The sequence below is a fragment of the Eschrichtius robustus genome, chromosome 3, assembly GCF_028021215.1.
Source record: "Eschrichtius robustus isolate mEscRob2 chromosome 3, mEscRob2.pri, whole genome shotgun sequence".
Classification (NCBI taxonomy): domain Eukaryota; kingdom Metazoa; phylum Chordata; class Mammalia; order Artiodactyla; family Eschrichtiidae; genus Eschrichtius; species Eschrichtius robustus.
The window spans coordinates 152509928-152654106 of NC_090826.1; positions in this window are offsets into that span (position 1 = coordinate 152509928).

Here is a 144179-nt window from a genome sequence, read left to right on the forward strand (position 1 = left end):
TCCTCTCCAGCACAACAAGCAAATGAACTGCCATTGGTGCCTCCAAACTTCATACAGGGTAATATTCCTTTAATGGAATGCTTTTAGAGAAGAGTCATAAAAATAAATTGAAAAGTGCTTTCTGCTGGCTACAGCTGGCATAAGCAGCATCTGAGCAAACAGGATAACACAAGGCTTAACTTAGCATTGCCATTTTTATTACTCACCTGCGACAGGTCTTATAATAGTATAAATTCACTTTAAAAAAAGGACTCTTTTCTCCTATCACCACTCCTCCTTCCACCACCATGCACCCAATAGCCTTCTGTGTTCATTCTGAACAGTGTAATTACAGGTCGTTTTATGATTTAGGTTTGAGACCAATTAGCTGTTACTGCAAACCTTTCAAATGCCAGTTTCCCTCTCTTGGCACTCCCTGTTCTGCTGGAGTTTACCTGAATGCTTGTAAAAGGCAAATGTTTTGTGAGGAGCGGAGAAATCGGGTATGTTTGTGGATGGGTTCCCTCCTCCCCTCTCTTCTCTTGTTCTCATCTGCCAGTGCATCTTTAGTGCACCTGGTCTCTGAAATTGTCACAGTGTGAAATACACACTGAATATTCATGCTGGGTACCCACACTGCTTCTAAGAACAGGTAGTTGTGTCATAAAGCTGCCAGTTGCTTTCTCCTCCTATTGCTTTTCCTATAGGTGGAGCTGAAGACCCATGCTGGGCAGTGTTCTGCTGCCATTTTTGAAGTCTGTTACCCACTGGCAGGATGGACAAGAGTTCAAGAACTCAGAAAGTCACTACCTGACAGCCTGGCCTCCTCCACTACATCTGCCCCTAACATATTCCACCCCACATTCATGATATAGTAAGGCTACAACAATGGCCATGACGTCATATATTCAGCAAAGATCTACATAATCAACAAACAAGCATGAATTTTATAAAGCCCTGTGCACCACCAGAGGATTCAGGGGTGAATAAGATTCCTGCCCTCAATGTGCTTTTAATTGAATGTAAGAAGACTCAACTTATTCACATAAGAGGATAACTTAGAATATAAGGCAGGATATGGTAAGTGCTGTATGGAACAAGCAATAAGTTCAAAGAAAGATTTTTTTTTTTTTTTTAATTTCAATTCTCCATCTTTTTTTTTTTTAATTTATTTATTTTGGGCTGTGTTGGGTTTTCGTTTCTGTGCGAGGGCTTTCTCAAGTTGCGGCAAGCGGGGGCCACTCTTCATCGCGGTGCGTGGGCCTCTTACTATCGCAGCCTCTCTTGTTGCGGAGCACAGGCTCCAGACGCGCAGCCTCAGTAGTTGTGGCTCACGGGCCTAGTTGCTCCGCGGCATGTGGGATCTTCCCAGACCAGGGCTCGAACCCGTGTCCCCTGCATTGGCAGGCAGATTCTCAACCACTGTGCCACCAGAGAAGCCCCAAAGAAAGATTTTGTCATGGGATCCTGAGTAATCAGAGTCTCTAGACATCTATTCTAGACCAAGCATTTTACAAATTGTGTTCAATCCTTACACAATCCTTCAAGATACATATATTTATATATGTTATACCTAAAACATTTTCCAGATGAAGAAACCAAGCCTCATAAAATTAAGTAACTTGTCCAAGTCACAGGATCCCAAAACTAGTAAGTGACAAAAACTGAAATTTTGATTTCTGGTGTGACACCAAAACCTTTACCACCATATCATGTTTCCTCCCTGCAGGTCAACAGAGATGAAGTCTAGTAGGCATTCTGCTGGTGGTTGTGGGGGTGGTTATAGAGGGAAGTATAAGAATATTCGAGAAAGGAAAAGTGGACTAATTTGAATAGAATAGAGAAACTAATAAGACCATAAAAATACTAAAATATAAGGCCAGAAAGGAATTTACAGAGCTAACCCCAGCTATATTATTAAATTAACAATCCAACAGTATATTGGGATATTACACAGCCATTAAAATAACTCTGAAGACTAGGTAGAATTATGAAATATGCTAATGCTATAATGTTAAGTAAATGAAATAATAAGAAGATAAAGCAGAATATAAAGTATCTTCTGGTTGCAACTATGTGAAAATAAGTACTGGTAGTGTTTTTACATAAAATTTTTAGTGAAAATTGTTTAAGAGGAAAAAAATAAGTCCATCCCCTGGGCATAAGCATGACTATATTTACACTTTTCCAGACAGATGGTTTTCTTTCCTCTTCTAACAGATTTCCATGGAGAGAAATCTAATGCCCTCCCTCTGTTATTTTAGTGCCTCATAATCCCATTTCCTCAAGTCTAGCCTCCATCCCCCTACTGAGGCAATTTCACCCCGCAGTTGGTTTCTGTCTCTGTGAGCTAACCACTGGCTTAAAATTTTTAACATGCTTTGGGTTCCAGAGATAGTGAAAGTAAAACTGTCATTTCTCACCACCCTCTTTTTGCATTCTGCATACCAGCTCTGATGGTACTCTTGATATGACTGAGGAGGTAGAAGGAAGGGAAGTGATGATTAAAAAAAAAAGCAAAACAAAACAACCTAAGCATCATAATTCAGCAAACCTATTATTTTCCCATCTTCTGCTTCTCTTTCATGCTACTCATAATGATTCCACTTAATCTTCCAATATCATTCATATCTAGTAATTTGAAAAACTCCCATACTCTGGAAAATCTACCTCTCTACTGTTTACCAGTGGTAATGTCATAGACTTTGCCTTTCAGATGTAGTTACTATTATCACCTTACCTCCTCCCACCTATCCTCATCCTAGAATAGCACGACCCTTGATGAAGTTAAATAAACCCCCTCCCACTTCCTTTTATGAGTAGATATCAATAAGCCCTATTAAGAGAGGTTTTTGCCCCTTCTACCTGATTCTCTGTTTCCAGGATGGTACCCAGCACTATCCTACCTTGTCACTGCTTAGCTGGGCAAATGAAAACATAGCCTTGATTCAAAAAGATTATATGAGAGGACATGAATAGATCAGCAGAGATAGATAGATGGATGGATAGATAAATAGATAGAAAGATAGACAGACAGATGGTAGATAGAGAGATAAATACAAGCCAGGGTCACCTAAGCAGAAACAGGGATTCTATGAAGCAAAGTCAATAACCAAACCCATTGGTAAGTCCCCAGATCTGTGGCAGCCAAGTGGGAAAGGCAAAGTTAGGAGAGAAATCTGAACTCAAGAACCAGCTGTAATATTTTCCAAGAAGAGAAAGTCAGAAGCCTATGTAAGGAGTGGCTGAATTACTTGAGTGCACTACATTTTGCTGCTGTCCCTTTGCAAGGTCCATGATTTCCCCCTGCCCTGTCTTACTAGGAGGCACCCTGAACCTGACAACTGACCTTCACCTAGGAGGAGCTCTGATACTGTCACCACCCATCTACCTTTCCAGGATGCCACTTTACTCCCTCTGCTCCCTCCACCACCTTCTGCCTGGTTCCACGACACTGCTTGTCATCGCTCCACACTTGGGAGCTGCCTGTGTCTGGAGCGCAGTGCCCACCTTCTCTATCTGACATGCTCTCAGTCACTCACAAAGCTCATTGTCACACTGTTTCCAGCACCCCTTGACAATTTGTAACTCCATTTTCAAGGCTCCCATACCGTTTTGTCAGAGAGCTTATCAGCATGTTACAATTGTTTGTCTAAATGTCTCTCTCTCCAACTCTACATGGAGTTCCTTAAAGACTGACTGCTTTTCTTTTTCATCTCTGGATTCCCATGCCTAGCACTTTGCTTGGCATACCATAGTACTCAATGTATGTTTCTTAGATGAATTAATCAAATATAGCGTATTCCACATTCACCTATTCACTTCATTCCCCTCTAGGATCTTGCAAATCAAGAGAGGCAATCTCCTAAAACAAACAGCATGACATCTAATAGATGTAGCTATCACAGGTAACAGCCAGCCAATGGCCTCAGTCAGGAAAAACAATTAGCATACCCAGATACTGTGTTTCTGTTTAGTTCTTAATCCCAGGGCTACTTGTCTAGGTAAGGACTCAGTCTCTGGGAGCACATGCAAATATATTTTCTGAGATGAGTTCTGGAGAGTACAGTGCAAGATTGTGAAATTCAAAACACACCTGGGAAATTCAGACATGATCTCAGTAATAAGAGCTGTAATCAAGGAAGAAACCCTTACTTAAGCAAATAATTTGCCTTGGGAGTAAAAGGCTGAACATGATGTTCTTCACACACAGGGACTTTAGTTGGCATTTTGTCTTCGCTCTACATAGACCTCGCTGAACAAACCACAAAAATAAAATATGTACACTATGCCTACCATAGTAGAAATGGTCTTCCAATCAGAGCAGAAATTGGTGGGGTGGGAATAAGAGAGAGAGAGAGCAAGAAGAGCATAAAATTAAAAGGGCAAAGCAATTTGATCCAAATTCTCCCCAAGTGAGGGTAACATGAATGGTAATGAATCCTGTCTTATTTCTGCAGTTATGAGGATGACTTTCAGACATCAGATTTTGTGATGTTACAGATATGATCCACAATTTTTGAGAGAGGGGGGAAAAGTTGATGCAGAAAAATATACTTGGACTAGATAAACAATAGCCAGACAACTGTATATCACAGCAAGACATAATGTCAGGTGTGCGATCAGATAAATTGCAAATAACAATGGAGAAACAACTGAACCTTGAGGATTATCAGCAGGTAAACCAGATGAAGTGGATAAAGACTCATTGGGTAGAGATGATGGGGAAGACTTCCTGGCAGAAAAGTGGGAGGAAGTAGACAGAGGAAGAAGTAGAGTAGTGACAGAGCCTGAGCATCTAGATAAAAGGCTGCAGTCAGCTTTCCAAAAGTCAGAGAAAATAATAGCAAGAAACAATAAAATATAATTGTAGCAGTGTCAATTATGATAAGCAGATAATTTGTTTCTCTGTACAGCCTGGGGCCCCTTTCCAGAGGCAGGCAGAAGTCCAAGTTCCTGGACTTATCAACCTGTGCAATCAAGAAGAGAAGATGTAATGCAAAGAGCAGCAAGAATCACAGACTGTTTGTACTGAAAGGGACCTTAGCAATTATTTAGAGCAAGCTCCCTTTCCATGGCACCATACTTCCCTGGTTTTCTTCCCACTTCACTGGCCATTTCTTCTCAACTCCTTTTCTGGTCTCTGTTTCTCTGTCCCTCTTCTAAATGTTGGAATGACGGTGCTGGGTCCCTTTCTCTATCAAGCACTCATTCCCTAAGTGATCCCACCCAGCCCCCTAGATTTAGATATCTAAATGCTGATTAACTCTATATCTGTATTCCTAGCCTTGACTTCTCTCCTAGCTGAGCTCCAAGTTCATATACCCAACTGCATGCTTGGCATCTCCAATTGAATGGCTTCCAGTCATATCCAAAGCAGAGTGCTTGATTCTGCTTTTTCTACCCAAATCTGTTCCTCCTCGGTTTCCCCCATTTAAATAAATGTAACATCAATCTACCCATTTGCTCAAGCCAAAAACCTAGGCACCATCATTGGTTCCTTTTTTTTTTCTCTTTCTCTCTCACCAACCGTATCCCATCTACTGACAAGTCATGCTAATCGATTTGTTAGTGACAAATAGATGTATCCATTGTATTTCCACAGCCACTACCCCAGCTCAAGTCACCATCGAAGTTCAACTAGAGTAGCCTCCCAGCTGGCCCTCGCTTCTATTCCTGTTCCTCAAACAGTGGCCAAAGAGATCTTTTTAAAAGATTTTTTTAAAGGTAGAAATTGGATAAATATTTGTTAAATGATAAATGATACAGAAAAGTTGGGTGGGCAAAACTTCAGCAGAGTGGTAATCCTGAGTGAATGTAGCTTCGATCCAGCCAAATCTTTCTATTGCATAATGGCCCACTGAGTACTCAGTGTTTCTCCTGGCCCTGTCATGTGCTCTAACATTGCCCTATCTCTTCTTAGGGACTACTTGGGCTGTACATCTGCCTGATCAATTTTTAGAAAAACTAGCAAACATGCTTTCCTTTACTCTCTCCTCCCTCACTTCTGGAGCATTATTCCTAAATTGTCATATGAATGTTGCCAAAAATCTGGACTTTAGAAATATGTGAATGGCTAACAACTTTGCTCACATTTCTTTTGGATACTGAATGATGTACAGTCATAGCTACAGAGTCTCTTAGCTTCAAAGAAAGCAGAAGCAACTTTGGGTTTGGGGGACTGTCTCACTCCCATTAACCCCCCTCCCAAATTGAAGCATATAGGTCAGTGTTTATGTCCCTAGTTGCATTAAACCCATTAAGCAGTGGATGAGGTAGAGAGAGAATTGTGTGTTTGCTCACTTATGAGTGTTAGAATAAGGGCTCTAACATGCCCCAGAGACTCCGGATTCTGACTAATATAATGATGTGCACTGCCCAAAGCGCCATCACATTCATTATGTCATTATTCAGCCCAATAATGCTACAGCTGTAGGTACTAACATCTCTGTTTTGCAAAAGAGGAAACTGAGGCTCACAGAGTTGCATGATAACATTACAGAGCTGTGTTGTTTAATGACAAATCCTGAGTGCATGGTGAAAACACCTCCCATCTGTCCCCTGAATGAGGTTAGGGGAAACTATTTCAGCAAGGTTGCCTGTTACTTATTGGAAACCAGGGGAAGCCCCTCCCTGTCATGGAAACCCCTTGCCCTGCACTCTTTCCCGTAGCTACAGTGAGCACCAAAAGGAATCCGGGTGACTCCATCCTCAGGGTGTCTGTTTCCTCGTGGGAGATTTCCCAGTGGATCTGCAGATTGTCCTTCTGCCTCCTCACCTCACCGGGGCTGTTTCTGTGGATCTTGGCATCCTTTCTGTAGGGACAGCCCTCATTCACACTCCCCAGCCCACCCTGGGGAAGGACTGCTGATTAGACTGTGGACTCTTCCCACCCACAATCCAATCTGAGGCCGGAGGCACTGTCAGACATCCCCTCCATCATCGTCAGTTCTCACCGCTGTGTGTTACCATGCAAGACAGAGCAAAATGACAGTTTTCATCATTTCCTGTTAAATGAGTCAGTGCTGATTCAGCCAGTTTCAACTCCACAGCAATACAGTGAAGAAAAAAGGGGGAAAAAAGACCCAGAATAGAAAAGTAAATGCTTATCAACCATTTTGAGGTATTGTTGCAGGTGGGCCCATTCTTTCCCTTCACTCAGAAAAGTCCTTGTCACCCTTTTCAAGGATAGATGACTGCACGAGAGAGGAGCCTCCTCAGGTCCCAGGTCAGTCCCTTTATTCACCTGACTTAATTCCTCTTCAGGGGCTCTTTTTTGGAAAGATGCCATTACTTCTCTGGCCCCAGCAGTGGGAATGTGTGTTAGGGTAAAAATCAGTTGGCAGAGCAGAAATATAATGGCTCTGCCACAGAGCTGAGCCATGACCTTGGGTAAGTCATTTTCCATCTCTGAATCTCAAATCCTCTCTATAGAACAAAGATAAACCCTCTTCAAATGGATGTGAAACACTTTGCAAGCTATAAAGTATTGGAAGAAAGCAAAATACATGGGGTTTTCTCTCCTCAAATCCCCCATTTACTTGTGCTGTAGGATCTCCCCTCATAACAGCAGGAGGGCGAGGTTGTCATGCTTGAAAGACACCCAGGAGAGTCATGCTCTGAAGAGGACTTTGTCTTGGCGCCTTCTTTCTGGCTGAGGGCAGAAAGGAGGGATCCTCCCTGACCCTTTGCCTTTCAGGCTTTGCCACTTCTGAATGCTCCTCACCACCCTGGACAGCCCAGGCTTCCTCCTTCAGCCATGTCCCCAAATCCCTTTATTGCTTTATTCAATCAAACTCTCCCTTCAAGGGATAATCCTCATTTCTTTAATCCCTTCCAGATCACACTAATTGATCCCAAAATGGACCTATTCCTTCTCTGCTCTCCCCACTTCAACTTTTAATATAATATAAATAATTAGGCTGTGCAAATAAATGAATCAGTTTCTTCCCAAGGACCACAGTTTGCTTTGTCCCGACCTCCAAGCTAAAGAGTGATTCCATAGTGGGACTTCCTTTCTTCCCTCAGGATTTTCAAACATGCAGTTCTCCTTGCATGGGGTATTCTCTTTTTCTTTCCTCCTCCCTATCCCTAACTAACTCCTACGGACATTTTAGGTCAATCTTACCATCACCTCCTCCACGCAGTCTGCCTTCATACTATCAGACAATCTGCCTATGACACATTCCCCAGCACCTGCACTTCGTCATCACCACCAGCACTCTTGTAACTATTGTTGCCTGCCCTACTAGGGACAGGTCCATGGGAGCAGGGTTCATGCCTATGTGTTGACTCCCATGTTCCCAGGGCCTAACATTTTGCCTTGCACACAGTAGGGGCTTCATAAAGAAATGTTGAATGAATAAATTATGGTGGTCAGGAAGATATATTTTGGCACTAACTTGGAATTGGCAGGAGCTCAGAGGTCATCTAGACAAGGGCCTCCACCGAAGTCTGGCATCTCTGTGCAGTGTTCCCGACAGAGACGTGACTGGCTTCCACATGTACAGGATCAGATGTCGAGACATCACTTCTGCACAAGGCCATTGATTCTTCACTTTGGCAGTTCTACTAGCAAGTTCTTCCTCATCCAAACTGGCTCCACACACTAACTGTTCCCTTCGTAACCATAGGTGAGGTTACAGATGTTCTATAACAAGCCCTGCAGTTGTGTCCAACACCAATGGAAATCATCCCACTTGGGGTTTCTTTATTTCTTTCTGAAGTCATTTACCTAGTCCTGCTACCTCCTGTTTCCATCCCCCTGCCTGGTGTCAGATCTTCCATCATTCAGATGGAGGCTTCCTTAGGACTGTCTGACACTGACTTCCAGATTCCTCCCCAGACACTGTCTTTCACACCTCCGTTGACTCCACGCCCCCGCCCCCATTCCATACTCAGACACAAGTCCCTGAACTTCTGATGGAGTGCAGCACTCTGGATGCTCTCTTCTTGGAAGGTGAGTTGGGACATTAGTTAGACAGAGTGAGAGTATTTTCTCTTGTGAAATGTAGACATTGGTCCCAGTGTGCCTTCCGGAGCCACATACCCCTCCATGAGAGGCGAACTCCTGCAGTGCCCTTCTTTTCCCCACACTCCCGCACCTGAGATTGTCTCTCTTCAAGTCCAACAGTCTCGGCGCTTCCGCTGTTTCTCATGTGGTGTGGTTTGAAAGCTTCCACAGCTCCAACTATCCTTGGCAGGATGATTATTGACAGGGACCTCCCTCAAAAGTCACAAACCTGACCCTAGCCAGATCCACCTGAGTCCCTAGAGTAGCAGATAGGTCTCAGGTTTTCATCTATACACACAGAACACTGAGAAGGGTCCCCATCACTATCAGATAATTATTCTTTCTCACAGTGGAATATATTACGTGCAGCAAGGCAGAAGTTGCCCTGGGGAAGGACTAGGATTATATACAATCTGCTCTCTATTTAAAAAATGAAAAAGAAAATGGAAAAAAATTCCACAACGTCTCCCTTTCTGTGCTGTTAAGATAAACATCCTTTCCCCCAGTTACACAGCTCAAGCTGATGGTGAATACTTTTCTCCCTACAGAAATCACTTCTGAAAAGCAGACATTTAACATTTCCAATCTGTCTCTGAAGCCGAGATTAAATTACATTCTGTTTTGAAGGAATCGAAAACACACTTGTTAATATAATAAATGCCTTCCATTAGTTCTAGAATTTGTCTTTGTTAGCCACATAATTCAAGAATTATCTATTATGGTAAAAAAAAATTGAGCCATCTGGGTCTGTGCTAATATCTGCAAGCAATAAGTCTTTGATTTCCTTCATACTTCATTACTGGCGATGCACAGAGAGTAATCATTCCAAAATCAGAGCTTGTTTTCTGTTGTTGGACTATTGTTCATCAGGATTTATGAGGCAACAAAAAGGCATTTTCTTGATTTTCTTAAGTTAAGCTAACAGTCCAGTGATGACAACCCCATTAAAACCCAGCAAGTTAGATGTTTAAGCTATGGAATTTTATACCATATCTATCATATTTACAAAGTGGCTTTCTTTCCTCCAACTTTCCGTAGAATCTTTTATCAATAGAAAGGATAGGAAAAATGCTTATTTACTGTATATTTGTTAAGCCATATACATTTGCAATGTATCTTACCTGACAATGTGGAAAGGATATAAAGCATTATCAAACTGACTAATTTTGATGATGTAGAGAAAAGAGATGGTAGGCAAATAGCATTCTCTCCAAATGAACTCTGCCACACTGCTTTTTAATATGCTTCTCCCTGGGGATGGAGAGCAGGGAAGCGCCAGCTCACTGGTAGCTGGGGTCAGCAGCACACCGTCCTCTAGAAACAGCAGGACTGCCCATCTCTGGGTTACTGGGCATGCAGTCTACAGATGCACAACTTGTACACTGTATGTTGTGAATCTTCTGTGACTTAGGATGCTGGAAACATTTAGTACTAGCTGAGACATTGGGAATAAATGTGGAAAAGGAATCTCTGACTGGCAAGAAAAAGAGATTTCTTGGCTTTAAAACCTTGCATTTAGGCAGTTTCTATTTGCGATAGGGGAATTCCTGTTAGGTACTGAGAGCATTGGTTTATTCTCCATGACTCTTTTTTTCCTCAGGGCTGCCTGTTGGACTTACAGTAAAAGAGTTATCCAGGGCAAGAAAGTTTTTTTTTTTTTTTTTTTAAGTAGGGAGCTCTTGTCATCTAAGAGTCAAATAGAAGGCTCTCAGGTCAGTTCCATCTTAAATCAGCCTACAGCTTACTGGTGGCCATGACCTTAGTAGCAGGGACCTGACAGACACATGTGGATGACACTGAAAGCAGAGAAGGTGTTTGAAGAAATTTCATTCTGAAAAGAGGTGAGCTTCCCAAGCGGTGTGAGTCCACTGTAAACTTGGATAGAGTCAGAGAGATGGATTGAGTTCCTGAGAGCCCCACAAAGTCTTGTCTCTGGGCATCTTCCCTTATCTTGCTATTCTATTGATAGAAACATGGTGGGAAAGGGAGAGGAAGATGGGAGCCAACATTTTTTGTGCACATTGTAGTCTACACACTGTGCTAGGCATGTTTATATATGTGATCTGTGGTTTTCTAAGATGCCCGATCTGCTGTTTTCCCCAAACATAGCCTCCCACGAACCCAAAGCTACAGTTTCCAGCTGTGATGGGGAGACACAAAAAAAATGTGTGCCCAATTGTGCTTCATGATCTGCCCCCAGGAGGTGACTGATGTGGAGCAGGCAAAAGCACAATCACTTTGATAGATGACTGGCTCCTCCAGGCTCTGTTTTTAAGAAACCCAAAGTCTTCCTGTGGGATTGCCTAAGATTCCAGAAAGCCTGGGCTTTGTTTCTTTCTGCCATCGTTGTGTCTGAGGTCAGATGCCATCTTCTGTGTGACTAACTCCCTTTCCTGAAATGGAAACCAGTAGAAACAGCTTCCAAACACATTCGGTGTGTGCCAGTTGTTAGTTGAATTCTCCTGTCCACCAGTCTGTGCTTCTCGTTCTCTCAGCCTGGTGAGTTAATGCCGTAAAGTTAATTCCCAGTCGTTCTATCATTACCCTTTATGAGGCCTCCCTTGGGGTACCCAGGGGAATAATGGAACACAGACTCCATTTTTTATGAAACTGCCCTGTAATAAAATAATTTTTAAAATGATAGATTAGATCTTAAAATATATGAACAGCTTATGTTATCGCTTGCCTGAGAGAATTCACCCCTCCTGTATGGTTCTGACTCTGTTTCTGATTAAATTTTTAAAAAAATGCTGTTGTGAGCGTTTGGCTTCTGATTTTCCATAATTCTTATTTGTAAGCACTTTTGTGCTGGTACCTCCTTATAATTTACTAAGTGCTTTGCTCTTAGAGAGCACTTAGCAGAAAGAGGTGCAAGGAAATTACATCTGGCAATTATGCCGGTAAATTTAACTCCAGGATTTAGGTTGGGTAGGTCATTCTTTGCTTTAGGTTTCCTGTCCTTGCCCCTTGCAACAGGTTGCCTGAGGGCTACTCCTGACCATGTTGAAGGAGGCAAGAGACGATTCATTGCCTGCTGTGAAGCTGTCCTTTAGGGCTCTGATGGCCCTGGGAATGCATGAGTGAGACTCATTCAAGAGCCAGAACAAAGATAGTACAGCCAAGGCAAAACTCAAGAAGGCTACATTCCAAGAAGTCTTGTGGTATCTCAGACCTCAAAAAAAGAACGTGGACAAAATTTTTTTCTCTGCCTTAGAGAAGATGCCAATAATCTTGCCTATGACCTGCTCCTCTCCCTTGCCTAACCATTTCCCATGCCTTTTGCATAGAACAACTATATAATGTATCTCCAAACGCAGGTACTTTTGAGAGTGAAAGGGGGAGCTTAATAGTCACACAAGAAAAATGGATGTTACCAAAGATTCCTGGGCAAACTGGGGGTGAGTGGACACTTCCTCCCAAGAACCCCACTTCCAGGGTTAACAAGAAATGGGGATATAAAATAAGAAGATCCAACACAGCCAAAAAAATAAAATAAATAAATAAGTCAGGAGCTCTAAAAAAAAAAAAAAATAAGACTGAAGAAACAGTGGTTTGAGTCATCAGCTCTGAGTCCATTTCTCCATGTTGTCTTTTCCAAAGAGCTGGCGGTTTCAGCCTTCTTGCTGCCAGGAACAGAGAAGACATTTGATATCATGTGTACTTGGTCTTCTGAGGAGTTAGTATGGTGAAGCATCAAAGCATGTGTACTCTGAAGCCAGACTGTCTGGATTTAAATCTTACCTCCCCACTCACTAGCTGGGTGACCTTGGGAAAGTTACTTACTTTTTTGGTGTTTCAGTTACTGAGTAAGTGAAGAAGAGAGAACCCAGGAAGATTATAGAAATGGAAACGTATCTACCTGAAAACAAGAGGCAAGAGGAAAGGAGGTGGCCTCTTCACAAAGGTTACCATTTTTTAAAGGCCCACCAACATCAGACCCTACATGATAACTTTTACCTTAACAACAACTCTGCAAGGTACATATTCTTATCACACTCTTAAGCATCGTCACCGTTGTTTTGTCTATTTGGCAGACATGAAAGTGGAAGCTTGATGACATTAAGTATCTTGCCCAAGGTCATACAGCTAGCAAGAGTTAGAATCACAAGCAACCTATCACAGATGCTAAAGTCTGCATTTCTTCTAGAATGCAACGTCTCTCAACTGGAGTACACGTGTATATGATGGGGTATTCTGCTTCAGTGAGACCCCTAGTCAAACTTAACTCACCACCAGCGCACACTCCCTAGAGAAGTTTACCCCAATCCCGAAGCCCCTCTTTCCAAGGCATTTCTCCTTCCTCAAGACCTCAATGGCATCACTGTGTGACCTAGGATGAGCTACTTAATCTCTCCTTGCTTTGGTTTCATCATCTATAAAATGGGGCTTATATTCACGCCCACCTCGTGGGAGTTTTGTGAGCATTCAGTGAATGAATACATGTGAAGCCCTTAGAATGGTGCCTGGCACATGGAAAGTGCACCATTATTTGTTGTCAATATCACACTCCCAGCTCGTCGAGGGACGTCAGAGAGTTGGAGAGACAGTGGCCCCCTCATTGGGTTGGGAGGAATGTGGAAAACTTCAGGATTCTTCTGCCAAACAAGAAAGAGGTGGGCAGGACAAATAAAAAGATCCTCTTTCCTGCACTCATAAGGAAACTTCTCAAGGATCTGGCTCACAGAGGTCATTCTCTCTTTCACTTACACAGTAGCAAGTAATTGGTCCACATTCAGCATCACTGAAACCTAGGTCTGCTGCTTCTGCCTTTGCCTGCTGATACTCTCCTGCTCCCACGCTGCCTGCATATTAGCAATGTTAGCTGGCGCAAGAACCTCAGAGCCCGCTGGCTGCGCTGTGTCTACCTGGGAAGAGCGAGCCAGAGCAGAGCAGTCCAGCCTGAGAGGCACACACTCCTGAAGGAAGGTTTTTCATCTAGAAAATGAGGAGGTTGGACTCACTCAGTGATCTCCAAGGCCCTCTCCAGCTCTGACATTTATGGGTCTGTGATTCAGAGGCACCCCTGGATTACCAGGGCTGAGCCAGTTGCATTTCTCATGCATAATGAACTAGAGGGAAGTAATTGGTGGGAATTAAAGTCTCAAGTCCCCAGCACTGCAGTTTGTCCTTGCTGCTTATTGGGAAGCCGAAGGTCATGCTTTGCCAGAGTCTTAAATATCAATCTCATCCATAACCCTCATTCAGGCTGCCTGAAGAGTCAAAGTCTCTTATTCCAGAAGAGAGCAAGGTGGGGAAAGGACAGAGGACAATGAAATATTTTAATACCGGCAAACAGCTTCTGGAGTTGAATGGTCTTGTTCAGCTTTCCTTTGCAGCTGTGCTGTTTGATCTCCTTGCCATTGGGTTGGAAATTGTAAAAATATTTAACTTGCAAAACTACACGGCAGATATGGTTTTCCATCCGCCAGCTTTTAGGAGGCATTAAACATCCTGGAATACTGTGATAACCGGAGACCATAGGCTCAATCCTCAAGGGCAATAAGGTACTGAAAACAGGGATGAAGGTCATAGGCTTTGTCTTGTCCAGCCTATGAAGTGCAAACTTGAGAATGAGTTGGGGGAGCGGGGACAGGGGAGGCATGTGTGCAGATTCTCTATAAGGTCAAATGATAGTTTCCTGGATGTCACATTCAGCATGGAACTGGGCCAAAAGAGAGAGTGGTTTCTCCTAGTCCCTGGAGACCTAATTCAATTCCACCTGCTGTTGGGATTCCACTTACCCTCAAGCAAGTTGTGTCTCGACTGCATTACAATGGCATATTCAACAGTCTAATGAGACCTTTGCCATGGGGTCCTCCTGCCAGAGAATTGCTTGCTTCTGTCTATCCCAAGTGTCTCTCTGATTCACATCCTATCACTTGGCTCTCCTAAAATCATTTGTTCACAAGGTTCACTGATGATTTCAGTAGATCAGCACTCCAGACACATGTATAAGAGGCAGTATAAGAGGTCAATAAGCACCAAAACCCACAGCCAGACAATCCGGGTTCAAACCCCAATTCTGTCACACCGTGACAAGTCACTTAACGTTTTTGACTCAGTCTCCCCATGTGTAAAATGGGGAATAATTTACCTCAGCATGTTGTGGAAAGGATTGTGATATATGAATATTTATCTATGTATCACCTGTTTTTCTTTTCTTTTTCATCGAGCACAGGCAAGGTATATTGTGTCAGAGACTACTGGGGAGACTCATAAAGCTCTTCAAATCCTCCTTCACCACCTGAGGGATTTATCCCTTCAGGATCTGAAAGTTTAATTCCAGTTTTTGCTGCTGCAGAAGGGAATGGTTACTTATCTAACGATTATCTCACTATCTTGCCAAGATCAAATCCCTTCCTGGTTTGAAAGGAAGAGGGAAGAAAATAAGATGGCACTAAGTGCTGTGAAGAAAGAGGTGAGAAAGTTGGGGGTGGTGGGGGGTGGAGAGGAGAAAGGGGCCTAAAGAGAGTTTGCTAGAGGTCCAAGCAAAGCTTTGTTGATTGTATAGATTTGCTTCTCTGATCCCACTGATTGTGCTTCCTCCTGCCCCTCTGCCATCAGAAACTCCCACATCTCTCCTTACCTTTCTCCACTCCTCCCCCAACCAGCTCCACACTGCCCTGACCCCCCCAGAGGCCCCTCAGAGCTGAGGGAAAGAAGGAGGTGGGATGAGGTGGGATTTCATGTGATTTGTGGTCACCATCCCTAGCACCAAGCCCTGCTGTGATTACCAGATATTCAGAAATAAGCCTGGGAATACACCTTAAAAGAGTGCTCAGACTGACACTGAAGCTGCATCCTCACTGCTTGGTGAAGAGTGGCATGGAGGATGGAAACTACCAGCCGGATGCTTCTAAGGAAGGGGGCTCCCTCCTCCAGTGGAAAAGAAGAGGGTGCCCCCTCGCCTCATGCTGAGATTTGATACCTGCTCTTTGCAGCTCCAAGGCATTAAGGGTTCTGTCAATGGCACATTATATTGACTAGGAACTAGCACTTTCTCCAAAAAAGTTTCAGAGGCCCAGGTGGGCAGTGCTCGCAGCCCCCATATTTCATCCCCTGGGTCAGGTTCCTTCTCCTCCTCCTCTAGCTCTAGTTTCTTTTCTCCACCTCCAGAAAAAGGCCCTGGGTTGTGCAAGGGACTTGAATTTTGGGAGGGGGAATATCTTTACAAAAGTAATACACACTCATTGGGGGAAAAAATAAAGTAGAGAATTTGTGAGGAAAAAAGCAAATTATTCCCATAATGGCCTAACCCAACAAGTCCCCTTCTCAGGGGTGGTCTTGTGGAACAGTCTTGAGAATATTCTTCCAGAAGCTTTGTATGTACATGTAAGCAAATGAGAATAAATACAGCAACATTTTATGGATAAAGTAAATTTACATAATTCTTATGAGTCTGCAACTGCATATTCTGCTCTGTGATAGAACATGGATGTATTTGTTTCCTAGGGTTGTTATAAAAAAAAGTACTAAAAACTGGGTGACTGATACACCTTAAACTTACACAGTGCCATATGTCAATTATACCTTCATACAACTAGAAGAAAATAAATAAAAATAAATAAATAAACAAGATTTTATTTAGAAAAAAATAAAAATAAATAAAAACTGGATGGCTTAAACAAGAATGTATCATCTCACCATTTTGGAGGCTAGGAATCCAACATCAAGATGTCGGCAGAGTCATGCTTCACCTAATGTCTCTAGAGGAGAACCCTCCCTTTCTTCTTTTAGCTTCTGGTGTTTGCCAACAATCCTCGATGTTCCTTGGCTTGTGTAGACACATCACTCTAGTTACCTGGCTGTCTTTTCCCTGTGTGTCTTCATATACTCTTCACTCTGTGCCTGTCTCTATATCTAAATGTCTCCTTTTTATAAGGACACCAGTCATATTGTATTAGGGCCCACCCTAATGACCTCATTTTAACTTGATTGCCTCTGTAAAGACACTATTTCCAAATTAGACCACATTCTGATGTGCTAGGTTGAGGGGTGGTTAGGATGTCAACATATCTTTTTGGGGGGGGGACACAATTCAATCCATAACAATAGGCGTCCTTTTGAATCTACACCATTTTCTCAATGGCTGCCTGATATCCAGAGTTTTATTGTGTTATAATTTACCATTCCCCAAATGATGGACATAAGGTCATCTTTAATTTTCTGATATGCCAAACAGGATTTTAATAAAAAATCTTATATCATAGCCCACATATTCTTGTTTTTGCATTTTTTTTTAGAATGGGATCCTTAGAAGCAGAATTTCTAGGTCTGTAAGATATGTATATCTTAAATTGTGATGGCTATTGTAAAATGTTCCTGCATAAAATTGTATTCATTTTTACACCCAATAGTATATAGTGGTACCCACCCTCCTACATTTTCATTAACACTAGAGGTCATCAATACTTTATATTTCTGCCAATCTGATGGGTAAAAATCAGATTGTTTAATAGGTATTTCTCTGATCTCTAGACAAACTCATCATAAAATGTTTATAATCCATTTGAATTTTTTATTCAGTGAATTTAAAAAAATATTTTGCCCATTATTTTATGGAGTTGTTTATTCATCCAACAGATATTTATAGAACATCCATAATGTGTCAGTTAGAGTGCTGGGTTGCATCTTTTTTTTTTTTTTTTTTTTCTTATTTGTTTGTAAGTTTTTAGAAGGTATCTTCATAACGGGGAAATTAGTCCAATTTGTATAATATCTTTAAATTCTCTTCTTGGATTTTTGCTTTTTATTGTTGCCCTATAAAAATTGTAAACATTTAATTAAATTACTCCCTTTTTTCTTATTTATTCTGAATCTCTGCTTAGAAGGCTTTCCATAGTCCAAGAGTATAGAAAATATCCTGATATTTTCTTCTATTACTTTGTAATTTTGGTAGGTTTTATTTGCATTTAAATTTTTAATCCATACAGAGTTTGTATGTTTTTTATTTATCTTTTTTTTTTCCTAAATGGTCTGCTGATTTAAATACCACTTATCAATTATTCTGTCCTTTTTTCTACTAGTTACCAATAAATACATTAGCTAACATTGGATACTTTCTGCTTTTGCCTTGCTTCCCTGAACATAGAACCTAAAAAAAACTTGAGTGCATTTGGAAATGTAATCCCAGGAAACAGGAATTCTGAAGTGGAGATTGAGACCTGGCAGGAGGGAAAGTTAATACATGAATGTGATTTCAAGTCAGGCACCCCTGTGGACAACCATTACCTAATTCCCTGGATCTTCTGAGAAACTTTACTAAATATTCTGGGACTAATACTAAATACACTGCAAATGTAGGGGAGAAGAATTTATCCCTTGACTCCCATTCATCACTGGTCAAGGGTGGCCCCATAAATATCAACTCCCCTACAATTCCAGGTTGGGCATGTATGAGTGCAAAACACATTCTCACCTACATTCCACATGATGTCCCACAGCATAAACTGGGACCTGGCTGGGGCCAGGATTTAAAACCATGTAGTGTAATTCTACAGGGTGTACTTCTAATCATTACACTGTAAGTTCCTCTTTGCACCAAATTCCCATATATACATGGATCCATATCTGGATTTCTTTTTTCCTATTATGCACCAATACCACATCATTTAAATACTGCATCCCTAGAGTATGTTTTGACTCCTGGTAGTTTTTTTTAGCACACTATCATGAAACATTTTAAAATATGTTGGCTGTAACTAACTATCTTCCACATGTGAGCCAGAAGTAATTAGAAAGGCAAAGGATGATTAAGATGCTTTGGGCTTTAAGTAATCGAAATCTCAACTAAAAACAGATGTTTGTTATCCCACATATTAAGAGGTCCATAGGCAAGTATTTTCAGAATTAGCTAATAGAGCTACTCAGAGACTTAAGGTTTCATATTCATTTATTTTTCCACTTTTCCAGATTATTGGCATTTGCCCTAAAGTTTTTCTGTCCATGGTCCAAGATGAGTACAACACTTCTAACACTACCTCCTCATTCAACCAAGACCAGAAGATGCGGATTTGGGTAGGAAGCTTATAGTGTCTGCTATCATGACAAAGAAGATCACAATTCAATTCAGAGACTATATAGGTTTAATATTCAATAGAACTAAAAGTATTCCAAATTTGCTTTCTAATTAATTTATAATCTCTATGTTGAATCCAAAACGGGGGAGATTTTAGGAGGAGAGTTCAGGGAATCTAAGTAATTTAATTAAAGATCTTGATTTTTCTATGAATAAAAGGAAATTGTGTCTGAGTTCAAAAAATGCACTGTAACTATGTCTTTCTTAGAAGAATTCAATTTTGCCACAATGTCTTCTTAATACAAAGAGAAGCTGACTTTCAACCCCCTGAGCTGCAGCTCTCAGTGTAATTCAAACCAGAGCATCTTACAATTTCAGATCTGGGGAAATCTGGAAAATCACGTGTTCCTGATGGTTCAGTTACAAATGAAGAAACACAAGCCCATTCAAAGTCAGAATGAGGACTAGAAACCCATTCCCTAAAGACTCTGCCATGCCCTCTCCCCCTGGACCCTTTCCCCAGATGGAAAGGAAATGAGCTCTGATCATTTATGGCTACACTTCTTCTGTGACTAAAAGCCCTTGAACCACTTTTGACCCAAAGCCGTTGAACCACTTTTCTAAAATGGGCACACGCTAACAGTCTTCAGAACCTGATATTGCTGTTGCTCAGAGTATCTGGATATTTTCTAGATAATTTAGATTATATTTAAGTCTTACCGACATTCTACGAGACCGTTTAGGCATTTGAAGGACATTGTAAGCTTAAAATCTGAAAAGACAATTGAAAATTTTGTCATGTATTTTCTAATTAAATGGATCATGTGTACTGATTGCAGAAAACTTGGAAACTTCTATTTAAAAAAAGCTCAAAGAAACAAAAATCACCCAGTATCCACCACCTATAATTACTGTTAACGTCATGGCTTGTGTCTGTCCATACGTCTGTAGTGCATATTTATATATGCCTTTTTAAATGAAAAAGTATGGTATTTTAATTTTTTGCAGCCTCCGTTCTTAAAAATTTAAAGATAGATCAGGAGCACTTTCCAATATCAATAAATAGTATACAACTTGATTTTTTTTTTAATGCAAAGTATCATACTATATAAATAAAGTACACTTAACCTAATCAATTCCTTATGGTTTAACATGTAGGTTTATTACTAATATTTTAATATGTTAGACATATCTTTATGCATTTCCAAAGGTAGAAAAATGCAGTCAAAAGATATGCACCTTATTAAGATCATTAATTCATTTTGCCAAACTGCCGTCCAGAAAGCTTATACCAATTTACACAGCTCCTAGCTGTGTGCAAGCTGTCCTCATTCCCCACTCCCTTGCCCACGCTAGGGGTTATCATTCATTGTAATTTCAGCCAAGGGCAGCTTTTGTAAAAGCCAAGCTTACCTTTGTGACTGCATTTTATTTGCACCCCCTTGCAGCTCCCATGAATTCCTGTCTCCGCCAAGGCCGTGAGATGGGTTTCTGGACCCACTGGCTGTGTGGACATTGATTCAACAAACGGTTTTGCCAAAAGGACAAAGCTAACAACGGATGTGATCGCTAGGGAGACCTGCTAGCAGCAGACCATGAAGAGGGTTTGAGGGGGAGACAGCAGCTTCTCCAGAAGTGCCTCTGACATGCTGGAGCGAGGTGATCCCTTCTTTAATTGCTTTCACCTTCCTCTCCTGCAGGTTATTTCCCTCCTGGTCTCAGATTTCCCCAGGTAGGGGCTCATTTGCATTTCCTTATGCAGTTCATGCCTGTGGACACACAAAGGTGAATCTGAGAGCAAATTTAACAAACTGGCAGCAGAATCTATTCCAGACAGCTCTGGAGAAGCTTGGTATAGTAGGGTATTTTATTCACTGCTAAATCAGTGCAAACAACAGGGTGCTTTATTTCTTTCCATGCAAGCTTTAATAAACCAACCCAGTCATAATGAATTCTGGGGCAGAATTAATGTAAAAGAGTAATGGTGATTAGGTAATTATCAAGTACAGAGAGTATTTAACCTTCCCAGTGACAGAACTGCCAAGACTAGCTGATATCGTGTATGCTTTCTGGAAATAATTAATAATTTTAAAATTATCCAATCTCTACTATTAATCAAGAAATAAGGATCCAGGAGCAGCGTCAATCAAGCTGAGTTTTTCCTCTGTTTAACGTGTGCTGCTTCTCTCTGATGTCTTTGAATGTGTCGGCCTTTTTCATTTTTATTTTAGGCTGGCCAGACTTAAGCTGTTGCAACTCTCTCAGAATATCTCAACAAGCTGGGACACATCACCCTCTAAAATTATCCACCCCAAGCGAAATGCCAGGGAGTAACCTTTGGCCTCTGCCTTTTTTAATTGCAGCTCAAGCCATTTTTAAGCCACAGGCTGTGACAACCCCACGTTCTGCTCTCCTTCACCCACACTCCAACCCCCCGCACCCCTGTTGGGCGGTCTACTCCAAAGAGATTGTGTGTGTGTGTGTGTGTGTGTGTGTGTGTGTGTGTGTTGTATACTGTATTATATCCCAATAAAAAAAAAAAAAAAGGTATGCTTTCTCCCCAACATAGAGTTTAATTCCACAGCAAAGGCAGCTATACTTAGCTGGGCCTTACGAACACATACATGCATGAGTGCCTGTGTGCACCCACAAATAAACACACAGATATTACCTGGTGAGTAGAACAAGTCATTATGCTAAGTGGCAACGTATGTACTACAGGAAGATTCAGAGTAGAATAACTAGAAGGGACTTAAAATGTCATTTTCTCCAAACCCCTTATAGAGAAGATAACCTTGAGACATTGAGAAAAACAGCGACTTTTCCAGGATCATACAACTAAAATAAAGAGGAAAATAATTAAAATACAATTTCCTGACTCCTGATCCCAGAACTCTTTTCTCTAAATGGAATTGAGTCCAAGACGAGGGTATTCAAATAATACAGGCAATCTAATTATGAAAATATTTGCTTCTATACATGCTGCTTCCTCCTCCTAGCGTGCCCATCCAGCTTTCTTCTTTGAATGGCTGACTCCTTAAGATGCAGATCAAAGAGCACCTGCTCCAGGAGAACTTCCCTGATACACTCAGGGTTAAGGCCCCTTCTGTGAGCAATCTGTGCTTAATCTTAAACTTAAACATTTTTCAGAGTGTAGCCAGTGTTGGTTTTCAGGTCTTTTATTTCTCCTGTGATTCTAAGATGAAGAGGTTGCATATTGTTCCCTGTTGCATCCTCAAGCACTAGCCTAATGCAGACTGCTCAAATAGATATCACCAAATTATGCAAAATCTTACAGATTCAGGAAGCCATGACAAGGCCAAGGGGGCGTATTTGCAGAAGAGCTCGGGCCAGATAATTTGTCAACAATCTGGGGCAAGTAGACACACAGGAGAGTGAAGGAAAATCACCACCAAAGGGTGCCCCTGGGGGACAAGCCCAGCACAACCTCAGACAGTCTTGCTCTTCCATGAAGCAGAAATGCTCATCAGGGTGAAGCCCACAATGGGCTAAGGGAGAACAAGAAGTGACTCTACTTGTATAGCAAAGCAGAAAGGGAGCAGGAGGCAGCAGGGGAACGTGGATGCCAATAACAACCTAGAATGGACAGCTGTCTGGATGTCTCCTTGTCATCTGCAGCTTGTTTCTTGAAAGGGAACTATTTTGGGGAGAGGAGAGGGGTCTAAATTTCTGCCTGTTGAGTAGACCGACTATCTGCTTATTGCAGATCCAGGCTCCATGTCCGGGGATGTAGATGGGGATGGGGTGTTGAGAGTCTATGAAATATACTCAGTCCCTAACTCAGTGCTGAGCTTTCAGGAAACACAAAGCATTGCATGGGCTTTTCTCATGCATCCCTCTCTTCCTCATTAGGCTAAGCCTGGATCATTAGTCTTGCATCCCAGAGTGTCTTTATTCTTTGTAAGCATTTGCTGAGGACTGTTGATGCCAGGCACTGGGCTGGGCACTTGATTCTATAGCTCAGTGTTTCCTAAACTTCTGTGATCATGAGAATCATTTTCATTACAGATTCCTGGACAACCATTCTCTATCAACTGATTTAAACTCTAGGAAAGGGGCCTAAGAATATGTATTTTTCCAAGTAACTCAAGGAAGTTATACCATCAGACAAGGTTGGGAAATACTGATAGAGATAAATAATAGCAATAATAACAATAATAAAATAAAATAAATAAAAGATAATCAGTCCTGCCTCCAATGAGTACACAGTCAGGTAAAAAAATATTCTTTAAAATAATCATTCCCAACTCAAGGGACACTCACATGGCTTTCTAAGAAAACACATGAAGAAAACTAGAGTTCCACCTTAAATCCATGATATCATTTGTATGATTTCAGTGCAAGCATCTCTTGTAGGGAATGACTTGGAAATCCCCAAATGGGGACAGGTAACCAAGGAGAGGACTCCAGAGTAGCTATTGAAAATGTTGGCCTAACTGGAGGACCCTCTGCAGATCAAGGCTCAGGAAATGAAAATGTAAACTTTCATAAACAGAAAAGAGTTTCTTTGGGTTCTGGGAAATATTTGCAGACAGTGTGGAGAATGAGTAAAAGTAAAAATCAGTCACCCGAGCAGAAGCTTATGCTAGATGAGACACTTAGTACACATTATGCAGACAAAAAATTTCCCCAGCTTCAGCCAGTGTGCAGAACTTGGAGCAGCTGGACAAATAGTTCTCAGAAATTCCTGAATGATCAAAACCCTGTTTGGCTGTAAAATGTGCATTGCCACCACGCGGGTAACCCAATGTCCTCTCTCCCCTCTCTGCATCAGCGTCTTTGCCTCCTTATCTGCCATTATCCCCTCCCCTTAGAGGACTCCTCCCCTTTCCACCTGTTGGGCTTGGCTCCCTTTCAAATGCTCTTACCCTCCTCTGGAAGCTTATCATCAGCCCATGAGTCATTAGTGCATGTACTGATGGTAAAGACACAATGAAGTTATTTCTACATGGTGCCAGGATAATCAAAGCACTTGTTAGGGGAAAAAAAAAAAAATCAGTCTGAATGGCATTTGGTAACTACAAAGACTAAATCATGGACTGCATTTATCACTTTTCAACTAGTACATTTTGGTGTTAAAAATCATTAAATATTCAGGATTACACGGTCCAGGGTTTTTGTTTCAAATTTGTTTGTTAGCTTGTTTGTTTTGTCCTGTTTGGCAATGGGGTTTATTTTTCCAATGAAATATTATGCAGAAGCCTAATACACAATGTATTCACACTGAGCTTCTCTGGATAGACAAGTGGAAGGAATCAGATTCCTGCTACCCCCTGCCCTTGTTCTCCCTCGGTATCCCCTAAATCACCCTACAGGTGCCTAACGCGCTGAAAAAAACTGTCTGCAGTCCTCCAAGCCCCTTGTTCCACAAATAAGGAACCTGAGACCCAGAGATTGGAATTGCCATGCAGAATCCTTGCCAAAAGTAGCAAAACTGGAAGCAGAACTTGGGTCTCTTGAATTGCAATCCACTGCCCTTGCCTCCACGTCAAGAAGAGAGCCTTAGCCAAGGAGCCAATGTTCCTGCATGGGTTCTCACCACCCCAGGACAGTGGGGCAAGGTAGCAAGAGGAAGAGGCATATGTTTCTTAGTCCACCCATCTACTGCACACTGCACCAACTCACTGCTTTCTTTGTAGGCACTCTCCCATTTCTTTAAAATTCTCAGCTGGGTTAAGGTCAAAATGACGAGTTAACCCCTTCCAAACTAGACAGCTATCCCAAAAGAAAATAAAATGGAAAGTTGCAGTTTTCTTCTCAATTTCTGTGTACTCCAGGCCCACCTGTCAAGGAGGCAATTGTTCACCTAGCTCTGGGCATTCCTTTCTGCTTCCTTCTACCTCCCTCTCAATTACTGATCCAGATTTGTGTGTGTCACTGTTCCCCCCCTCTAAGAATATCAATTCATCTTAGCTTCTGTCCAGACTCATTGCCCTGCCCTGGAGAGTCTCTCCTTTTATAATCTGCCAATAAGGTATTAATACATTAGTTGCCTCAAGGTGAACTCTTTAATGAGGGCCATGGACATTCACTTAGCTGAATTTGATAGCGACAATACATTGACATTGGTAAGGTTAATCATCCAATGTTTTATCTCATTGAACTAGTTGAACAACTCTTAGCACATTGATCCACAATGTTCTACAATTCATCTTTGCTATTACTTTAATGGTGCCATGGCATCAATGCCCTTTAAGTAACTGGCACCAAGAGAAGATGGACTTGGCCTTGTCACGTTGGATTAGAGCTATGCTGAATTGTGAAAGATTTTTGTCTTTCCTTTATTCTCTCTTTTTACATACTCCTAATTAAAAAGGCAAGAGGGGACTCACAGAGGCCAGGAGGGAGAGTCTGGCTGTATAGTGAAGAGACAGAATTACACATTCGGAAATACAAAGATCAACATTCCAAAGCCTTGATTTCCTTTAGATCATCAGGCCTGTGTGACCGTGGGCAGGCCTCTGAGCCTCCTTAGATCTCAATGTCTTCATTTTAATTAATAAAATGAAGGGTAATTAATAAAATCTACTCATCCCCACCTGCCTCACAAAAGATGGGTCTTAGTTTCAAGACTTGATGTTTTACCTTTGGTGCAAGGAGATGACAGAAGAAAGAGAAAAGAGCAGGCTGGGATCTCACCTGATCCCTGCCCATAAGGACAGGCAGATACTCATTTGGGGACACTACATACCAGAGGCCAGCTCTGAGGTGACACTTGGGAAAGCTGGAAATAGAGTCTAAGATCTTGGTGAGTGCTATGGCTCAGCCAGGAGCGGGCAATGAGATCCTGACCAGGAGGGCAGAACACATTAGTCAAGATTACAGGTGAGGCCAGGCAGGTGGTCGGTTCTTGGGAGTATGTCCTTGAGACACGTTTGTGTCTAGTAGGACAGAATTCAAGACAGGCTCTGTGCCCTGAAGATGAGCCTTGGATGGGTGAAAACTTTGAAAAAGGGGTCCTGGCTGATGGGAAGATGGGCCCTGGCTGGGGGACCACACAGAGCTTAGTGATCTCTCTGACGAGAGATACTCCATCATATTTTGGCTGGTGGGATTCTAACGGTAACTGGGCCACTGAACCCAGTTAAGTCTTAAGCCTACAAAGACTAATCACTAGATTAAAACTTCAAAGTTTAATCTAGTTTTAAGGCAGGACTATTCAAAGTCCTGCCTTAGTCAGGGCTAGTTAAGAATTTGTGAGAGGATGCAGATAGGGACGAGCTCTGAGCTAGCGAGAAGAAGCCCCAAGGCACATGAGGGATGAGGAGGCCCACACACGGAACCTGGTTTACCACTTGCTTGCTGGCTGACTTGATTCCTAAACAGGTTACTAAAGAGCTCTGAGCTTCATTTCCCTCCTTGCTAAAAGGGGGAGTGACACTACTCCACGGGAGCTTTGTAAAATTTGTTCGTGTAACGTGTGGGGTGGGATGGAGCCTGGCTGGCTGTGGGAGGGTCAGCAGCATCAATTTCTGTTTGAAAGGAATGAAATGAGGCAGAAGAAAGAGACATGCAGTATGTCTAACATCATTCATTTAACAGACCTGCTACGTACCAGACACTAAACTTGGAGTTGAAAAAACAAAGATAGACCATATGGTATCCCTACCCCCAAGTTGCCCACAGTCTAACAGAGGAGACAGACTGTATATTTTGATGTCAACTCTGAAATATTTAGTCCCCAAGAAAGGAAAAAATTACCAAACTATAGGAAGAAAAAGAGTGGGGCCTCTTTCTTTCCATCATCTCACTCACCCCCCCCCCCCAGCACATTGCTGATTCTGCCTGGGACTGGATGGGTGAGTTTCACTCTGGAGGAAATTATTAGGGAGCCACACTTGGCTGCAGATCTAAGCCATATTCTCTAGTAAAATTTACCAATAAAATTTATATTTTTATTTCCATCTGTTTGACAACGGTGTCTTATTTCTCAGTTGATTCTGAATTCAATTGGAGAATAAGGGGAGTGTTGTTTATTGGCTTTGAGAAAATCCAACATGATACAGGTTATTGTACTGCAAGAAGTGTGTACAAAGCATAGAAGTAATATGCAGCAGGGAGGAATTTATTCTATATGGGGTGTGTGTGGTGTGTGTGTGTGTGTGTGTGTGTGAGTGTGTATGTGTACCTGCATATGGAGAGAGGGAGAGCCCAGAAAGATTTACAGAAGCAGGGATGGGTCACTAACCAAAGGACGACTGGGAAAGAGAAAGACAGAAAGACTGCATGTACAGAGAATTGAAGGTGAGAAAGAACATATGTAAAAAAAACTTCAGAAAAGATAAAATGATGTGCAAATTTTCAGTAGGAGTATTAACATCATTTTGTCAGCATTGTACTAAAGAACCCATATTTCACAGAAGAGCATTTCTTAGCTCTCTCCCTGTTGGAGTTGACAATGCCCTAGTAAACCAAGAAATAACCCCATCAGAACTGGCCCTGTGCCAACTGGAATGACACTGAAGAATCCTTGGGGGCATTGTTTCACCTCAACAACTCTGAATCTCGAGTTTGGGTGTCACTGTGCCATTATCAGTGCAAACTTTGTGGGACTCCAGTTTCCCCATGTGGAAAAGGAACAGTATGATATAATCTCTAAGACTTCCTCCAGCCCTGACGTTCCCCGGAGCACTCATCCTCTCACACTGTTTTGTTTTGTTTCAATCAATTCTTTCTTGACCTTTCCAACTCTCAACAGAGCTCTCCATTCTCAAGATCTGTATAGATTAATTACCAATATTTCAGATCTTACTTTGCCAACCCTTGGGAGCACATCCCTATAGAACATCACTTGACTCTTATTTCCCCACTTCTTTATTATCCACAGAGGAGAGTATATTAAATTTGCAGAGAGGAAAAAAATACTGGGCTGAGCCAGTGTTTGGTTTTAAAATCAAATACAGTTCTTGAAGCCCTTCTCCTCCCCTTAAGAACTCCATTACCCAGTAGTCATACTTACAGACCCATAAAAAAGGTTAATGCCAAGATTGTCTCTATCCTGGAAGTAGGGCGAGTATGGAAATGTTTATCCCTCTAGGGCAGAGTTTCTCAACCTTGGCACTACTGACATTTGGGGCTGGATGGTTCTTTGCTCTGGGTGGCTGTCCTGTGCATGTTTAGCAGCATCCCCTGTCTTTACCCACTGGATGCCAGTAGCACTCCCTCCCCAATTGTGATGATTAAAAATGTCTTCAGACGCTGTCCAATGTCTGCTGGGTGTCAAAATTGCTCTTTGAGTACCACTGCTCTAGGAGGCTACATATACCTTACCTAAAGTGAGTGAATTGATCATAAGCATGCATGCATGTCTTCAGAGAGACGCTGATGAATGTACTTCTCTTTGATGCCATTCATTCCTTTGTTCATTCAATGAATAAAGTTCTTACTGGATGTTTTGCTACACTTCTTGGTTATTGGAATTCTCATTTCTGCATCCCTAACTCTATACATTTTAAGCCTGACAGTACTCACTTTCACTTGGCCACAGTAGCCCCTGCTGTTGTTCATCATGGGCTCGTTCATTTCCAGCTCTTTGCTTGCACACCCAACACTCATCCACAGGAGATCATATGGGACAGTGAAAACACCAAGGGCCTGAGGTAAGGCCTTGAATTCTAGCTCTGGTTCTGTCACTTCCTAGCTGTGTGACCTTAGAAAAACAGGAGCATCTCTGAGTGCCCCGGTCTGTAAAACGGGAATGATCGTGGCACATTCCTGCTTACTCACCCAGTTGTTGTTGGAGGGAAAAATGAGAGCATGGCAGAGGAAGCGATCTGACAGTGATAAAGCACTGTACAAGAGAGAAAGATTTTTATTATCATGATCATTATCTGTAAAACAAAAGAGTATTAGCACAAACTGCTTGTCAAGCAGAGAGAAAACCAGCTGAGGCAGAGAAACAATAACCACCTAGATTGGGACAGGATAAGGAATTAGAGGAGAAAGGCATAGTCCTTCACTGATTTGGGGGCAACTAAACTCACTTCCTCCAGAAATGTGATCTTAAAGACAAGAAGCGCCAGTATGGCTGTGAGAAGGGGCTCAGCTGGGCCCCAGAGCAGGGGTTCTTGATGGGGCCTGGGCTCAGTTTTCCAAGTGCAGTTCTTTCATGCAGAGGAAAAATTAGAAAGTTAGTCTGTTAACATATTTTGTACTTCCTGTGTGCCAGGCACCACACCAGGAGTGTTCCAGAAGATGCTTTCAGAAGCATTGCATCTAGAAAAGATGGAAGAGTTGACATTCCCCTCACAGCCCCATCTATGCCACCCCAATAGTCCAATGGAACATTTCTCTATCTCATAAGGAAAAAATTGATGCACTTTGGAAACACTAGAAATGAAACAGGATAATCCATGAAATCGCTTATGTAAATTGTGAAGCATGTGCCATAGTTCTATTTTTTATGTTATAATAATGATAACAGCAAGCATGTGTGCAATGCCTAGTATAGGCCAGGTACTAACCTAGACACTTTACAGTTTATTCATTAACACAAACTGAAAGTGAAAATAAATATAAGCACCATCACACAGAGACAACTGCAACCCTCCTTCCCTATCACCTAACCATTTCCATGGTTCTATGCCTCTAGATTTTCAATGACAAAGGAAAAGGGTATGTCCCAAATGGGCAACCGTCCAGGCAGTCCCCAATAAGGGCACTACCAGCAGTGGTGAAAACGACCCCATCACGTTCAATAGACAAGCAAGAGGACAATCGATGGTGGGTGAGGCTGGCAGGTGCACACCAGGCAGTGAATGGCAACCACGGGCAAAGGGACAAGTGTCACTCGTCAGAAACTCCGTGGGAAGTTGGAGAAAATGTCAGCTTACGAGCTACCACAGAGATTTCCTCTTTTTCACTCAGGTAGAGATTTTAGGGGACTGAATCTTGTCATGATTCTTTGAGTGGGAAGAGAATAATTTAAAAATAACTATTGTTTGCTGGTGTGCAAAGGGGCATGACCTACTAACAGAAGCATCAGGATCCTGTAAAGAGACATTTTCTTTGGCACTGAAGAAAAATGTTCTACCTCCCGACAAGAACAGCATGGTGTTCCAGTGACTTTTACTTGATGCCCCCCCACCAACTCCTGACTAAAGAGACCATGGTACCCAGAGATCTCAGTGTTCATACAAAGCCGGTGAACACAAGTCACTTCGTGTACCTGGAAGTTGTGATCTTGCCTGAGGTCAAGCCCTTTTTTCCAAGCCAGCAAACATTTCATTTTCACTAAGACGAAGTAGGAAAAAGAGACAGCCTTCACTGATATGCTGTCAGTGGGCCGAGGTTTAAATCTGAAAAGATGGCCCCGTTCATTGTAGATATGGCCATTGCTTTGATCATTTACCACCTGACTTGACCATCAGTCTTGGATCCAAGAAACATCTTTGGCAGCTAAAGAGTCCTTTTTCAACTAAATACCATGCCGCCTGTATTTAAAACCACCTAAAATGTATCTTTTGGTTTGTGTGTGTACTGCCCAGTTCACCACTTTATGTATCATTCCATTTAATACTTAAAATTATCCTGAGAAGATGGGCATTATTTTCTTTTTTACTTTATTTTTTTTTTTTATTGGGGTATAGTTGTTTTACAATGTTGTGTTAGCTTCTAGGTACAGTGAAGTGGAGTTCCATGTGCTATACAGCAGGTTCTTATTGGTTATCTATTTTATACATATATGTGTATATATGTCAACCCCAATCTCCCAATTCATCCCCACCCCCCGCCTTCCCCCCTTGGTGTCCATACATTTGAGAAGACAGGCATTATTATTAATATCCTTACTTTCCAACTGATAGAATGAGTCTGTGAGTAAGCAAATAACGTTTACAAGATCAAGAAGTGGTAGAGCTGAATCTCACTCTGAGTGGTCTTTAGAGTTCTCAGACTCCCAAGACCTGGATCTTCACCCTTCGCCATACTGCATTCAATTCTTGGCTATAGGTTTGGTAACTTCTTTGAAGGTCTCTTCTGCCTTGTCTCCTAACAATGGGATTCCTTCCATGGCAACAGCTGAGGTTGGCAGTGTCTATACTCCCATAACTCACTCCTCTGGTGGCTGCTTCTTTCATATTTGCCTGTAGCCTCCGGTGCAATGGCTCAAGACACATAAAGCACTCAGGAGCCTCAGAAAGGGGACAGAAGTAGCAGCACAAAACCTCCTGATGTCGGATATGGGATCTGTCCTTTTTTCACCTTCTCTTTTCCTTCTAAATTAGTGTTGATTATGGAGCATCTGCTTCCTTCTGAGATGCATATGCTTCTCCCCCTCAATCTGAATGCCTGTCGAGTAGCGCATACAGAGCTGAATACAAACACACAGCTGAAAGTTGTCTTTAGAAGCCCTCCACAAATCAGATCTACAAGCTCAGCTAGCACATCTCTGGAAGTGGTAGATAGCAGTCAAGGCAAAGATAGAAAATACCCTCCCCAAATCATCTGATAGCTCAGAAGTTTCCATCACTCTAAGCACAGATGGCAAGCAAAGAAATCAGCAAGAAAACACTTTCCCTTCTTCCACTTAATGGATCTCCAGCTTTCCTGGCAGTGGAAGAAAGGGGGAATCTGGGGTGTCAGGATGAGCTCACAAAACTTCAAAGAAGAAGGATCAGATGACGTTCCCAAGTCACTAAACCCTCATGTCAGTTTATCCTCAGGTCCCCCATATGTCAACCCCATTCCACCTCTCAATAAGTCACTAGTGTTCCCACATTAGCCCTGAAGCTTTTCTAGGCAATGAGGTCTTTCTAAACATAGGCTCTTTTTCACACATCTTTGCCATATATCTTCATATACTCACTTTTGAAAAAATATTGGGAGAATTAATTTGAGTTAGATGATTTGACTTGTGTTGGTGGTCATAAGAAAATTCACAACCAAATAAGTAGTAAAGAAATAGCTATTAAAGCCAAGACACCAAGAGGTCCTAGCATGAGCAAAGGAACATTGTGGACTGGAGAATCCAGCCCTTCTTAGAGAGCATAGAGATGCACTGCTGACCTCCATCCTCTAAAAAATGGCTTTTAGGAGGAGCCTGGGCAACGCTGAGAGCACAGCTGAATTCCAGGGACCTGTCTAGGCCAAGGTGGAAGTTTCTCCTGCTGATAATTTCAGTGCATGGAGTCAAGGGGCAATTAGAGAAAGCAGACTCTAACAGTAAGCCAGGAATTTTAAATGGATCATCTTTGTTTTCACAGCTTTATTAAGGTGTAATTGACACACGATACACTACACAGATTTATAAGTACACAACTTGATAAGGTTTGGCATATGTATTTATATATCAATAAAATTATCACCACAGTCAAGATCATGAGTATACTCATTATCCCCCAAAATTTTCTTTGTGCCCTCCCTCCTGCCCCTCCCCACCCTCCTCCCAGGCAACCACTGACTTGCTTTCTGTTGCTATAAATTTGTTTGCACTTTCTAATGTTTTGAAATAAATGGAAACATACAATATGTACTTAACAGCTCATTCTATTACATTGCTTAGTAGGATACATCACGATTGGTTTATCCGTTTACCAGTTGATGGGCATTTGGATTGTTTCCAGTTTTGCACGGTTACAAATAAAACTGCTGCCAATATTTATGTACAAGTTTTTGTATGGACATGTTTTCATTTCTGTTGGGTAAATACCTAGTAGTGGAATAGCTCAATGGTGTGGTAGATGTATGTTGAATGTTTAAGAAACTGTCAAGCATTTTACGAAATGTTTATACCATGTTACATTAGCACCAGCAGAGTTCGAGTTCTGACACATTCTTGCCAATGTCTAGTCAATCATTTTAATTTTAGCTATTCTAACAGGTAGTGGGATAGCATTGTGGTTTTAACTTGCATTTCCCTAATGACTAATGATGTTGAACATATTTTCATATGCTTATTTGCCATCTGTATATCTTCTTTGGTGAGTGTTGGTTCAAATCTTTTGCCCACCTTTAAGATTGTTTTGCTATTCCTTATTGTTGAGGTTGCATAAATCAATTTTATTGGGGGTTAATTTACACACATTTCAATGAGGTTTGAAAAATGTATACATGCCAATAACTGCCATAACAATGGCTGATCCCACTCTTTCAACTTTTACTCTTTACTAAATGACAGCTTTACTGAGATATAATTCACATACCAAACAAATCACCCATTCAAAGTGTACAAGTCAGTGTTTTATAGTATATTCACAGATTTTGAAATCATCACTGTAATCATTTTCGTCACCTCAAAAAGAAACTTCATGTCCATTAGCAGTCACTCCCCATTCCCTATTCCCCTTCCCCCACTTTCCAACCACCAATCTACTTTCTGTTTCTATAGATTTGCCTATTCTGAACATTTCCTATAAATTAAATCATATAATAAGTAGTTTTTGTGACTGGTTTCTTTCATGTAGCATAATGGTTCAATTCACTTTGTAGCATATATCAGTACTTTATTTCTTTTTACTGCCAAATAATAATTCATTGGATATTACCATATGCATATACCACATTTATTTATCCATTTATCAGTTGATGAACATTTGGGTTTTCATTTTTTTGGCTATTACGTATATAATGCTGCTATGAATATCTGTGTACAAGTTTTTGTGTGGATTATTGTGAGATAATAGAAAAAAATATATGTATTCATACATATTGGCCTCTGCCTCTGGTTCCTGGCACAGAGCTCCTGAAACCCTTGTAATTTCCTAGGCGATAAGAGGACTAGGAACATCTCTTGTTCTAATCGTTGGTCTTTGACCCCATTCCTGACACAGGGCTTCTAAAACCCTTGTCATTTCCTAAGTGATAAGAGTACTAGGAACATCTTTTGTTCTAATGACGCAACGCTAGGTGGGCTCCTGGATAAAATACCTCCATAAAATCCCAATACCAGAGAGTTTGGTGAGCTTCCAGGTGGCGAACACATCCACAAACCAGGTGAGTAACACACCCCAACTCCATGCTGACAGAAGCTCTGGCCCTCAGGACCCTCCCAGCCTTTGCCCTATGTATCTCTTCATCTGGCTGTTCATCTATATCCATTTCTTAAAAAAATTTTATTGGAGTATAGTTAATTTACAATGTTGTGTTAGTTTTAGGTGTACAGCAAAGTGAATCAGTTATACATATACATATATCCATTCTTTTTTAGATTCTTTTCCCATATAGGCCATTACAGAGTATTGAGTAGAGTTCCCTGTGCTATACAGTAGGTCCTTATCAGTTATATATTTTATAGAAGTGGTGTGTATATGTCAATCCCAATCTCCCAATTTATCTCTCCCCCCTTACCCCTTGGTAACCATAAGTTTGTTTTCTACCTAAATGTTCATCAACAGAGGAATGGATAAAGAAGATGTGGTACATATATACAATGGAATACTACTCAGCTATAAAAAAGAATGAAATAATGCCACTTGCAGCAACATGCATCTATATCCTTTGGTATATCCTTTAATAAACTGGTAAACATGAGTATCTCCCTGAGTTCTCTGGGCCCCTCTAGCAAACTAATCAAATGTTAAGAGGGAGGAGGTCATAGGACACTCTACTTGGTAACTAAGTAACTTGGGGCCCTACTGCTTGCAGTTAACATCTGAAGTGGGAGGCAGTTTTATGGGGCTGAGCTCTTAACCTGTGGCATTCAATGCTATTTCCAGGTAAATGGAGTCAGATTGAGTTGTATTGTAGGACACCCAGCTGGTGTCATGGAGAATTGCTTGATGTGGAGAAAAAATACACACACATTTGGTGACCAGAAGTGTCAGAACTGAAGTGTTCTGTGTAAAAGTAAAAGAGATAAAGGAGGGAAGACTGGATTTTTCCAATACAGTTATGTTTTGTTTTTCCTGTGTTTGTACCTAGGAAGAAATTGCTAGGCCATATGGTAATTCTATGTTTAATGTTTTTTTTTAGAAACTGACAGACCATTTTCCAAAGATCTGTACCATTTTACATTCCAACCAGCAGTGTGTGAGGATTCTGATGTTTCCACATCTGCAAAGACACAATTAATATTATCTGCCTTTTTTATTATAGCCATCTCAGTAGGTATTAAGTGACAACTCATCGTGGCTTTGTTTTGCAGCCTCTGATGGCTAATGATGTTGAGCATCTTTTCATGTGCTTATTGTCCATTTGTATATCTTCCTTGGAAAGATGTCAATCAAAAATCCTTGCTTATTTTTGAATTGAGTTTTGTTTTTTTTAATTATTGAGTTGTTAGAGTTTTTTATGTATTCTATATACAAGTCCTTTATCAAATACATATATTTTGCAAAATTTTTCTCCCATTTTGTAGGTTGTCTTCACTTTCATGATGGTGTATTTTGGAAAACAAGAGTTTTAATTTTGCTGATGTCTTATTATTGAGATTTAAGAATTCTCTTCATATTGTAGATATATGAATATTTCTACATAAGGATACTTCATCAGATATATGCTTTGCAAATATTTTCTACCAGTTTGATTTTTCTTTTCATTCTCTTAACAATATCTTTTGAAAAGCAGAGTTTTAATTTTCATAAAGTCAAACTGATCAACGTGTTCTTTTATAGATTGTGTTTTTTATATATTATCTCTGAAAATTTTTCCTAATCCAAGATCACAAATATTTCATACTATATTTTCTTTTAGAAGTTTTATAGTTTAGATATACACTTAGATCTATGATGCATTTTGAGTTAACTTTTTTATATTGTGCAAGGTATAGATTAAAGCTTCTTTTTTTACATAGATATTCAATTGTTCAGCACCATCTGTTGAAAAGACTATCCCTTATCCACTGAATTGCCTTTTTACCATTATCAAATCAGTTGTCCAGATATGTGTGGGTCTTTCTATAGACTCGTATTTTCTTACTGTCTATGTTTATACCAATACCACACTGTCTGATTTCTACAGCTTTATTAGCTTTGAAATCAGGTAGTGTTACTCCTCCAACTTTGTTCTTTTTTAAAGTTGTTTGGCTATTCCAGATTCTCTGCACTTCCAGTGAATTTTAGAATCAGCTTACTAACTTCTACAAAAAAAAAAAAAAAAAAAAGCCTGCTGAGATTTTGATTGGGATTGTACTAAATCTGAAAATAAATTTAAGTACATTTACATCTTAACAATACTGAGTCTTTTAACCCATAATAAATTATATAGCTCTATTTATTTAGGTCTTTAACTTCTCTCAATAATATTTTATAGTATTAGTACAGGTTTTTAGCAGCTTTCATCAGATGTGTCACTAGGTATTTCATATTTTTGATGCAATTATAAATAGTACTGCAACTTAATTTTAATTTCCATTTATTCATTGTTGTACATAAAAATGTAGTTAATTTTTATGTACTGATCTCATATTCTACACTCTTGCTAAACACACTTACTAGTTCTAATAGATTTTTATAGATTCCATCAGATTTTCTACATCAGTGGTTCTCAACTAGGAGTGGTTGAGACTCTGGGGATCATGTGCTAATTAATGTCCAGAGACATTTTGGTTGTCATACCTTGGGGTAAGGGGGTACAGACAGTGATACTGGCAACTAATGGATAGAGGCCAGGGTTGCTGCTAAACATCTTAACAGCACATAGGACAGCCCCCAGCAACAAAAAACTATTGAACCCAAAATATCCAGCAGGGGTTGAAAAAAACTATTCTAAATAGACAAGCATCTCATCTCCAAGTAAAGACAGTTTACTTCCTCTTTTCCAATCTGCTTGATTTGTACTTTTTTTTTACCTAGTTATACTAGTCAAATCTCCAATGTTGGATAAAAGAGAAGAAAACAGGCATATTTTTCTTGTTCTTGATTTTGGGGGGAAAGCATTTAGTCTTTCACTATTATGTATGATGTTACCTATAGGTTTTTGTAGATGCCCTTTATCAGGTTGAAAAAGTTCCCTTCAATTCCTAGTTTCCTGAGAGTTTATTCAGGAATAAATGTTATATTTTGTCACATTGTTTTTCTGCATTTATTGAGATGATCACATAGTTTTTCTTTATTAGTCTGATAATATGATAATATGCTTCCTAGGATAAATCCCACTAGTTCAAGATAACTTCTCCTTTTTAAAATATATTGTTGGATTGGATTTGATAAAAGTTTATTTTGAATTCTTGCATCTACAATCATGAAAGGTATTGGTCTGCAGTTTTGCTGGTTTTTGGTGTTTTTAACACCAAAGTTTTGGTATTGAGGTAGCCTCAAAGAATGTGTTAAGAAATAGTTTCTCCTCTTCAATTTTCTGGAGCAGTTTATGTAGAATTGGTATTATTTCTTTCATAAATGTTTGGAAGAATTCATCAGTGAAGCCATCTAAGCCTGCAGTTTTCTTTGTAGGAAAATGTTTAACTACAAATTCAATGTCTTTGTTTGATATATGGCTATTCAGGTTATCTCTTTCTTCTTAAATGAGAATCAGTACTTTGTTCTTTTCAAGGAATTTGTCAATTTCATCTTAGATGTCAAATTTATAGGAGTAAAGTTGTTCACAATACTCCCTCATTATCCTTTTAATGTCTACAGATCTGCAGTGATGTCACCTTTCATTTCTGACATTGGTAATTTGTGCCCTTTCTTTGTTTCCTGATCATGTGACTGGTTCTAAGAGATGAAGAAAATTGAGAAACCTCTAGCCATACTGTTTTCTATTTGAGGGATTTCTGCTTTGATCTTTATTTTCTTTCTTTTTACTTTAGTTTTAGTTGCCCTTCTTTTCCTAGTTTTTTAACATGGAAGGTGAGATCATGTGATTTAAGACTACTCTTTCCTAATACAGATATTTAGTGCTATAATCTCCCCCCTAAATACTGCTACAGAGCATTCCACAAATTCTAATATACTGTGTTTTCATTTCATTCAGTTCAAAATATTTCTGATTTCTCCTTTGACCAATGGGTTATTCAGAAGTACATTATGTAGCAGATTATGCATAGTAGATTATGTGTAGATTGGGAGTTTGGTATTGACATGTACATGAGGCTATATTTAAAATAGATAATCAACAAGACCTACTGTATAACACAGGGAACTCTGCTCAATACTCTGTAATAACCTAAATGGGAAAATAATTTGAAAAATAATAAATATATGTATATGTATAACTGAAGCACTTTGCTGTATACCTGAAACTAACACAACATACTCCAATATAAAGTAAAAATTTAAAAAAAAGAAGTACATTATGTAGTTTCTAAATCTCTGAGGATTTTCTAGATATCTTTCTGTTATTGATTTCTAATTTAATTCCACTGAAGTAAGAGAACGTATATTGTAGGACTTGAATCCTTTTAAATTTGTTGAGACTTGTCTCATGGCTCAGAACGTGGTCTTAACAGTCTGTAATAGAAAGCATGCTCCAGCCACAGGACAGGCATTCAGGAGCAGGCTTCTCAGGTTGTCTGAGAAAAACTTGATAATTTCTTATGTACACTCAAAAATAATATATATTCTGCTGTTACTGGGTGGAGTTGTTCTATAAATGTAAATCAGGCCAGTTGGTTGATAGCATTTTTCAAGTCTATCTTGTTCTTGCTGATTTTATGTTTCAGATCTGTGGCTTTATAGTTTTCAGCAAGTTTAGGAAAAACAAATGTTCATTATGTCTCCAAATACGTTTTCTGACTCCCTCCCCCTTTCTTCAGGGACTCCAATCACATGTATATCAGGCTGCTTGAGGTTGTCCCACAGCTCTTTCCATTTTTCTTTAATTCTTTTTTTCTTTCTGTGTGTTTTATTTTAGGTAGTTTCTATTCTTATGTCTTCATGTTTAAAAATCTTTTCTTTCCCAATGACTAATCTGCCAGTAATCCTATGTAGTATATTTTTCATATCAGACATTGTGGTTTTTATATCTAGAAGTTTATTTCGGATCCTTTGTATAACTTCCATGTTTCTACTTAACTTTTTGAACATAGAAATACAGTTATAATAACTGCTCTAATGGCCTTGCCTTGTCCATCAATTATGTCATTTCTTGATCATGTTCAGCTGATTATTTTCCTCACCATAGGTTACCCTTTCCTGTTTCTTTGAATGCCTAATACTTTTTTTTTATTGGATTGCAAGCATTGTGAACTTTTCTTTGTTGAGTGCTGCATTTTCTTAATTCCTAGAAATATCCCTGGGCTTTGTTTTCATACATAGTTAAATTAATTTAAAAATAAAAAATAAAAAACAGTTTGATCCTTTTGTGTTTTGCTTTTAGGATTTGTTAGGCAAGACCAGATCAGTGCTCAGTCTAGGGCTAATTATTCTCCACTACTAAGGCAAGACCTTCCTGAGCATGCACCCTATGCCTCATTAATTATGAATTTTTCCATTCTAGGTAGTGGGAACAGGCACTATTTACAGTGCCTTGTGAGTCCCCAATACTATCCTCTCTATCCTCATTTGGATGGCTATGTCTTGGTCTCAGGTATTTTCCTAACACATGTGTGTAGATTAGTATGCTGCTAAATACTTAAGGCAGAGCGTCTGCAGATCTCTGGGGTTCTCTCTCTGTGTAGCTCTCTCCTCTCCAGTACTCTGTCTTACAAAGTCTAACCACCTTTGACTCATCGGACTCCATCTGTCTCCTCAGCTTCGGAAGTTTGCTAGACTCTGCCTGGACTTTCCTGTCTGCATCACAGACTAGAAACTCTTCAAGGTAGTGAGCTGGTATAACTGTAGTGCTTACCTCATTTGTTTCCCATCTCACAGGCCACTGTTGCCTGATGTCCAATGTCTTGAAACCATTGCTTCATATATTTTATCTGTTTTTCCTTTGGTTGCTTCAGACAGAATGATAAAATCAATCCATGTTCCTCCATCTGGTCTAGAAGCAGGAGTGTTTAATTGCATTACCTTTTAGATCTCAGAGTCACTTAATAAATACTACATTTGTACTGAAATTGTACTTATTTTATGGAAATATAATTTGAAGGGCAGAGAGTTTAAACTCAGTCAAGTTTGCATAGCTCCTAAGCGAGAGATGCAGGATTCACACCTAGATCTTTGTGACACCAGGGTTTGTGCTTAGTCACCGTAATGCTTGTCTTTCTAACCTTGTGATACCATGATATTTGTGGGCTTGCCCATGGCCAACCCCAAACCATCTTCACCTGAGGTCCATTTCTAGCCACACTCAAACACTGTTACTTTTTCACTGTGGTCCATTCAAACAATGAAAAATGAGGGAGGAGGTGATGTGAATAAGTAGCCTCAGATCCCAGCAGGTAGATGGAGGTTGGAAAAGGAGCTCTAGGTAAGTGATACCTAGTGGTCCCATCTGGCCATCTTCAGTAGAAAGCAGTCCCCTGGCCACAGGACAGCCATTCAAGGACAGGCTTCCCATCTATGATAGAAACCCAGTAAAATTAAAAGCAAGGCTGGACAGAAGCTTGGATAAGGATCAAAACAGATTATTGTTTTCAAATATGCTTCACACAATTGTAATTGGGCACACGATAAAGGCAAGAGTCTGTTCTCAGAACAAGTGTGCCATGGGTAAGGGGGTGGATAGAAGAGGAAAGTGAAGTGCCAGATTTAGTACAGGGCATCACATCCTCGACCAGAATAACAGGGAAAATGGCTCAGTGCTGAACTCTTTAAGACGGGGTGAGTTGGCTTAAGTCCTCCTTGCTTTAGGTCAGGATCTTAGAACCTGGGTAGACCTGGGTTAAGATGAAGAGAGAAAGAGAGAAAGGAGACCAGCTGTAGAGAAGTGGAAATGAAGATTTTAAGGACTTCTTTGCCCCAGACCCTTTGTCATGGTCACTTTGGGAACCTCAGTGGAGACATTTGCATCAGTTACAGAATGTGGCTGGGAAGTAGAGTCAAGGATATGCAGAAAGAAAGTCCAGGCACTGAGAGCAGCCCAGTTCATGAGGCTGTGGTGACAAGTACAGGAGTTGAGAGTATTTTAGGAGGCAGTTTTTGTACAGAAGACATACACAGCTGGAGGAGGATGCAGGCCTATGCTACAACCAGAGTTTTCTGATTTGGGCCAGAGACATGAAGGCTTTGGGGGAGACGGGACCTTTAGAGCTGCTCCAGTTCACAGAGACCAGCAGTGAAGGCTCGGCAAGTTAGGCCGGTTCTCAGGCCACATCCTTTCAAGAAGTAGCAAGGAGCAGTGCAGGAGGGGCCATGAGCCCAGAGGTGATCACTAGAAAGTGCCTGCCTTGGGGATGTGGTCTACACTCCTGGCATAAGAAAATTAGGAGGTGCCCTTGTAGGTCTGACAAATGATAGTGGCATTTTTCAAGGTCATTTCATGGCTGGATCATTCTCATCTTTCAGGTCTCAGCTCAAATGTCCTCCTCAGAGAGACCTTTCTTCACTATCTAAAGGGCCTTCTCTAATGACCCCCTGACTCCTCATCTGTGTACATAATTTAACCATGAAGACCATGGACCATGAAGCCAAATTGCCTGGATTTGAATCTGGATTCTGTCACAAACTTGCCCTATGAATTTGGGAACCTACTTAATCTTGTTTACCTCCACTTCCTATTGATTAAATGGTCATAATAGTACCTCCTGACTAGGGTTATCATGAAGGTTAGGTTGAACCTATTAAATTGCCATTTGGGTGGATGGGGTCTCAAAACTGTCAGTATCAATGACTTAATTAGGGATATATATATGGACTTAGAAGTGGGATAGTAAGCTCTATATATAAGTATTAGGTATTATAACTCAATTTGTAATAATTTTGTTTATTCATTCATTCATAGCGTATATTGCACATTAGAATGTAAACCCTTAGATGGCCTTTGGTTATCTTCCTTGCCACTGTATCCAGAGCACTTGGTACAGTTCCTGGCACATGATTATTATTTGATAAATATTTATTGAACAAATGAATGTGACATTTGCCCTACCCCATAATGAAGGATGGGTACAAGGATTCTGGGTGGAAGAGTCATACACCTGTGACCAACAGGAACCCCATTCCTAACTGATAGGTCTCTATGGCAAAGTAAGGACAAAAATAAGGGCTGCCAGGTCCTGGTCCCACACCTCCCATCCTCCTTGCATGTACTCTCAGCCTCTCCTGGCCTAGATAGTGCATGAAGCAGCTGGCTGATATTCCCTGTGGTTTTCAGCACAGTCATGTGCTATTGAGCTGAGGATAATAATCCTCCACTTTTCCAGAAGAAGCAGAATCGCAAAATGAGTAAATAATAAATATACCCTTGTGTCTGCATGTTTGTTTGATGATCTGGGTTTGTGCATTTTGTTGCCATAATGATGGGGGTGAGCTAGGCCTTGGAGCCAAGTTCCTGTCTTTATCTTGATCGCCTGGGAGCCAGTCTGGTGGGGCAATTACTGAGCAGAACCACTGTGTATATGAGTGCTCCTTTTAAATACATGGCCCAAGATCCACAGGCTCACGTTTTTCTGATATAAAAGCAGCCTTAGTTCAGGCTGATCTGTGCCAGCAGGTAGCTTGACATTGCAGTAAAGCACCAGCATTTTCCTTCACTGCATCCTCAAGGGCTGGCCACAGAATTTAGCAAAGGGTGGGTCCTTGTCTCCCAACAGAGCCTCCAACCACAGAACCCAGTTTTCCCTCCCCATGCATTGGATCCCTTTCTTTGCTGTGAAGAGCAGAGTTTAAAAAACAACAACAACAACAAAAACCCCCACTGTTTGTCTACCCATAGATGCTTCTTGGAGGCAAGAAGTGGACTGGGTTTGTCCCTTTATGGGAAAGCTTTGTGGTGTCATTACCCTAACATCTGTGCTGAGTCCTGGCTGCCCTATAACCATGAGTCTCAGCCACAGCTCCCAGGACCAGAAAGACAGTTAAGGAAAGTCAGATTGTATGTGTCTATTATACCTGGTAATTGTTCTTTTGAGAGCAAACAACCTACTTCCCTGGAGTATTCCAAGTCCACATGGCTTACACTCCCCAAACATAACTCTTGTTAGTTCTTGTTAACCATGAAATGCCATGGTGCTCTCACCTGCCCATTCAGTTTTTGCATTTTTCTGTATGTTATTACAGTATATAGCATTGGGCATGCTTCTGACTCCATTCCAATGAAAAGACTAGGTTCTATTATGCAGCTGTTCCTCTCCTGGCATTTTGACACTTAGCCCATCCTCAGGCTTACTATTCATCTCAGATTGCCTAGGGCAGTCCCAATTTACACACGTTGTCCGAGTGTAATTATTAATAACACCCCCTTTCATTCTCATAAGTGTCACAGTGTGAATGATAAATTATATGGTTACCCTACTTCTGTCTCTGAACTGACAGCTCACTAACTTGTCACACCCACCTTGTAATATGCTGAGATAGGACAATTCCCATCCTGACCTACTTCTGTCTATTCCACAGCATTTGGGTTGCTGGGCAGAGTCAGTAACTGTGTTAGAATGAAATTCCAGCCTTCTGCCCATAGACAAGTATGTCCATACTCAACACATATACACATACACACACACACACACACACACACACTCACACTCACAGTTGAAACAACATTAGCATCCTTGTTTTTAACAAAGAAAGACACTTTCATGTAGTGAAAAGGGAGGGAGGAAATTGTCTGGCAGCATTATAATGATAGATGTCAAGCAGTGACATAGAAAAGAATTATAAAGGACCAGAAAGATAGGGCTAGACAGTGATCAAACCCTTTTCCTCCAATGGGATGCCATTTTTCTTTCAAACCCCACACCATAAAGGGAAGAGATATTTTTTGCACAGACACTGGCACAAATAATGCTCACAAGGTCTTCCCAGCAGATGCTCATTACCTAAGCCAGCCACCCAAGAGTTCTCACCTAAGCTAAACCCCGTGAGCTGCTTACCTCATGGAAAAAGGGAACATTTGCCTGTTAGCAGTGTTTCATCACTGTGGCTTTCCATTCTGCTTCCTCTGAAACCTGCAGAAACCTAGAGGCTTTTGATCTGTTAAGTATTTTAAGCTGAAAATATCCCTTATTTAAAATGGCTTCATTACCCCTTCAGAATGGCTCCAAATAGCACTCCAGGGTTACCAGCTTGTCTATGATTTCTATGGGTATCCATGCCCACTTCCTAAACATTGCTGAAAATCTAATTCTTCCAAGAAGCCTTCCCTGACCAAGTAGGGTCAAGGCAAGGTGACATTTTTCCTCTTAACAATCACTTCTAACCAACACAAGTATCTGAATCAGCACAGATAAATAGGGACATAGCTCTGACCCCAAATCCAGCCAGTCTGAAAGAGAAACTAAGAGCTCACTGTCCTTCTTTGAATGCCAGGCATCCCAACCTGTGACTTATGACTGGGTTACTGGTGCACCAAGACCAACCCTCAATTCCTCGGGTGGCCAGACTGTGTCCTGAAGCAGCTGGAACCCGCGGGCTATTGTCTCAGGGATTGAGCAGCCTCAGTGGTTTTACTCCACTATACTATTAACATTTTCTATGTGCGTCCTGGCATAAAATCATTAGGAAACACTGCCATGTATCAGTACATGGCCTTAGGACCAAATATGTAACTTCAGGTGAATTCAAAGGAAAACATTTGTCATCAGTGCTATGATTAACAAGTCAAAAATCATACCAACAGGTACAGAAATTGATGAATAATGTAGAAACACATCCGTTCTAAACAGAGTAATGAATACTTTGAGTGTTAACACTGAAAATAAATCACATGCTGTCCACTGTGCCATTAATCCTCATAGTGTCTCACTTTCATTGTTGGTCAGACTTGCACGACATTACCTCTGAGATCATACTCCCTCTTGATGCCATACAAGGGATCTAACAGAAAGGCAACTTGCTGTAGAGGAAAGAGTACTGGTCTGGAAATCAACCTGTCTCTGTCAACAATGAGGAAATTGTGGACAACTCTCAACCTCTCTAGTTTTATCATCCTTTCAGTCAGGGGGTTGATGGAGTCCTTCTAGCACCAAAATCCTTTTACCACTGAAATGACCATTTGTGCACATCACTGTACGTGGAAACAAAAAGAAACAGTAAGTGTATCTGGTCTATTTAAAAGTCAAAAACCACTACTATTCCATTCATATCTACTTTATTAAGCCAATCAATTATAGAGACATAATATAACAGTAGCCAATAGACTGTGAGTAGAAGGGATGTGTTTCAATTGTAAGTTAAAGAATTTCAATACCAGTGGAAGTATACTCTTCTTCTTCCAGAATTAGAGATAGTGTAGCGACAAAATCATGTTCCATCAGCCTGGGTCCCTGACCAAACATGTGAAGCAGAATCCTCCACTGACTTTCATGATAAATACACTTTGACTTTGGGTGGTTTGGGGGATATTCATTTCTGCAGCATAATCTAGCCTATCTTGACTGATACATTAACTCCACCCAACCACCCACTACACTCATTTTCTGTTGTTGTTCTTGTTGTTTGCTTTTTTAGAGAACAAGCCCTTGGGTAAAGTGGAAGGAAAGGAAGGCAGGCCGTGCCTTTTCTTATTTATTTGTTTTGGCCACAATGAGTTGTGCAGTGACTGTAGAGTGGAATTGAGGTTACCACGCACAACATGAGCTGATGATTCTGATAACACTAGGGAACTCACTATTTGAGCTAAGATTATCAGAAGAAAAAATATAAAAGAATGGAGAAAAGTAACCATATTTTTCATTATTGCAGAATGCTCATCTTTGGTCCCTATCACCCCATGTCATACTTTTGACCCCTTCCTTAGTGAAGACCTGGACTGGCCCTGATACATTTGTCTTTTGCTTCCCTGCACTTCTATTTTGATGTGAAATTCTAATACCAGAGCCCCCATCAGCACCTCTGCTCCGTGGTTCAAAGTGGGTTGAATTGTAGCCAGCGGCAGGGGGTGATAAATGTAGCGTGAGTTGCCTTTCCCCCAGCAAACTGCAAATTGCCTGAGCAGTACAGCCCACAAAAGGTTCCCGTGGAGTGAATTTATCTTGCATTGTCAAGTGGAAAGGGAAAGAGGAGAGACCAGGCATTCTATTTTTGCAAAGTCACATTCGATCTTGTTCAACGTGCAGTCCACACATCTTTTAAAGGGGGCTCCAATGGAAAAGAGTACCAGCCCAAGAATGTAGAACAGATAAAGGGATTTATTTTTAACACTGTTGGAGTTCACAACTATGTGAGCATTCCAATTTCAAGTCACTCGCTCCTGAATAATAATAATGTGTTCTGCTGGAGTGCACATTATGTCACCCAGTAATTCAGGATGGAGAAGACCATCCCATGGACCAGAGGACACAACATCAAAGGGAAAGCTCTCTTTCCATGACAGCACATATTCATTCAGAAGAGGAAAGCTATGCTTCTATCAGTGACCCAAGTTCTCCTTGATCCTCGCTTCTAAGTTGGCATGCCTAAGTAGATTACTCCCTTCTAGACAAAATTCCATTAATACTTCATGGGTCTGTCAAAGCAGCTGCCATTTTGGAATCCTCCCAAGTGTTGAAAAGTAGTAAGAACATTGGTATCTGGCTAGCTTCATTATAGCAGGCTTTAGAATGAGATCTTTGAGGCCAGTTTTTCAGATATAGATCTTTCCCTGTCTCCTGGAATAACTTATAGTAATAACAGGTTTCTTTGGTTTGTTCATTTGTTTTTTGTGAAAGCAAGAGTTGTCATAGTACTTCATAACATTACTCTTGCCACATATCAGAAGATGTTCTATGACATGACTCTCTTGTCTTTGTTTTATGTTTTCAATTAAGTCTGGGGAGGGAGGGGTTATTTAGTTTTCCTCATTATCTGGAAAGCATCCTCTTCTCTAAAAGGCAGGCCCAAATCCTTTCCCATTTTTCTAGATTCACTTACTCCATAAGGACTTCCCTGACAACTCCAGCCCACAGATAGTTTTCTCCTGCCAAAGACTATTTATGATCTGAACCACTATCTTGCCCGTTGCTATAAACACGTGCTATTCTCCTTGTATCCCTTGCAGCACTTTATACATAGTAAGTGATCAAAACCTCAACTTTCTCAGCTGGGGCAACTGTTAATCTATGGATGGTTAATAGCTTGGGCTCGCGAATCACAAAACCGGGCTCATCCCCAGACCCTTTAATCACTAGCTTAGGCAAGTTTAGTGATTCCCTCTATATTTCTATTTCTTCATTGTAAAGTGGAAATAGCCATCATTATATCTACCTCATGGGGTCATTGAGAGGATTAAGTGAGAAAGTGCATTTAAAGGGTTTAGCACAATGTTCATAAACATCTGTAACACTTAGTAAGTGTTAATTGTTATTATTCTTCTCAATTATAATATATAGACACTCCCTTTGTTGCACTGTGGCCTGCCACTCACAGCCCTTTTAACTGGAGACTTCTTAGGCACAACAGTGATTCCACTCTAGAATTTACTGTATCTAGGGTTGGATTATGGAAAATAAAGGCAGAAGTTTTCTGTTACCATATTCTGGCACATGTGGTGAGAAGAACGTCTCTGGGAAATGTGAGTAAAATGATGACATAAGGAAATCTTCTAAGACAAAGTAGTGAGACAAATACCTCACCAGAGCAGAAATTATCAAGAATTCCTGATCAGGGCTTCTGATTTCAAGTTGTTGCCCCAACGAATTAAAAAATTCATTGCATAGATTGTAAGGCCCACTCCTATAGATATTGGACATGTGCAAAAGAGCTGAGACAACTCGCCAGCCCAGCAAGGTGCTCACAGGTGGAAGTCTTCAGGGTAATCCTGTGACAGGCCCTGCAACAGATATCTTTCCTCTTTGTGTGGGTGAAAACAGACTACAGTTGACCCTTGAACAACTCTGGGGTCAATCTGAGCATAACATCCAGTGGGCCCTCTGTATCTGTTGTTCCTCCACATCTGAGCATTCAACCAAACTTGGACTATGTAGAACTGCAGTATTTACTATTGAAAAATATCCACGTATAAGTGGACCTGCACAGTTCAAACCTGAGTTGTTCAAGGATTGACTGTAAACTTTCCACAATTCACTGTGGCATCTGGGGGAGAGATGGGAAAAAATCTACTGCTCCATGGGGCTTCGTTATTACCTACTACTATTTTTATAGATGTGCCCATATATCAGTAGATGCTGATATTTTCCCCCCGATACTATAGCCTGGGAAGAAAACTCTTTTTATACATCATGGGTTTGGAAAAAAACAATAGTCAAAAAAATTCTGCTTTTTTTAAATTCAAGTCAGAGGTCATTCCATGAAGGTCATTCAAACACCCCAAGCAGAGTGTTGTGCTCTCCATACTTGATGAGGAGAAAGCCTGTTTAACAATGACCCAGAATCAGCTGAAACTCTGGCTCTAAACACCAATTTGTCTGGAAGGGCTCCCTTCACTCTCAAGCACAAGAGACCTTTTTTATCCTGGCCTTTCAGACCAAAGAACCTGACTTTCCATACCACAGACCACACCCTGCTATCTTCCCCAACATCATCCAATCTCACCTGCAGGACCCAGCCTCTAGGGAGGTTGCCTCTTGGGCCATGCGATTATTAATTAAAGATTTCCAAGGCAATAAACATTAACTTTGAAAACTTTGCAGAAAATGAATGTTGAACAACAACACAACACACTGCCCTTTGGGTATGTTGAAAATCATGCTGAGACTACAGCCCATTTACAACTTTTCAAAATAATGTTTCAACCACCTTTATAACTAACAAGGTTAAAAGGTAAGAAATGAAGAATAAAAATCCAACTGAGTTAAAAAGTGAGATTGTTTCATTATTTTAATGGTATTTGAATTCACTAATTTCCAAATCCCTAAGATGCTTTACTAAATCAAGTCCCTTTTGTTTTTAACGTTGTGAATCATGCTTTCTCTACATATAAGAAAGCTCCATCTGTCAATCTGCAGATGGATTAGCCCATCTATAATGGTCCTTGCCCTACACAGAAATGACTTATGTGGCTCAGTCATGCCTTCTGCTGTTTTTCTGGTGGTCGAGATGGAGTGACAGGGAGACAGACTCTCACCTATCTGGGATTTCCTCTTGGCGACCAACAGATAGTGAGGCCATAGACTTGCACCTCCCCTGAGGCACAGATTGAGGGAAACTGGACATACCAGAGCAGAACCAAATCCACAATCATAATGGCTGTGATATTCTCTAAGCAGCAGAGCTAACTACCGGCAGGGAATGAACAAAACTAGACCTAGATGGGCTATGACTTCATGGCAAGGATGCTTATGAGACACCCTGCCAGTAAGTAACAAGGACTGTTATTTCTCAGCAACTCCCTTCCATGAGCAGAAACATCCTCATAGTTCACAGCATGTAAACATGTTTAAATATTAGACATATTGGGGCACTTGGTTTTAATATTTGTAGAGATGAACATAGGGCATGAAATCCTAGAAAATATTATTCATTAAAGGCAAAAAAGACAAGTCACAAAGAAGTAAAGGAAAATCTGAACAGCTAATAAGTATAGGAAGTCATGCTCCACCTCCCTAATAATGAAACAATGCAAAATGAAACAAAAAAATGCTACTTTATGTTTATTATATTGTAAATATTTGAAAATAAAATAACAGAATAATAATTAAAGCACCTACTATATGCTAGGCCCTATTCTGAGTAAAACCGATACAGTCCTCACAATACCTTATGAATCAGATGCTAGTATCAGTCAATTTCACAGTCGAGAAAACTGAGGGAAACAGATTTTAAGTATCTTAACCATAGGTTACATAGCAAGAAAGTGGCAGAGCCAGGATTGAATACCAAGCATTGACAAGGATGTGGGGAAATGGACATTCACACACAGCTGATGGGAAATCAAACAGGTACAGACAGGCCATCGCTGGTGGCGCAGTGGTTAAGAATCTGCCTGCCAATGCAGGGAACATGGGTTTGATCCCTGGCCCGGGAAGATCCCACATGCCGTGGAGCAACTAAGCCCGTGCACCACAACTACTGAGCCTACGCTCTACAGCCGGCAAACCACAACTACTGAAGCCCACATGTCTAGAGCCCCATGCTCTGCAACAAGAGAAGCCACCGCAATGAGAAGCCCGCACACCACAACGAAGAGTAGACCCCCTAGCAGCAACTAGAGAAAGCCTGCGTGCAACAACAAAGACCCAACTCGGCGAAATAATTAATTAATTAAAAAAAAACAGGTACAGACATTCTAGAGTGTAATCTAGAAACACTTAGTGGGGTTAGGGATGCTTCACCCTATCACCTAGCAATCCCACTCCTCGATGTGTATCCCACAGAAACCTTCACACAGATCCAAAATGAGATATAGACATAGACATTCATTGCAGCACTGTTTGTAGGTATTCATAACTAGGGAAATGGGTAAATAAAATGTAATATATTTAAAATAAGTCTATAACAGAATGCTACATCTTGGTCAGAAGTAATGAAAAATATATTTCAAAATATAATTTTAAGTAAACAAAAGTAAGATTTATAGCACAAAACTATTTCTGTAATTTTTTAGTATATACAAACAACACAATTTTTAAGGCTATTGCTTGTAAATAAGCAAATGAAAGTTGGGTCATAATGCCAGGCAAAATTATGAACTCCAAGAAAATTCCACCCCCTAATCTCCAGATCTGTGAATATGTTAATTTATATGGCAAAAGAGGCTTTACAGATGTAAGTAAAGTTACTAACCATTTGATCTTAAAATAAGGAAATTGTCCTGTATGGTGGGGATGGGTCAATGACCCCTCAAAAGCAGAAAGGAATACAGAAGAGGAAGTTGGAGAGATTCTAATAGAAAAAATTCTAAGCACAGGGAGGATTCAACACACCACTGCTAGCTTTGAAGATGGAAGAGACTACAAGCCAAGGAAGGCAGGTGGTTTCTAGATGCAGAGAATGACTCCCACCAACAGTCAGCAAAGACCTCTATGCAATCAATAACCTGAATGAGCTAAGAAGCAGATCTCCCCCTCACCCCGGAGCCCCCAGATAAGAGCCAAGACCAGCCAACACTTTGATTTCAACCTTGTGAGACCCTTAGCAGAGAACCCAGTTGAGTCTGCTGAATTTTGACCTACAGAAACTGAGATAGGAAGTTTGTATTAACTTAAGGTTACCAAAAGGGAAAGTGGGGAGAAGGCATAAATTAAGAGTTTGGGATTAACATATACACACTACTATATATGAAATAGATAATCAATAAGGACCTACTGTGTAGCACAGGGAACACTACTCAATATTCTGTAATAACCTATATAGGAAAAGAATCTGAAAAAGAATAGGTATATGTATATGTATAACTGAATCACTTTGCTGTATGTACACCTGAAACTAACACAACATTGTAAATCAACTATACTCCAATGTAAAATAATTTTTTTTAATTAAAAAATAAATAAATAAATAAATTTGTGTTATTTAAAGACTTGTGGTAATTTGTTAAGGCAGCAATAGAAAACCAATACATCAAGAACATATATGAGAACCAGGAGAGCTCATGGTATAAGTTCCAGTTCAAAACCCAGCTAGAGTTGGTGCCTCTAGAGTGAAGGTTAGAGACATAAAGAGAGGGAACAGAGCAACAACGATTAACAATCAAATAACAGAGGTTTCTATATGGACTGATTTTAATATCGTGCCGTGTTATCAGGGATGCTGTTCAACTCAATTCTGTGAAAATGAAGTCAAAAACACTCTGCAGGAAAAAAACACTTGGTAACTCTTTGTTCAGAAACTTTCAAGCGCACTCTCTGTTCTAGGCAAGGGGCAGTTCTTCATGGAAGAAGAAAGTTATACACATTGGTTCTGGACAGGCCTGACATTCTCAGTCTTTGGGATTTAGAGGGTTTGCTTCTATCAGAAGTGGTCTTTCCCAACAGTGTTGGTGGGAAAGTGCAGCAGGCTGACCCGAGGTCTCAGGCTTACTGAGAGTTTTCCTTATTAACCTCTGCCCATCTTCTCTGGCTCCCCAGTTTCATTCTGGTTCCCCAGTTTAATTCTGGTTCCTTCTCTCTGCACTGTGAATTTCACATCAGCCCACCCCATTAATTCTACTGCAGACTTCATTCCTTTTTCTAACATTACCCCAACCACATGCAATTTGAGAAACCCCTTTCTTGGTCTTCCAAGCAAGCAGCGTGTCTCTGCTTACAAATAAATGTGGATAATTAGAGTGGGGCTTGAGTAATTTAGAGTCAAGGCCTCTGTATGTTACGGCTTATAAAATTTAATCTGCCAGAAGCTTCTGGCCAGATATCAATTACTGTCCCTAAAGTGAGAGAAGGGCCTGATGTTTTCACTGAGTCACAGTTTTGCACATGAACATATGAGCACATGCACACATACACATATAAACCCAGACCCACCATGGCTGTCCAAAAGCCCAGGGCAGGGAAAATCTATCTTGGGTTTCCTGAATCCCCAGGGGAAATCTCTGTCCCTGTCACTCATGAGATAACTTTCTTCTGTCAATTCAAAGAAAATACTACAAGCTCTGAGCCCTCAGTTGATTTGTGCCCCAGTCCATGATTTGTGCCCCAGTCCCAGATGGAGAAAGCAACCCGGAGCACCCGTCTGATCACATTTGTGACAGTAATTATCCAGGAATCAGACATCGAGTCATTACCAGTGAATGAATTATTACTAGAAACAGTTAGTGTCCAATAATGAAGTTAATGGGAGGTAATATGACAGTCATTAGACTGACACGGCTCTCTTCGTTGTTGAAGAAAGAGGAACAGGCATCAAAGGCTGGCAGTGGGCAGGCAGGATTAATCTATGTCAGGCAGTGTTTACGACACATCTCCTGGACTCTGTTCTTGTGGTCTCAAGAACGCCGAGTTATGATTGGGGGGTTGTATTTCCTGCTGCAAGTCGGCATGGGCTGGTCAGAAGAGCGCTCCCTACACTTCAACAATGCTGACAGTTTTGCAATTCTCTGACCACAGGATGACCTTATACAAGGCTCTGTTTCTGCACAAGCTGTTCCCTCTGCCCACATTTCTTTCATCTGTAAAATTCCTATACTTCCTTTTATGCCTAAGTCAAATATTACTTCCAGAGAAACATTACTATAAATCTTTCAGGAGGACTTAGAATCCCCCACCTAGATGTCCCCCAGTGCCTTATTTCAATGTCCATTTTTACCTCCCAGTGTTTGCATTCTACTGGTGTGTTGACATGCCTGTGTTTCCTGTTTCACTAAGAATGCCTCAAAGGCAAGAGCCATGTGTTCCTCATCCCTGTATCACCAGCACCTAGGAAAGTACCTCTAGGGTCACTACAAATGAAAGAGGAAAGAGAGAAAGATGGGAGGATGGAAGGAAATGAGGAAAGGAAGGAAGGAGGGAGGGAGGTAGGGATGATAGAAGAAGAAGGGAGAGAGGAAAGAACCAAGTTTCTAAATCAAACTCTGCAGCGTAACTGACAACAAATCATTTAATCCACCTAGTCCTAAATGCCTTCTTATTCCACACGAGGGGGATCATCCTTACTGCTTCTGACTTCATGGGCTGGGAGGTAGATAAAGGAGATAAAGTAGATACAGGATAGCACTTTGGGCTAAGATGGAAAGCATTTATAAGTACAAAGGGTTTTTATCTCCGTGTTGCACTGGATAGAGAGCATGTCTTTTTGGTCTTGTATACAAATATCCTTCAGTGTGATTCCACACCTCTCCGTGTGCACCTATGTATGTGCATTGATGGGGCTAAGAACAAACAAATCTAGCTTAACTCAGCGGAAAGAGTCAGAGCTTCCTGAGTAACCAACGATACTTCAGTGCCTGCGGAGTTTTCTTTCCCTTTAGCTTCATTCACTGGGGTTGGTACAAAGTGAAAATCTCTAAGGAAAAATTTCTAGTTAATGGTAAAACATTTTGATAAGACAGAGAAGAAGAGAAAAAAAATGAAGGGTAATCATTCTTCCCCTTTATCCGTGCTGGCCTATGGAGGTTTTTGTACCACAAAATAAAACCTCATTTTCCAGATGATCCACTGTGCTCTGGAAATTGAAGCCAGAGACTTCCCCTGGAAGGACCCTGAAGTAAGGAGGCTCCAAAGATTTGGAGGTGGCCTGAAGTTGTTGAGGAACCAGAGGATGGGGAACTTCCTGTCCTCTGGACCCCCAACCCCTCTTCCCTCTTCTAAATGCCAGGCCAGAGAGAGGGTGAAAAGAGACACACTCTGAACTCTTCAGAGCTAAGAACACACCACATCATAGAATTTGAAAAGTAGAGGCTAAAGTCCTTCTTGAACATCAACAGAGCTCATGCATTAGTCAGGGCTGTCCAGAAAAAACAGGACCAGTAGGAGGATGTGTGTATGTGTGTGTGCGTGCATGGGCTCAAACACAGAGAGAGAGGGGGAGAGACTTTATTATAAGGAATTGGCTGTCACAATTATGCAGGCTGAAGGGTCCCAATATCTTCATTTGGCCAGCTGGACACCTAGTAGTTCCAGTCTAAGTCTGAAGGTCTGAGAACCAGGAGAGCTCATGGTATAATTTCCAGTTCAAAACCCAGCTAGCTCAAGACCCAGGAAGAGCCAGTGTTTCAGTTTGAGTCTGAAGGCTGAAGAGACCAATATCTCAGCTCCTACAGTCAGTCAGGAGAAGTTCCCTCCTACTCAGTCTTCTTGTTTGATTCAGGTCTTCAGCTGATAGGAGGAAGCCCACCCACATTAGGGAGGTTAAACTGCTTTACTCAGTCTATCAATTCAAACGTTAATTCTATCCAGAAACACACTCACAGACACCCAGAATAAATGCCAAATGTCTGGGCACCCCATGGCCCAATCAAAATTAACCATCACAGCTTAAAACCCCTTTCTACCAACCCCCCTACTATGGCAGCATCAACCACCATAGGTGAACATCCCAAGGCCTGGAGGCATGGGAATCTCCCAGCTATAGTGCATATGGCATCTCCTCTAGAATGCCACTAAGGGTGCAAGCCTACTGCCTCAGCAAACCCTTGCTGTTGCCATAATGCTATATGGACGCTCTCTTCAACAAGTAAGCTCTTTAAAGGTAGGGGTCATGTCCCCTTCATCTTTATATTGTCCCATTTCTTTTCATGTCATTTGCAACACCCAGAAAGAGCCTGGTACATAATAGGCTCTGTTTTTAAAACTAGTTTTCACTTCTCCTTTTCATGGCCCCCAGCATTACAACCAAGTTACCCACTAGCTATTCCTTGGGCAGTTCTCTTACTTTTTATACTTCCTTGCTTTTGCCCAAGTTGTTCCCTGAGCCTGGTATGTCCTCTTCAGTTCTACATCTTTCACAGTCCAGTCTAAATGCCACCTGGTGACTATAATGGCATCTATTTGTAAGTTCATCCAGTGAGTTACCAACCTGGTGGTGGTGATGGTCAATTTTATGTGTCAACTGGACTGGGCTAAAGGATGCCCAGATAGCTGGTAAAACATGATAGCTGGTATGTCTGAGAGGGTATTTCCAGATAAGATCAGAATTTGAATCAGTAGACTGAATGAAGATGGTTCTCACCAGTGTGGGTGGGCATCATTCAATCCACTGAGGACCCAAATAGAATAAAAAAGCAGAGGAAGGATGAATGCTCTCTCTGCTTGAGTTGGGACAGCCATCTTTTCCTGTGCATGGATATCAGATCTCCTGGTTCTCAGGGCCTTTAGATTCAGACTGGAACTTACACCATTGACTCCCCTTCTCAGGCCTTCAGGCTTGGACTGGCTTTTCTTGTCCTCCAGCTTGCAAACAGCAGACAGTGGAACTTCTCAGCCTCCCTAATCATGTGATCCAATCCCTCATAATATCTCTTTCTACATAACTATCTAAGTATATCCTGTTGGTTCTGTTTCTTGAGCACCCTGACTAACACAGTGGTACAACAGGTTGCCATCTTATCTGGCAGCCTCAGTATTATTAGGTGTGCCCTGGATCATATTTAGTCTCTCACACTGGGCTGTTTGAACTAGATTGCAATCCTGAAGACTTTGTATTCCTCTCTGCCTGACTAGTCTATTAGTCCTAGGGATACAAACGTCCTTCTATTTTCCCTGGGTTCTAAGTATACAAATACTCCAGGGCCTAGAGCTTCCCCCTGAACTCCAGCTTCTACCAACGTATGGAGATATAGACCAGGTAAGACCAGGGGGGAGAGCAGGAAGCAGAAACCTACTCCCCTGACACTGACACAAAGTCTCTAAAAGAAGAAAACCAAAACAAATAGACTCTGTTTCTCATCTAGTTTAGCTCTAGACAGGAGGTTCTTAAATGATATCACTGTAAGCTTCACAAAGCTGATTAAGTCAAGGTCCAAGATGGCCCTGAAGCTTCAAATTTCACAGGGCTAAGACAATTCTACAAAGTTGTGGCATGGACCTGTCCAGCCCTGGCAACAGACACTCTTTATGTGCTTGGGTGAATAGGTGATGATGTTAACTTTCCAGAGGCCTAGGGACTCTAGGGCATAGTTGTATGAGCTATGGCAGTGAAAGTGCATATTCTTGGAATAGTGCTAATGGCCTTAATGTATATAGTATCTTGTTAAGTCCTCATCTATGCAAAATTGCAAAAGGTACCTTAAGTAACTGCCATTTATACTAAACCATTTACGAACATGACTTTATTAGCAGCCACAGACATGATTCTGGTCAATAGCTTCTGTCTTAAGGGTGACTAGTACTTGTGACCCCAGCTCTGACTATGCTGCCTGCTCAGGCCACTGAATAGGGAATTGGAGTTGGCCTGAGACAACCCATTTGAAGTGACTAGAGCATTAACTATAAGTGATTTGGAAAATGTCTTGGTGACTGTGCATGCGTTGAGTGGAACCAATTAAACTGGGGAATCCAGGTGCTTAAGAGGCCAGGCAACTGCTTTGCAGAGGGTTCAAGTGAGAAGATACCTGAGAGCCACCCAGCCAGTACCTGGCTGTCCTGCATGAGCAAGCAGTGTCCTACCACTGAGGATGCCTGGAGCTGAGCTCGTAATGCTAAGCAGAAGGGAATGAAGCATGGAGCAGGGTCTGAGAGGAGAAGAAAGCCCCCGTCATTTTTGCAAAATTAAACACACTTCTAAGAGTACTAAGGCTATTACTAGCTATTACCTGACATTAGTATACAGAGGCTGATAATGGAAAAGGGTTGATGATCTCTTAGACTAAATCAGCACATACTTAAGCAGGACACATAGAGTAAAGGCAATTAGCAAATCAAGTCAAAAGCAGATACATCCAATCTAAGCCATGCTGCGATTTTCCAGCCCAGCTTAGGATCTACTAGATTTCCTAGTGGAGAAAGCAGGTGTTCAACAGGTAAACTCTCCCACAATGCTATTACCAACATAGCAATCTTACTAAGTTCACTCTTGACCTCCCCAAAACTCCAAACCTCTAGGAAGCTATATTTTAACTGATTTCCTGTTCTTTTTATGGCATATTTTTGGTATGCATAAACTTGCTTCATGTTTTGACATCTGTTAGTTTCAAATCTATGTTATCTCTACATCTTATATGTCGTTGGTTTTCTTTCCTAGTTGTCTTTCTAGTTTTTGTTTCCCATAACAGGGATCTGCAAACAGTTTCTTAAACAGGCAAGTTCGTAAATATTTTAGGCTTGGTGGATGATATTTCTGTGGCAGTTATTCACCTCTGCCATTGTAGCACGAAAGTAGTCATAAACAATACATCAATGAAATAAACATGGCTGGGTTTCAATTAATCTTTATTTATAAAAATAGGTGGGTGCAGACCTGGCTTGTAGGCAGTAGTTTGCCAACCTCTGTCCTATGGGAACTGATTAAGAGAGAAGATTCTCCTGACAGTTAAGCCTGTACAACCTCTGTGGACTTTTACATGAAGGAACACATTCCCTGCCACAATGAGAATTCAAGCAGAGGTAGACGGCCACTCTAGCTCTAACCCTAGTGATAATGCTGGTCCAGAGCAGTTCTGTTACAACTGAAGTCAGCTCAAATCACTTTCCTGCCCAGAACACCCGAGAGGTCCCCATCTCACTTAGAGTAAAAGATAAAAAGGGTCAACACCATCCATGCCCTCACCCCCCATCACTCTCTGATCTCATTTCCTTCCGTTCTCCTCACTTACTGCTCCAGCCACTGGCCTCCAATTCTTCCAGGAAACCAGGAAGACTTCCACGTGGGATCTTCACACTTGTAGTCCCCTCTGCTTGGAACATTCTATATCCAAAAATCTACATGGCCACTCACCCACTTCCTTCAGGTCTTTATTCAAAAGCCACATGCTCAATAAAGCCTTCCCTGGCATGTTACCTGGCATTGCATATCCCCTCTTCTGCTTTTTTTTACCCTTAGCACTTACCACTACCTCGCATTATATATGCATTCACTTACCTAGTGTTATTGCTGTGTCCTGCACCGCCACTGGAACATAGGCTTCTCAAAGGCAGTTGGCTTTGCTTACCGCGTTATCCCCATGACCTAGAATGCTGATTGATTGATTGATTCAGAACCTAATCAATAAATATTTGTTAAATGAATGCATCCTGGCTCACAATCCTAAGAGGCTCCTCATTAAACTGAGGCATTTTCAATTAAATGGAGCTTCTCTTTTGTCTGAGTACACATTACTCTACTCTCCACCCTCAGCATTTGCTTGCCTGGGAAAGATTAGAAATTGTTATAGAATGAATGTAAGGAAAATACACTGAGGCAATATTCAATTTTGAAAGGCAAAATTTAGATTGTCGAAGCTCTACAAGAGCTGGCAAGCCAGGCTATTGTCTTTTTTATTTTTAATTAATTTATCTTGTTTTATTTATTTTATTTTTGGCTGCGTTGGGTCTTTGTTGCTGCGTGTGGGCTTTCTCTAGTTGTGGTGAGCGGGGGCTACTCTTTGTTGCGGTGCACGGGCTTCTCATTGCGGTGGCTTCTCTTGTTGCAGAGCATGGGCTCTAGGTGCACGGGCTTCAGTAGTTGTGGCACGCAGGCTCAGTAGTTGTGACTCGAGGGCTTTAGAGCACAGGCTCAGTAATTGCAGTACACGGGCTTAGTTGCTCTGTGGCATGTGGGATCTTCCCGGACCAGGGCTCAAACCCGTGTCCTCTGCATTGGCAGGCGGATTCTTAGCCACTGCACCACCAGGGAAACCCCAGGCTATTGTCTTGAGAAAGGAGTATCCATAGCATCTCTGTGTCTCCTCCAGCATACCAACACCAGGGCTCAGTCAACACTTGGGCTCAATCAGAGGCGTTTTTCTACATGTGAGAGCCTATTCTGTGAAGGAGAGGTTATGGCAGAGCAAGGAAGAAGAAAAGCCCCACACCCTCCCTGGGTGGCTCCTGGGTATGGTGGGAAGGAAGGGAGTGGGGCACAGAGAACAGCACCAGCACCTCACAACTATCTGGACTTAGGCTCGGAGAGGGAGGGGGTAAGTTAGACAAGTTGATAAGAGCGCTAATGGGGAGGAGCCATTCATCCTGTTACTTTTTTGGAACTCTCAGAAGAATCTCACTAACAGGCAGCCTCCCACCAACCTGGGTCTTATCAGAGATAATTCTGTAGTGTGGTCAAGCAGAGGGCAGCCCTGATGATTAGGTTGATGGAACCACCAAGGGTTCCTGGGTGCTATAGCTGCTGAGTTGAGAGTCTCCATGTCCCACATGGTAATGCAAGATGACCCCACAGTTGGCCTTGGCAATGGACCTGCTGGCCAGCAGGCTGACTAGAGACATAGCATGAAGCTCAGTAGTAAGATGATAATGGGAGCCAAGGTGAGGCCAAGTCAGCAGGGAGCTCCACTGGAAGTGATGGCTGGGCCAAGACAAATGACCCCCAGTTGCACTGGCCACCCACTTCAACATCAGGAGCAGAGGAGGGACATTAACCCAGTGACTAGGCAAACACGGGGACTGGCAGCTAACCCTGGCAGGAGGAACTTTCTAGAGGGTTGGGGAACAATTCCTCACTGTTGTGGACCCTGGTTACATCCTGCCAATCTTGTTTCCTCTTCTTGAGCACATAGAAAAACAGCATTTACTAGCCTCCCTTGCAGTTAGGCTGAAACCTTGTGACTAGGTTTTGGTATATAGAATGTGCACAGTATTAATGTCCACTATGTTGAATTCCTTTATGTATTCTCTTTCTCAGAAAAGCACTAAGGTCACTTATTGGAGAGAGACTGAGAGAGAGAGAGAGAGAGAGAGAGAGATGTTTTGAAGATTAAAAACAGATGAAAGGAACCCGGATTATTAAGTCACCACTTAGAAAAAAGCCACCCTTCCCACATCACACTATGACATGAAAGAGAAATAACCCTTTTTCATGTTATGCCACTGAGATTTTGGGGGATTGTTATAGAAGCTAGTATTATTTATCCTGACTAATATATCTTCACAATGCTAAGCCACACACCCCTTCCCCATAAGGTCAAATGTCAAAGAAAGAGGTTCTATGAGATATCACATTGTTTTTTCCTAGAGAGGGGTTGAACATTACCTCACGACATTATTAAACTTTTTAACTTTTAAAATTGGGCTAAGGTTTTATTAGATTGGGCATTGCACTAATTTATGTTCCCACTAAGTGGAAGATCAGGAGAAAGACCATGTTAATTACAAACAAAAGTAAAATTTCACATTTTTTTCTTTTGCACTTCCCTGTTAGGTTGGAAGTTAAATTTGTGATCCCATTACAAACAATTTGGGAGAAAGGTTTGAACAGTAGTTCTAAGATTCTAATTCTAGCTTCTAAGATTCTGGTAAGTGAAAGTAAAACTTGGGGACAGGAAAGCATAAGAGTAAGAAGATGTGCATAAAGGCTTCACACAAGGACTTTCAAGTCAGTCAACACATGGCTTGACTTTTGCTCAGCGTCATATGAACCTGTGACCTTGGGAAAGTTATTTAATGAATTTGAGCCTCATTTTCCTCACCTTAAATGGGGAGGATGCTACCTTTGTTGCAGTAGTTAGGTGCTATATTATCTATAAATCACTTAGTCCAGTGCCTGACACAGCGTACTTGTGCAATGACTATCAGCTAAAACAATCATTAAAATCAACAATGAGGGAAGACTGAAAGAATTCCAGAAGTATGGAGTTGAAAGGATATTTTTATGCTATAGGCTCTGCCTCTTGAAGGGATGCTATATTTTTCAACACTTGAGAAAAAATTTCTCTCCTCTCTAGTCTATCTGCCTTTCTCTGTCTCTGTCTCTCCATCTGTCTCTGTTTGTCTCTCTCCCTCTCTCTCTCTCTCTTTCTCTCACACACACACAGTCACTCCCCATATAACAATTTTATTTGTATTCAAATATGCAATTGAAATATTCTTCACAAATAATTATGTCCAAAGTTTGGAACTTCACAAACTTGCAATTCGACATCCTACCTCTTTCTAAATAGCCATCTGGGACAAGTCGCAACATCCCGATGGGATTCTATGTTCAATAAAAAGCAGGTCTATTTTCCCCAAGGTGGAATGTGACCCTACTTCACCCCTGAAAAGAATACTATCACTAAAGACCTATATGCAGAGAATGGATGACTACCCACATAGGATGTTGGGAAGAGGGGAAAATCATACTTTTTTTCCAACTGCCTTTGATCTGCCCAGCTGTGAGGAATAAGTTTTTGCTTCCTGAAGACCCAGAACCACTAGTTTCTGAAATACAGAGCCCACTCTGGAATTCTGGAGGAGTCCAATTCTTAAATAAATGGTATTTGCTGTGTCTGAGTAGACTTTGCTTCCGGGGATCCCCTGGGCACCGGGCTGCAGCCTTCTGACTGCCCCCACTATGTGTAAACACCATCAAAGTGCCCTTCTGGCTCGTCATTGGTTCTTTATGCCATTTCCACCACCCTCTTGGAAGCTCGATCCCTAGCCTGGCTGGTCAGAAACTCTGCCACTTAGCTTAGTGCTTTCCCTAGGAAACAGGCCCAACTTGTGCACATGAACTTAAATCGATCTCCTTAAAAACAATGCAGATATTTCCCAATGCAGAAATTATTGTCTAGAAGCCACTCTACAACTCCATGTCCCTGTGGTTTGGAGTTTGCCTCAGCCTAGATCCACCTGGAGTCTGACATTTCCCTGCATATACTTAGGTTGTGCACAGTTCCCTCCTCACCAATTCACTTTACCCCTTTCTCTCTCCTCAAGAAACCATGTAAAAATGAAAGCAAGAGTGGCATTAATGCAGAGATCACCTTTATAGTAATTTAATCTATAGAAAATAAAGGGTTTATTATTTACAAGAGTTGGTATTTCCATTCTTATTTTAAAGGAATTATATACTTCACAAGTGATTGTTGCACAGCAGAATATCATGAAAATGGACTTGAAACAACTGGATTTTTTTTTCAATCTTCATTCTGTTATTTATTTTATTTTATTTTATTTTATTTTATATTTATTTTTAACAACTTTATTGGAGTATAATTGCTTTACAATGGTGTGTTAGTTTCTGCTGTATAACAAAGGGAATCAGCTATACGTATGCATATATCCTCATATCCCCTCCCTCTTGCGTCTCCCTCCCACCCCTCTAGGTGGTCACAAAGCACCGAGCTGATCTCCCTGTGCTATGTGGCTGCTTCCCACTAGCTATCTATTTTACATTTGGTAGTGTATATATGTCAATTCCACTCTCTCACTTCGTCCCAGCTTACCCTTCCCCTTCCCCATGTCCTCAAGTTCATTCTCTATGTCTGCATCTTTATTCCTGTCCTGCATAGATGGTTTTTATACTAGTTAAAAGACAGCTTTATCAGGTGTTACTTTTGCCAGGCAGTTTATGTACATTGTCTCACTTGATCTTTGGAGTAAACCTGTGAGGAGTTTTTTTTCCACAAAGGAAAATGAGGCTGAGAGAGGTTAACTATCTAACTCTAAATCCTAGGGTTCGGAAGTGGTTTAAAACTCAGTTTTGTTACCAAAGACCTTGCAGTTAACCATTATTCTTGATTATCTGTTTTTCTAGAGTAGTCCTAAAGGAAAGGGAATTCTGATCACTGCTAAGTTATTTTGTTTTTGCCATTGCTCTCATTATTGAAATAGAAGGCTCAGCAAGGTCAGCTATTAAGATTCTGCCACTGATGAGAGTTTTTAGAAATCAGATCTGGGTTCCAACTGGGCCACTCAGGAGGTCCATATGTTTCTCTGCTTGTTTATTTCAATAACTTCAGTTCAGTAGGTGTACTGATTAAGATCTCAGACTCTAGAGCCAGACTGCCTGACATCACCTCTAACTAACTGAGAAGATCTGGGCAAGTTACTTAATTTTTCCATGACTCAGTTTTCTCATCTATGAAATGAGAAGAATAGCAGTACCTCCCTTATGAGTTCATATATGTAAGCCCTCAGTATATTGCCTGACACATGGTAGGAACCATAAATGTCTTTGCTATTATTATTTCTAAACATCAAGATATACTTTACATTGAATATATCTCACTCTGTCATCTTGAAACAAAAAGAGAGCCAGTAAAAAAGATAGTGGGATAACGAAAGCTAACAACTAACGGCTACCATCTATGTGACAGAGATTGTACATCTTCTAAATACTCAGTGAGGTGGGTTTTAGTATCTGTGAATTCATATAAATTTCAAGCATTAGTTGTAACTATAGCTTCATGAGTAGATGGTGGAGGGAGGATACAAACCAAGTTAATATAACTCTAAAGACTCACTTCTCCCCATAACAACATGCTACAGATCTTTCATAATTTTAAACAAACTCAGTGACATTTGGACAGAGACTGAAGAGAGAAATCTCATGAGGGAAAAACATGGCTCTTTGCCATTTAAAAATACCAAACTGAGCACATTACCCGTAGCATGAGATTTAAACTATTTCTTTATATTGTATAATGTGTGACATGAATTACAAATGAGGACTCACAAAATGCTGTACTCAGAGTTGGTTGTCCAGTAGGCATGAATTATCCCTACCTCAAGTAACTTATAGTCTAATGAAGGAGATAAGACAGACTCACTAATAAGTATTCAATTCGTTGTGGGTTTAATGTTTGGTATGATGAATATGAGAAGGATCATTCCAGATGGAGAAGAAATTTTGAGCAAAGACTTTGAAAAAGGAAAGAAAAGAGTGAGTTATGTTGGGGCGGGACAGTGCATAGTTCTCTTCACAAAGTCATCAGAATTTCTGAAGCTCTGATAGAAATTCGGGTGGGAAGGCAGAAGTAAGGAAGATTTGGTTCCATATTAAACCACAGACACCAACACACATAAAGATCATCTGACTTGCTGAATCTTTCAATAAATAACACATCCAATAACTCTGAGCTTCCCTCAGATCGGAAGCTCCAGGTCCCAGTCATTCCTCCATGAGCATCATTCAGGGCACACCAGAAATCAGGATTTCCATCCACGAAGAGGTTGGCCCATTGCTGTCATTCACAGCAAATAGAAGTCAGTTGCATTAGTTTCCTAAGGCTGCTATAATAAAGTACCACAAACTGGGTGTCTTAAAACAATAGAAATTTAGTCCCTCATAGCCTTGGAGGCCAGAAGTTGGAGATCAAGGTGTCACCAGGGCCATGTTCCCCATGAAGGTTCTAAAGAAGAATCTACTCTTGTCTCTTCCAGCTCCTGGTGGCTCTAGGTATTTCTTGGTTTGTGGTGGCATTTCTCCAATCTCTGCCTCTGTCTTCACATAGCCATCTTCCCTCTGTCTCTGTTCATGTTCCTCTTCTTGTAAGGACACCAGTCATTGGATTTAGGGGCCACCCCAAATCCAAGATGATTTCATCTGTAAAGATCCTATTTCCAAATAAGGTCAGATTCTAAGGTCCTAGGTAGATTTGAATATTTGGAGAACACTCTTCGACCCACTACAGCAGCCATGAGAACAAACCTGCAAGAGGCTAATGTCAGCAGCCACCTCTGCTACCTCTTCCTTGACACCAGGCATAACCAATGACAGCCCCCAGGTGCCCACTCTGGGCCCCACAGGATCCTTTCACCCACATCTTAGTTCTGCCAACTTTGTCCCTCTCCAGGGGTCAGGTGGGTGCCTCTCAAGGACTTATATATACTACCAAAGGTCACATTTTTGAAGGGAGAACAAAATTAATTTTGAACACATGCTCCATTGAGCGGGAGTCTGAGGAGACAGCTCACGCTTCCCTCTTCCCAGAGGGCTGTCTTCAACTTGTGGTAAAACACTCAGAGGGGTATGTGGGCTAGGGAACCGTGACCTCCCATTAGATGCGCTGGCTGGAAAACATGACATGCAGAGATAAGGAGCAGGGGACCAAGGGGAGCAAGCCTCTGGGGCACCAGGCTTGGTCTCTCCTCAGTGCAAATGACACAGACAGAAGTGCTAAGGAAATGGATCTTTTCTACTGGTGACTGAGCGATGGTGTTGACCTAGAAACAGGTGGGCAGGCAGGCTCAGGAGGGGACTGATTCTTCAATTGATGCCACACACTTAGACATTTCATTTTTCAAGTGTTTAAAACAGGACATTTTAAACTGAGCCCATGGTTAGACTTCTAGAAGGGTGAGAATCCCGTGAACATGAATGAAAACTGTTGTGTATATTCACCCAGCCATTTGGGGGAGCATAGGGTCTACAGTGTTTTTCAGTACTCAAAGGAGTCTCTCACCCTGAAAAGGCTAAGAACCTCTGGGTTTCCCTTCTTCTCTATGTGAATTTAAAATTTCTCGAGGGAGCTTCTGCTCTTCTGTTCCAGATACAACGTTAGAGATTAGGGAGGAGATGTTGAAATACTCTTAACTTTTGACTGATTTAAATTTAAGGTCAGACAGTCAAAGAACTTAAATCCCCTCCCCTGCTTCATTGCAGATCTTTTGGGGGAAAGCCCTGATGTAAATGATTGAGATCAGAAAGGGGAGGTTAAGTTGTTTACTTCCTAGAGTGCCTGACATTCTATAAAACAGAGAGTTCACAGAGCAGACAATTGACATTTCTGGTCTGGCTGCTCAGCATTTAATGGAACCCTTGTAAGCTGCTGCAAGGGAGACTGGGACTGCCAATCTGTTTGCTGTGGAATTGCATGGCTTGATCTTTATCTAACAAGAATTACTAAAACACTAGCTAATTCCATTCATTGTTTCCATGGTCTAATGGAAAAACTGTCCTGACTAGGTATGCTCAGGTGCAAAAGAGGCAAACCCTACCAAGGACAAAGCCTTATGACTTGTTTTTGTATGGCCCATGAGCTAAAAATGTTTTTTACATTTTTAAAAGATTTTTAAAGAAAAACAAAAACTATATACCCCTCTCCTGCACCAAAGTGAAGAATAGGCAACAGCAAAGCATAAAATGTTTACCATCTAGCCCTTCACAGCAAAAGCTTGCCAACTCCTAGCCTATATTATAATAAAATGAAACTTGTTTCCCAACCACAGTTTCAAAAATTGAGATAGTGTGGAGTAGGGGCTAAATCACAGATTAATCATAGTGGAAGTGACTGAGTTTGGATCTTGGCTCCACCACCTACTACCTAGTGATCCTGAGTCTCAGTCTCTTTATCTGCAAAATGGGGATAATGAAAATACGTCCTTGGTGCATTGTTGTGAGGATAATACAACATTCACCTTTTGAAGGCGCTTAATAGACCAGCACATAATAGAACTAGCTCTCAGTAAATTCCAATATTGTTTAAAATTCATTTCATAAAAGCACTTTCAGGCAGGGACAGGAATCAAAACTAATATATCCTGAAGAGGGAACACTGTTCAGTGTTTAAACACTTTTAGTGAACAGCACTCTAAGAATATCCTAAATCTTTGGGACACCTCAAAACACTATCTACCCCATCTCTCAGCCTTGAAGTTGATACAAATCCATTTTATTGATGAGAAAACTGACCTGAGAAGTTCATTAACTTACCCAAAGTCACAGGCTCCTGCTTCCCACAACAAAATGCCTGTTGCAACGTGGAGAAATTATGTCATCTCTACTCATGCAAGATGTGTTCATTCATTAATTCAGTAAACATATTTTATTGGCACATGCACGAGGCACTGGGGACAAGCTGCAGGAAACTTCCTCTAGTGAGTGAGACTGAAGGAGGCTGATAAACAAATAAGGGCAAAATACAAAGTGTTACAGATGCTAACATAGAAGCCCACATAGGAAAAGGGGAGAAAACCAGACTCTAGGCTGAGGAGTTACTCACCATGCAGAGGGAACAGCATGAGTCAAGGTCCAGGGATAGAAGAATTCAGCATGTTCTGAGAACTTCAGGGAGTTTACTTAAGGTGAGGGGGCCATGGTGAAGATAAGTAAGGAACAGAGCGTAAAAGGCCATGGATGGCATGCTGAGGAGCTTGAACCTCATTCTGTAGCAGCTATTTTTGGAGTTTTAAGCAAGGAAAAGACATGGTTTGCACTTCAGAAAAATCACCCTGGAAGCAGCAGGGTGTGTGATGGATGGGAGGGGAAAAACCAGAGGCAGGGAGATCAATTAGGGATCTATTACAAAAGACCAGATAAGAGAGAATAACAGCCTGAACTGGGGATAGAACTGCTTAAAATGTCAGGGGAGGAGAGAGAGAAAAATAAGTGAGACAGAGGGTGGGGTCTCCAGAAGTTCATGTTTATTTAGATAGTGGCACAGTAAAGGAGAAGAAAGAGTAGAGGGTGAGCCCTAGATTTCAAACTGAAAGAGCAGATAGTGGAGTGATTTATTCAAAAGGAAAATAAAAAGGAACAATGCAGTTTAGGAGGAACGATCACTTGGTCGGTTTGGAACATGATAGATTTGAGGGACCTGTGAGGCATTCGAGTGGTTACGTCTGGTGTACAGGACTGAGGCTCGGGATGAAGATCCAGGCTAGAGACACAGATGTGAGAGGAAACAAGACACAGGAAACAAGTGGAAACATGGAAATAGATGCAATTTTCACGTCAGGTAAGAAGCTAAGAACACCAGTATTTAAGGAGTAGATGAAAGAAGAGAGCATGAAAGACAAACATACAATTGCCAATGAGGAGAAAATGTCAAGATGGTGAAGACAACCCAACAAAAACACCATCTCTGAAACCAGGGGAGGGCAGGCATTCAGGAAGAAGGGAGGGATGACGTCACCTGCCACACAAAGGTCTAAGAAGTGGAGATGTGAAGAGTCTGTTGGTTTGGAAATGAGAGGTCCCTGGTGAGATTTGTGAGAAGTAAGATGGGGTGGGAGTCTGAGGAATGAAGGAGGGGGTGAGCAAGTGGAAAGAGCAGGTGGAGGATTCTTCCTGGAACGTGGCCGTGAAGGAAGTACGGAGAAGAGGGCATGGAGAGAGATTCAGGACCATACTGCTGCTGCTTCTGCCTTTTGTTTGTTTGCTTTTAAGAGCTGAGGCACATAAGAATTTTCGTAGGCGTTGGGAACTGTGCCAGAAGATAGGAACTTTTGGGAAATAGAGTTGGCCTCTGAATCCACAGGTTCTGTATCTGTAGATTCAACCAACAGTAGATCAAAAATATTTTTCAAAAAAATTCCAGAAAGTTCCAAAAAGCACAACTTGAATTTCCTGTGCACAGGAAACTACTTACATAGCATTTATGCTGTTTTTACAACTATTTACATAGCATTTATGTTGTATTAAGTATTATAAGTAATCTAGAAATGATTCAAAGTATATGAGCGGATGCTTGTAGGTTATATGCAAATACTATGCCATTTTTTATAAGGGACTTGAGCATCCTCAGATTTTGATATTCTTGGAGTTTCTGGGACCAGTCCCCCATGGATACTGTGGGAGGACTGTATACAAGTGCGAGAAGAAGAATAGTGGAACAAGGGTCAACACTCTCAGTATGTATTTCTTACAGTGCTCTGATTAATAATTCAGGCTCTAGAACACATTTCATGAAGTCAAATCCTGGGGCCACCATTCACTAGCTATAGGGCTTTGAACCCATTACCTCTCTGTGCTTCTGTTTGCTGATCTACTAAATGGAGATAACAATAAGACCTACCCCAAAGTATTAGTGAGAAAATAAAATCAGTTGAAGTATATAAAGTGCATTAAACAGTTCCCAATAACCATAGATACTAAATGGATTGAGATTATATCTATTTTTTTTTTTACTGTATTTATCCATGGGAGCATTTATCACAATTTTAATTTACTAAATAATCATATAATTAATTATTTAACTCCTGACACTTACAACTGAACATAAGATCCCTGAGGGCCCAGGACAGTGATTTCCTTCCTCATTATGTTCTGAGGGACCAGCAGGAACTAAGCCATCAAGGAATATATGTAGCATCAATTGAATTTATTCGACCAAAAATACTGAGGGGGATAGAAAGAGAGCCATTGATAAGATGCACCAGGAGGTCTAGACTAAAGAGAAAGTGAGGTTTGAAGGGGGCTTGGTGACTTTGGAGAAGAGTTTAGAGAAAGCAAAAGAGGAAGTAAGTTCAAATAACAAGAGATTTTATCAGAGGTCAGCAAGTGTTTGAAATTTAGTGCCCCATTCAAAAAAAGAAAGAAAAAAAAGGAGCGTGAGATAGTCTGTTAAGGTATATTCACGCTCTTATTAACACATCCATCTGGAGTGGTGAGGAGAAGTGTCTTTGTCAGGTTTCTATACCCGCTTCTCCCTACCTTTGTAAGTGTGGGAAAGTGCCTCAATTACTTCAGTTCTAAAATGAGGAAGATAATGCCTTCTTGTCAAGTTTTGATGAATAAATAAAAATATGGATATAAAGCACATGGCATGTAGTAGGTATTCAATAAGTAGTAGCTGTTCTTGCAGTAATAATGATTATTCATGCGGCATAGCTGTATTCCTAAGTGATTGCATACAAATCAGTCCATACTTGAAATGCACTGCTGTGTTTGCTTGATAAAAGGATCTTATGTTGAAGCCTTTTGTAAAACATAAAATCACTTTGTGGCATAGTGACTCCCTCATTAATTAATTGGTGTAGTTCTTTTATGAATGCTGGAGTATGATAATGCATAATAATGGGTCTATACTGTTGGCACCTAAGGGCAAAATTATACACCTGTCACACAGGTCCAGGTCCCTCATGGGGCAGTTACCAGGAGAAGAGTCCTCATGCTCAGTCTAGAGACTGGAACTGAGGAGAGGAACTTGTAAGACAATAGTACAGTCTTTTCTCATGTTGGACCATGAAGGTGCTACCATGTTTAAGAAAGATGTCTTGGGTCATGCATTACAAAATTTGCATTCAAATCTTGACTCCACCACTTACTAGCTTGTGTGGCCTTGAACTAGTTAATTAATCTGTTTGAGTCTTGGTTTCTTCACCTGAATAATGGGTTTAATAATGTACATCACATAGGGTAGTTGGAAAGAGAAAATAAAATAATGCATGTAAACCCATTTACAAAGGGCCTGGCACATATTAGAGGTTAATAAAAGGCAGGTGTTTCATTCTCATTCTTCAGCAAATCCCCCCCACCTATGCAGATGCAGATTAAGACGTGAGAAAGAAGAATTCCAGGCAAAGGGCTATCTGAGGTTTGCAAGGGCTTTGGTGCTAGAGGATAGAAGCCAAAGCCCTCAGGCAGGATAAAGTAGCCTCAGGTACCCATACAGGACAGAGCCAGGATATTTAAAATGTCTTGTATTTCCCAAGCTTCTTTCACTCTCGTTCTCCTTAATCTCTAGCAAAGCCTTTCTGAAGGTCCATCTTGCCTGTAAGGAGGTAGGGGCTCCAGTGAAGGCATTTGAGGCCATTTTGGACCAAATAAGAGCAAGCCAGCCATGTAAGCCAACGTCTGGGAGATCCCAAGGCAAGAAAACCCTAAGCACAGCTGGGTGGGTAGCACTTGGCCTGTGGCCCCTCCCACATGAAGATTCATACTCAAGTGCTAATCTTCATGGATTGAGGTTTGAATTCATAAGGACTTTTCTGCTTACATCTCTCCAGTTAGCTTCTGAATAAATTTAACCTTTTCATAGAGATGGTTTACTTAGGACACACCTGAATCTGCCAAGGCCTCCTTGTTTCATCACTGAATCATCAGATGAAAACAAAAACGAGAAAAAAGCATCAAGGTCATTATTTACAGAAGGGCAGGGCAGGTGATAAAAGTCTCCCTGAAGCCCCCTCAGCTCCCCTCCTCCCTCCCAGCTCCTGTAGATTTGGCAGCTAATATTAAAAATGCAGCCAGATGTCCGGCCCCTGCAGCCCTGGGAGATGGGGGTTGTCTCAGTGCTCATCAGCCAGTCCTTTTCTGGGGCTACCTCTCCAAAGCCTGCCAGAGCAACTTCTCAATTGCTGGAAGACAGCCCAGCCAAGGCCTCAGGCAACACATTCTTGCTCTGGCCCCAGCCTCCCCTGCCCTACTCCCCAGGTTTAATTTCATCTTCATCAGAAGTACAGAGAAGGACATTTTTAGCAGATCAAAGGGACATAGTGAGCATGAAAGAAACACAGTCACAGGGCAGGAGCAGGTGATATGATACCCACACAGAAAGACTAGCTGCTTTTGGGAATGCTTTGGGGGCTAGGAAAGAGCGTGGCCTGAAACCAGCTTTGGGAGATGCAAAAATCTGCAAACAAGGCTCAGTGCAGTGTGGAGCTTGGAGCAATGTCAACCTGAGTGAGCTGGTTCCCCAGAAAAGAGCCATTTCTGGGAGTGCTGAGTGCATCAGCCCCATAACCCACCTATCCCACTCTTCCCCCAACCCCTACCTCAGTGCAGTATACTTCCCAGAATCAAGAGAAGTTTAAGTCATTGTTCCATTATCTGCATACCTCAGAGGTATACATATAATTGAAAAATAAGACTATTAAAATGAGTGAATAATATTAACTTATTATTCAGAAATGCAGCCATCCAGAACACAGGCATAAGCAAAGAAGAACTCTGAATCATAATATCTGTCAAAAAGTCCCTGCCCAAAACACAGGAGGATTCTGGGCTGTTGGCAATTATCTACAACTTGATTTAAGTGGTGGTTGCATGGATATTTACTTTATAAAAATTCATGGAGCTGTGCACCTATGATTTGTGGGCTTGGCTCTATGTTATATCTCAATTTTTTTTTAATTTATTTTATTATTTTTGGCTGTGTTGGGTCTTCGTTTCTGTGCGAGGGCTTTCTCTAGTTGCAGCAAGCAGGGGCCACTCTTCATCGCGGTGCGCGGGCCTCTCACTATCGTGGCCTCTCTTGTTGCGGAGCACAGGCTCCAGACGCGCAGGCTCAGTAGTTGTGATTGACGGGCTTAGTTGCTCCGTGGCATGTGGGATCTTCCCAGACCAGGGCTCGAACCCGTGTCCCTTGCATTGGCAGGCAGATTCTCAACCACTGCACCACCAGGGAAGCCCTATATCTCAATTTTTAAAAAAATTTACAGAAAAGTTCCTGCCCTAGAATTACCAAATTTTATATATAAGCAAAATCACTTTGCCCTCCCTCAAATCTATTTATTCTTGCTCTAGAAAAACTTCACAACAAAGTTAATTACATAATTTTGTGACCCTCAACAGTTATCATAAAATGGAAGTGATTGAATATAGGGAGGGAGCAGTGCTAGACTCTACTAGTCTCAGGTACATGGATAATGAGAAAAGTGTGGCATAAAAAAGGAGGTAGAGAGAAAAGAGAGGAAAACAACAAAATATAAAAATCAAACTCAAGAAGAACACACAAAATAAAGCCATATCAGGCTTCTTAGCATAGAAGCAAATAGGTCTATAAAACTACAAAGCCGTAAGACAGCATTAAAATCCAGCCTCTCTCTTTAGCTGTGTGGCTTTGGGCAAGTCATTTAACCTCTCTGATCTAGCATCCTCATATTTGAAATGGAATTAATAATAATGCCTATCTTGCCAGGTTTTTTTGAAGATTAACTGATGTATCCAAATACAATGGACAGTCATATATTATTAGTGTCTAGTAGTATTATTTGGGCATTTTATAGTAGTGGAATGAAATATCAACCAACTATCAAAAATACTGTGGTAAGAATTTGAAAAGGGTCGGATACATGTATATGTATAACTGAATCACTTTGCCGTACACCTGAAACTAACACAACATTGTTAATCAACTATACTACAATATAAAATACAATTTTTTTAACAAAAAATAAAATACTCTGGTTGACTCTGGGAAGCAACAGGAAGAAAACATGTCCCTTGCCTTCAAGTGGCTTACAATCAAATGGAGACAGCACATAAAGATAAAAAGCTCAAATTCAAGTCAGAATATGACAAACATTTTGAGCAGAGTTCTCCACAAAATGAAAAAAAATACACTTAGTGCTTACTATGTACCAAACATTGTATTAAGTTTTTTACATATATTAATACATTTAACCCTTATGAAAACCCAATGAGAGAGGGAGTACTGTTATCCCCATATTTGAAAGATGAGAAAACTATGGCACAGGAAAGCTAAATAATTTGCCCAGAGTCCTTAGTGGCAGAGCCCTCAAATTCAGGCAGTCTGGTTCAAGTGCATGCTATAGCCATTTATCTCATCTGGACTAGGAAATTATGTAATACATATTTTCCAGTTTATCTAAAATAAAATAAATAGGGTCTGAGTGAGGGACCTAAAGGTTCTCTATTGGTAAGTGTCAGAAATAAAGTATAACAATTTTTTTACATATTAATCAATTCTATTAAGGTATAATTTATATACAATATAATGTACCCAGTGAGCTTTGACAAAAGTATACCCTCATATACGTACCAACCCAAAAGATAGAATCATTCCATCATCCCAGAACTTTCCCTAGGATCCCTTTGAAGTTAGTCCCAGCCACCCCAAGTAACCATAACTTTGTTTCTCTCATTATACATTAGTTATGACAGATCTAGAATATAATATAAATGGAATTATATCAAATGTGTCTTTTACATCTGGTTTCTTTCACTCAGCATAGTATTTTTAAGATTCACCCAAGTTAGTGTTTAGATCAATAGTTTATTCATTTTTAAGGCTTACTAGAATTCCATTTTTTGGATATATTACAATTAGTTTATCTATTCATCATTCAACGGACACGAGTTGTTTCTGATTTGGGGTTATCATAAAGAAAGATGCTATGAGTATCCAGGTATAAATTTTGGTAAGGACATATGTTTTCATTTATTTGGGGTCAAATACCTCAGAGTAGAATTACTGGGTCACATGTTAAATATGCATTTAAGTTAATGAGAAACTGTCAAACTATTTTCCAAAGCTGTGGTATCATTTTACATTCCCACCAGCAATACCTGAGAATTCAAGTGGCTCCACAGCCTTGCCAACACTTGGGGTTGTCAGTTTTCATTTTACTAATTCTACTTAGTATATAGTATGCATTGTGTGTTTTAATGATGTTGAGCATATTTTTATGTGCTTATTGGCCATTTGTACATATTTTTTGTGACTGGAATTATTTAGCCATTTTTTAATTGGGATGCTTACTTCCTTATTATTGAATTGTAAGAGTTCTTCCGGATACAAACAAGTCCTTTGTCAAATATATGTAACATGAATACTTCTCCCAGTCTGAGACTTGTAGGGCAAAACCTAAAGTTTTAAGCACAAGGTGGGCTCAAAGTCAGAGATGTATAGAGAGTAAGGTAGAAAGACATGTTGAGGAGGGAGGATCAAGATGGTAGAGTAGGAAAATGCAGAAGTCACCTATCCCCATGAACACATCAAAAATATGTCTACATTTGGAAAAAATCTCACTGAAAGCTAACTGGAGACTGGCAGAAAGACTCCTGTACAATCAAGGTTGTAAGAAAGATCCACACAGAATTGAGTAGGAAGGGATAAGAAGCAATAAGTTCAGGACCTGTGCCCCTGAAAGGGGACTCAGAAAAGGAGATGGATTACATGGGTGAAGATCCTCCCTGGGGAGTGAGTGGTTCAAGCCACATATTGGATATCCCAGCCCTGGGGTCTGACATCAGAGAAACAACACTCCTTGGCTGATTGAGGGCTGGTGGGACTAACAGGAGGGCTGTGGGAAGCCTGGGCTTCACTCGTAAGGAGGGCACACATGCCTGCTTACTCTCAAAGCAGGGTAGAGAGGGCAGATTGAGGCTCCTTGGTTAGCTGGCTGGTTTCCCATGACCACCCCAGTGTGCACCCCAGCCTGAGCTGAGCAACAACTCCAGCCCCTCATGCTTCATGTGCAGCTCCACACTGGAGTGAAGGCTGCCCCAGCCTAGAAGAGAGCTCCACTGTAAAGCATAAAGGTAGCTCAGACCCAGAGGGGCATCAGAGCAGGGAGGGAGCAGTCATTACTGGCACTTATACAGGCAGAATATGAGAGGCAGTCAGGATCACTGAATATGGGTGGACTGCCCCAGCCCACACCTTGACTCATACCAAGCACCCATGTCAGTCTCTCTTGCTCCAGCACTGCTCACCTCTGGGGCAAGAGTGCCAGTGCTGGGAAGAGGAAGAACACACTCTTATAGGGACAGAGCCTGCTAGGACCCAAACCTCAGGGCTTCTGCTCCAGAAACTTAGGATCTGCCCCTGCCCCTGATAGAGTGATGAGGGACACTGATCAGAAGAGAAGCCCTGCCCCAAACCTGACACTGTCCCTAGCCCCTCCATCTCCAGCCCCACCTCCTACCAAGGTGATAGCTGCCAGCATACACTGGGGAAAGACGTGACTTGTGTTCACTTGATATCCAGCTCTCCCACCAAAGCCATTGGACACACACAGACTGTACAAGGATGCTCCCACATAAGGACACCCCTTCGAGACCACAATAGGTAACTATTTTACTTAATTTCATACAGAAAGGAAAGTTAAGCAAAATTAGAAGAAAGAGGAATTTGTTTCCATTGAAAGAGCAAGAAAAAAACACTAAAAGCACAACTAAAGAAACAGAAATAAACAATTTACCAAACAAAGAGTTCAAAACATTAATAACAAGAATGCTAACTGGATTAGGGAAAAGAATAGATAAACACAGTGAAAGTTTTAACAAGGAACTAGAAAATAGAAAAAAGAATCAGTCAGAACTGAAGAATACAATAACTGAAATGAAAAACACACTAGAAGGAATTCAAAACAGACTAAGTGATACAGAAGAACACATAAGGGATCTGGAAGATAGAATGGAAATCACCCAATCAGAAGGGCAAAAAGAAAAACAAATTTAAAAACTGAGAACAGTTTAAGGGACCTCTGATACAACATTAGGTGTCCCAACATTTGCATTAGAAGAGTCCCAGAAGGAGAAGAGAGAGAGAAGAGGGTCAAAAAAGTATTTGATGAAATTATGGTTGAAAACTTCCAAAACCTGAAGAAGGAAACAGATATCCAGGTACAGGAGGCACAGAGCATTCAAAACAAGATGAACCCAAACAGACCCACACCAGGACATATCATAATTAAAATGGTGAAACTTAAAGATAAAGAGAGAATTGTAAAGGCACCAAAAGAAAACCAAAGAGTCATATATAAAGGAACACCCATAAGGCTATCACCTGATTTTTCTGCAGAAACTTTGCAGGCCAGACAGGGTGGCAAGATATAGTCAACGTGCTGAAAGGGGAAAAAAACCCCCTGCAACCTAGGATATTCTACTCAGCAAGATTATCATTTAGAATTGAAGGAGAGATAAAGAACTTATCAGAAAAGAAAATATTAAAAGAGTTTATCAGTACTAAACCTACCCTAAAAGAGATGTTAAAGGGTCTTTTCTAAGTGGAAAAAGAAAAGGCTATACCAAGTAGTAAGCATCTAGGAAAGGGAAAATCCCACTAGAAAAGGCAAATACATAGTAAAGGCTGAGGATCATCTCTTAAATAAGCTAGTTTGAAGATTAAAAGGCAAAAAATAGTACGTTCAAATATAACTACAATAATCAGTAAAGGGTTAAACATGAAGATGTAAAAATGACATCAAAATCACAAAATGTGTGGGAAGAGAGTAAAAATCGTAGAACTTTTAGATTGTGTTTGAACTTAAATGGCTATCTGTTTTAAAAAATAGATATAGTTATAGGTCTACATATATGAATCCCAGAACCCCATGGTAACCACAAATCAAAAACCTACAATAGATACACAAAAACTAAAGAGAAAGGAACACAAGCATACCACTAAAGAAAATCATCAAGCCACAGTGAAAAAAAAAAAAAAAAAAAAAAAAAACTAAAAGAGGAAGAAAAGAACAGAGAAGTACAAAAACAACCAGAAAGCAAATAACAAAATGGCAATAAATACTTAGCTATCAATAATCACTTTTAATGTCAATGGACTAAATGCTCTAATCAAAAGATGTAGAGTGACTGATTTGATTTAAAAAAAGATCCATCTATATGCTGTTTACAAGAGACTCACCTCAAAGTTAAAAACACACAAAGACTGAAAGTGAGGGAATGGAAAAAATATTTCATACAAATGGAAGTGACAACAAAGCAGGGGTAGCAATACTGATATTAGACAAAATAGACTTTAAAACAAGGTCTAAAAAAAAAGACAAAGAAGGGCATTATGTAATGATAAAGGGATCAATACAAAAAAAGGATATAACACTCATTAACATATATGTACCTAATACAGGAGCACCTAAATGTATAAAGCAAATATTAACAGACATAAAGGGATAAATTGACAATAATATCATAAGAGTAGGGGACTTTAACACTTCACTTACATCAATGAACAGATCATCCAGACAGAAAATCAACAAGGAAACAGTGGTTGTAGACCAGCTGGACTTAATAGATATCTCCAGGACATTCCAGCCAAAAACAGAAGAATACACATTCTTTTCAAGTGCACATAGAATGTTCTCTAGGGTACTTCACATGCTAGGTCACAAAACAAGTCTCAAAAATTTAACAGGATAAAAATTATATAAAGCATTTTTTTCTGACCACAACAGTGTGAAACAGAAATCAATTACAGAAAAAAAAAAAAAAAATGGAAAAAGAACAAACACATGGAGACTAAATAACATGCTAATTAAAAAACCAATGGGTCAATGAAGAAATCTAATAGGAAATCAAAAAATACCTAGAGACAAATGAAAATAGAAACACAATTTTCCAAAATCTATGGGGTGCAGGAAAAGTAGTTCTAAGAGGAAAGTTTATAGTGATATAGGCCTACTTCTAGAAACAAAACAAAAAAAAACCTCAAATAAGCAACATTACCTACCATCTAAAGGATTTAGAGAGATAAGAACAAAGTTCAGTCAGCAGAAAGAAGGAAATAATAAGGATCAGAGAGGAAATAAAATAGAGACCAAAAAAATAAAAGAATAAAACAATAGAAAAGATCAATGAAACCAAGAGCTGGTTTTTTGAAAAGCTAAACAAAATTGATAAGCCTTTAGGCAGGCTCATCAAGAAAAAATACAGAGGACCAAAATAAACAAAATAAGAAATGAAAGAGGAGAAATAACAACCACTGCCACAGAGATACAAAAAATTATAAGAATACTACAAACAGTTATATGCCAACAAATTGGACAACCTAGAAGAAATGGTAGTTTTAGAAACATACAAACTTATGAGACTGAATCACTAGTAATGAAGTTGAATTTGTAGTTAAAAAAAAAAAAAGAAAACACCCAGCAAACAAAAGTCCAAGACCAGACAGCTTCACAGGGGAATTCTGCCAAACATACACAGAAGAGCTATTACTCATCCTCCTCAAAGTACTTCAAAAATTGAATAGGATATAACACTTCCACATTCATTCTATGAGGCCACCATTACCCTGATACCAAAACCAGACAATGACCATACAAAAAATAAAATTACAGCCCAATATATCTTATGAATACACATACAAAAATTCTTAACAAAATATCAGCAAACCAAATTCAACAATATATAAAAAAGATCATACATCATGATCAAGTAGGATTTATTCCATGGCTTCAAGGATGTTTCAAACTTTGCAAATTAATCAATGTGATATACCACATTAAAAAAAGGAAAGATAACAATCACATGATCATCTCAATAGATGTAAAACAAGCATTTGACAAAACTCAACATCCATTCATGATAAAAAGTCTCATTAAAGTTGTTATAAGGGAAACATATCTCAACATAATAAAGGCAATACATGACAAACCCACATCTAACATCATATCAATGGTGAAAGGTTAAAATCCTTTCCTCTAAATGCAGGAACAAGACAAGGGTGTCCACTTTTGCCACTTGTATTTAACATAGTATTGGAAGTCCTAGCCACAGCAATCAGAAAAGAAAAAGAAATAAAAGTCACCTAAATTGGAAGGAAAGAAGTAAAATGGTCAATATTTGCAGATGGCATGATACCATATGTAGAAAACCCTAAAGTCTCCACTAAAAAACTATTAGAGCTAATAAATGAATTCAGTAAAGTTTCAGAATACACAATTAATAGACAGAAATCTGTTGCTTTTCTGTATACTAATAATAAACTATCATAAAGAGAAATCAAGAAAACAGTCCTATTTTTAAAATGTATCAAAAAGAATGAAATACTTAGGAATAAGCTTAACCAAGGAGGTGAAAGACCTATACTCTGAAAACTGTAAAACATTGATGAAGGAAATCGAAGATAATATAAAGAAATGGGAAGATATCCCATGATCTTGGATTCAAAGAATTAATATTCTTAAAATGTCCATACTACCTAAAACAATCTACAGATTTAATGAAACTCCTATCCAAATACCCATGACATTTTTCACAGAACTAGAACAAACAACCCTAACATTTATATGGAATCACAAAAGACCTTGAATTGCCAAAGCAATCTTGAGGAAAACAAAGAAAAAAAAAACAACAAAGCTGGAGGAATCACATTCCCCAACTTCAAATTATACTTCAAATCTACAGTTAACAAAACAGTATGGTACTGGCACAAAAACAGACACATAGGTCAATGCAACAGAGTAGAGATCCCAGAAATAAACCCACACACTTATGGTCAATTAATCTACAACAAGAGTCAAGATTATGAAATGGAGAAAAGATAGTCTTTTCAATAAGTGGTTCTGGAAAAGTGGACAGCTACATGTAAAAGAATGAAATTGGCACATTTTCTCACACCACATATAAAAATATACTCCAAATGGATTAACGACCTAAATGTAATACTGGAAACCATAAAACTCCTAGAATAGAATGTAGGCAGAACACTCTTTGACATAAATCATAGCAATATTTTTTTTGATCTGTCTCCTAAGGCAAAAGAAAAAGTAAACAAATGAAACTTAATTAAACTTTACAGCTTTTGCACAGCAAAGGAAACCACCCAGAAAACAAAAAGACAACCTACTGAATGGGAGAAAATATTTGCAAATTATGTGACAAATAAAGGGTTAATTCCCAAAATATACAAACAGCACATACAACTCAATATCAAAATAACAAACAACTCAATTAAAAGATGGACAGAAGACTTGAATAGACATTTTTCCACAGAAGATATACATATGGCCAACAGGCACATAAAAAATGTTCAACATAGAATCATCAGAGAAATGCAAATCATCAGAAAAATGCAAATCAAAACCATAATGAGATATCACCTCACACCTGTCAAAATGACTATCACCAAGAAGTCTAGAAATAACAAATGTTGGCAAGGATTTGGAGAAAAGAGAACCCTAGCACACTGTGGAAATATAAATTGGTGTAGCCACTATGAAAAAGAGTCTGGAGTTTCCTCAAAAAACTAAAATAAAACTACCACTGCTGGGTATATACCCAAAGAAAATGAAAACACTAATTCAAAAAGATACATGCACCCCAATGTTCATAGGCGCATTATTCACAATAGCCAAGATATACAAGCAACCTAAGTTCCATCAACTGATGAATGGATAAAGAAGATGTGCTAGATATATGAAATGGAATAGTACTCAGCGATAAAAAGAATGAAATTCTGCCATTTGCAACCCTGTGGATAGACTTAGAAGGTATTATGTTTATTGAAATAAGTCAGAGAAAGACAAAACTCTATGTGCCACTTATATGTGGAATCTAAAAAAGCCAAACAAATGTATATAACAAAATAGAAATAGACTCACAGATATAGAGAACAGTGGGGATATACTTGCCAGTGGGGAGAGGGAAAGGGAGAGGGGCAAGATGGGATCTGGGATTAAGAGATACAAACTACTATGCATAAAATAAATAAGCAACAAGGAGATATTCTACAGCACAAGGAAATATAGCCATTATTTTATAATAACTTTAAGTGGAATACAATCCATAAAAAATATTGAATCACTATGTTGTACACCTGAAAATAATATAATATTGTAAATCAACTCTACTTCAATAATAAAAAAAGCAATTTGGAGCCAGGTCAAGGAGGGTGATATATTCAGAAATTTGGAATTTATTTTATATGCAGTGAGAAGCCATAAAGATTTTCCAATAGGCAACTGATACAATCAAAGCTATGCTTTAGGAAGAGTATTTTAAAAGCAATAGATAAAGATAACTTTGAAAGCCAGATAATAAAGTTAGGGAATCCAGTTAGGAGACAATTTCAACACTCCAAGTGAGAGAAAATTAGGTCCTGAACCAGGGTAATAAAAAGAAGTTATAATTTGTGGGACTCAATCAACAGATCTTAAAAACTACTGGAGGTTGGGAGTGAAGGAGCAGTTTTGGATGATGAGGACCTTGAGGTTCTAACCCAGGTGACGGACAGAAAGATAAGAGTATGAGCTGCTTTTAAGAAACCTATGAGTCAGGATTTGGGCCTGTGTTTCTGAGACCCCTAGAACCTCTTGGTGGCCATGCCTGCCCCATAAGAAGCTGAAATGTTTTATTCTCTGTGGAGAAATGGGCTTAGAGATATGAAATCAGGGGTCGTTTGCCAACTGCAAGGAGAAGATTGTTGGGAACATGGGGGAAGAATCATTCTGATAAAGAATGAAGGAAACAGAAGAATTTCAGTGACATTTAAGGGGTAGGAGGAAAAACAAGAGTAGGTTAAAGAAAATGAGAAGAAAATAGTCCCAAAAAGTAGGCAGAAAACTGAAAAATTCAGTGTGTGAACACCTAGGAACCTTTTGAAGAGTGGGATGTCAGTGTTGTCCAATATTTCAAAGAGGTTGAGAATTTGGAACCACTAAGTGTGCATTATGTTCCATAACCTCTATGCTCAGCACACTCTAAGGAGGAGATGTGTGCCATATTTTTTCAATTTTCTTTTTATGCACTATATACTCTTGTCAGATTTTCAAGTTAAAGTAGTAAGCTTGAGATAACTTTTAAAATAATTTATAGGTAGAAAAACATGGAATTCCCTAATGGAAAATGAACTAGTGGAGTGGTTTTCAAACTTTATTTTCAACTAGATAACCCTTTCTTCAAACCAAACCTTACTCAGAAGTTCAATTTCTAATAGAAATTTTTAATTTAATTTAATTTCTCACTTTTCAAATGGAAGAGAAGCTGCTCTGATGAAAGATAATGGAATGGGAGCAGAGTAGTGAATACTCAATCTCCACAATTGATCAATAGATAGTAGATAGGTAGATTGATAGGCAGACAGAGAGAGAGAGAGGATAGATAGGTAGATAGATAGATGATAGATAGATAGATAGATAGATAGATAGATAGATAGATAGATAGATAGATAGATAGATAGATATTTATTTTAACCCCTTCATATTCCCAATAGAATGTAGTCTCCATGAGAGCAGAGGCATTATCTGTCTGGCTTACCACCGTCTTATTAGAGATTAGAATAGTATGTGGCACTTAGCTCTAAGCAAAAACATTAGTGAATAAGTGAATCTGAACCTCTGAACAGTGGTAGAATGGAGAAGAAATAAAATTTACATTTGTTGACTGTCTACTATATACAGAATTCTGGGCTATCTGAAATTATGTGAATTTACCATATGTAACACCAACTCTGTAGGTGTGTATTATTATCCACATTGTATCTGTAAAGAAATATCTTCACAAAAGGCACATAACTTGGCCAATATAGAAATCCATGATGCTTTGCGACCACCTAGAGGGGTGGGATAGGGAGGGTAGGAGGGAGATGCAAGAGGGAGGAGATATGGGATATATGTATATGCATAGCTGATTCACTCTGTTATAAAGCAGAAACTAACACACCATTGCAAAGCAGTTATACTCCAATAAAGATGTTAAAAAAAAAGAAAGAAAGAAAGAAAGAAAGAAAGAAAGAAAGAAAGAAAGAAAGAAAGAAAGAAAGAAAGAAAGAAAGAAAGAAAGAAAGAAAGAAAGAAAGAAAGAAAGAAATCCAACCCAGAGGCATTTAGTACCGATATGCAAGACCTTTCTTTCCTGTACCACCTGTCGGCACTCTTCCCATCACACTCATGGCTAATAACCTGGTCTCTGATAGTTGCTCTGGCACAACTCAAATAAGTTGTCTGACTCTGGTTGAGAAGCCGTTTATACCAGAGGACAGTGGGCACAACTGAGAAAGGATAGAGAACAGAACAGCAGCAGTAATAACTCAGTCCTCCTTATTGATGGTGTAGGTGCTTAGGATGAGAAGGTAGGTAGGGCTAAATCAATAAAGAGTAAATTCTGTTCTAATAAAAGACACACACACACACACACACACACACACACACACGCACGGACCAACGGGGAAATGCTGTGAATTCTGTGGACCAAACTCAGCACGCAAGTACTTGCAGCAAGATGCCTGTCTTTAACCATTGTATCAGTTACCCATGGCTGTTAGAGACTTAAATGAACCACCTGTTTATATTACATTTATATTACAGTTCTGTGGATGGGCAATTTTGGCTGGGATCAGTTTGGGGGCTCTGCTAACCAGAGCAAGGCTTGGCTGATATTGGCAAAACTTGTACATGTATCTATGGTTAGCTGCTAGACTGGTATGTATTAGTTCACTAGAGCTGCTGTAACAAAGTACCACAGATTGGGTGACTTCAACAACAGAAATGTGTTTTTTCATAATTCTGGAAGCTAGAAGTCCAATATCAAAGTATCAGCAGGTTTGATTTCTTCTGAGGCCCTTCCCCTTGGTTTGTAGATGGCCATCTTCTCCCTGTATCTTTTGTACACATCTTTTTGTACACATCTGTGTACAAATTTCCTCTTTGTAGAAGGACACCAGTCATATAGGATTAGGGCCCAATCTAAAGACTGCATTTTCACTTAATTACCTCTTTAAAGACCTATCTCCACATACAGTTACAATCTGAGATTCTGGGGGTTGGGCTTCAACATACAAATTTAGGATAGAGCACAATTCAGCCCATAACAGTCAGCAATCAGCCAGATAGTCTAAGAAGTTTCAGTTGGCCTCGTTTGTCTCTGTTCCACATGATCTCTCATCCTCCAGAAGGATACCCTGGGTTTGTTCACATAACAGTGGTTACAGGCACCCCAAGAGAGAAGGGAAAAAAATGCAGGGTCTCTCTAGGCTTGAGCTCAAAACCAGAACAACATCATTTCTACCACATTCTATTGGCCAAAGCAAGTCACAAAACCAGCCAGATTCAAGGGATAGAAAACTAGGGCCATTTTTACAATCTGTTACAGCCATTCTCCTACCTTCCTACTCCCACACCCCAGGGAAACCCATATAATACAGTTTTCACTCTTAGGCTGAGACCCTGGGAAAACTATGATTCAGTGAAATGTGTTCTTCAGCCCCATCCTCACACCAACCCTCTTTTCAATGCCTCTCCTCTCTCTCCAACTCTTAGGCATTCCCCACCTTCCCTTCTAAATCAGAAGAGAATCTGGTAAAATCATTCATCTTGAGGGTAAACGAGTAGGGTGAAGGTAATAGCTCTTGCAGATATAACTGCATTTTAGTAGATGCCTAAGTCTTAAGCTAAGAAATGGAGCACTACGGCAGAATTTCTGGCAACAATAGGGAGTAGGAGAAACTTCCTTAAGCCCTTGAAAATTGCTTCTCCATGCGGAGCAAGAAAAGTCTTCTGTTTGTTTGTTTGTTACTTTCTAGATGCTGAGCACATAGCCCCACATCCAGCAGCCACTCAACCAACACCTAGTGAGTGTTCTAAGAGCTAAGTGAGAGTGAAGGTTCTAAGGTCTTTTCTGTGTGAGTGATCATGGGAGAATATTACTATGAACAGGAATCGGAAGATCTGGGTCCCAGATTATTCTTAGCAACAATTCAGTGGTTGGACCTTGTGCAAGCTATTTTCAGTTTCTCTGAATCTCAGTTGTTTTCTCATTTGCAAAATGAGAGATTTAGTGAGACAATCTCTAGAATTGCTTTCAGTTCTAATTTCCTCTGAATGCTAATAAAATTTTCACAGGAAGAGAGCAATAGTCTAACCTCTTTCTCCCTAGCCAACCAATCCATCAGCATGTTTACTCAGCGTGTGCAATCCCATGCCTGGCTGGCGCTTAGTGTGGGGCTCTGAACTAAGTGAACACTACTGCTAGGACCAGCCAGGAACAGGTCACAACTGTCCTAGATTATCTAGATGCTTGTGAATGGCTGTAGAGATATAATGACACTATTAACTTTAGGAGGAATTGTTGACAGTTTTTCATCCACCAAGTGTTTTCTGTCTCTCGGGATAGTAATTAGGGCCCAAAAAGGTTGGAGTCCTTCGTCCTCCCACTCTCAGCCCTGCTTTTCCAAGCAAAAACGATGTCTAATGTATATTTCTCAGTGTATATATTGAAATGTAGTCTATTGTATACATTTTCTCTGTATACACAATACATCTGTCTGCCCTGGATATTCACAGCCGTCTTCCAACTTTAAACACCAGTCTGTCTATACAATGTGGGTGGGTTGAGTTCGGACCTGACCAGGACAAGGGCAAGCACCCATATACATTTAATGGTCCTGTCTTGACAATCTGCCGTTACAGCAAATGTGAAAAACATAAACAGGGACAGAACTTTTTTTTTCAAACTCTACATCAAAAGTTATTGAGTGATCTTGCTGTGCAATAGCCAGACGTAGCGTTAACCAAAGAAAAAGCTCTAAGCTCTACTTACTCTGTGAAAAGTAGTTCACACGTTTTATCATCTCTTCGGACCTGTCAAGCTCGGTTAGTTGGGTGGACATGGATTGCCTCAAATGGCATTTGCTAGGCATTTGTTTTCCAAACACACTGTACCTGTTCTTTGGAAGGTTAATCCCAAGAGATAAAATATTTGGAGGTCGATTGGGGGCTTACAAACTTGTTCCCCTTTAAATCCCAGTCTCCAAAGTAAAAACAGGAACTGTGTTCAAAGGTAGATCAACTATCAGAGCAAACCTAAGCCTTAGTTAAGTTTCTGCTAGACATTAACTGAAAGCGAATAAGATTTTTTTTAAGCAGAGAACTTACTCCTGTTCACAGATAAGGCTGTTTCTCCTGTTACCTTGAGGCTCCAAAATTCTGTATCTCCAATCTGCAGGACTGCACTGACTGCCTCCACAAAGATATTGTGTGGCATGGAATTCCAGTGGGTTCTCCTGAGGCCTCGAGCATTCTTTCATTGCAAGATCATTGCTCTGTGTATTATTAGCATGCCAATGAAGAACACATGCACAGCAATGTTCAAGACAAGAGGAAAAAGTGAACAAAACAAGGCCAGGACCTTTTAAGCGTCTAGTCTCACCGGCAATGAGTGGTGGTACAAATGGTACCAAAATAATAGGATGGGATCTTCCTGGCTCTGGCAGTTGAAAAGACTGGTCCTACAACAAACAGCTCAAGCATAGTAAGAGGCAGAATACAATTGAGTGTTTACATGGAGTGGATGGTAACAGACCACACAGGAAGTTTAAGAATTTCAAGAAGGTGAAGAACTTTTCTATAAGGTAGTAAGGGAAGGTGTGTAGGCAGAATCTTAATATGGCCCCAAGATCCTCATCCCCTGGTGTGCATGCCCTGTTTAATCCCTTGTCTTTGAGTGTGGGTGGGCCTAACCTAATCAGGTGAATCCTTTTCTCAAAGCTCCGAATTCAGAGACAGAAGTCAGAGATACCAAGCTGCAGCAGATGCTCTCCTGTTTGCCTTGAAGAAGCAAACTGCTGTGTTGTAGAGAGGGTCATATGGCAAGAAATGGCAGACAGCCTTTAGTAGCTGCGAGAGACTCCAGCAAGAAAGTAGGGACCTCCAGCCTACAACGGCAAGGAACTGAATTATACCAACAACGCTGTGAGCTTGAGGACCCTGAGCTCTGGAAAGAAACCTTGATTTCAGTCCTGTAAGACCCTGAACCAAGAATCCATCTAAGCCTAGACTCCTGACCTACAGAGAATGTGAGATAATAAATGGATGTTGTTTTAAGCCAATAAGTTTGTGGGAATTTTTAATGCAGCAATAGAAAATGAATGCAGAAGGCTTTTTAGAGCAGAAATACCTTGAGCAGAGCCCAGAAGAAGATGCTGACAACTTAAAGAAGTTCAAAGGAGGAGAGAAGCAGTTATGCTGTGGAAAAAGGAAGAGGTAGGAAATATAAGCAAAGACCCGGAAGTAATCAGGCACATGGTCGGATACGTTTAAGATAACATCGTGAACAAGGAGACCTCCACCTTCTTATTTCTCATTTTGATGCATGTGGCATGTTCACCTGGTGAGCAGGTCATGAGTTACCATGCCCATGGTGTATGAAAAAACTGAGGTTTATAGATGTTTGTCAGTTGTGTGTACAGATGATTAACCAGGGGCAGAGTTAGCTTTCTGAAATGAAAATCTGATTGAAATGTATGAAATGCTTTTCATTCCTGCAACCTAGAAGATAAGATCCAAATTCCTCAACCAGCATATGCGGCCCTTTGTTTTCATCACTCAACCTCCCAGTTACACTCTAGCCAAGACACACTGCACACACACAGGCACACACCCACTCTCCCATGCATTCTTGCATTGGGCAGGTGGTTCCCTCTGTATGGATTGTCTCTCCCTTCCCTTGCCCTCCCCACCCAGCTTCCCATCCCAAGCTTGCTCAGTTATGAATCTTCCATTCTCCCTTTAAGATTCAGGTCAAAAGCAGTTTCTCCTGTGAAGTCTTCCCCTGTGTCCCCACTTAACACCCCAGGTACAATTTTTCCTTAATGATCCTGTAGCACATTGAACACACCCTTGTTAGCACTTAATAATGATAACAGCAATAGTATTAATAATAGCTCACATTTGTTGGGTGTATATCTAAAGCCATGTACTGTTCCTTGTTACATGCATTACCACGATGTATTTTTATCACACTTTTTGCGTGTTTACATGCTTCTCTACTAAATGGTGCATCTCTCAAAGGCAAAGATGATGGCTTTTTATCTTTGTATCCCCCAGAGCTTTGCAGAGTGTAGAAGGCACTCAAAATATATTTAATAAATGAGTTAAAAGAGTCAGAAATAGGGCTGGAATTCAGGTCTATGATCACGTTGCAGAGTTATTTGCTGCCATACCATCATGATAAAATTAATGTACAAGGGCTTTGTGGAATTACAAAATACTATGTGAATGGCAGGTAGAGGAGACCAGCTCAACTTCCCCCTGTCTGAGCCCCTTTCTTATTCCCACTTGCTTCTTGCTGCCAAAAAATTTTAGATTATGTAAAAGCTTATCAGCAGTGCTTATCTACTTTATCTAGCCCAGGAACCCAAAGATATAAAGAAGAGTGAGTGTATGTTCATGATGGTGGGAAGTATCATGAAGGCTGGTGCCAAGACAACCAGGGTATCCAATGAACAGGGCATAGCAGCCTGGACACATGTGTAGAGAACTCAGAATCCCTTGAACACCCAGGAATCCCAAGCAGCAGAGGTAAATAAGCTCCCAGGTCAGCACCCAAAAGACCCACGTGTTCTCACCTAGTTCTTAGAATTCTGTGCTGAACTCCGAGCATCGCTTTGGTAAACAAGGCAGTCGATGTGGCTCTTAAATGAGCTATAACAAACTCATTACCAATTAAGTAAGTGGAATTCTCTTTATTCAAGTCCTGCTACTTAGAGATGGATAACAGCATCATTCTGTGTAGTCTAGTCTTTCTCTCTTGCTCTTGTATTTAGGCAAAAGTTGAATACTAAATCAGCTAGCAGCCAACATTGCACTCTGTTCTGCTGACCCTAAGTCTCAGCTAAAAAATCAGAGACAGGGCTTAAATTTTTCCTCCAATTTAATATAACAGACTCTATCAGGACTTCAGTTTTCTTATCTTTTTTTCCCAAATAGCAAGGTATACAATTTTTTCTCTGTTTCACAATTGCCTGTGACTTCCTCCAAAATCTCTTTCCTTCTCCCTCTCCTCCCGGCCTACTCCCACCCACCCACAGAGCACAGATAGTTAGAATGTCTCTAAATGTGGGTTGCACAAGCAAATATTGGATGGGGTGAAAATGCAAGGAAAATATTAGTATCTCACTTGCATCTTTGGCACTGGGCTTAGAAAGAGCAAATTAAGGCCAATTAGAGGTAATAACCCTTAAGAATAGTTAGCAAGACCCCACTTCATTTTCTCTGGAGGAAAAAACATTCTTACAGCTTTTTACCTAAAGAGCAGAATAGTCTATTATTTTACATTATATTTGAGAATAATGCTTGCCTTCCACCCAGTTCAACTCACAAAACCTTATGTAAAGCAGGATCAGGTACCAGAAGGGACACACAGATGAGAAAGAAATAGTCACTACCCTCCAGAAACTGACAATCTAGTAGCAGACTATGATTGATTGATAAAGAAAGAAAGAAAGAAATAACTCTAAATAAAGCAGAATCAAGATAAATGCTACATGAGAGATGGAGGCTAAGATGTGTGAATAGGAAAAATTACTTTTTTGGCAGGGGAGGGAGGCAGTCTTCTGATGCTTATTCTAAACTTTCCTTTTCTGGAATATGGGCAACCAAAAGCTATTCCAGTTCAAATTTCTGAAAAATTTTAAAAAGTATTATTTCCTACTATAAAATAATGGTTGCATTCCTAAGAAATGTTACTTTATCAAAAATAGCATTACAAAAACAATTATTCTAATAGAGGAAAAAATGGTTGAGGTTAGAGCCTTTTAGATATGTAATAACAGTTATTTTTCCTCCAGGAATTTCAGCAATGAAAATGTTCTACTAGGTCTAAGTTTTTTTTTTTTTTTTTTTTAGGCAATATATTGGTTCATCGAAACTGACAAAAGCAAACCTAAACATTCCTGGGCAAATCTGAGCAGTACATAAAACAAGACCAAAATAAGTAAGTTCTGAGACTATCAAAATCAGTTGCAGCCCCATTTGTGGCTGATTGTCTTACTCATTGCTAAATATTCTGGTTTCAACTCCCTGCACTGCCCCTCCCTATGAGAAGATTATATGCAACTGCTCTGTTAAATTCCTGAGTGACCATGTGACTTGCTTTGGCCAATGAAATGTGGGCAGATGTGATAGGCATCACTTCCAAGCAGAGGCTTTCAGAGTTCCACCATGTCTTTTTCCCTCTTCCACCACTACCAAGAGTACCCCAGCCAGAGAATGCTCCTTCAGCCAGAGTTCTGGAGTAAAGATAACCATGGAGCAGAACACCAAACAACTCAAGACATGGACACATAGCAGAGAGGGAAAAATAAAGTTTTGTTGTTGTAAGCCAGTAAAATCCGAGGGACATTTGTTACCACAATATAACCCAGTTTATTCTGACTAATACACAAGTACAAGAAATAAAGAAACATGAATTGAGCAGCCACACTTCAAATAAAACAATTCAAGTAAAACAACTTGCTATAGCCCAGTGGTACTTCCCAATTGTGATCCTTATTAGCAATTACAGTCTACATTATACTACCACTTTTTGAAGACTCTGTACTAGACATTTTTCATATATTATCTCATTTAATCCTTCTAACAATGATAATAAGGTAGAGTTAAATCTCCATTTTATAGATATGAAAACTGAGAGCCAAAAAGTTAAGTGATCTGCCAATTATCATTCACCTATTAAGTGCCAGAAGCAGGAATTTAACTTATTCTGTTTGATTCCAAATCTTGCCTTCATAGCATTCTTCCACAGGGCTAATCAAGGAACAAACTATAACTCTGAAGTCATAAAAAGTAGGGACATGCTAATGTGATCTAAATTAAGTTACTCAGCTTCCCTGAGGCTTGTTTTTCTCATCTGTAAAATGGAGATAACATTATCTCCAGTGTCCTTAGAGGATGCAATAGACAGACAGTTACCAGCAGTCTCTCTGGCACATGTCAGCCCTCAATTAATGACTCACGTAATCAGTGGCAATCCTGATACAGCCTAGGTATACTTAGACTGAGAGAGAAAGACTCGTTCTTTCTGGGTCCCTAGAGAAAGCAGCACCCTCCTGGGTCCTAATGAGGCCAAGGCACCGCAGTGGCGTGTGTCAGTAGAGATTCAGTGCCAGGTCATAGAGCAGGATAAGAGTCACCACAGAGGAGAGGGCCACAGGGCAGGTGCAGGGCAGCAACAGACCTAACTCCACCCTTAATCTAATAGGCGAAGCACAAATGGCCAGAGACAGCCGTTAGTGGGCCCCCTAACAGATGGACCCATGAAATACAGGAACAGGTTGGGCCACAGTGGCCAGAGAGGGAGAGAGCTTAGAGGAACAGGGCCTGGCTCTGTATGAAGGCGGAGAGAGATCTGCAAACAAGAGCGAGTTCGTGATATGCATGGCCCCTGACTAGCAATGAGCTGATGGCAGCAGCTGATGGGACTAATGACAGGAGGTAATGATGATGAAAAGCACTTAAGCAATGGGCCTCAAGTAGCCGTTGCAGTTGCTGAAAGGCCTCCGCCACCAAACAAAGCAATTAGTCAGTCACCCCGCCACCCAGCCCCTCCTCTGCCCGCCTCTCTTTTCCCACCTTTGCAGACCTCAGACCATTCATTGCTTTGTCTCACCAGCCCAGCCTGCAGGAGCCCAGACCCAGCAAACAGAAATGCACCAGCTGGAGCCCAGCCTATAATGGCTGTCTCCCAAACCAGCAACGCCAAAGGCAGCCGGGGTTACAAAGGGGGACAGACCTAGGGGAGACCTTTCTGTCTCAGCAATTTGCCATGAATTTTACATGCAAAAGTTACCTATGCATTTGTATACTTCAGTGTATGTCACTGGCCTTTTCGCATAACACAAAGAGTAGACCTACTGGTTTTTGCAGCTGGGAGGGTAACTCTGAGCTTCAAATTAGAGAACAATTTTGAGTTTGAGCTTTTCTCTACCCAAAAAGGAAGATTACTTCCCTGGGAGTTGAGGATTCTTGAGTTCTTGCTCTTGCTTCTTTTTATTATTATTATTATTAAATTTTTGGCCACACCGCACAGCATGTGGGATCTCAGTTCCCAACTAGGGATCGAAACTGCACCTCCTGCAGTGGAAGCACTGAGTCTTAACCACTGGACAGCCAAGGAAGTCCATCTTGCTCTTGCTTTTATTCATCCTTTAAAATTTACCTTAAGCATTCCCACTCTTGGAATCCTTCCCTCATCCCTTCAGACTGTCCTCTCCTGGTCCACTCCCATTACAATAGGTATTGTGAGATAATGCTACAAGGTCATGACTGCTTCTCATCTACCTTTCTATCTTCCTTCCTCTCAAGACTGTGAGCTCACAGGTGGCCAGGGGTATTTCTATTCCTCTTTCTATCCTCAGTATCCAGCACCTAGGTGCTATGCAGTACCTTGGTCAAGTTTCTGAGATATGCAACTTCCAAATCCACAAAGTAGGGATAATAATATATGTCCTATTATATGTTCCAGTTTGGTATTTAGGGACCAAATATGAAAGCAGAACTGAAGAGTGTTTGGAAATGCACAGCAATAAATGAATTATGAATGTTTGTTAGGCACTGTGCATCTCTGCTTTTCTCATTCACTCATACATCTTTTGAGCACATTTTATGTGTTAGGCATTCTGCTGCTACAGATAGAAGCCGCCTTTGAAGTTTCCCCCACTAAACACACTGTCTCATCCCCTCCAGCCCTGTACATAGCTTCTGGCTATGGCCCAAGCCAGTAAATCTGCTACTGATGGACTTTGTCTCCCCTTGTTGATGTCTACACCAAAAGCCCAAGCTTACTGTCTGCCATTTATGAAAATCAACAATCATATTTTGAGTGCCCACTACAAGTAGGGTGTGAGACCAGGCATGAAGGGGAGGAATAAAATATACAATGGGTAAGGTATAGAGTCTTCACCCTTAAGAAAATAGAACATAATATAAGCAGAAAGTGAAAAGAGTTGGAAGACATACACTAAAGAATGATGTCAGAATTCAGAGAAGGACAAGGTTTCATTAACTGATCCATTAGAAAAGCCTTAAGGAAAGAGCTGACATTTGAGTTTGGTCATGTAGAATTGAAAGACTTCAAGAGGCAGGGATTATGCAAAAAAAAAAAAAAAAAAAAAAAAAATTATTCTCAGAAAATCAGAGTTATGAGCTTCCTTAGAGGGACAATCCCCAACCTCACTGTACAGATGAGAAAATTGAGGCAGAGATTCAATAATTTGCCCAAGGTCACTTAGCTAGTAACTGGCAGAGCTGGGAAACAAACTCTGCAGCCCACACTTTGGCAGGGAAATGGCATACTAGAATCTGCTTTAAGCAAAAGACAGAAGGCAAGGAAAATGAGAGAAAAAGATAGGGTGGGAAGAAAAAGAGAGAGAGAATGAATTAAAACCAAGAAAAAACTTTTGAAATTTCCGGAGAATAGACCATTTAGGAAGTTACTACAAAAGTCTAGAAGCAAAATTATTAAAACCTGGTCAAAAGTGGTAACTGCATGAATGGGAAGAAATGGATAATTCTGGAAGGGTGATGTGTCAGTCCATTCGAGCTGCTGTAACAGAATATCATAGTCTGGGTGGCTTATAAACAACAGAAATTTGTTTCTCACAGCTCTGGAGGCTGGAAGTCTGAGATGAGGTTGCCAGCATAGTTGGGTTCTGGTCAGAACCCATACCCTGCTTCACAGACAGCTGTCTTCTAGCTGTGTCCTCACAGCTCTCTTTTATAAGGGCACTAATCTTATCCATGAGGACTCCACTGTCATGACCTGATCACCTCCCAAAGGCCCCACCTCCCAATACCATCACCTTGGGAATTATGTTTCAGCATAAGAATTTGAGGGGAACACAAACATTTAGTCCATAGCAGATGGATAAACAGACTTTGATTACTGAATGTAATGAGATGGAAGGGAATAGAATTCCAAGATTTCAAGCATGGAGAACAACTTAGAAAATAGTTTAGAAGTCTGTGCTTTCCTAAGCATACCATCCCATTCCCCAAGACTCACAGATTATGAGGGACCAAAATCCACACATTGCCGTTTTTCCCTGACTTGTCAGAAAACGATGCTGGCAAATGGGAAGTGGGGAATTTTTCTCATCGTAGGGTTCATCTATCATGGCAACAATATTATTAGGTCAGTAAATAATTGATCTCAGATGAATACGTAGGTTTTGGAGTTATATAACCCATCACACTTCACCCAAGGGCACACCACACAGAGTTACACCATTCTGACTGCTCATAGGGATTCTGGGATGTGTAAATGCCTCTAAATTATGTTTCCAATCAGAAGGCACTAGCTTTGTTGAGAGTTAGCCATGTTCAAATCTAGGTTGTGCCCAAACACGATAGAGGCATTGTTTTCTGTCCCTCGGCTCTCCGTATGTTAAAAGCATCTATTAAAATGTGTCTGGGATGGAAGACACCCAACACAATGTCATTAATTTAAGGAAATAAAATTACACCATATGAAGGGTTATCATAAGGAAGATGGTGACCAGCTGTTCTCCATTTCCTCTGGGTTAGAATAAGAGAAAGTGGGAGGGAGTTTAATTTGAAATTGAATTGGGAGTGGGAACCTGACAGAAGGAAGGAAGCATAGCCAATGAGGGCTACAAGACAGACAAACAATGGAGTTGTGGTACATGGGGATATGAGATTATTGTGGGGTAGGGGGAGGGAAGGGATTCACCCAGCCCAAGGCAAAATAAGGTTTTATTTCCTCTCTCTCTTTGGGTGCCTAACAGCCTTAGAGTTTCCCCCTTTCTTAACCTCTTTCCAGAAAATGCTGTTTTTTTATTTTCACTAAGGTTAAAACAATTGAGGCATTTTCATTTGAATATAGATCAAAGCCTTCCAGTAAATGAATGATGCAGGAGGTAGATTATCAGAGGCCCTTTTCTGCAAAGCAGCTCATAGGCTTGTTTAGCATTTGGTCCAGCCCTGCCAGAGAATTCAGAATTTTTGTGGATTTGGGAAATGGGCAGTATAGATATGAAGTTCCTAGTGACTTAAGGAATTCCAACCTGGTCCAAGGCTAAATAGTGAATAACCTCATTCATTCATCAGTCACCCCCAGATCCAGCACCCTCTCTAGTACCCCACTTTCCTCTCATTTTTAGACCTCTTGAGAGCCACAGTCCCCATCCAAATGTGCTTTTAACAAATCATTTATATCAGTAATTTACTCTTAGTGTGAATTAAAATCACTTCTAGTCTCTCTTCTAGTTGTATTTGCATGTAAGCCGTGCCTCTCACTGAGGAACCAGAGGCCTGATTCTCTGGTCAGGAAATTTCAGAACACCAGGAAAAGAGTAGGGAGATTTTTCTCTGGAAGAGATTCATTTGAATCCTGAAATTGTGCAAAGAAGGAGGCAGTTTGTTCTACCTACTTCTCAGGGCTGTTCCATTATAACTGATCCTCCATTAAGACTGAAACTCCACTGAAAGTGAACAGAAATCAGAGCACTCCTCAAAGTGGGCAAAAAAAGAATTGACCTCCCACACTAAAATATCAGGCAAGGTCTTGCTGTAATCACAGATGTAAGTCAAACCCTGCAATTTAAGAGGGAAGTAAGGCAAATATACAAATATACACACTGTCCATGAAGAAAGAACTGGAGGCCTTCAGAGGAGGGAAGGGGGTTAGAGTTGGTCGGATCAGGAGAGGATACATGAGAGAGATGGTATTTGGTAAACACTGGGTTGGTGTTTGGGTGGATTTTCCTTCCTCAGGGAGACCTGCTCATAATCTGTGAGTCTTGGGGAATGGGATGGTATGCTTAGGAGAACACAGATTTCTAAACTATTTTCTAAGTTGTTCTCCAAGCTTGAAATCTTGGAATTCTACTCCCCTTCCTCTCATTACATTCATTAATCAAAGTCTGTTAACCCATCTGCTATGAACTGAATGCTGTGTCTCCCCAAAATTCATATGTTAAAAAACCTAATCCCCAAGGTGATGAAGTAGAGTTGAGAGAAAAGCATTCTCAGCCAGCAGAAGGGCATGAACAAAGGCATGGAGATGGGGAAAGCTGGGCCAGGAAACCTGAGGGAATTAGCATAGGTGGTGCAGGGTGTGAGTAGGGCAGAGTAGGAAATTACCCTGGAAAGGCAGGGCAGGGCCGTTTTCCTGAATCCCACCAGGATGAGGAGCTTCTACTTTACTTGGTGGACATGGGTGACTTCAAGTTGTGGGAAGGGAAACAAATCATGTATCTCATAATCCACAAGACCCAAGCTGGCTCTTCGTCCCTTTCATCATGAGTTATCTAATTCCTTTCGTTATTAAAGGAATTTTAAGGTTTTCCCTTTCCCCTTGGACTTTGCCTTCCTGATCTGGTAACACTTTGCTCAGAGTGACCATAGATTAGCTTGTTTCTGAAGCCTTTTCTAACTGTCCTCATCCATCCTTCCCTTCTTAAAGTGCCCAAGTTTCCCATTTGGGTCTAGAACAGAAGCAGTTCTAATTGAAAAGAACAGAAGGAGAAATGCTTTTGAACAATAATCCTTGGCATTCAGTTTTTCCTCAACTGAGGAATATTTCAGTTGAAAACTTGGCATTTCCCCGAAGTTGAGGACTGTTGATAACAAATAAGAGAACTAGGAGCACAGGGAAGAAAGGGGACGTGGGATAAATTTACTCCACAAACAGGCGTGAAACACTGGAGTCTGTTTTCCTGTCACATCAAAGCAAGAGACCAAGCGCCTCTGTTTTTCCTGACAACTCTAAAGCAAGCATGAACCCGGTCTCCAAATCAGCAGGAACCTTGAACACAGTAAGGTCAGAGAACCAATTGGTCCCCTCCAAATCAAAGCAGCATTCATTTTGTTTTTAAGTGTAAAGTTGGTTGAGGATAATTTACTTCCCCCGCTGACAGTCTATGTCAAAGTTTCAGCCTCACTGGAAACAGTTGTGATCTGAACTCTTTCAGTGGAAAGAAAAAAAAATAATAATAAAGGAAAATGAAAGAAAGAAAACACACACAACCCTCACATAACTCCAGCTCTTTTAATGGATGAGTTGACAGAGTCCTTAACTAGCATCTCTCCGGGTCCCCACCATAATTACAGGCTGGAAAGGAGAGTTGTCTTTCATGTGATTAGAGAGTGTTTGTGCTTCTGTCCATTAGGGAACAAAGAAAAGGAAGCATTTTCAAGAACTTAATGCCAAACATTTTTCACTAGGGAATTTTACTCAATTACTTGCAAAATAATCTCAAAGATGGTCATTTCATCATTAAAATGGTCTTTAAAAAATTGACCACAGATTTGTTTAGAGCTGATTTTGATTGGTGGCACTTTGGAAATTATGTGCTTGATTTAGCACCATCCTCTCCTAAAACCATACCAACCACGCCCTCTTCCCCATTGCTGTTCCACTTAATTGAGTCAGCCTCTCAATTTTCGCCTGCCCAGACATTGATGAAGATATAGGGCATACAACTCTTTAACAGTTTCCTTTCCCTCTTACATCAAGGGAATCCTTCACCCTGGAAAGAAAAAGAAAGCCCTGGGAAGGAGAGAGGAGAAGGGGAGAGGGGCTGATCACAAGGAGACCTTTCAGAATGGACTAGAATTAGGAAAGAGTTCTCCTTGCTGAAAGAAATCTCTTTATAGCTTGATGTTGGTGATATGGCTAGTCCAGTAGGGAATGGGAAATGAGAGGCACAAACATACTTAGGATACGCTTTAAACTCAATGTATCTGAGCAAAGGACTTTGCAGGGAAATGCATTCCTAGCCTATACTGACCTCTTCCAATGCTGTATCATCAATGGCCCAAGCACTATCAAAATTTCCATCATGCCTTCAACTCTCCTCTTTAACTAACCAAAATTCTCCTCAGCCTGCACAAAGCAATTCAGACCCCACTTCCCCCGTGTAGCTCTCCTTGGCTACTTTATCCTACCCTGGTCTCTCCTTTCTCCAAAATCTACTTTAATTTACTCTCACTACCCCAGAGTCCAGGGTCCTATTAATCAATATTCCTCTCAAGAGCAGAGCCCAGAGCCATAGGGACCCTGTAAGATTGACCTAGATGCCTCCCTAGTACCACTAATTGGGGTATGTCAGGAGGAGGTGGGGTGGAGGGGTAGGATATACAACCTCCTTGAACGTCTGCTGTATGGGCATCCTTTCTCCAGATGAGGACAAACAGATGTATTTCTAAAAGGGGAAGGGAGTTGAAACTGCCAATTGGAGAAGGTAAGGTAGGTGTTAAGTGGGAAGGAGGCAGAGGAATGGAAAAGGGGCCCTTGAGCCTATGGAAGGGTCTGCTTTCCCATAAGTCCCACAAGGCCGATACATCAAAGGGAGAAAGAAGAGATGGAGCCTGTCTGTGTGTGTTTTGGAAAGATGTTATCATGAAAGGTGCTCCTGAATCAAATTAATGCAGCATTTTCTGCGGTAGGGAATTTGTGTGAAGAGTCCGTGTGTGCAAAGAAAAGGCATTTGAGGAATTTATGTTCTCCCTAAGTATGGAAATTTGATTACAAGCACCACAGATACCCAGGACAGGTCAGATAGGAAAGACACAGAAAGTCTTTATTTTATAATGATGGGAAAATATGCATGTTTCTATCCTGGTATATTTACACACCTCCTCCATTACTCCCTCTCCACCAAACACATACACACTTTGTTCATTCTCTCCTCAATAACTTAACAAGTCATGTTTTTGCTCTCTCTCTCCAAATTGTTCCCACCCCCAGCCTGGAATGCTCATTCTCTTCTCCCAAATTATTATTTTTTTTTTTCTATGTCATAATATTGACATTCAGTCCAGTAATCCTCCACTGTAACAGCTCCTTTACTTTGCAGTGAAAATTGATTTGTATATTCTTTGCCTCTGAGTCCTTGTGGGATTTTTTTTTTTTTAATTCAGACAGAAAGTCACAAAAATTATACTCATCCTCATCAGTTCACTCAGTCCCATGTAATTAATTTTTTTTTTCATCTTGATCTTTTTGTTAGCACTTTTATGAGTTCATCAGTTTTTCATTAGAGTTCTGAAAATGCTTATTCATTCAGTTCAGCAGTACAGTCAGTTACCAGAAACCTGTACTTGTCAGAGTCTTTTCCATGAATTTCTTGAAGATGAAACCCTTTTATAGGAACATATTTGCAAAATCATCAGAGTACACCCAGAACTGTCTGTAAATGACAAAAGACTTAAAAATGACCACGGTTAAAGATTTGATGAAAGTTCATAATAATGCAGTTGACAAGAAAATTAGTTATTTCTGAGATATACATTTTAAAGTAATAACTAGGATTATTACTTATAACATTATACCAGAACATATAAGATTTTTAGAAATTTCATGTAATGTCTGAAACATTTATATTAACATATTTCCATACATATTTCCATACAAATACAAATATAGGATTTTTAGAAATTTCATGTAATGTCTGAAACATTTATATTAACATATTTCCATACAAATAACCCAATGAAAGTTTAGTATTAGTTGTTTTCTTTGTTTTTTTATACTGCAGGTTCTTATTAGGCATCAATTTTATATACATCAGTGTATACATGTCAATCCCAATTGCCCAATTCAGCACACCACCATCCCCACCTCACCGCAGTATTCCCCCCTTGGTGTCCATATGTCCATTCTCTACATCTGTGTCTCAACTTCTGCCCTGCAAACTGGCTCATCTGTACCATTTTTCTAGGTTCCACATACATGCATTAATATACGATATTTGTTTTTCTCTTTCTGACTTACTTCACTCTGTATGACAGTCTCTAGATCCATCCACGTCTCAACAAATGACTCAATTTCGTTCCTTTTTATGGCTGAGTAATATTCCATTGTATATATGTACCACCTCTTCTTTATCCATTCGTCTGCTGATGGGCATTTAGGTTGCTTCCATGACCTGGCTATTGTAAATAGTGCTGCAATGAACATTCGGGTGCGTGTGTCTTTTTGAATTACGGTTTTCTCTGGGTATATGCCCAGTAGTGGGATTGCTGGGTCATATGGTAATTCTATTTTTAGTTTTTAAAGGAACCTCCATATTGTTCTCCATAGTGGCTGTATCAATTTACATTCCCACCAACAGTGAAAGAGGGTTCCCTTTTCTCCACACCCTCTCCAGCATTTGTTGTTTGTAGATTTTCTGATGATGCCCATTCTAACAGGAGTGAGGTGATACCTCATTGTAGTTTTGATTTGCATTTCTCTAATAATTAGTGATGTTGAGCATCTTTTCATGTGCTTCGTGGCCGTCTGTATGTCTTCTTTGGAGAAATGTCTATTTAGGTCTTCTGCCCATTTTTGGATTGGGGTGTTTGTTTCTTTGATATTGAGCTGAATGAGCTGTTTATATATTTTGGCGATTAATCCTTTGTCCGTTGATTCATTTGCAAATATTTTCTCCCATTCTGAGGGTTGTCTTTTCGTCTTGTTTATGGTTTCCTTTGCTGTGCAAAAGCTTTGAAGTTTCATTAGGTCCCACTTGTTTATTTTTGTTTTTATTTCCATTACTCTAGGAGGTGGATCAAAAAAGATCTTGCTGTGATTTATGTCAAAGAGTGTTCTTCCTACGTTTTCCTCTAAGAGTTTTATAGTGTCCAGTCTTATATTTAGGTCTCTAATCCATTTTGAGTTTATTTTTGTGTATGGTGTTAGGGAGTGTTCTAATTTCATTCTTTTACATGTAGCTGTCCAGTTTTCCCAGCACCACTTATTGAAGAGACTGTCTTTTCTCCATTGTATATCTTTGCCTCCTTTGTCATAGATTAGTTGACCATAGGTGCGTGGGTTAATCTCTGGGCTTTCTATCTTGTTCCATTGATCTATGTTTCTGTTTTTGTGCCAGTACCATATTGTCTTGATTACTGTAGCTTTGTAGTATAGTCTGAAGTCAGGGAGTCTGATTCCTCCAGCTCCATTTTTTTGCCTCAAGACTGCTTTGGCTATTCGGGGTCTTTTGTGTCTCCATACAAATTTTAAGATGATTTGTTCTAGCTCCGTAAAAAATGCCATTGGTAATTTGATAGGGATTGCATTGAATATGTAGATTGCTTTGGGTAGTATACTCATTTTCACAATGTTGATTCTTCCAAGCCAAGAACATGGTATATCTCTCCATCTGTTGGTATCATCTTTAATTTCTTTCATCAGTGTCTTATAGTTTTCTGCATACAGGTCTTTTGTCTCCCTAGGTAGGTTTATTCCTAGGTATTTTATTCTTTTTGTTGCAATGGTAAATGGGAGTGTTTCCGTAATTTCTCTTTCAGATTTTTCATCATTAGTGTATAGGAATGCAAGAGATTTCTGTGCATTAATTTTGTATCCTGCAACTTTACCATATTCATTACTTAGCTCTAGCAGTTTTCTGGTGGCAGTTTTAGGATTCTCTATGTATAGTATCATGTCATCCGCAAACAGTGACAGTTTTACTTCTTCTTTTCCAATTTGTATTCCTTTTATTTCTTTTTCTTCTCCGATTGCCGTGGCTAGGACTTCCAGAACTATGTTGAATAATAGTGGTGAGAGTGGACATCCTTGTCTCGTTCCTGATCTTAGAGGAAATGCTTTCAGTTTTTCACCACTGAGAATGATGTTTGCTGTGGGTTTGTCATATATGGCCTTTATTATGTTGAGGTAGGTTCCCTCTATGCCCACTTTCTGGAGAGTTTTTATCATAAATGGGTGTTGAATTTTGTCAAAAGCTTTTTCTGCATCTATTGAGATGATCATATGGTTTTTATTCTTCAATTTGTTAATATGGTGTATTACATTGATTGATTTGCGTATATTGAAGAATCCTTGCATCCCTGGGATAAATCCCACTTGATCGTGGTGTATGATCCTTTTAATGTGTTGTTGGATTCTGTTTGCTAGTATTTTGTTGAGGATTTTTGCATCTATATTCATCAGTGATATTGGTCTGTAATTTTCTTTTTTTGTAGTGTCTTTGTCTGGTTTTGGTATCAGGGTGATGGTGGCCTCATAGAATGAGTTTGGGAGTGTTCCTTCCTCTGCAATTTTTTGGAAGAGTTTGAGAAGGATAGGTGTTAGCTCTTCTCTAAATGTTTGATAGAATTCACCTGTGAAGCCATCTGGTCCTGGACTTTTGTTTGTTGGAAGATTTTTAATCACAGTTTCAATTTCATTACTTGTGATTGGTCTGTTCATATTTTCTGTTTCTTCCTGGTTCAGTCTTGGAAGGTTATACCTTTCTAAAAATGTGTCCATTTCTTCCAGGTTGTCCATTTTATTGGCATAAAGTTGCTTGTAGTAGTCTCTTAGGATGCTTTGTATTTCTGCGGTGTCTGTTGTAACTTCTCCTTTTTCACTTCTGATTTTATTGATTTGAGTCCTCTCCCTCTTTTTCTTGATGAGTCTGGCTAATGGCTTATCACTTTTGTTTATCTTCTCAAAGAACCAACTTTTAGTTTTATTGATCTTTGCTATTGTTTTCTTTGTTTCTATTTCATTTATTTCTGCTCTGATCTTTATGATTTCTTTCCTTCTGCTAACTTTGGGTTTTGTTTGTTCTTCTTTCTCTAGTTTCTTTAGGTGTAAGGTCAGATTGTTTACTTGAGATTTTTCTTGTTTCTTTAGGTAGGCTTGTATAGCTATAAACTTCCCTCTTAGAACCGCTTTTGCTGCATCCCATAGGTTTTGGGTCGTCGTGTTTTCATTGTCATTTGTCTCTAGGTATTTTTTGATTTCCTCTTTGATTTCTTCAGTGATCTCTTGGTTATTTAGTAACGTATTGTTTAGCCTCCATGTGTTTGTATTTTTAAGTTTTTTTCCCTGTAATTCATTTCTAATCTCATCGCGTTGTGGTCAGAAAAGATGCTTGATATGATTTCAATTTTCTTAAATTTACTGAGGCTTGATTTGTGACCCAAGATGTGATCTATCGTGGAGAATGTTCCGTGCACACTTGAGAAGAACGTGTAATCTGCTGTTTTTGGATGGAATGTCCTATATATATCAATTAAATCTATCTGGTCTATTGTGTCATTTAAAGCTTCTGTTTCCTTATTTATTTTCATTTTGGATGATCCGTCCATTGGTGTAAGTGAAGTGTTAAAGTCCCCCACTATTATTGTGTTACTGTCGATTTCCTCTTTTATAGCTGTTAGAAGTTGCCTTATGTATTGAGGTGCTCCTATGTTGGGTGCATATATATTTATAATTGTTATATCTTCTTCTTGGATTGATCCCTGGATCATTATGTAGTGTCCTTCCTTGTCTCTTGTAACATTCTTTATTTTAAAGTCTATTTTATCTGATATGAGTATAGCTACTCCAGCTTTCTTTTGATTTCCATTTGCATGGAATATCTTTTTCCATCCCCTCACTTTCAGTCTGTATGTGTCCCTAGGTCTAAAGTGGGTCTCTTGTAGACAGCATATATATGGGTCTTGTTTTTGTATCCATTCAGCCAGTCTATGTCTTTTGGTTGGGGCATTTAATCCATTCACGTTTAAGGTAATTATCGATATGTATGTTCCTATGACCATTTTCTTAATTGTTTTGTGTTTGTTTTTGTAGGTCCTTTTCTTCTCTTGTGTTTCCCACTTAGAGAAGTTCTTTTAGCATTTGTTGTAGAGCTGCTTTGGTGGTGCTGAATTCTCTTAGCTTTTGCTTGTCTGTAAAGCTTTTGATTTCTCCATCAAATCTAAATGAGATCCTTGCCGGGTAGAGTAATCTTGGTTGTAGGTTCTTCCCTTTCATCACTTTAAGTATATCAGGCCACTCCCTTCTGGCTTGCAGAATTTCTGCTGAGAAATGAGCTGTTAACCTTATGGGAGTTCCCTTGTATGTTATTTGTCGTTTTTCCCTTGCTGCTTTCAATAATTTTTCTTTGTCTTTAATTTTTGCCACTTTGATTACTATGTGTCTCGGCGTGTTTCTCCTTGGGTTTATCCTGTATGGGACTCTCTGCGCTTCCTGGACTTGGGTGGCTATTTCCTTTCCCATGTTAGGGAAGTTTTCGACTATAATCTCTTCAAATATTTTCTCTGGTCCTTTCTCTCTCTCTTCTCCTTCTGGGACCCCTATAATGCGAATGTTGTTGCGTTTAATGTTGTCCCAGAGGTCTCTTAGGCTGTCTTCATTTCTTTTCATTCTTTTTTCTTTAGTCTGTTCCACAGCAGTGAATTCCACCATTCTGTCTTCCAGGTCACTTATCCGTTCTTCTGCCTCAGTTATTCTGCTATTGATTCCTTCTAGTGTAGTTTTCATTTCAGTTATTGTATTGGTCATCTCTGTTTGTTTGTTCTTTAATTCTTCTAGGTCTTTGTTAATCATTTCTTGCATCTTCTCAATCTTTGCCTCCATTCTTATTCCGAGGTCCTGGATCATCTTCACTATCATTATTCTGAATTCTTTTTCTGGAAGGTTGCCTATCTCCACTTCATTTGGTTGTTTTTCTGGGGTTTTTTCTTGTTCCTTCATCTGGTACATAGCCCTCTGCCTTTTCATCTTCTCTATCTTTCTGTAACTGTGGTTTTTGGTCCACAGGCTGCAGGATTGTAGTTTTTCTTGCTTCTGTTGTCTGCCCTCTGGTGGTTGAGGCTATCTAAGAGGCTTGATGGGAGGCTCTGGTGGTGGGTAGAGCTGACTGTTGCTGTGGCGGTCAGAGCTCAGTAAAACCTTAATCCACTTGACTGTTGATGGGTGGGGCTGGGTTCCCTCCCTGTTGCTGTGGCGGTCAGAGCTCAGTAAAACCTTAATCCACTTGACTGTTGATGGGTGGGGCTGGGTTCCCTCCCTGTTGGTTGTTTTGCCTGAGGCAACCCAACACTGGAGCCTACCCTTGCTCTTTGGTGGGGTTAATGGCAGACTCTGGGAGGGCTCACGCCAAGGAGCACTTCCCAGAACCTCTGCTGCCAGTGTCCTTATCCCCATGGTGAAACAGAGCCACCACTCGCCTCTGCAGGAGACCCCCCAACACCAGCAGGTAGGTCTGGTTCAGTCTCCCCCAGGGTCACTGCTCCTTCCCCTGGGTCCCGATGCACACATTACTTTGTGTGTGCCCTCCAAGAGTGGGGTCTCTGTTTCCCCCAGCCCTGTCAAAGTCCTGCACTCTATTCCCACTAGGCTTCAAAGTCTGATTCTCTAGGAATTCCTCCTCCCGTAGCCGGACCCCCAGGTTGGGAAGCCTGACGTGGGGCTCAGAACCTTCACTCCAGTGGGTGGACTTCTGTGGTATAAGTGCTCACCAGTCTGTGAGCCACCCACCCAGCAGTTATGGGATTTGATTTTACTCTGATTGCGCCCCTCCTACCGTCTCACTGTGGCTTCTCCTCTGTCCTTGGACGTGGGGTATCCTCCTTGGTGAAGTCCAGGGTCTTCCTGTCAATGATTGTCCAGCAGCCAGTTGCGATTCTGGTGCTCTCGCAAGAGGGAGTGAGAGCACGTCCTTCTACTCCGCCATCTTGGTTAATCCTCCTTCTCCCAAATTATTTAAAAGCCATCAGGCATTTAATGTGGTGTTGCAATGATGTCACTTTTATTAAACCTTCCCTGATGGTTTTGGCAAAGCCAGCATTAACTCCTCTCTGAAGTCCTACTGCATTCAAAATCTGCTCCATGTCCCTTAGCACCTGCATGCTGGGTGTGTGTGTGTGTTGGGGGTGCACAGATGCATGCTGCTCCAATTAGAATCAAAGTTTCTTGAGGTCTAGGCAGGAGAACTCCTTAAGCATGTGGTAGACCTCAATAAAAGCTAGTTGACCCAAAGCTGAATATTGGATCACACCCAGGTGGCTATGGTTATTTCCCACTATGTCTACTATTGAACCCTAGGACTTTGGAAGATATTGTATTCTCACGTCCCTTTGCCAATGATGAAGGGGACCTAGAAAGGCCAGGAAGTACCTTGGGAACCCTCTTCCTTTTTCCTGATATCCAGCCTTGACTCTGCCATTTCCTTTCCCAGTGCCCCAGGAACTTATTCATCTCCCCCGCCTCAGATAGGACATAAATGCCATTTTCCATCAGTACCAAACCAAGGACAAGGACACTCCAAGAGTCTTGGAGGTACATTCTCTCGAGCAGTCCCACCTGGACAAATATTCATTCCACTGCAAACGAAGTCAACAAACCATCCTTTCCCCATCCCCAAGTTTCTACCTTGTCCATAAAAATAAGAGATTCAGTAATTTCCAAAGTTTTGGCAAACATTGCTTCTTCTTTAATTGATTCTCTCCAAAGCAAATGGAACTCACCATCTAATGCAGTGGTCCCCAACCTTTTTGGCACCAGGGACCGGTTTTGTAGAAGACAATTTTTCCACGGACCGGGTGGTGAGAGATGGTTCAGGTGGTAATTCGAGTGATGGGGAGCAATGGGGAGCAGCAGATGAAGCTTTGCTCACTGGCCCGTCACTCACCTCCTGCTGTGTGGCCCGGGGGTGGAGACTCCTGATCTAACGGGTGACACCAGAGGTAAAAAGTTGGGTATGCTTGACTCAGCATCTTATGGGTTTTTTGAAACCATCTGTGCACACAGTGGGTGTGCTCAGCTCTGCTCCTGCTTCCGAATGAGGGGTGGGGTCTCGGATGGCCTCATAGCTGTGGACATGGAGGCTCATGTCTCTCTGTTTCCACTTCTATGGATTAACAGACAAGAGAGAGTGATTTTAGGTAAGAGCCTGACCCTGGATACAAACCACACATTGTCAACTCCAGTATTACTAATGTTTTCCTCCTCTTTCTTTTCTTTTTTTTTTTTTTTGGGGTCAGACACTTTTTTTTTTTTTTAATTTTTATTGGAGTATAGTTGTTTTACTATGTTGTGTTAGTTTCTGCTGTACAGCAAAGTGAACCAGTTATACATATATATATATATATATATATATATATATATATATATATATCCACTCTTTTTTAGATTTCCTTCCCATTTAGGTCACCACAGTCATTGAGTAGAGTTCCCTGTGCTATACAGTAGATTCTCATTAGTTATCTATTTTATACATGTTAGTGTATATATGTCAATCCCCATCTCCCAATACGTCCCACCCTCCCTTTCCCCTTACTACTTGTCAATTGATTCAAAACTCAGTGAGGACTTAAGGGACGAGAGCAATTATCACCCTGAAAACTCCAACAATTAATAAATTGATTGAGAAACATTGAGATAGGCAGAGCAGGCATTTAGAAATCAAAAGAACACATGGAGAGGCTGATACTTCTATGCAGTGGGGGCAGAGGTGTCAGAAGTCTGTGCTTTGGTAAGTGTGGGTCACATGAGATTTAACCTTTGTAAGACAGAGCAGCTTTTTGTGGCTGTGTCCACGGGCAAGTGGCTGGTTTTTGTTAAAGGTACCAGGCTACTTTTAAAAGGCTCAGGCCTGTTTTAAGAGACTGTGTAATTTTCATACACAAACTGAATGAGTCTTAAAAGTAGTCACAGGCTACTCAGGCCTCTGCCAATATTTTATCACCTACAAATACAAATCCTATACCTAGAAAAGGACCAAAAGGGACACCCCATGTTATAAAGCTAACGGGATTTCCTGCAAGATATGTTGTATGTTCTATAATGTTCCTCTTCCTCCTATTTTGAGTAGGAATCATTATTATAATTTGTATGATATTTCATTTCTTTTGGTCATAATTTTCTGTTTTTTTATATCTAATTTTATACTGATTAAGTTTACCATTTAAGTCTACTGAAATGTAACCAGGGGAGAAATTGGCATGACCAGGAAATTGAAAATAAGCACTTAAGGTGGCTCTTTTGACATCAACTCTGGATGCAATAGTGGGTCATGACATTGCATTGCCTTCTAAAGGGAAGAAGCTGAGTATGTGTGTGCCTGCATATGTGACAATACAATAGCAACCATTTTATAAAGGCTCAGCTTCTTATCCACAGCAGCTCTATGAGGGGGGTTCTATCACCGTCACCATTTTATGGGTGAGAACACTAAGAAATAGAAAGGTTTAAGTAACTTTCTTGAGGACATAATAAAACTAAAATGGTAGGGCCAAGATTCAAATTCAGTCGGTCTGACTCCAGACTGTACACTCTTCACCACTAAGCTTTACAAATAATAACTTATTTAGGCAGAAACACTTTGGGAACTAAATTGTGAAAAGAAGAGAAAACAAGGAACAGAATGTACTAAATATTTTGCAGGGTTTTTTTGCCCTTTCCCCAATCTGACCATAGCTGATTGAACCTTAGGTGGACACTTGATGCAAGAGCCATGAATACATAAGCTGATGAGCATCTTATGACTAGTACCTGAAAGACAAGAATCGAATTCTTTCCAAGAATTTAAACTAAGGTACACAGAGATACAATACTGAGGGTCAGTATTGGAACTGGAAGGCTATATAATTTTAGGTGCCAGGATAGCCATTTGGAACCATGTGGAAAATTAGTAAGTAATAAAAGCTGGTAAAAAGGAGAACAACAGACATTTAGAGAAAATCTGAGATAAACACACAATATCTGAGAGAAAAACTTACTCTTCAACTTTCTTGAGCTTTCTTGAGTATGTCTGTTCTTTTCCCTTGAAGTCTAAGTAGTCCAACAACACAGTATTATAACTGGCTTTCCATTGTGTTTACTCAAGGACACAATATCTGGCACACAGTAGGTGCTCAATAAATGCTTTTCAAATGAAAGGATAAAAAAGATTAATAAACACAGAATCCTGAGACCCTATGTTGAATAACTAACTGGGTGATTTTCTCAGTGTATCTATTGTTTTAAGCTATACAGCAGAAAAATTTCCCAACACTTGATTGAGTACAAGGTCTTTAACCTCCTATCCCCAAGTTTCTGGCTCTCACAGGCACTGTAAACCTGGGTAGAACAATAATAGTTGTGTGCTTTCTTCGTAATCCAAAGAGACTCTGATACTGCCTACTATCCCACCCCAAGTAGAGTTGCCAGGTAAAACATAGGAGGCCCAGCTAAATCTAAATTTTAGATAAACAGCAAACAATTGTCTATAATGTGTGTCCCAAATAGTGCACTGTACATACATATACTAAAAAAGAATTCATTGTTTATCTGGAATTCAAATTTAACTGAGCATCCTGTATTTTTATTTGCTAAACCTGGCAATCGCCAAGGATAAAATTTCCCCCAAATAACCAGGCCTGTTCAAGATGTCCAGTTCTTTTTTTTTTTTTTTTTTAACATCTTTATTGGAGTATAATTGCTTTACAATGGTGCGTTAGTTTCTGCTTTATAACAAAGTGAATCAGTTATACATATACATATGTTCCCATATCTCTTCCCTCTTGCATCTCCCTCCCTCCCACCCTCCCTATCCCACCCCTCTAGGTGGTCACAAAGCACCGAGCTGATCTCCCTCTTGGAGTTGTCTTCTCATAGCATCTCACCCCACAGAGATAGTGATGTACACACCCCCATTACTCCATCCATCCACAAGTGCATATGTATATATATGTATCCATACAAACACACATCCAACACACACATACATCCTACAAAAGGAAGCCCTCCTACTTTGTGACACTTAAGAGATGGAAGTTACTAGATTCAAAGCATTGTTAAGCTCATTGAAAAAATATGGGTAGACATGGTAATACTTTGACCCCTTTTTCTTCACTTTCAGTGGAGAAAATCTTAATATCACCAACATCAAGCAAGAAAGACCACTTTGCTAGACTTCCCCTAAAACACTTGAAGGTGTTTCAGCAGATCTAACTCGAATCTACTACATTGACCAATTTTTCCAATTATGAGCAAAAGCTACAGCTACGCACCCTTCCTCAGCAGGACACCTGTGGCATCATAGCATCCCTCTGGTGGGAAGGTATCTACCCCTGCCACCCAACCACACTTTCTTTGGGAAGAGCAATATAGAGAAGAGAGGTACAGAATCACGTCCTTGAGGCTTCTTGCAGCGTGCCGCCACCCCTCCGTAATCATCATCACCCTCTCCTGCCCTATACAACTCACGTCTAGGGAGATTCAGTCATCGCCCCCCACAGCCGTGTTTAGAGGATGCAAGTTAGAGGTAGTCTCTGTGTGTCACACTCGAGATGCCAGATGGCCTCGGTGTCACAATCATAACTTAAATTCTTTATCATGTAAGACATTCCCCAACTTCCCTCATTTAGTTGCCTCAGTCACCTCAAAATGTGGATATCACTCCGCCCTTTGCAAATGTGGAAAGTGAGGAGCTCAGTCAAGAGACTTGTCCAAGGTCACGATGAGACACTGATAAATCAGGGACCGTAGAGCTGGGACCCACACTCTGACTATTCGAGTCCCAGCCCAGAGCTTCTCCCCACCCCCTGCACCTGACTCAGGTGAGAACGTGTGGCCTGTGTGATGATAAAGTTTGCTGGGAGATGTAATAGCCTGGCTCTGTGTGTGGGTGCCCCACTTGACACCCAGGAGGGCCGAGAAAATTAAAAATACATTTTCCAAACAAGCGAGAAAAGCACACTGGGTCAGAAGAGAGCTGGGATTCAAAGATGCCCAGCCCCAAAATAGACTAACGTGCCGGAGCCGAGGGCAAGAGGTACTGCTTGTCAGTTATCCAGGGCACAACAGATCGCTGCAGAGGGCACGCCTGCTCCTAAACCATTGCGCTAGATGTTAAATGAAGCAATTAGAGATGAAGGGGACATTTTAATTACCAGGCTCAGCCAGCTCCAAAGGGGCCCAAATTTCAAGTGAATGTGAAAACTCAATTATGCTGAGCGGGAGCAAGACACCTGGCATCATGGGGCTGATTATCTGGAAGGCTGAGGTGGAGGAAAAGGGATGCCAAAGAATAAAACAAAGGAGACAAGAGAAGTCACATGGCAAAAATTCATAAGACAGCAGGAAAATGCAAGAGATCCATAACATCCTGAAGTGTGGGATGAACCTGCCTCTCAAGGGAGAACAGGCAAATTAGTCCCATTAGCAATTTTAGAAACTCCCTCTTTTCTTTCCTCCAATGGATATACAATTTTCATTTTTTCAGCTTCAAACATCTCATGAACTTTTCACCTTTCCATTTTTTTCCAAACCTGGATTTCTACTTGCCTCCATGGTCAGCAACCCCAGGACAGATGCCACAGCAATTTGGGAGCTAGCTTGTCCTTTTTGGAACCTTACAAACAAGATTCACACTAAGACACCCCAGGAATAATGGGAAAGAGTGACTGGTGTTGAGTGTGGGTATAACTTATCATTTTTCATATTTTGGGAGTATTTCTTTAATAATGATAATTAAAACTCTAATGTTACAGAATTTTCTTTCTCCTTCTCTTTCTAATCTGTTTTAAAATAAATTGGAATCCAAAAAGCAAACTTTAGAGTAAATACCTTTTACACCTTGACAGGCGTGTCTAGAGAACGTGAGAGGTTCTTTAAGGTTACTACATTAAAGGTTACTACTATTTTAAGGTTACTACTATTTATGTACCATCAAGTGCTCCATGCCTATGAGCAGATCTGTTTTCAGGCAGATACAGAGAGTCAGCTAAGCTCACCCTCTAGTCAAGCTATTCACTATTATTCACTAGCCTTGCAGCATGTTGGATTCAGATAAGCTAATTTGTTAGCTCCAGAGTTGAAACCAGAACCTATATATCTGGACTTCTGCTCCTAACACTTCCGCACAGGTGGCATTACATGATATCTTCGGGGGTTTGCCTAATTTCTAAAAATAAATGCTTGGTCCAATTAATCCTATGTTGATTTCCCATAGTATTTCATTTTTTTTCAACTCCTAGGCTGGCATATTCTGGCTATATATAATCTCTTTGCCCAACTCAGTCTAGAAATGTAGATAAGAGTTATTCATTTACTTGTCCTCCCATCTCCTTATTTTCACAAGACTGGGGCCAGCTAAGATCACTATGTGATATTAGGAGGAAGCCTGCTCCTTCTCCAAGGCAGAGGGGTGGTTACAATCCCCTTGAATGGAACTTGCCTCACTTCTCAACAGGGAAAGGGCAGTGACTTTTTAGACTGAATGTCAGCAGCATCATGGGAAAAGAGCTGACAGCTGAATAGGAAAGGAGACAAAAGTTGATTAAGAAGAGCAGGCCAGTCCCTGAGAAACAAGCCTACACCCTAATGAGTGGAACCATCCCTGTGCTGTGGGCTGGGAAAAGGATGGAGAGCCTTTCAGTGAAGATGCATTGTCTTCAACTCCCAAAACAAAGATCTGCTTGCAAAAATCAGTGTCCCAGAATCATGGTTTAAAAAAGGTCTTCTCTAGGTCAAGAAGTCCATCCCTCTGCTTTCAGGATTTTGAATATCATGTCAACAAAAATGTCTATGCATATGATGGAGGAGGTGGAGGTGGCATCTGTTATATTCCAAAAACTCCTCAAGGAGAAGTATGTCCAAACCGTCTCCCTTATTCAGTCCATCCCCACCTCTCATACTGACAGGAAACAAATGTATGAAGTTGTCACCACTGGTCTTCACAACCCCTCTCCTGCCCCTTTCTCCCCTTTCCCATACTTTTTGCCATGAGATCAATTTGTAAAAAAGTAGTCCTTTCACACCCCCTGAGACAGCTAGGAAAGCTTTGTTGCCATTTTTGACAGATGGGGAAACTGAGTCAGAACACATAATTGAGCAAGGGGCCCTGGGGACTGGTGAATTCTGGTTCCCATCCTATCCAAGCCATCCAATCTCCCTTCTCCACAGAGAAGAATGAACTTTCTCTTTCTCCCTGTAATCAAATCAGACCGACACCACTTCAGCAAAAACAACATTTGTTTAGGGAGGAAAGAGGGATGCAGTGTGTGTTGCAGCCTTCCCTTTGAGCTGCCCTGACAGAAACAGCACCGGGCCCATGTGTGCCCGCAAGCTCCCTTTTGTAGTGAGTGCCATTCATCATTGCCTTTTGGAGCAGCTAAACGGAGAACTGGAAAGAGAAAAAAAAAAATGACACGAACTTCCAAAAACACAGTGGTGCTTTTCCTCTTTTCTTTTCCCTGTTCATTTAAAAGTCCAAAAATATAAAGTGCAGAGCTCAATTAATCAAAGGGCTAATGCTTTCATTTCAAAGTTCCTTTAATCTGAGGAGACAATTCACAAACCTCTCTTCTTCAGGCGTCCCCTTTCCCACTCCATTAATAAGACACTAATGCTGCCTTAAGTTGAGTCGGAGTAGATTGGGGTGCTGTGTGCAAATTTAGCCGTTCATCCTCCCAGATCTGTATTCAGACCTGCTACTATTGTGATCTGCAAATACAGCATCCTCCTTTTGAAATCCTCCTCCTGCACTCTTCAGTTCTACCCCACTTCAAGAAAGTCCACTATATGAAGCACTCAGCAGAGAGGCAAAGTTTCCCCATTACAAAAGGTTTTGGGGAAAAAAAATGGGAGCTTCTAGAAACCTACACGGGGAGTAGGTAAGCCTGGGTTCTACTCATCATCCATTAATGTATGAGTTTATTTGTTCATTAAACCAACACAAACTATGTCAAGACCTTCTGCTAAAGATCAAGGTTGAGCGGTGAATAAAATACGAATCTCCCTCAAGCACTGCAGACCTGGCTCAGTCCCTGATCAGCTATGTCCTTGAGTTAGTTGCTCAGGCAATGTGGGTCTCAGATCTCCCTTTTGAAGAAGAAAAATAATAGCCGACTTCCCTCTAGCTCGCAGAGCGAGAGGGTAGTAAACCTGTGCATTTAAGTGTTTCTTTACAGATCATTAACTGCTATGGGGAAAGGAGGGTCATAGGAATAATAGAATTTTTGAGCTAAAAGGAACCAAAGAAATCAACTATTCCAAACTTTTCACATAAGAAGGGAGTCTGAGAGCTAAAATGTTAGGAGTCTCTGTCTGTTGAAAATCTATCAGAAATGAAAACAAAACATCTTTGAAATAATAATGGAAGATAGAGGGTTAGGTTAGATGATTTATATCAATTTGGGAGTGGTGAGGGGCTTAGTAATAGCAATCAGGAAAATTGGGTTCTGGTCTTGAATTTTTCACTAACCAGCTAAGTCCATACATGAATGATTTAACATCTTTTGACTCCCAGTTCTGTCACCTGTAAAATGAGAATTACAGATGGGGAAATGGTGCAATGGGAAGACAGTGGGCTTTGGAGTCCTAAAGATCTGAGTTTGAGTTCTGCCCCTGCCACATTCTAGTTGTGGGGCCTGGGGTTAAGTTACCTAAAAGTGACTCTCTGAGTCTCAGCTTCCACTTCCGTAAATTGGGCATAACTCCACCTCCTTAATGGGGTTGTTAGGATTAAATATGCTGCAGCATATAAAGCACTTTGAACATGGTGAGTACTTTTAATGAATGTTATTTCCCTCCCTTCCTGGATAACCTCTTCTAGCGTTAAAGTTCTATGACTCTGAAATGTCTCCTTCAAATGTGATCTCATATAAGTATATTGGCTTTACTACTTTCTCACCCTACAGGGTAGGGAGAAGCCAGACACTTTTCTTCTAGTAGAAGATGGAATGGGGACCCGGAAGGATGACAGCTCACTCAAGGTCACAGTGGCTTAGCCACAGAAATGGAAGTTGAATCAGGTATCCCTGCTTCTAGCCTGGAGGTTTTTCTCAAAACAGCCATTTGTGGCTAAGAGGGGGGGCCTCTTTACTTCCCATCAGCCACCTTACCATGAACTCAAATGTTTAAAAGAACAATAGAAAGGAGAGAAAGAACTCATATTTGAGCTAATGGTACCACTGATAGCTCATTTAATCATCTCAATCCCATGGGCTAGTATCCCCATTTAGTAGATGAGAAAATGGAGGAACAAAGTGATAAAAGAACTTGTCTAACTTTCCAAGACTTGTCAATGATGAAGCCAGAATTCATCCATGCATAAAGCAGGTGCTCTTACCTCATATCACACAAGCCTGGAGTCATCACAATGGTGCATGCATGTGGGGTACATCTTCACTCTCAGCAGAGGTCTTTGTGTCACCAAAAAAGACTCAATTTCTAAGACCAAGCAAGGAACACTCTCTTCTACTCCACGATCTCATTCATGATCTTTGATAAAAGCCCCCAAAGAGTATTTCCCAGCCTGAAATTTACTTATACCTTCCTCCTACACACTTGCCCAGAGCCAAAGAGAAAGGTCAAAGGGATCTAGAGCTTCTGGGGACAATAGTCAACACTTCTGACCATCCCTGGGTAAAAAGACCTGGTCGTTTCTTAGGCTTCAAAGAAGGGACTGAGGAAGCCCAGGACTCGGGAACATGTGGCATGCTTTAAGGCTAAAGCCAGCAGCTGATGATAAGTGAAAAAAGGCTTTTCAAACAGAGTGAATGTAAATGAGAAAAGAAGCCCCTGGTTAGGGAAGTTATTCTAGCAAGTGGCTATATAAATGTCTTTATATTGTTATTTCCAATATTAGTTTGTTGTTCCTCCATGAAAGCTGATTTATTTGAAATGTTATTACTAGAAACACCCTAATCTTTTGGTAATAATTCATATACTGGAACATTACAGTTTTGGAAGGCAGCCCAGTGCTGTCTGGAATCCTATTTATGGATTAAAGGATTTGAACAGCATGGCAAGCAAGATCGCTAAAGAGTAGGATAATGTAAACCTGGTTCCATATAAAATGCTTTACCCCAGCTATAGTAACGCCATTAAAGTCAGATTGTCAGAGGACACTGGGCACGAGAACTTTCATTACACTAAACCAGGATATCACTGCCCCTGAAGAGCAGGGATTTTTCAAGCCCAATTGCCCCTTGCCTTGGCAGACTGTGCTTAACTTTGCATTTCCCCTCTCTCTTAGAACACACCAACCTCATACGATAGGTCTTGACTCCCTGAAAGGCGATATCCAGGTGAAGGAAGGAAAAAAATAATTTGTCACAGCAAAGGCAATCGTGGAGCTAATGCAGTTTATCTGCAGAGCTAGGATCATGTGTGCCAAGTACTTTGTGTTCTTAGAAACCTTCAGGTTAAGATCGATCCCACTCTATCAAAAGTGCTCCTTTAGTAAGTAGTCCAGGCCTTGATGCCAGAAGAACTCAGGGAAAACTAACTAAAGCCGATGAGAGAAGGCAAAGATCACTGTTGATCATAGCAAGGGCAAAGCACTAAACAGACCCAGAGAAACTACCAAACCAAAGAGGCCTGCATGCTCTCTTCCCTTTGAGGGCCCTTGGGGAGCCCTGATACCCTGACAAGTAGTGGAAAGGCCCTGGGACTTGCACTCAGAGTCACCTGGTTCCACTCTTTATTGGCTGTGTTGCCATGAGCTGGTCATTTAACCTCTTTGAACCTTAGCTTCTTCATCTTTAAAGAGATAATATCTACTCGCAACGCTGTTATGAGAATTTGATGAGGTCATATATGACAAACGTCCAACACATAGAGGGTGGTAAAGGAATGACAGCAACACCTATAACTGTTATCAAACAACTGACACACTGCACGAAGATGTCCAGTTTCTAAATCAGACTCTTAATTGTGACTTCACTTCTCTATCACAAGCTCCTAGCAGGTGGCAAACCAAAAATGCTGTTAGAACTTGCTGGGGCTCAGCAGAAGCAGAGAGAAGGTGGGAGGGAGACAGGAGAGAGAAAGGATAGACCAATGTCACGTTCCCTTTCAGCAAAGACACTGCCTATTAACATAGAGTCGTCAAGCATCTCATGGACATCATCTGCCACATAAATAATGGATAATAATTCTAATTAAACCACCATCTAAAACTTGACTTAAGAAGTCTTTTTTTTTTTTTTCTCCAACTTAACTCAAGCAGATCCTCTTTTATTTTATAACTTCCAGCCTCTACTCAGTGATTCAGGTCTGGGTTCTGACTTTAGACACAGCACAGAAGGGAAAATGTCTTCTCAGACCCATTGTGAAAAAGGGAAGCATTCCAGGCCAGTTGGAGGCTCCAGAGAAGTGTAGAGCAATATTTTTAAAAGGTAGACTTTGGACTACCTGTGTGAGAGTCACTGGGGGAGGATGGGAGCCCCTTTTTTAAAACTGAAGATTTCTGGGTTCCACCCAGAGCCATTAAATCAGAATTATCTGAGAATGATCCCTGGGAGTCTGTATTTTTAACAGGTTCCCAGAAGAGCTTGATGTGCACTAAACTTTGAGAATGGCTCTAGTGTAGGAATTTTCAGGGAGAAGCCAGTGGGTATCAGTGCCCTTCAGGACTTCCCATGGAGCATGGTGATAAAGAACAATTTCATTGTGTTTTACTGTTTACAAAATGCTTTCACAAACATTATCGAATACTAAAGAGTGTACATACAAACAAAACAGAGATATCCATACTGCAAATTATTTATATTGATAAACAATACAGCTCACCTCATCAACCCAGATCAGAGTAAGGGCTGTTCTACATAAATACATTTGCTAGAAAAACTGGAATTTAACACTTTGAATGCCAAGCATTTGAGAGAAGTAATCATAGTATTATTTTAATGAATTTTACAGGTCCCTGCCTTAATAAACCAAGGATCTCAAACATAATTTAACATTACATTGACTCAGGGTCATCACTAGGAGCATCTGCTTTTACAGGAAGCTGTAAAAGCAGTGATGTATGGTGCATCAGTGCATATTGATGTGCTCTGGGCTCCGCTCATGTGAAACACTCTTTGTCCTGACATTTGACGGTTCCAAGCTCGAGGCATTTTGCTTGCCTTTTATAGTTTTTCTAACTTCTCTTTGAATCGACTATCGAATGTTGCTTCCTGCCAATATGACACAAAGCACCACCTCCCTCACCCTTTCTGATGATGTACTACTTATATTCTAAGGTAGAAGAAAACTGAGAAAGTCTTATACTTGTAAGTACAATAAGAGTAAATCACCTCTGAGAGTTTGTGAATAGAAGGTCCTAGAAATAATATTCACGAGGCTGAGTGTGACAAGGATCTGGGGTCACTTGTATATTTACCACTGGAGCGTGGAGGGAATAGACATGGACAAAGCATGGATCACTCAGAAAGAGAAGATTGACTATTGCTGGGTGAATTAGTAAGAATTCTTTCTGTTAAGACAGTCAGATAGACATCTTGAATTAGTTTTAGAATGAGGCGGTATTTGTTAGCTCACAAAACTGGCAGGTTTCTCACTCAATAGCTCATCTCTGCTTCTGCGTGTGCTGACAATGCTGAAGATGGACGTTTTGCAGCAGGAAGCATGCTCCACATTCAAGTCATCCTATCTTAGAACCCAAAGGAAAGAGAGGCCTCTTACTTTTCCACTTTGATATAGCAGAGAAGTTCTCTGATTAGACCAACCCGGGTCATATTTCCACCCCTTGTACCAATCACTTGTGGAAGGATGAATGGTCAGGCCTAGATCTTGTGCTGATTACTGTGGTGAAGGGTACCCAGTGCTATGACTGGAGCCCATTATAATAAGAAGGTGGGTCTGGAGTAGCTCCCCAAAGGAAGTGGAATTGATCTTAGCAGAAGAGGGGACAGAAGCTACAGAAATTAAATAAGAGATGTTGACTGTGGCAGAACCACAAATCAAGGCCCATCTAATGAGAGCACCAAGGGAAGATCAGGTAAGGATGATTGGGCTCAGATCAGGGAGAGCTGGAGCTGCAGATGTGTCAGTGTCCATGATGCTAAGTCCCCTCTTCCCATGGAATCCCCAGCAGGAGACTTTTAGTGAAGAGAACATTTTATTTCAGTGACTCTGCATCAGCCAATGGAGACCAGGTTACCCTGTGGGAACCAATAACCTGCAAATCTCAGCACTTTACATGAAGGCTTATCGCTCAGTACTAGCACATGTCCAGTGCAGGTTGCATCTGAGCATCATGGTCCTCACTGAGACCAGGCTGGCGGAGCAGCCACCGTCTGAGAGTGGTGGGTTATGTCTCAATCTAGGAGCTTCTGTCTGGAAGCAACCTTCCACTTCTGTTCAGGCAATTAAGTGAAATCCTGCCATGAGTCTGAGAAGAATTTAATGGACAACACTAGTGACTACCAAAGACTCTGTGGATTCCCCAGCCTCCAAAGGAAGGGGAATGGAGGGGAGAAAGAATCGTTCCCTACCAGACTCTACTTAGTGAAAGCAGCATTCTGGGTTCACTCCCATGCCTCCATACCACTGCCCGACTCAACTGGAACCTAGTAAAGGATTCTGACATTGCTGTTGTCAGGAGAAGAGGAGTAGAATCTTCCAACTTTCTACTGGAATACTTAGAAAATGTGAGAGAAAACAGAGATATCTTGGCTATAACATGGTCTCTAGATAGATATAGATATCATATAGACAATCATATACATATCCGATTGGTGATAAGAGTAGAAAAAACTGGGAGGGAACTGGGGAAGGACTCTAAATCTCTCAACAGGTTTACCTGGGGGAGACTGTATAGATGATATCTATCCAGAAAATGATGCCTTGCCTCAGTGAAGTACCACATGTAGCATCAAGAAAAAAATCCTGCCAAACTAGGAGAGAAATAAAGAAGTAAAGAAAAAAGAGAGGGGCAGAGGGGGGAAGGAAGCAAGGAAGGATGCAAGGAAGGAAAGAAGGGAAGGAAACAGCTTACCTGTGAACAATTAGCCTATAGTGGCATAGGTCAGACATTTATTCACCCAGCATTTGCTAAGAACCTACTCTATTGACCAAGTACCAAAGTTGAAAAGATGACTAAGACATAGTCCTTGCCTCAAAAACTTAATTTCTTGTAGGCAAACGGGCAAGTAAAGAGAAAACATAAAACTAGGGAGACACTGCTGTGTCAGAAGCAAGCCCAAAGGTTACAGGCACCCCAAGAACAAACACCTATCTCAAACCTGGTCCATAGCAATCAACTACAAATGGCATCTGAATGAAGGGATCTCTGAAAAAATCCTACAGGGTAAGTAGAAGCTAGCCAAACAAAGGGAAGCAGTTTGAGGAAGAATATTCCAGGGAGGAGGGAGTGCATTTGAAAAGATTCCAGGTAAGGGAGAGGTGCTATAAGTATTGATACATCCGTATGAAATTAGAATGGGGATGATGGTAAGAGGTGAGACTGGAAAGAACGGTCTGTCAAGAGCTTTTTTGGGCTTGCAAAAGAATTTGTATTTTATCGTGAGATTAATGATGAGAATTTTAAGCAAGAAACCAAAATGGTCAGATTCAGATTTTTTTAAAATTTAATTCAATTTTATTTTTTATTAAAGTATAGCTGATAATTGGGAGATTGGGATTGACATATATACACTAATATGTATAAAATGGATAACTAATAAGAACCTGCTGTATAAAAAAAATAAAATAAAATTCAAATAAATAAATAAATAAAAACAAAATATAGCTGATTTACAATGTTTCAGGTGTACAGAAAAGTGATTCAATTATACATACATAGTGAAGTAAGTCAAAGACAAATATCATATAATATCATTTATATGTGGAATCTAAAAAAATGATACAAATGAACTTATTTACAAAACAGAAATAGACTCACAGACATAAAAAACAAACTTACGGTTACCAAAGGGGAAATGCAGAGGGAGGGATAAATTGGGAATTTGGGAGTGACAGATACATACTACTGTATATAAAATAGATAAACAACAAGGATATACTATAGCACATGGAACTAGATTCACATTTTAAAACAATCATTGTACCTAAATTATGAAGATGGACTGAAGAAGTACAAGACTGAAGGCAGGGGTGGGGAGCAGTCAGGGGGCTTTTATAATAATCCAGGGAAAAATACTGAATCTAGGGAGCTGAGAAAGAGGGGGGCATCAACAACTCCCAGCCCTAATCAGCTACTTAAGTAATGTAGGTACTCAGGAAGGGAGAAAGATGGGATCTAGAGTCCTTTGGACCAGAATAGAGACACCATCCTATTTATTTTCTTCCTTGGTCCCTGCTATTAAAAAAGGTTTGCTGAGAACCATGACACTGAGAGGGTAAAGTTGATGGGTGATCATGTCCCCTGTACCCTGTCAACATCATCCCCCTAGAAGCCATCAATTGCATGGTGTTGAAGAGACCAATTCAGCATCATCCAGAGGCATCTCAAATAAATAACAGGAGTGAACGACTTGTGTGGTCAAAAAAATTCAAAAGAATCATGTGGTCTGTACCCACAGTAGACTCTGATACTAAAAGGATAAGGCACTTAGGGGGCCTCTTTCTCTCCATCTCTGCAGAGCTTACCAATCTCTTCACAGAACTTGGGTCTATGTGTCCACAGAAAACAATGTGCAATAGAGTTATTGCATCAGTTCCCAAACATAGCCTATAAATGATGATATTTTTTTGTCTTAAACAATGTATGACCAGTGCTCAGCACTGAACTTTTTCCAAAACATCCTGAACTCAGCCCATTAATGAGACCACAGCAGCAGCAAGCAGGAGCCCATGACTCGGGGCCACGGTCACTGCAAGAGATACCCAAGTCCCATCAGGAACAAGAGGACTATATCTGTTTACCTTCCTCCTTGATCAGCAAGGAGTCTCAGCTGGTTTGAGGCAACAAATCTACCTGAAACCAACTGAACTTATTATAACAGGCAGGAGGGGAAAGGATAGCAGCTGGACTATTGGAAAATGGGAGAAAGGACGAAATTCAAGGAAACTCCATTTCAACTGACCATCTTTGGGATGTGTTTGTTTGTTTTGGGAAAAACAACACTGAGGGCAGGCAGTCAGGTCTAATAAAACATATAGTCTCAACATCACTTTCTCCACTTTCCCAATCTGCACTTGCGTTTCAGAAACAGGTCTACACTGCTTTAGGCAGAGTCCCTCTGCCTTGTGAGTAATTCACAGAGCCTTCTCAAGTCCTCAGGAACTGACTACTAGCTCAAGGCCTCAGTGGAGAGTGTGCAGAACCCTGAGATTGGATCCATATGAGTTTCCAACAACAGCCAACCCCTCCCCAATCAGCCAAGCCAACCTTGCTACACCTCCCACCCCTGCTCTAACCCTGCCTGTGACAGTGCTGCTTTGAAATCCTATCTGATCAGGCACGACTTCTCAGCTACACCATTTTCTGTTCTTTTTAAGATGGTGGGCAAGCATGGGTGCAAGAATGGCAACTGTAAACTTTCCAAGGCATCCTCCCACTCAGAAACGAGCCTTTCATCTCATCACCTGTTTCAGGGGAAACAGTTGGAAGTACACGGAGTTGTGTTTTGTGTGGATGTCAAATATACCACTCTGCACTGTCAAGATGTTGCATCGTTGCCCTTGTCCTGTGCTCGGTATGTTGCCAAGGAAAGGAGGGTTTCAGGATGTGGGGCAGGGGAAGGACTGCCCAACTGGACACTTTGATCCGGTCTCATAGACAGAAGGATATGAGTCTCTTACCTGGAATGATTTGAAGAACTTCCCGACTTCCCTTCACTTCCAGACCTAGTCCAAAGTATCTCCCGATCAGTTCTCTATGATGTCTGAATGTCCACCGTGATATATCATTCTGAGTAATAATATTGCTTTCCAATAGTCTGCTATCAAAATGTAAACCAGTACAGGAAGGATTTTGGTTTCAGGCTTTAATCAGTCACTAGCCTGTCAGGTTTCCACCTAGCAAATCTGAGACACATGGAACAGGACAAAAAGCTAGAGTTATTTAGGTACTGCGTGCCCAGGTGAGGAAAGGTTACATAAGACATAGGACAGGTCTTACTTTACAATTGAAAAGGAGTGTTAGTAGAGAAGGTGAGGAGACAAATAAAGGCAAACATCAACAACATGTATATCCCTCACTTAGCTATTTGTTCAAGGCCGGTCTTGGCCCCAGGCTCAATCTCCACTGAATTTTAGTGCTGAAGAAATTTCAAGAGAAATGTGGGGCAAAGGTTCACTCTCAAGTATAACTGAACCACATTTCCTTCTAACAAAGTGGCATGTGGATTGATGTTTTTATATCAATGTATCAATGGAAAGACATCTCTGTTTTTTACAAGGACCATATCAACAATTCTGTCAGACTTTCAGAAAATGTTAGTTTGTTGGCACTTAAATTTTATCTTCTCTACCTGCACATCTACCTACCCCCAACTGGGAAAAAAAAAAAAAAAAAAAAGCTTTCCTGTCTAGTCATTAATGATGTATATACAGTTACTTAAAGAGAACTAGAGGACTCATTCTTCAAGGAAGCATGCTGGGGTATTTTTCTTTGTAAAACAAATAACTGCCTCCAAATGTATATGCCAGTTAAAGTGTTTTCTACATTGGGCTTTCTAGTACCCTTCTTAGAGAAGTAAGATCTCAGCAGAATGTCACATTTTTTACTGAATTAAGGAAGTAGGTTTAATTTGGGGCAGGAGGAGGGGGAGAGCTTCAAGTTACCAAGAACAATTTTAGGATCTCCTTCTGCAGATATCTGTTTAAATGGAACGCTCAAGGTTGTAGTCTGCCTAAAGAGAGGGGATCCTGACACAGATGACCCAAGGAGCTCTCTTCCAAGGCTCAAGCGCCATAATCCTAAATCCTGGTCCTTCCTTTTTGGATCCTTTGACAAAGCAAGAAAGCAGAATATCTTGGCCATCCTGTTCTCCTAGCGTACTGAGTAATCTAATAGGCTAAAAGCCCTGGTTTGCATAAAAAGTAAATCAGAGGAGTCCTTCTCCACAAATTCTGAACAGAGCCCATCTTGATAAATAAAATGTGACATTCATAACAAACAAACCAAAAAGCAGATAAAGGATGAGAGCCCTCAGCATTAATGCTGGAAAACCTTTGGCGATAAATAAGTAATATTATAATAAAAGATATTATAACACGTTGTCATTTGTAGGGAGAAATGTAATACAGTCTGAGGAGGAAGATAGATGGCTCAAGTTGTTTCTCTGACAGTGGAAGTAATAGCTATTGAATGTTATGTTTAGCATATCATAAAATCAGTGTTAGAAGGCAAGACAGCCCTCAAGCTTTCCTGAAGTCCACATTCAGCCTTTTGACGTCAGCAAGGAAAATCGCCTGGAATGCAGCTCACCTGGGATGGATAGCCTCAACTTAAACCAAATCAGAAGAGACAGAGCTTCCCCTTGGCCCTCAGCCTGAAGTGGAAATGAACTTGGGGGTGACTGGAGAATGTCTTTCTTCAGCCCCCTCTGTACCTGCCATCCCCAAGGGGCTCCTGCCAGTTGCAGGAGCCAAGCTGTCAAGCTTGAATTCATGTAACACTGGAAACTTTTCTGAGGATGATGGGCACTAGCTCTCTTTATACATGGAGGAGCCATGGACCAATTCAGAATCCCTTTAGAGGTACTGAAAATCCTCCATCTTCTCACCCTACCAAAAAAAATCTACACTTGTTCCTATCACATTCCTGACCCCCCATTATTTATTATGTAAGTTATATCCCATCCACCTGAAGGAGAAGAGAGAGCCATGTGTATCTATGAGACAATAGAGCCTGACCTCCCCACATTTACGAGCTGGAGCTGTGCAGCCTTGCTCGTTGGAGGGACAGGAAAGCCAGTCGGCAGAAATAATTCAACCAAGCGCTCACACAGGAGGGGGCTTCACTTGTGCCAAATGATGCAAAAAGAACACTATTTTATTTACTTTGTTTTTGGTGAATTATTTGCCAGGAAAGCCCACTAACAAAACACCTGGGCAAAACGCATCCAAATGATTTTTTTTTTTTTTTCATTCTGAAGCAGCCTAGAGGATGGATTTGAGAAAGGATTCAGACAGCCCTCAGCCTCTGCTTTCCAGGAGTTGTAACGGTGGTACTAGAATCTGAGCACTGCTACTTCTGGGCTTCACAGTCTGGAAGAATAGGGCCCTGGGACTCTGTGATACAACTGGACTCAGAGGGTTGGCGGAGGATGACTAGGAAAAAAGATTTATCTGTCTTATTTCCTGAGAGGACTTGATTTACCATGAGTTTTTCTTCTTTTCTGCCTGATCCTCAAGATAAAAATCCCATCAGAAACCTCTGGCTCCCTGTACCATCAACATCAATCTCAGAGATGGAAAGAAGTGTCCTTTGCTCCCAAAGGATACTAGGAGCCACCAGCTGTCCCTGTTGTATATAGAAAGAGAAAGAAATGTCTCCAGGAAAAGCTCTGAGTGGAGTGGTTGAGCAGGGGGTGAAGGCAGTATGTGAGTGGGTGCTTGGGGAAGGAGACACTCTTCAGTAGAGGCAGGCTGGCCATTCCTTTCCTTTCTTGGGTCCTGGTTCAGGAACTTTGTAAATAATAGAGACAGATATTGAGAATCTTCTCTGCAGAGGGTTCTGTGCTAAGTGTTCTGTGGGGTATAAAGGCAGCCCATTCCCTGCTCTCAAAAAGAGTGAAGAGATACACACTCTTGAGAATAAGACTATGACCAGGCAGTACAGTCTTTGCTCCCTCAACAAGATCAGTGAACATAGTTCTGATGCCCATCACCAGTTTCCACTCAATGCACAGGAAAGGCATCTTGAAATAGTGGTTAAGAGCCTGAGCTTCGAAAACTTAGGTACTTGACTCTGTATCCTACTTTGACTACTTACTAGTTCTGGGATACTTGGCAAGTTATCTTAATCTCTTTGAGAACTGGGTTTCATTATATTAAAAAACAGACAATCATTGTTGCTACTTCATGGGACAATTTAATGAGTTAATGGATGTAAAGCACTTAGCACAGCATATAGTAAATGCTCAATAAATGTTGGCTGCAAGGAAGTTGAAGATATGCCAGACACTGCTTGAAGCTGGCTACCCAGATGGTTAATATGTTGCTCTCCAGGAGCTTAGAGAATAATAACTCAAAGTCAAATAACTGTAGCAAAATGGCAAAAACGCATACTGAGCTGCCTGTTTTTGTTAAGATGTTAGAAATGACATAACTTCCTTTTTTTGGTTTCTTTTAAGGGGGTTTTTGAGACTGGGAGATTTCATCTTTCAAGCATGTACAAATGAGGTAACTTGGTTTAATGAAAGGCCCCCAAGTAGAGAAGTAGGACTTGTGATCCTAAACCATCCCATCCCAGCTCCATCTAAGGCCAAGTGTGTGACCTGTGGAGGTTAATGAGTTAATTAATTAAAACATTTTTTAAGTATCTACTATGAGTCGGGCACTATGATTGGTGCCAGAAGTATAGCAGTTATGGCATAAATTGCTAGTGTTCACCAGTATCCATGCTCTCCTTTGCTTCCTGAGCACACAAAAGGGCTACATTTCCCAGCTTCCCTTGCAGTTAGGTGAAGCCACGTGGCTTGAGTTCTGGCCAATGGAATGTGAGCAGAAGTGAGGTGCTCCACTTTCAAGTCTGACTCATAGAAACCTCCCACCAATTATCACTTTCTCATTCTACATCTACCAGGTAAATCAGAAGCCCTTCAGGGACCCAGAGGAAGAGGCAGCCACAGATGGAGACTTGAGTCCTTGAATCTTGGGCCCAGGTTAGACTGTGATATGAATGAGAAATGGACTTTTGTGCTAAGTCACTGAGATTTGGAAGTTTATCTGCTACAACAATTAGGGTTATTTTTCATACCTAATAAAGCAATGAACAAGAATGACTTGACCCTGGCCTTGTGGCACACTCTTAAAAATGAACAATTAAATAAGTAATTATAATGTAATGTGATGAATGTTAGGGCAGTGAAAAGACAGAGAAATGGAAGCAGACAATAGGATGACCTAAGCTACCCAGGGAGTTAGAGAAATCCTCAGAAAAGGTGCAATTATGGTGAGACTTGGTGTATTAGTCAGCTCTGGCTGCCATAACAAAGTACCTTGGGCTGGGTGGCTTAAACAATGGAAATTTATTTATTCTCAATTTGAGAGGGGGAAGTTCAAGATCAAGGTGTCAGTAGAGTCAGTTTCATTGTGAAGCTTCTCTCTTTGCCTTGCAGACAGCTGCCTCCTCGCTGTGTCCTCACTTGGTCTTTCCACCATGTGTATACGTGTCCATGTCCTAATCTCCTCTTCTTGTCCTTACACCAGTCATATTGGATTAGGGCCCACCTTTACGACCTCATTTTACCAGAATTATCTCTTCCTTCCTTCCATTCTTTCTTTCTTTTTTATTTATTTATTTATTTATTTATTTATTTGGTTGCACCAGGTCTTAGTTGCAGCAGGTGGGCTCCTTAGTTGTGGCATGCATGTGGCATCTATTTCCCTGACCAGGGATCAAACCTGGGCCCCCTGCGTTGGGAGGCCAGAGTCTTAACCACTGCAACACCAGGGAAGTCTACCAGAATTATCTCTTTAAAGGCCTATCTCCAAATACAGTCACATTCTGAGGTACTGGGAGTTAGGGCTTCAACATATGAATGCAACCCATAACAGATGGGTAAGAGTTAGCCAGTTGAAGGATTAAGGTGAACTTCAGGTTCTCTATCTGGTCCAATGATGAGAGCTAGCACAGAGTAGGCAGGAGGATGAGGAAAGAGCTCATATTTCTAAGAAGCAAGGTGCTAGAGCTATTCAAGGGAGGATTCAGATCACAGCCTGACAGCAGTGCTTTGATTGCAGATTTGGAACTTAATATATTAAAAATCAAATTGTGGAACGGCAGGAAGCAGCAGCACACCTTGGCTCTTTACGGATGGAAGGAGATTGACTGCAGCTGTGGTTTGTGGACCCGGAGCCTGCATGGGGCTACTCTGCTTTCTAAGAAATCCCAGGAGGGTCTTTTAGAGTAAAGATTGGCCCCAGAAGTCAGATCACAGAATGATAGCTACCTGGTTATGTGCAGAGATTGAAGATCAATGGATGAAAGATCAATCTGAATAAATGATCTATTAATACATACAACAGTTTCCTAGCAATTAATCTCCAGGAGGATGACAGCACATCAGTTACAGTGAACTGATGATGGTGATTGACATAATGGGATCGTCTGCAGCTGCCAGGATGCTGATTGAGTGATATTCACATTTATTTTCCTGCTTGGATTGAGTGGTTTCTGGGGCTGCTCTGGAGTTTAGGGCTGAAAACATACTGCTTAGAAGACCAAAATAGTCTTTTCTAAGAGAAGGTGTACATAAGCAGATCCAGGACCAATCTCTGATCTACTGGAAGAAAAAAAGAGGGACCTTTCTTCTCTCCCAAGTGATTAGTGAGATCTTTGAAATATGGAGCTTGGTAGAGGGATTTGGAGAGCCTTGCTCAGAAATGAGAAATGTTACCCCACATTGGCGGGCTGTCATTGTGAAAGGAAAGAACTGCATATCTATGAGAAATATGTGCTTATGAGTATTTTTCCCCCTTGGTTTTTTCAGAAGAATACCATGAATGAACCTTGTTTCTCCAAAATACATGACCCCACATTTTTGGTCTTTCTAAGCTTAGAATTTTAAATGTCTGCCTAGTGAATCCCTACTTATTCTTCAAAGGCCATCTCATCAGCTCATAACCTCTCCTAAAAGACCTTTCCCAGGTACTTTCAATGCTCCTCCCAAAATATATCCCCAATCCATCCACCTTTCTCTTTGTCCACACCTACCATCTTAGTCCAAGTCAACATTATCACTTGCCTTCACTACTTCAAGAGCCTCCTACCTGGTCTCCCTGCTTACAGCCTTACCCTCTATGGTCTAATCATTACACAACAGCCAGAATTGTTTTAAGTAAATACCAATGTGTATTATTACCATCGTACCCAGAGTAAAATTCATTCTAACACTTACCATGGCCCACACAGTCCTACGTAAGCTGGCTCCTGACAGCTCCTGTACTTTCATCTCTTACCAAGCTCCCCAGAGCTCCTGCTACAACAGGATAACGTCAGGTTTATCTGCTCCATGGAGCCTTACTTTTGCTGTCCTCCCTCCCACCCTCTTCTCCCAACCCTCACAGCTCAGAACTCCCCATGATTTTTTCCTCATCATTTATACATCTCGGCTTCTCAAAGAGTCATATCTGAACTAACCCAGCAGGTAGTTGCCACTTCCTTACCCCAAGTCACTATCATGTTACTCTGTTTATTGCCTTCACAGCACTCATCACTATGTAATTATATATATATTTTTAAAGTTGTTCATTACATGTCTTTGCCCAGTAGAAGTTAAGCTCAATAAAAATAGAGAGCTGAATGAGATGATTGTGAGAAAGTAAGGGGAGACACAAGGGATCCTGCTCTTTCCTTAAAGGAAGAAGCCCCTCTTTGTTCTGGCATTATTTGCATTTCCCAGCATGCAGCCAAGTACCTGACATATAGCAAGTGTTCAAGTATTTTTAGAATGAATGAATGAATGAATGGCATAATCAATCACTTACTCCTTGGAATTTCCATCATATCCTATTTCCATCTCTGTAAAGACATTCACTATATTGTAGAGTAGGGATTTGTCAGACGCTGTTTCTCTCATCCTTGATTATGAGCTCCTTATAGAGAGGATCATGTATCATGAAATGATGTGTACTAAAGCAGAGGACTCTGTGTTATCCATGTAGTCAGTACTCCTCAATCTTTAATGGGTGAACAAATCAGCAGGGGGATCCTGTTAAAATGCAGTTTCCGATTCATAGTCTGGAGTGGGACTCAAGATTCTGCATTTCTAACGGGCTTCCAAATGATGCCAATGCTGCTGGCACTCAGAATATTTTGAGTCAAAAGGCATATTGTGGGTGGATGCTTTAAAATGTTATTTTTCCTTCCCTTTGTATTTGTTACAGAGCCTCCACACAGCTCTGTAGATGTAAAATATACATTAAATTAGTACATATTAAGTGAATGAATAAATGAATGAGTCAAATACTCTCAAATTTACAGGAAGTGAAATTTAGTCTTAAAGAGTTAAGCAATGTGCCTACCTAAGGCATCACAATTTGGTCTAGAATCCTTGCATCTAGTGCTGCCTTTACTGAGTCACAAGTCCTCCATCCAGCCGCCTCCTAGGATTGAGGTTTAGAGGTTCAAGGGCATTAAGCATAAGCTTCTGAGTACAGAGTAACTCCCCACCCCATAGCAAATGTCAAAGCTGGGGGGAACCCTGACAGGAGAAGGGGGCCATTGCTTGGTAACTACTCAGTGCATTCACACCCCTGCAGGCTGCCAGGATTTTCATGGTCTGCCCAGACTGGAGAGGTATCATCCAAGAAATCTTTCTCTGCCAGGAAAGCAGACAGGCATTTCTTCTTGGCAAAATCCATCACGTCATGACACATAAGCCAATTGCTGAAGGGGCCCGACAGAGACTTGAGAGGAAATACACAGTTTTATTAGGTTGAAGAGGAACATCCCCATGACCTGGGATTATGAGGCAAGGGGCAGACCCAAGGGCATGTGGACCCTCTTGCATTGCTCCCAAGAGGCTTGGAAACAAAGACTGCCCTGTAGGTTCAGCCTCTGCTCCAAATTAGCTCAGAAATGGTTCCACCTGGGCAGATGGGCCCTTAATTCACACTCCATCTGACAGCACTGGAGCCGACTGGGGACTCTTCATACAAAAGTACACACTACACCCTAGCACCATGGGATCTGCCTGAGAAGAATCTGTGTTGACTAGCAGGCGGCTGAGCAGAAAGGATAGCCCAGGAGACAGATGTGCACAGTTGTTCCTATGCGCCCAGCAGGAAAACAGGCATTGGCTCTAGGGAGAGGATATGGAACACACAAAAGAAGCATATGTTGCCAAAAACCTGACCCAACTGGAAGCTTTTTCCAGACTCTTTCCTTTCATCATTATTTCCATCCCTGTTGGTCTTGAAAAGCAGTGATTGTTACCTTGGTCTTTCTGATCAGTCATTTAGAATAGAATCAAGACACACTTGCAGGAAAAGCTCCAGAATCACGGCTTCCAGACTCAAGAATTGTATCACCCCCTGCTTTCCAGAACTTAGGAAATGTGAATGATTCAAAGAATTGACATAAAGAGAGTGTTCAGCTATTTTGTCCCTTTGCTGTAAGCAGAAAGAAAAGCAAAGTGCAGGATGTCTATAGGGCACTTCAGTCAGATAGACAGATAGACTTCCTGACTGTGCACACGCCGAGATCTTGGAACACAAGCTGCCTCCCTACAGCACTGACAGACAACCTACTACTGAAAATACGGTCCAGAAACAACAACAGCACCTGGGAGAGGGTTGAAAATGCAGAGTCTCAGGCCTCTTCCCAGACCCAGATGCTCCTCCAACTAGGGTAATAGCCACAATCCTGACCAAGGATGAGGAGATGGACAAACGAGGATTCAAGTTCCCTGAGATTTTCTCATCGAAACCCTTTTCTCCCCCATCCTGATTATGGGTCCCCAATTACTGTGCAAGAGAAAAACCTGCATTTCTGCTTTATCCCCAAAAGACAGCAATTTTTCAGTTCTTAAGCACTGAAAGCAGACAAGTGAGATAAGCTCAAATTTCCCCCATGAATCAAAAATGAAACCAAGAGTAGCTTCTTTCCTTTACAGAAAGAGCAGGATCCACTGTGTCTCCCTTGCTTTCTCACAACCATCTCCTTCAGCTCTGTCTGCCCCGTACTTCCCTCTTTTTCCTCCCCGATTCCTTGACTCAGAACAGTTGCTGGCAGGGAAAACTGGCTCATCAAGGCAAGGGGGTCTCTGCAGCCCTGAGGGTTTGTTTGAGTGGTTCTGACCAGGAAGGGCTCCTCCCTGTCTCCATCTCTCCAGATGGCTCTCAGATTCCAGTGCCTCCCTGCCATGTGCTCCCCCCACACTGCCCTTCTGCCTGAGGCTCCTCCAGAGCTCTGGGCTGTGGGGAGCACATCCTTCTGTCACTGTGAGTGCTCACCATCCCCAGCTCTCTCTGGCTTTAACCCCTCTTTTGCCTGGCTGCACACCGCTCCTTCACTCCTCAGGAAACCAGAATGGCAGATGGCAGCTTGGTGTTTGGGACGTCTTCACAGGTGAGTGCATATGCCCCTATCTGGAAAGAATCCTATTGGCCGCTCTTCGTAGACTGAAAATGTGTACCCTTAGAGGCTATGTGGGGTAGTGAGAACCTAACAGACTGGCTGGAATTCAAATCCCAGCACTGCCATTTAAAATTTTTGTGACCTTGAGCAACTATTGGATGTAAATTTTTTCTTTGGATCCTTTAGCTGGGAATTGAGGATCATTATACCCACTTCCTGGCATGATACCTGGCACATAACCCATCAGTTTTCCTAGGTTTTTCCTCTTTCCCCAAAACCTCTCTTGGTCAACTGGGAGCTGGATACCGGTTAACCCAACTGTCTCTGGTTCTGGGTATGCAAGCTGCATGCCTCACTCTTTACTCTTCATGCCCACAGACAGTCCTTTCTTCCAAAGACTAGTGGTCAGTGTACCTGGGGCTCCTAGAAGTGGCCTGTCCTTTTCTGTGCAAAATCGTTCTGGAAATTTTAACCCTTCACAGATGAAAGAATTCACTTTCACACTTTTAGAAGCTTTGAGGCAGGAAAGACTCCCAGGAACCCAGAGCACACAGCCACCTGCCTGTGCCCAGGTGTTCACTCAGGTGACTCAACTTTATGTTCAGCTTTTAGCCACTACCTGATGTCTTCATTGCTGGAAAAAAAAAAAAACCTGGACAGATCAACTGAGATTTAATTAATATTCTACAATTAATCCAAAATAATTATTGTGGTCTTTTAATTAAGGATTGATGTGGGAAAAATGGAAATCATAAGAATAGTTATATAATGATTTCTTTCCTCAGGGAGGCTTTGACTTGCTCTTCTCAGGAGATATGAACCCAACATAACAGTTTTATTAGCTCTTATTAAAGCTTTGATACATGCACTTCAAAGAAGTGACCGTTCTCCTTTTCATCTGAAGTACAGGAATCTTCTTTGGCACCTGGGCTGTCTGGAGGGGCAGCTGCTCTCTGTAGAGCTCAGAGCCGAGACCCTGGAACAAACAGAACTTTCTGACAACCCCAATCCTCCCTAAAGCTATTTATTTTCCTTTTCTCTATCTTCTCCAACAGAGTTATGAGGTGGGGGGGTGGACAGTGTGACAGGGGTTTCTATAATCAGGGTCAAGCACCCTTTAGGGGTCAATAGAGGTGGCCTGACTCAGAGAACAAATTGTATTCCCAGAGCTGGGAGCAACTGTGGTGATCCCCTAGCCACTTACCCATTCTGTGCTAGAACCTTCTCAGCAACATCTGGTCCTCAGGTGTCATCTAACCTCTACTTTTAAGCCTATCAGTGATCAGGAGCTGGCTGACTTGGAAGTCTGCCTTGTCCACATCTAGATACTGCCAACTATTTATTTGTAATCTTCTGTACATTGAGTCAATATCCATTTCTGCATCCCACCATTCACAGGCCCCAGTTCTATCCTCTGGAACACAACTGAATAATCCAATTCATCTTCTCCATGGGACTCTTTCAAATATCTAAAGCCAGCTGTTATTACTTCCCAAAATGTTCCCTTTCTAAATGCATTGCCAACATAATCAGTCTTCTGTTGACAAGATGTCCAGACACTTCTCAGTGTTCTGGTCTCCATTCTTCTATTTGTCAGTGTCCTTCCCAAGTATGGAGCCCAGAATGGACTATAGTGCTCTGAGTGGCCTCTAACTAGGAGAGAGGAGGGCAGGGCCCTTATGTTATTTATGTATAAATAAATAACAAGTTAGAGAAATATACATATATTTCCTGGTAAAGTCTATGGTCATCTAAAACTCACCCAAATATTTCTTCTATGAACTACATTCAAACCAATTCTTCCTTATCCTCTATTTGTGAAATTGAATTTTCAAACCTAAAAACATTTATCCTTGTTATATTTATCTTGTTAGTTTCAACCTATCTTTCCAGATATCAAGATTTTTTGAAACTTGTTTATATCATTTGTCATATTAGTTGACCTCTGTTTCAGGTCATCACAAATTCTGTAAGTACATGGTCAATGTTTCATCTGAGTCATTGATCAATTCTTGGAACATTACAGAGACCAGCAATTGCCCTTTAAGTTGCTGCTAGAGACCTCCCTCCCCTTAGATATCATTCCAGAGGTCAACTCTCTTTTGAATGGTGTTGCACTATCAGCCTCAAATCCACACACAGCCTGTATTTTCCAGGTCATTCCAGAGGATATCAGGAGAAACTCTGTCATAGACTTTACTATATTGTTATTCTTTATTTCTATACTACCCACCCCACCACCACCATCATCCCTGTCTGCCAGACTAATAAAGATGTCAAAAAAGGAGCTAAATGTTATTTGGCATGGCTTGCTTTTAGGAAATCATTGATGCTTCTAATAATCATCTCTTTATTTCTTGTGTGTTCACAAACCATCTGCTTAATAATATGCTCTAAGATTTTTCCAAGAGTGAGCATCAAGATCACTTGCCTATAGTTTTTATTATTCACATTTCCCCCTTTTGTGAAACTGAGGGCATCCTTTGCCTATTAATCCAATTCCTCATGATTGCAGACGATAGGATCAAGACTACCCAGAAAAAAAAAAAAAAAAACTTCCCAGGACTATGTGTCAGATATTCAATTCAGAGTCCAAAGAATTGGGGAATCTGCATTTTAAAACATATTTCTTAGCCAGAGTGAGAGAGAGACACACACACAGAGCCCAAGCATTAAAGAGTTCTCCTGAACACCTTAAAGATTTACCATCTAGGCCTGAGAAGCTGCAGGAAGACCTAGCATAAAGGTAAACTCCTAGCTTTATCTCCAACTAGCAATTAGTTTCTCTGGTTTCAGTTCCCTCATCTGTAAAATGATGGGATATATTCTAGTTCTAAGCTTTAGTGACATACGAGGTTATTTACTAAGGGTGACCAGACTGGTGGCTAGATTTACATACCAGGGCCTGACTCCTCAACCTTTGTTGGATGGTTTAAATAGCTATGACATTTTCATTTGCCTTCTGGACACAAGCATGCACAAACAAATATGCACACACATGCTCACACACATCAGCATCCACACTCATTAACTGTTTTTCTTTCCAGTACGTGCATTTGATGAGAATCAAATCCATTGTTCTATCTCTGTGTTATAATGAACGTGTTCTAAGAAGTTGTTATGGCATCATCTGTCAAGAATGTATTACTAATGCCTTTTAAGACATTCTTTGTACTATGTTCCTAAAGAACAGCACTGGATCTAGATAACATTTATTAAATATTAGAAACAGTGTCAAATAACTTCACACATAAGTAAGGTTGGAGAGTTTGTGTGTTAGCACACATGTGTATTTCTAAGGAGAATAACAAAATCCGGTGAGAACAGAAATATTTTGTGATATTCTGTCAAATTCAACATACCTTATTTATGTTCCCTGAAACCTTCCGGGGCATATCTATTTATCCAAACATAACTGCAGTAAGTAAAATACAGGGAGGCCAGAAAGACATACACACACACACACACACACACGCACACGCACACGCTCACACTCGCTACCAGCACTACCAAGAGGCTGCTGCCAAAGAGGAGATTAAGAAAGAGGCTGTAGAATTTAGATCAATGAGCTAGGAAAAAACCCCTCTAGGACATTACAAAGAACATTGAGATATCTCTCCTATCTTTACTTTCTAGCTTAGATCTAAGTGGAAAGATCTAGACATGTTTCTCAATCCTCCAGCTGATAAGAATCACCTGTAGAACCTTTCTAACCTGTGCATGCCTAAGCCAAAATTTAGACCTACCCTCCTTGTGGAACTTAATTGCTAAGCATGTTAATTTTGTAAAATCTATGCTACAAACCTCCTGTAGATTTGATAGGAATCCTGAATCCCCTTCCCATGGCCACTGCCACCTTTGATAAATACCAAGGAATATTTAATGTACAAAAACACTCCATTGTACTGAAAGTCAATATGATGGCGTGACTGGGTATATAGTCTCTAAAGCCAAACTCTTTCGGTTCAAATGTTGTCTCAACTACCTTCAGTAATCTCTGTACATCCATTTCCTCTGCCATGAAACAGAGCTACTAACAGCACTCCTGTTAAGAACAAATGAGTTAACATAAATAAAGGATTGGTTTTTCCCATATGGTTAACATTCATAAACGTAAACTCTTTTAGGCAAATGTACCTAATCCTAATCTCTAGGATCTGGGTTGGCACATGTAACCGTGTTTTCTGGTGAAACCATGGCCCACTTGACCATGCACTGCCATGTATTTGATTTTCTTCCTGCTCTGTCTCAGTTCCTTTTCACCTCCATCTTGCTTTCCTGGGATTGCCTCTTCCACGAACACACAATAAAGCATTTATCATAAGTTATGCCTCAGGCTTTGTTTTCCAGGGAACTAAACAAAGATTTGAGGATTACCAAGATGAACTGGCATAGAGTGTTATTATGCTTTTGAATAGAAAACATAAATATCCATAATTGGAATCTGAACAATCATCAAACATAACCAAGTTTGCCTAAGACTTGAGGGTTAAAGTAGGGGCCAGTCCAGAAGGCAGAACCCACCCCCATGCTCCTTCTCCAATACCCCCAGTGAAAACTGCCAGAGAAAAAGTTCAGTTCAAGATCAAGAAGGCCTTTCCCCTGATGACAGCCCTGGAGGTGACTAGGAAGAATGAGTCTGGTTTTAGAAAAGCCCAAGACCTTAGGAGCCTGCCCTGTGGACCAACCCTATACTGGAAAGTGGTGAGAAGCTTCATAATTTGAGGACTTACTTGAGTCCCCAGGAATTGCTCCTAGGTCATGGGATCCAAGGTCCACCTAGGAGAAAAAGAGAGCTCATGGGAAACCAGGAGTCTATGTAGCTTAATCTCATAGAAAGTGGATTATTTCTTCTCCCAGCTCAATGCAGGGCAAAAGCTATTTGCCTGGGTCCTGACTTACATTCCTGAATTTGGCTAAGGACTGAAATGGCCTACACTCAAAAGTGGGACTCTTCACTAGGGAGGAACAGGGTCTGAGACACTTAGTTAAGGTTTATACTGTGAGATCATAGGACCCTATGAGAAAGTGTTTCTGTAACCCAAACATTTGTCTAAGCATATTCATGGTAAAACACTACATACGTGGGATTCCAGAGACAAATGAGGGGGAAGGGCCATGGTGCCCAGAGTTGTGTTTAATGTTAAAATCCTCAGACCTCTGGGTGGTAGCAGCAGAATGCAAATGGAAGAAAACACCAGCCGCAAGAGTCATTTCTCCTTCCACCTCCTCAGTTTGCCAGAGGCGATTACACTCACTACATCTTCTTCCATGTCCTAAAATAGTTAACCTTGGTTCCTGCCCACACAGGAAATGTATGAAGAGCCCAGTATCAAGGCCAAGGATTGCCTCAGCAACCAAAGTCCTCATTACTGGCACCCACACCCATGTCCCTGCTTTTACTTCCTGGTTCCATTTCTGAGCTTTAGTTCCTCTACTGATTTCTAACATTTTACCTGAAATTTGAAATCCTCTCTCTCTCTCTTTTTTTTTTTTTTTTTGTACCTTTGGTATCTTAGTTCTTTTCCATATAACTGGATTTGGTGATCAGTCAACCCTGCTCTCCTTGGTCAGGTATAACTGGACTTTGGCTGACCCATCTGATTTAACAGACATCCCCTGCCCAATATTAGCAACTGAATTTCAACTCTGACCCTATGCTCCCCAAAGTCTCTATTCAAACACACACACATACACACACAGTCCAGAATGATAAATGACCCATTTTGCAACAGAGTTTTAAGAGAGACAAAAACTGTCTAATTCTGTTCGTGAGTTTCCACGCTAGATCTATTACCCCCCATCATAGTGTAAAGTCCAAATGAATCACAGAGACAGCTCGGCTGCACTCAGTGGTCCTCGGCACATGAGTTCTTTGGTGAGAGAAGACCTAAGCAACGCTCCATGACCCTGCTGATGTCAAGCTGATTTATCCCCAGCTCCCTCCACTTCTACTCCATTACCCAAATGTCAGGAGACCAGAAGCCTCATTTTGCCATTGACGATAAAGGAAAAGAGAAGTGATGGTGGGAAATAGATGAAATCAGAAAGGGGAAAACAAAGCTGTCTCTGGGTCTCCATTTGTACGAGACCCCACTCCCTACCTGCATTTAAGCCCAACCACTGTTGTGCATGGATTCTCACTGATGAGGTAAAAAGTTTCTAAAGCCACCAAATTCACATTACTTAAGCAAGATTGAACTGTTTAAAATTTCAGTGTTGTCCGCCAAAAAAAAAAATAACAGGAAGTTGTCTAGAGTGGAATGTGCTGACAGCAGTAATGTTTTGGCAATAATTCACGTGTAGGAGATGATGCTCTGGAAGTCAGCCCAGCAGGCTAATGTAGATTGGGGATGCTCGCCACTGATGGCCAAACAATTGATTGGCATTTCTGCCCCATCATGAAATCAGCTCGCAAATGAAGTGGAGGTGGTTCCAAAAAGGAGGAAAATTGAAGAAGAACGAGGGAATGAAGGGTGATGAGCAGTGCTGCCCAGAGAAATTTGGGCAGAAAGACCAAAATAACATTTTCAAGCTCAGTTTCCAATCTAAGCCAACCCCCATCTTGATTTTCTGCTATAATTTTAAAAGCTAAAAAACAAAAAAACAAAAAAAATAATCATCTAATAAAGGTGATATTATCTACTCATTCTATCTTCCACTTGGAACCATATCTCCCTCCCAAATAAATTGGCTGCCTCTTTCTAATTGTTCTGACAATAAGCTCCATAAAACCAATGAACGCTTCTCGGTGCACACAGAGCTGAGTGCTTCTCATCCACTCGATGTCAATGAAGAAGCAACGTGCCTCTTTGTCTGTCTCCCCAGGCTGGATTCAGCCTGCCATTCAGGATGCTTTAGGGTCTCCTCTGTCCATGAGTCAGAAAAGGAAAGTTCATTTCTGAATTATGATCTATGGAATGTAATTAGGTAAGGAAATATGCTCCCCGTGACTATATAATGCATAACAAAACAAAATGGAAATAAATTTGTAAATTGTACATGTTAAGGTTCCTGAATTTCTTGTGGATAATTAAAAGATTTTGAAGTAAATATCCTCAATATTTTTTTGCATCTTTATTGGAGTATAATTGCTTTACAGTGTTGTGTTAGTTTCTACTGTACAACAAAGTGAATCAGCTATATGTATACGTATATCCCCATATCCCCCCCGCCTTGAACCTCCCTCCCACCCTCCCTATCCCACCCCTCTAGGTTGTCACAGAGCATCGAGTTGATCTCCCTGTACTACGCAGCAGCTTCCCACTAGTTATCTGTTCTAAATTTGGTAGTGTATATATGTCAATGCTACTCTCTCATTTCATCCCAGATTCCCATTCACCCCTTCTCAATGTCCTCAAGTCCGTTCTCTACCTCTGGGTCTTTATTCCTGCCCTGCCACTAGGTTCATCAGTACCGTTTTTTTTAGATTGCATATATATGCGTTAGCATACAGTATTTGTTTTTCTCTTTCTGACTTACTTCACTCTGTATGACAGACTATAGATCCAGCCACTTCACTGCAAATAATTCAATTTCATTCCTTTTATGGCTGAGTAATATTCCATTGTATATATATGCCACATCTTCTTTATCCATTCTTCTATCGATGGGCATTTAGGTTGCTTCCATATCCTGGCTATTGTAAATAGTGCTGTAATGAACACTGTGGAACATGTATCTTTTTGAATTACAGTTTTCTCAGAGTATATGCCCAGTAGTGGGATTGCTGGGTCATATGGTAGTTCTATTTTTAGTTTTTTAAGGAACCTCCATACTGTTCTCCATAGTGGCTGTATCAATTTACATTCCCACAATCAATGCAGGAGAGTTCCCTTTTTTCCACACGCTCTCCAGGATTTATTTAGATTTTTTGATGATGGCCATTCTGACCGGTGTGAGGTGATACCTCATTGTGGTTTTGATTTGCATTTCTCTAATGATTAGTGATGTTGAGCATATTTTCATGTGTTTGTTGGCCATCTGTATGTCTTCTTTGGAGAAATGTCTATTTAGTTCTTCCGCCCATTTTTGGATTGGGTTGTTTGTTTTTGTGATATTGAGCTGCATGAGCTGCTTGAATATTTTGGAGATTAATCCTTAATATCCTCAATATTTTTTGATTGAAAGTTAGGTATCAGAGAGAGAGAGAATTTACAAAGGGACTTCCAAGTGCCGAGCACTTGAAATGTGACCAGGCCATTGTCTTATGTGTTGTAAGTATATAAATAGTTACTGGGTTTGAAGAGTAAGTATAAAAAATGAACATAAAATATTGTATTGATAATTATTATATTGATTCCACATTGAAATGATTCATTAGAAATATTAGGTCAAATAAAATACACAATTAAAATTAATTTAACCTGCTTCTTTTGATTTTTTTAAATGTGGCCTAGGTTCTAGTTTCCATTTCCTCTACGTGCCTTAACCTCTTGGTCTCCTCTTCTTCATCTGGGAAGCAGTATAGCAGGAAGACCCAAAGAACCAGGTAAACCTGAGTTTAAGTCCAGCTCTACCATTTGTGAGCTATTTCTTCTTAAATTATTTAATTGATTTAGTCCTTAGTTTTCTCATCTGTGAGAGGGCTTAATAACAATTAATTTGCAAGATTTCGGTGAAAATTAAGGAAAATGATGTATGTAAACCAGTTACTACCATGCTTGGGATATAGTAATTATTCAAAAAAATTGGGACTGTTGTTACTATTTTTACTATCTGTCAAAAGAAGTGGTTGAACAGATGGCTAATCACTCTTTAAATCAGTTATTGAATAAATCGCATGCCTGTTACCATGGGTGGTCATTCAAAATCAAATTATGGATACAGAGGAAGCTTTTTAACAATTGTTGGCTATCCTGTTGATGCATTTTCTGCATGGATTCAAAATATTCTCCAGGATCATTTTAGACTTTTGTGTATAGAGGCATGAGGACATCCCAACTCAGATCAAGTTCCATCTGCTCCCTGCTCCTTGTCTGAACCCTGCCACTCGTCATAGGGGACCATCCTTATCTAATCCTGAGCATAAGAATCTCCCACCAACTGTTTCATTGACCACATTGCCCGTGACACACAGGGCCTGGCATCAGTGGGAATCAGTGGCAAAGACCTTGACCTTCGTGCCCTCTACAACAGCTTAGCTGGCTGGACCTCCTGGGACAACACTCAACATATCGACTGAAGTAAATCGGGGCATGTAAATAAAGCTAAATAGAGAGCATTATCTTTTCCTGTCAACCTTTCATTAGCTACTTGTGGTTTTTAGAAATAAATCTAAAATCTTTAACATTGTCTGCAAGACCTGATAGGGTCTGGCCATGCTTGCCTCACCAGCTGTATTTTCACACATCTCCCTTCCTCCTTCACTCTGTTCCATGCAAGTTGGTCCTAATTCCCTCCAATCCACCAGGGTCTTTCCTGCCTCAGAGACTTTGCATGTGATGTTTCCTTTTCCCCCAGACTTTGCCTGACTAACTCCTACTTATCCTTCAGGTCTCTGTTTATGTCTCTTCTGAAGAAAGATTTTCCTCATCTCTTATTCTAACATCACCCTGATTTTTCCTTCTTGCCCCTTATGGTCCAGATCAAAATTTTACTTTTTCTTTCTCTCTCAGGATCACAGCTTTCTTCTTTGCTGCATCCCAAGCACCTCACACAGATATGGATGCAATAATATTTGTTGAATCAAAGCATAACTAGATGAATAGATAGACACTGGCTGTCCAAAGTGGAATTCATTACTAGTGTACCTTTCTACCACCCATGTTTTCTGACCCCCATTCCCACTCCAGACCCTCAACTCTAGAACTCTTTCTCTTTGATGATTCTTTAGCAGGCCCTGCACTCACCCAGCAGGTTGAGATGAATAAATCATTCCATGGCCAGATGCTGCAGCCAAGGGAAGAGTTACACAGGGTTCATTAATGTACAAGTATATTGCAAATAATAACAATAGCTTATAATTTATCATTTGGAATGTGCCAGGCAATATATGAGTATGATGTATATTATCTCATTTATCTTTCACAACAGTCCTACAGGATAGGGACATCAGTTGTCCCCATTTTGCAGATGAGCAAACTAAGATTAGGAATGAGGCCATAATGGCAACTAATTGTCAAGTGGAGATTTGAAACAACCTTGGTTTAATTCCAACACTCATGCACCTAATCTCTGGAGTTCACTCTCTTTCTCAGCTACAGGCACCAGTTTTGCCAGTTAACTCTTGTCTGATCTTAGCTCCACTCTGCTTCCCTCTTAATCCAACTAAGCTCTCTTCTTAAAGAGCAAAACCTTAATGGCAGTTCCCAAAAACAACCCCAATCTCAGGCAGAAGTTAGTTTCTCCTCAACACTCTGATACTATAGATTGATGAGTCTTGTCTCTGGTTCGCACAGCCAGCATTTCTTTAACTATATCTATAACTCCTTTTTTTAAAATCAAGGTCATTGTGACTCTTGAACTTAATTGGTAGAGAGAGAAGAGAAAAACAGCATTTAGTTAGTCCCTTCTCTGTGTCAGTCATTCTTCTAAGTGTTTCACATACATCATCTCATCCAATTGCCTAATAACCCATGAAGTGACTCTCAGTATCCCTTTAATATACGAGATAACACAGAGACTCAGAGAAGTTAATTTGCCCAAGATCACAGCGCTACTTTATAGTAAACTGAAAATGTCGTGCCTATTTTATTTTATTCCAAAGTCATGCTTTTCCCTTTATCTACATGATATCCATAACCCCAAACCTTTCTGGTTTTTCTAGTAAACCTTCTCACATTTTGTTTCTCAGTCTCCTATTCTTCCTTATTCTTGTGTAGGTTCCCCTCATCAGACATCTCCAGCCGGACATTGAGTTCTAGTTTCCTCTCCCACCCATCACAAAAAAAAAAGAAAAAAAAAAATCATTTTGTTTTCCTCTTTCCTTTCTTGAGCAAATGTAACTTTATGTTTATATATACGTTTATTCAATTTACATTTGCAAAGTGAATACATTTGCCTATCTCTTGTCCACAGCGACATTTCACAGAATGTGAACCAAGGCAAGAGTCCTGAGCATGCAGCTAAGGGAGCATTTTATTTAGGAGCTGGTCTTGTCCAAATGCAAACATACTGCCACATATCATCATGTTAGCAGAAAGCAGGACCCTAAGGGAATGGGACAGAAGACGGAGCAGCTTTAATAGGATAAGTGGCAACGGAGCATAAGGTAGCTAATGGATGAGGGGGAGATACGGCAGCTGGAGGTTGAGGTGGAAAGGAAAGAGCCAAAAAACTTGGGAGCCCTAATGCGCGGAAAGAGAGAAGGTAGCCAAGTGAGGGAGTACGTAACACTGTTTGAACAAATGAATAGCAAACTTCAAATTTTTATTCAGTCTGGTCTAAAAAATACCATTACCAATAATTTATCTCTAAAAGCAAATAAAGAGAAGTGGAGAAAGATAGAACTGTTATGTGATACTTACAGAAGGTAACATTGGTCACAGAAGCCCTGACTCACTCCGTGAATCTGATTAGGTTGCATACACAGAGGATATCTACGAAATATCATGGATCTAGCACAGCAGACACAATTAAATGGGTTTCTCATACAGTTTAAGCCTGGCGTCCGTCCAAGTTGGTTAGGTAAACACAAAACATGGGTCTATTCATATTAACGAGGATTCTAAGGAAGATCTACCTTGTGGGGTCTGCATTCTCCAGGCTAGCTTTTAAGATTCTCCTCCTGGGAGTCGTCAGCCATCTCTGTCTTGGGTAAAACCTATGGACTTTAAGTTATAAACAAGACCATCAAATTTACTTATAAGTGCCATGATTTGAGTTTAGGTGCAAGTGCTATGTCTGAATGACAAGTGAGAGAGAAGTTTTTAGAGATATAATTTGAAAACATTGATGGGTTACGTGTGCATATGTGGCCCAGGCATGAAAGCCTGGCTACTTTTGATAAGAAACATAACTATATCCAGTTTACAGCCCCACCAAAAGGAACCTTTGGCCCAACCTTGGAAAACCCAGGAGACACATACCCCTGTAGAGCAAGGCATCGTTCTGAGTGCTTCATCGAGCACCCAGCTCCAGAAGGAGCACAGCAGTCAGGCAGCCTGTGGCATTTCCTGAGAGAGGAGCACAGGCAGAGGCGTCCGCGTGGCCGGCTGCAGGTCATTTCTGCTGAAAGCTGCAGTCAGCTACCTGGGAGTTCTTACCTCCCTTTCTTCTTTCCCTCTTTCCCTTTTCTCGAAGACTGGCGTTCTTCTCTGTGAGGTTAATTGCTTGCCTGTCATTGTGCCCAGGACTCTGTCTGTCAGCCCCTCTGCTTAAGGACCAAAGGTGTCAAAGGGAGAATTTCGACAAATGCCAGATTCACACACCCACCCCCTCGATCCTTTCCTGCTTTCAAAAAAGGCTAGTTTGCCGTGGCTTTGGCCTTTAGGGGACTAGGGCTGGAAGCAAGTATTCCCAGAACCGTTG